This window comes from Polyodon spathula, chromosome 21 (genome assembly GCF_017654505.1).
Source record: "Polyodon spathula isolate WHYD16114869_AA chromosome 21, ASM1765450v1, whole genome shotgun sequence".
NCBI lineage: Eukaryota > Metazoa > Chordata > Actinopteri > Acipenseriformes > Polyodontidae > Polyodon > Polyodon spathula.
This window is the reverse complement of record NC_054554.1, coordinates 23,385,902-23,530,080: the sequence shown is the minus strand read 5'-3', so window position 1 is coordinate 23,530,080 and position 144,179 is coordinate 23,385,902. Positions and strand designations below refer to the sequence as shown.

Genomic DNA, 144,179 nt, shown 5'->3' with positions numbered 1-144,179 from the left:
GACTAAGTCGAGGATTTTAAACTATTGAAGGGGACTGTTGTCTACAAGTACACATGATACTTATAGCTATTATAGTCTAGTTATAGCTGTTATAGTACAAGTGCCTCAGTCTTTTCTTTTTCCTTGTGGCTTTTAATTTAAAAAATCTGATAAGTGTCGCTTCAACTCTGAATTTAACTTCAACCATTATCAATCACTCTGCTAGGCTACAGGCTGTTGAAGCTATGTTGTCAATAGACTCTTTAAGATTTGTATTTATCCAAACTGTACAGTTTATGTTAGCATAGGATAACAGGACTTGGAATCTCAATGGGGCCGTCCATGTCTGTATTATAATTTTATAATATGTAGTTTACACTGGCTGTTAGACCAGGAAAAGGAACATAAATAAACAAATAATTTCCCCTTACAAAGATAACACATGCTCTGAGATGATCATGCCATATTAGCTTGAACCGTAGCAGAAGAATGGTACATTGCCAGCATTGCTATGAGGGTGATCTATTTTTCTTGCAGGTCACTGCTTTATGATTTGCTCAGGCACCTGTTAACTATTCCATATTTTGTCCCTGGTGTTTTGATAATGAGGTCCCACGCATAAAGCGACAGCTGTGCTCCGACACTGCAAGAGATTGTAACAGGTTTGTCAACAGCAATACTGCTCAAATGAACTAGAGACTTGATTTGACATGTGGTGACATGATATGCTTTCTCCAACAAACCTATTTCCTTGCTATTTGTCCCTATTATGAACTAATAGAAGATGCCCACAGATGATGCTTTGAAGGATATGAGGTATTTGTATCACTTTTTCTGGGTTCTATTTTTATAGAGCAGATAAAATGTGATATGTTCATTGTGAATGTTATTTATTAGCCTATAACTTAGCAAAAAGCTAACAGTATTGTAATGTAACATAGTCGGGGATAAGACGCAGGAGAAGGAGAAGCTGGCTGAAATGATATTCACAGACCTGCATAAATCCTTCCCTATTGTCCAGTCCCTTAACCAATGTCACAGCCCAGCAACCAATGACACATGGTCTAAACCAACACCCACGTGTGCTCTGCTTGAGAGTGACACTCAAAACAACCCATTTTAGCAAGGGGCCCTCCACTGATTTGTACATGAGCAGCAGGAGATCAGGGCCCACATAGTTTAATTACCCATACATTTGTTTTTTTCAAATGATTACGTATTTTGGGTAGGGTTTTTAACAATGCACACTATACATAGGCAGTACGAAGGAAACATATACAGTAATGTGCACTGTGACGTAATATCAGTACTGTTACTTATGTTTTTTCATTTGTAAAACACTGACAAAGGAAACACACACTAAATACACATGTAAAACAATCCTGTATATAAGATTTAGCATATTTTGAATGTGAAATTTTTACCTCTAAAAAAGCTACATCCTCAAAATACATTTCTGACACTTGGATCATTGTGAAGTCCTACTGTATATTGTTACTAATTGAAAGGGTGGTGCTACAACAGCATATTCCCCAAAATATGAGTACAATAATAAATGGATACTCGTTTGATCTCTTTGCTCAGCACATCCCTAGTATATAGACTTGCTTTCTGTAAAGTTATATGTAAATCTTTGTAAAGCACCCTGGATTCCTGTACATAAACTTTACATGATTGTGCATCATGTGATCTGAGTTGAAAGATATTTATTTTATACATATCTAAATGGTCAAGCAGTAAAAATTTTGTATGCCGTAACCCTTAATTTCCTTTATGAGTAAAAGCTCAGTAAATATAATCCAAAACCATCAGAAGCAAAATTGTATGTCTCAGTTTAGTTTAGATTTCAGTTATGAAAGTAATTACTTCTAAAATAAGTCCATATATTCCTACAATGGTTCAATAATGTCTTAGGTGTAATACAATCTCATAGTCCCGAATGTGAAGAAAGTATGTTTTTATTGTGCGCCTGCTTCAACTTGGATTAAATGCAATTTACATAATGGGATGTTATTAACCATCAAACATCATTTTCTTGTGCCCGCATAGTCAAACTTCTCATTTAAGGTGCACTGGAAAATTGAAGGAAGGGGATATAGAACACACTGGGAATTTGTTAACAGTGTGTGTTATAGGCCAAAAATTCAGTAACAGTAATTTGAACAAAGATTGTGCTGACTGCACAGAGACTGTTTAAGCACAAATTCAGTTGAAGGATTATCTCCCAAAAAATTAGTTTAGGTAAGATTCAGCATACATGTAAAAATATTATCAGACTAATTTACAATATTATAACATTGCACTATTGTACAGCTGTCTCTTTTCAGTGTAAATACATGGTACTACTGCTGTATTTGGTATTGTTTTTATGTCCCTGAAAACAGTGAATGCTGTTTTGTCTTCTTAAGGAGTCCGTGTGGATCCAGGAATTCTATTATAAATAATTTGCTAAAGAAAAAACTGCTGATGGATGGTGAGGGAAAGTAACAACTGCAGACCTAGCTGGACAACAGAAATAGGGTTGCCCAGGACAACCAGCAATGTGTGCCAGGAGACGCAAAGAGGCTAAGCAGGTAAATAAATAAAACACACATTATAAATGCAAGGACTTCATGTTGGCACCTTAAGCATATGCTTCAAAACAGATCCTTTATATACCGTATTAGTTCAATTTGGCACTGCAACATTTATTTTAAATTGATCAAAATGACTGCGGCCCTTAAACAAGGGGGGCCTTTATTAATAATACTATGCTTTAGAAATGCTGCAATATTTTATTACATGATTTAAGACATTTTAGTAGCAGCGCCATGAGAGGCTCTGATCTGCAGCACTGTACTCTTGTGTGTTTTTGGGGCTTGAATACAGTACATTTATTGACAGTTAACAAGAGCATATTGGGTGGGAGTTGAGAGTGTCAGGGGATTGACAAGGTAGTTGAGTGTGATGCAGTTGTTTTTCTTAACGAAAAATATTACCTGAATATTACCTTATCTGAATACCAGTTTGATTTCTGTTAAAACCAAAACATAGCCTACTCGGTTATTATTATTTTTTTCTCACTGTAATTTACCTGGTTGTTTGTAATTTCTCTGTAAGAGAAACAGAAACTAAATCTTCTCATAGATAGTAAGCAAGTTTTTATTGTTTATATAATTGTACAGGACTGAGTAAAATTTCAATTGAATATAAAAAACAACTAACCCCCCTACTAGAAGATATCTTCGGCCAGCTTTCAGATAGCGCTCAGGTCCTTTGAGTTTTCACCATCCAAGCTGAGGACGAGTAAAAAATACCTTTACATTTCTTATTGAGAGCGGCGTTTATCCAAGGGCGGCGTCTATTAAAAAGTTAATATCTGAGTGAGGCTGTAGGGTCGCAAAATAAAGTGCAGAAATGTCAGATACAATCAATCGCCACCGATTGTTGCATCAAAGGTTTATTGCAGTGGTCATCAAACAACAGAGCGCTCCGGAGAATAACGGTCACTTTATCAGTAACCAGTGTATTCTGCCGGGGTAAAGCACGTACATGGGTTATATATGTTTCACACAAAATTCCTTGCTCCTATCAGGATTTGGCATGCAGCACACAATTCCTTTGTCCTTACCCCCTAAACCTGTCCCCTCTCTCAGTTTAACCAATGGATAGCAACTGTAGGGCTTGATTGCCCCCTCCATTGCATTTGTTATGTTCGTCTCAGACTAGCTTTTATGATCTAGCCAGCATTTCATGGTTGAGCACACATTCCAATTCTCCTTCTACCCTCTTTATGGCCCCGGACATCTGACCCAACCTAATGGTGTACTGGAACATTCTGCCCTTCCCCCCTCCTTTCACAAATTCCTCACTAAACATTGCAAAACCGCACCCAATGATTGTTGGTTGATCCTGTTATCCTGTTTGGTTCCTTCAAGGCGTTAATTGGAGGGTGGCGTTAAGTTGAAGTAATACGGTATTTAAAATCTACATTACCACCTTGCTTATGATTAACCCTTGTGTTGCCAAATGTTGCTTTCAGGAGACATTCTATTTTGTTGCATTTATTCTATTTTTCGGCAACATTCCCCAATAGTTTTTGTTTCTGACTCCCCAGTAAGGTGTAGCTGTGGAGGAGTCAGAAACTGATGTTTCGCACTTATTAGTGTGAAAGAATATTTTGTAAAAATAAAAATAAAAATTATGGTGTCAGATTAAAAGTACAATATGAACAACAACTGTCTGTTTATAAATACTCAAAAACACTGCTATTGATTTCCTGGATTCACTTTAATAGTATGGGTTTTACTGATGATCCAATTTATAGACACACCGAAGGAAACAATTTTGAGTGAAATTTAATGAAGCAGCTGATTTAGTACTTCTATAATAATGCCAGAACATTGTAAAACCCTGGGAAAAAAACACAAATATCCATAAAAGTATAACAAATTGTGCCGTGCAGCTTCTTCATAATATTTTTTCGACAGGAAAAACAATGCTGCCTCTTATTTTCATTGTTTCTAAAATCAATATCTATTCTGTTATCTGCAACCAAATGAGTCACTTTTATCAGTGTTTTGCTGTCATTGTACGTTCATACCAGGATCTGCTGAGAAAAAAATAAATAGCACATTTTTCTATATGCTTTTCTATTTAAAAGTTTACATTGATTGACACAGTGAGAATAATATTCACACCCCGGGACAATGAATTCTTCAAAAGCTGAATCCCCTTTTTTCTAGTCTTCTTGACTGAAGTTCCAAGCACTAGTTTCCTATCCTTTTTGATTACCCCAGATGACAACGTTTTTCATGTTCCAAATCCTGTTAGTCATTTTTATTTCACTTAACCTTATACTTAATATTCTCACAAATCCTTCATCTTGCTTCTCGTTGGTTCTTTCATAGAGCTGTAGTTCATGACAAATTATATCCTTAGGTTATATATTATTAAATGATTCATCCTCTGATCAATACTAGCAAGGCTCTTAAGAAAATTATTTTGACATGGGACTTGACAAAATAGGCTCCATTGCATTCCCTATTTAAAAGAACAAAACAAAACAAACAGCCCTTATGTATATCGAAGGAAAACCTGTCTCAGGAATGTACAATTCAAAATGGACTCCCTTCCTTCTTGAACTTAACCCTTTAGATGTAAGAACAGATATCCTACAAATGGGTGAACAAACTAGAGAAGGAGGATGGACCTTAAAGTAATTATAGCTAACAAAATAATACCATTAATCTTAGCCATTGTGCACTTCCATTAGCTACATTGGTCTCAAATGTGCAGTGTTGAAAGAAACACATGCTATTGCACCCATGTTTTTTCATTTTAAAGCATGATATCTGGTACTACTTTAAGTTAAAGGAAGCTCTCAGTTTCTATGCCCTATTCTTGGGTTATCTGTTTGCACGTGTACATCATCTTAACTCAGCAGTGCCTTTGCATCAAAGCATGATACTGGCTGAAAGAGTTTCAATCAATAAGGGAAGCAAGTGAATAGTGCTAGACGGAAAGGAAGCCATCAAGGGGTGAGGATAATTTCACTCTCCAGGTGAAATGACAAAGGAAATGAGTCTAAACAGAGGTTTCTTGAACCTAGTAGCATCAAATTGAATGTTTTAAAATGAAAATGTATGTTAGCTTTCTTTGATAACTACACCTTTGAGACATATAGTGACTGCATGTGCATGGCAGAGAAATTCTACTGAACTGTTTAATGAGTTACAATTACTTTGACACATTACCAGATAACACTGAGTATTCACAAACCTTCTAAAATCAAACTAAAACAGTTACTCACAACATACTTATCTACTGTACAATATGAGCAGCAGAAATAAGAATTACAAGTAATTCACCCCAAATTTGACAAATAGTATATATTGTTTCAATGCACATTTGTCTTGCATTATCTAAAAAGATTACTGAATAAAACTATAAGAATGAAACTTGTGGATTATAGACTAACAATAGTCCTTTCAGTATTTTCCATTTCTAAATGTTATCTAACCTTACCAGATTTTTCACATCCTCACCTTACTTTTAATAGTGTTTTGGAACTTTAAACAATATATATTAACAAAACATCCGAGGCAAGGAAAATGTATTGAAAGCAGCAGAGGGGTTATTAATAAAGCATGAGCACACTGATAAATCTACTGGACTGCATTGTAAACTGGTCAAATATTAGGAAATGGTAAAGCCACAGACATTTTAAAATATTCTATTAATATGTTTACCAGAAAAAGTAGACAAACATGCTAAAAAGATTTACTGAAGATTATATGAAGGATGAATTTGAAGTTATGAATGTATTACATCATACAACATCTGTGAATACAGTCTCCTTAAATACAAATCTGAAAGTTTCAGATGGAAACATGTTAATTGGAGTTTCTAAATTATGCAAAAAAAAAAATGAAAAAAAGACAGACCCTGTGAAAAAAATAGACACTGTGTCAGAATTCAGACCAGATGCCCAGCTACAGTATGAATACATGTTTAGTTCCCAGTCATAAATGCATGTGCGGGAGAGCGCAGAATATATCATTATTGTATTTAATCATCTTTGAGGATTTGTTAAACTAGATGTCTGTGTACTTCAATTTAATAGTTTAACCTTATGTGCACTTTATGTTTTTAAGTTACTTGGTACCAAGTCTCTTATGGTAAAAGGGTGTCTTTTCATGAGCACTCTGAATGGGCAAGAGGACCGCAAAGCGAAGCTGTGTCTACCAGGCCTGAGATAACGTTATTGTAAGATGTACAGTACTGGAATGTCCTTGAATTTGGTGTTTTGTCTGACAGATTGTATTTATGATTTACAATAATAGAAACAATACTTCACAGTTTGTTTACATCCCTCAAAAAGTATTTTTTGCTGGCAATGTATGGCAGTCAGAAACAAATTAGGAACTGTTTGTTTTTCTTTAGAAAAGCCACACAACCGTCCATAGATGCCCCTCCAATTAGAATTGCAGGTATGTATGTTTGATTGCAACAGTACATATCAACTCCCAAAGACATTGTATGAAGATGGAATTTCATAATCTTTGGTTCTCTGATTTTAAAGATCATATTAGAATTGCTTAGAACCTCCTGCTAATGCTTCTCCTCAAGTTCACATTAACAAAACAATATCATATTTACTATGTTCTTTGATCTCTGTATGCTTCTGATTAAGTTTGAACCACAACACATTTTATTGTCGTATTTGTACATTGTAATTGCCTCATTATTGTTTACAAGGACCCCCTTGTAAATGAGGCCTTGGTCTTAACGGGTACATCGCCTGGTTAAACAAACAAACAAACAAACAAATAAATAAATAAAACCTGTTTACCATGCTGTTCATATTTTATACATGAATAAGTGAGACCTAAAAAATGACAGTAATTCATATTAAGTAAGATTATGGGAGTTATTTTGCCACCATACACCTCAATGTATTTTAATAATGTTCTCATACTGCAAACGAAATTGCATGAGATCAAGATGTTCTCTGAGTTGCAATTAAAATACATTTGCTTGTAATTGAATCGGGGAAACCTAGAGAACATGACAGGAAGGAATTGAAAAAAAGGTAGTGAAGTGAGGCTAAGGCCAATAAACATTTATCATCCAAAACCCCTTCAAAGTATTTCAGCTCATACATATTGAGGGCTCTGCAGTATTTAGCATTTTTGCAAATGAGAAAAAAAAAGTTACGAAAGCTGCCACAAAGTTAACTTTTTTTTAATTAAGCCTTGTTGCCAGACAAATGGGAAGTGGTGAACCTGCTCAATTTTCATTGATTGTGAGAGGCATGATGAACAGAAGCTTATCAAAGGCAAAGACATGAGTTAACAGTCATGTGTAAGGTATCTCTTATTGTAGGAGGGTAGTCATCTTGTGCAGTTTGGGTGAGAGGACCGTAAAGCAAAGACGAGCAGTTCTGGTTTCTCAAAGTGTGTGAAATAGTGTCTCTAATAATAAGAGACACACAGCACAGGTCATATTAAGGGATGACATCAGTACTTTACTGGGATTTAGCTCAATCGATAGTGATTGGTTGATCTATATCTATATATACTGTATATATTAAGTTTATTAAGTATATATGAAGGTTGTTAGCTCATGCTAGCAATATTAGCTCTTTAGAGGGTTCCTATAAAGTTATTACAAAAAACAAATGGACAGATGGAATCTCAAATTAAAACCCCTATTAATTAGCAGGTTTTGTGACTTCCAGCCCAAGTCGGCACAAGCCTACCCCCCTAACGCAAGACCTCAAATCAAAGTCTAGAGACTCTGCCAACAGACTGTGTAACTAAACTGAGTGAGTTGCAGCAAGGGGTGGAGCTTCAAGTGACAGTGATGCAATGTCTCAAAATCTATATCAAAACAAGGAAAAAACTCATTAACCTCTTCCCCTGGCTGATCGACAGCAATGCTATAATGTCTTGATCCTCAATTGAACCTTTTTTTTCTGTGCTTTAGGTTCACATGGCTTGAAAACACTGCTTGCATGATGAGTTCCATGCCCGCTGTCATCTTTGCATCTTCAGCCAGTGTTGTTTAGAAGTGATGTAGTACTAATAGAATTGACTGTTAATGTACGCCTGAGGAAACAACCATTGAGATCAAAACTTCTGATTGGCTGAAGAAACTACAGAGTGTAGGTAGACGGAATTTCAAATTGTCACTGTTAACCAGAGTGCTTTGTGTTTGTGTTGGCATGAAGTGAACCAACTGCATATACATAGACACACACAATCCTGTAAATCTATGTGTATACTGCTTTACAAGTTCTAAAAGAAGTTCTAAAAAAAAAACAAAAAAAACAATCAAGCTGTGTTTGTTTTATATTCATGTCCAACCTTTATTCATTGTGGTTTTCATTGAGAAGATGGGAAATGGTTGGGAAAATAATACTGTAAAGTGGCTGAGATATGTGGCTTTTTGAATTGCAGATAAGTGAATTCAGAGAGGTGCTTTAAATTAACATCAACCACAGCAATAATGAGACAAAGCACTTCAGAAACTCAGTATTGTACCATTAATGTCATTCATGTTATTTTTGTTTTTTTTAAACTCAATAAGGTACCATTAATGTCATTCAAATTTTTTTGTTTTGGTCCCAGTCTATGACACATATTAACCATCAATAATTCCCTACCTTAATAATATCATTCCAGAATAACAACAAAAAACATTTGAATGCATGTTCCATTCTCTACAGGTTTCTACATGTCTAGAACTACACCCCACCATCAGATAAAAAAACAACATACAGTCAGCACTCAGATATCGGTTACCCAGATACATGTGAGTTGCGTTTTACCGCTCTTGTATTAAGAATAAAATCAATCCACATATATATATATATATATATATATATATATATATATATATATATATATATATATATATATATATATATATATATATATATAACAAATTAATGCACTTACCAGGCACACACGATTTCCGACTCTGTCACCAGTTTTCTGATACAAAGCCCATCTCTTCAGTATTACAATTTACCTGAATATCTGTCACAGCCCACGTTTAAAAAACAAATAAAAAATAAATCTTGCTAATGCCAAAGCAGTCTGTCTTGTATTGTGCAGTTACACAGCACTTCCTCCCGTTTCACTTGACGAAAATGTAGCCTAAACAAAACGAACGTGACAAGACGAGGTAATGTAACAGTATGGCAATGTGGTTTGTAGTGCACAGGTGCAGTGGTGATGCGGTGCTCAGGAATGATAGACACAAGACAGTTCACGGTGAAAAAGCAGCTCTTCATTTGCTGACAAATAATAATACCTCGAAGTTCAGTCCTGAAATAATAATACACTAAACAAGACACACACAAATACAACACGGTCACAAGTCCAGAGTGAGAGCTCTTAGTGAAAGATGTATGGGTTTATTCGTGTACAGTGGTGATGTATTTAATTGCTTCTATAATGACAAGCACAGACAGTTAGCAACAAACAAAACATTTAACACTCACTGTAATTAATTACTTCCCTTTCCCAAACAGGTTCTTTCAATAACCATAACTAAAAACAGATTACATCGTCACATCCCCTGTTATACCCTTAGTCACACCCCCTGCTATAGCTAGTTCAGTCATGTCCTCCAATTCATGACTGACACATCGCGTACCTCAATAGGGCGATGACTTCAGGCATTGTGACTCCGCCCCCTTCCTGGATGCCTGGCTTATTTTTTAATAACCCCATTTACTTGTTATTCTCTGAAACATTAAGTTGTTTTTTTGTTTTTGTTGTACTCTTGCTTTTTTATGATAGTTATTATAGCAATTACTTAAATAATGTGTTTTCTTAAGGTACACATAGAATTCAGCAGCTGTACAAACAGGTTCCTCTTAAAATACATTTGAGAGTGGCTCAAGTATCTCAAGGAAACTGACAATTTGGACTACCAGATCCAACCCGTCAGTACATTCTAAACCCCGTTCTGTGCACCTCATTGCAAAAATAAGAATGTTATCATAATTTTATTTGTGGGACACGCATCCCTTGTACCTTAAAGGGTTAAAGAAGTAAGATCTAGCACCATCTTGTGATCTGCCACTTTGGGCCAAGTTTTGTTTGGGCTTGCTGGAAATATACTTCTCTGCAAAAGATGGTGCTTTACTTACTAATACAAGAAACTTGTTCTGTTCTAATCTACGTGACATGTCTGGCAGACTAGAACAGAAGAGCAGCCCTTACTCATAATCAAAGCACAATAACACAGACTTATAAAAAAAAAAAAAAAAAAAGTATCTGAGTAAATACTGAGGCATGATCAAAAACTTTATAAAAACATAAGGGTACACTAAACTTGCAGTTCTGTTCCCCTATATGGGAGGTTTATTATACAGGCCAGACCATATGTGATATAAAAATGGACACAACTGGCAGGGATGCAAATTTTCTGCTATGGCCATTTATTCTTGAGTAACCATAGATGATGATAGTTTCTCACTGGGTCTGGACTACTCATATGACCCACCAACACTCATCCACAAAACACTAAAATCTGAATTGAAAAGTTGGGCAGGGGGGCTTAATTCGGGTGGGGTTTGATAATTTATCACCAATAGGCTCTCTGGTGCTAAACTTTCAAAACAGTTTAGTACCAATTTTCAAAACAATTTGCACCCCTGAACTGGGACCCCACCCCCAGCTCCACCCTTTTCAAAACCGACACTGAACATGAGAGCCATAATAGTCTTAATAGTACCTTGCATAACTTGGCCACTTTTGTATCACATCTTTATACCCCTGATAGTTATCAAGTTACACTATGTATATCTTTATACAGTGTGTTTTTTTTTACTGTGAAAGGTTTTTGGTCAGATGTAAAATGCTGAACTGGGATGGTAGGTGAGACAAGCAGGGCTACCTCGCAAACCACTATGGAGAACAGAATGAAGTTGAATACACCTGCCTCCTTCTGAATGGAGTTCCAGGAGCTTCCGTGGCAGGAATCAGACCACCGAACTAAAGCTGCCACTTTAGCTAGTATCATCTAGGGGTTGTCTTTGTACAGAAAAACAACCCTACTCTGGGCTAATTTATCTGGCTGTACTTGCCTCTCACACAGAAAGAGAAATCTGGACTTCTCAATCCTACAGAGACTCTCCCACTGAGGCGCACACACATAAGCAGGAACAAACATGTACCTACCGTCTTGACATGTGGGGTCTACTGCCATTAATGTATTACTAATTACTAATTTAGGACAGACCTACAGCATTTAATTGGAGTCTTATAGTAGAGGAGGTACTTAGTTGCAGGTGTGCCTCACATTTTATAATTAACAGTAGCTGTTAATTTACCTTTAAACCCCGTAACGTCCAACAACAGCCCTTCTTGGCAAATGCATAGGTGTGGGCTGGACCTTATTTACTCTATTAGTTTTCTTCTACAGCACACCTCCCCTTCGTATAAAATAAATATAAGGTCACTGTGTTCTTTATGAAATCATTAAAATACTGTTTGTCCTTCCCACTTGCCTCTAGAGATTACGCCCTAAATTATCAAGAAATAGGTGGGTAAACAGCTAGTCCAGTGAAGCAATTATTTTTAATTCCCATATCCCCTTTGGTGTCTAACGATATAAACTACAGTAATACTGTACGTAGAATATTTACACTGTAATTGTGTAACTTAGAGTTATCTAGAGGCAAGACACATACAGTACAGTGGCTTTGGCAGGCACCATATATTGGACAGATGCACCCATACCGTCATACAAACTGACCAGGGTTTGGAGAACAAATGGCACAAGAATGGGTTGTAAGGCCACCACGGGTAACCTGGAGAGCACTGACTTGACGAGGCATGTCTGCAAGGTGTTTGAACCTTTCTAGATGGATACATGAAAATTATGCTTTAAATACTGCTTAAAAATATCTTGGACTGTGTAAGGCCACCAGGGCCAGAAGTCCGTGGATATGACATGACAGCAATAAAAACATAAATAATCTTGGAATAATCACTTCACAAAAAGAACACCTGAAAAAGATGACAATTTTCAATAAAAACATAATAGTACAATTGACAGATAAACCAACTTAACAGAATGCTACTTGTTTATAAAAAAATAAAATGTCCACTGAAATAAACTTATTGTTAGAAAGAGTAGTGAATTCCACAATCTGAGCATAAAAACTGAGAGGGCGTGCATGGGGTGATCAGCTCATTTGCATATGCAGAGGATAAGCTATGCCAGAGGTGGCCAAACTGTGGCTCTTTTGCAGTTCAAGTGCGGCTCCTGGTGAAATGCTGGGTGACACATGCTTTGTGCCTCTAATGAACTGAAGAAAGAATAATAAACAAACGAAGAGAGAAAGTAAAAATAAGCACAATGTTCATTTGTGTTCTCTGTATTCATTTGTGTTAATTATTCTTTCTTCTCTCATTCTCTCGCCTGTTTCTTTGAGCCTGCGTGTTCACTTAAGGATACTTCGTAACTTGTTGACTTTCGACTCCACTCCCTGGCGCATGCATATTTCGGAACCGGGTGTGCAGTGTGCAGTTTAAAGTTTAGTTTTGAATTAAGTGCTTGTTTATGTTGTGGAGACAGTGGCATTGAGCAAACCCTCCACGAGTAATAAATACAAGTATGAGGCTTTAAACCAGACTCTTGAGTTCGCTTTCACTGAAAACAGTGGTAAACCTGTGTCTCATCTGCAACAAATGGTACAAATTGTAGCCTGTAGAAGGCGAGCAACCTCAAACGTCACAAGCACATTTTCATTTGAATATCCTCCTGGATCAGGCTTAAGACAGATGCTGCTTTCGGAGTTCAGTAAAGCTGATTTAACGCAAGTTTTGTATGGCAAAATATTGCTCGTGGCAAACGTCTTTACTCAGATGAATGCATCTTTTTATAAAATTGGAGTATTGGTGCTAGACTAGAGAATGCATGTTTTAAATGTTATATTGCAGGTCTAAAATTTATTTTATATTTACATATCTTACGTCTCATTGTGAGCAGGTATTGTAATCCCTTTCAAAATAAATACAGTGCATTCGTCATCCACAAAGCGCAACAATATTTAATATAATTTATAATATAGGCAGCAGTATATCCGTATATAGGATTATATATATATATATATATATATATATATAATATATATAATATATTAAACCCAGTATATGATCTTCAAGGGAAGAGATTGTCTTTATATGGCTTTTTTGGTGAAATCAGATCAGTTATTGTATTTTGCTTCATAATAACTGAATATATTTTATTTAAAGTGTGTAATACATACAGTATAAAATAGTTTTTCGCGCACCAGTAATTAACATTTTCGCATATGGTGTACATCTAGACTGTCATGTCTATGTAGAATACATAAGTGACACAAACCACAGTAGGTAACACTACAAACTGTAGGATTTTTTGAACACATAACGAACGAGGCTATGAGTTCTCGTATTGTAATGACATGACGTGTTGTAACGATCATAACTTACCCGATCCTGGAACGAGATGCTGAGAAGCAAGGAACTTGAATATTGTTACTAAACTCTTTCATTCCAGTGTTTAAGAAACTTCTTTTTGATTGAAGTCGTAAGATCAAATCAATCAATCTAGGTTTATATACAAGCCTTAGTAGTGGAGTGTACTACATCACAAAGTGCTTTACAAGATGTAGTAAAAACAAGAAAATCCATAATACTTTTAATACAGAGAGGATCATATGCATGAATGCGTAATTACGTTTTAGAAATTTTAAAAGGAAGATTTTGACCACTAGTACTGGTGCCTCCTCTAAAGAACCCGCAGTTTCTCTCCAACACTAAGAAGTACACCAAGGTTCTGAGACTAAGAGATTGGAGATATCAAGGCTCCTGGTGATGAGCAGATCCAGGGTTTGTCCTCAGATGTGAGTGGGGATGCTGACAGATTGAGAGAGTCCAAGAAGTTGGTCACTAGTGGGGAAGAAGGCAAGTCAACATAAATGTTGATGTCACCTAGGAGTAGGATTGTGTCAGTGCAGAAGGAGAGGAATTCTGAAAACTCAGCAATTAAAGCAGAGTTGCTCTTAGGTGGATACATAACAACAAGGGTGAGGGACATGGGAGAGGTGAGCTTGATGGCATGATGCTCAAATGAAGAAAAGGGAGACAAAGAAAGAACTAAGGAAGTGAGCACAGAATTTGCAATAACAGCAGTGCCCCCGCCTCAGCCAGTGAGGTGAGGTTTGTTAAAGAGGGAATAGCCCTTTCGGGTGGCTAGGAGAAGGAGTTAGTAACGATATGTTCAGCAGGTAGTTACCAGTGTTCATTCTGGGAGTGGAGAACGAGGGAGCCCACTTTGTCCTGGGGATCCAGACGTTAGGTGTCAAAGTAGCAACAAGGCCTCTAGTAGCCACTGGATGGGATTTGGAAAAGGTCCTTGCTCTGCCTGTCCTCGCTCGGACTGCCACAGCTCAGACTGTCCTTGGTCGTGTGACCCTTAGACAGCTGGCGTTCTAAGACACTATTTGCCAATTTATACTATCCTGTAGGCCTAGAGGAGTATACTTAACGCATTATTCTAATCAACCTCATCATTCAACACAGCCCAGCACAGTTTACAAAACTTTAATTGCAATTGTTAAAGGCAGGGATAGTTACCCCAGCAACAACGACTTTAACTATCAAATTAAATACAATCCACTTACCCAGTTATATGTTGAGTTGCCCGCAGCATGGAGTTCAGAAAACAAGCAGAGAATGCAGCACATGTTGTCTCAGTTGCAAGGTAAATTATTACCACTTCTTGTTCCTTCAGGGACTTTAAGAAGTTGAAACTATTTAAGTAACTAACTCACTAACTAACATCAGGGAAGTTGCAAGAGGTAATCCACAATGGCCATTTGAACATAGAACATGAAAGTATGCAATCTCACCTGCAGACTGTGCATTTCCAATCAACTAAGTTCATTAGATCTTCTTTATGACTAAAACTGAGTTGCAACTGACTTTATCTATTGTGGAATCTGTTTCAGCAATTACAAACTAAAATCATGTGGTCTATACTTACATATTGGTTCAAAATATCACAGAAACTAACTAGAATAGACCAGAAACTCTAAGTCATGTTATTTATGTATTAATGTGACACACTTGGTGTCTATTAGTCATATATCTTCAATGTGCAACTATTTCAACGGTATTGCAAAACAGTTTAAATGTTATCAAGATGGAGACCATACAAAATATATTGTTGGTGAGGAAAACCAGGGTGTCTGTGGAAGAAGCTGTAAATGCAGCTTGACCTATAAACAGTGATCAAGAATATTGAAAAAAGATAGGAAGATCCAATCAGGGCAAAATAAAGAAAACTGATAGATATTCGGATGGCAATGCATAGCGAATGGTCACAAAGCAACTCCTGGAAGGGGTTCTTTGAAATCATCTATAGCTGTGGGGTGTCATACTTTTTACATGTTTCATAACAGTGATCTACTACACAAGTACACTAATAACCTATGTAGACAAAGTATCTAATGAATCAAGACAGTACAAAGTGGATCTCACCTAGATACAAAACTAAACAATATTATTTCATCCTTAAGTAACTTCAATAGGTCAGCTATCCACTCAATACTGTTATTTTAGAAACACTAAAAAGAATCAGACAAAATACTAGACAAACTTCTACAAGAAGTGTATTTTTTACTTTAACATCTATCTGTAGACCTAGCTTCAGTTTTACTGTACAAGTTTGCAGTATAGAAGGTCAACATTTCAATAATATTGCCAGAATCACATAATGGGTCACAAAGCTTGATTAAATTGCATAGTAACTCCCATAGAATGGGAAACAGTATGTTGCAGTTGCAAGATAGAAAAACAACCTAATACAAAACTGTGAAATAGTGCATTTTCCTGTGAATTGAATTTGTCGGAAATTACACAGTTGGAAAATGTAATACTTAGCTTATTAATACATGATTGAAAACACTCCATAGACTTGAAAAGGGTTTAAAAATTATATATAAATTATATATATATATATATATATATATATATATATATATATATATATATATATATATATATAATTTTTAAACCCTTTTCAAGTCTATGGAGTAGACTACATTTCTACATTGAAATAAACACATGTATCACAAGGGCGTTGCTAGAAATCTAATTTTACTCAGGCAAAAATCTAATTTTTCTCAAAATAAAAACCCCCAAAAAAACCAGCACATCCTGTATATGTTATGAAGGTGAAAGTTGTCACTTTTCATAAAGCCTGGAGAGTATTAATGCAAAACGCAAAGCAGTATAAGTCTCTAACTCTTTTTACCCAGTGACCCCCCTTGGATGACGTGTGAAATTTCATGACGCATGTTTTTTAAAACAAATTGCGTCCCAGCAAAATCACACCAACCTAAAATGACCCTATTCACATTGTCAGAAATATGTAATATTAAAAGGATAAGAATAGAACTTATAAATGTGAATAAGTAGATGGGGTTATACCTGCACTGAGACATGCGTTTGGTTCACTGCTACTAAAGTTAATGCTGAGTCTGGTGCTGCTAATACTGGGATGGTAAGACAGGTGCTGCCAGTGCTGGCACTGATAAGAATGAACTAAACCATTAATTTAACTAATTATTTGCTTAATTAGACCGTTTTCTTGTTTTCAGCTCTGAAACAGTTGCAGAGTTCAAGTTACTTATAAAATGTTTAGCTAGCTTAAAATCTGCAACTGTTTAAGAGTTGAAAACAAGATAAAAATGTCTAATTAAGCAAATGATCAGTTCAGTGAAGAGTATAGTTAAGTAATTGAGAGCTCACTTGGAATGAAAACCAGCAGACACAGCAGGGGGTCCCCAAGACTGGGTTTGAGAAGCCTTGCTCTAAAATAACAGTTAAACTGAGTTCTTACTCCTGTCTCTTTCTACTGCCCAAGCCTGGCAGTTTTTTTCAATAATCTGAGAGTAGTCTAATGTCCCTAGCTGCTACTGTTGAACGATTAAAAAAAAAAAAAATGCTGTACTGCTATTTGTTTAGCGTAGCAGTAGTATGCAACTGAAATGTTTACTTAACTGGGATAACGAAACATGGCACCAAAACAATTTGGTTAGCTTTAAAGCCTTCACAAAAGTTTCAGTGAAAATGACAGTAACGTTATACCTTTATTACTATAAAGCAGATTTAGTGGAAAGACATTTTCGAGTTTGTTATAAACCAGTGTTGTGCTTTAGTATTAATTGCATTGTACATTTTGTATAATTTATTTTAAGAATAAGAACGCTATCTCGTTGTCTCTCTCTCTCTCTCATATATATGATATATTTATATATATATTAATAATTATATTAGATATAATATATATATAATATATATAATATATATAATATATATAAAACATTAAAGTTTCACACATTATTAAAAATAAATCTAGATACTTTAAAAAAAAAAAAAAAATGTACCTAGTCGATCGGCTGCCTCAATGTACGCTACACCCCTGTATCATGATAATACTCAGCAATAACCCTGCAACACCAATGGGCACAATCATGATGGAATCAGATATGTCAAAAGGAAGTTTAAGAGTTTTAAGGCAGCGTTATTAAGAACCTGCAAAACAGTCAAAAGCAACACTTGTACAATTCTATACCGCTGGTGCTTGCTCAAAAATACAGAATTACGGGAATAGCAAAATTGTTCAAACTATATTGAGGCAATGTATTGTTGTTTGGCTAGGGTAAATGTAAATAGTAACCTATTCTGTTGAGAGGGTTAAGGTGTGAATCTGCGTAGTGTAGTGGTTAAAATAATATATCAATAATACCCAATTACATAATAGATACTAAAGAATATAAGATAATAATAATAATAATACTAATTTATTATTGTTAAAATAACAATATATCGTAGAAAGTATCACCTAGTGACATCTAGTCACTTTCATGACTGATCCCAAATCCTGTCTTTCTATATATATATATCTATATATATATATATATATATATATATATATATATATATATATATATATATATATTTGGAAAACTCTGAAAATGCTAATTCGAAAGTATTCATACCCTCACAAGGAAAATTAAATTAATAGCTAGTTAAGGCACCTTTAGCCTCTTTTAAACAATTAGGATATTTGTCAATGAGCTTTTGGATGATTCTTTAATGATTTTTGACCATTCTTCAATGTAAAATTGTTTCAGTTCATTCAAATTCAGAGGACTTCTCTTGTGCACAGCCTTCTTCAAATCATACCAAAGATTCTCAATTGGATTTAGATTGGGACTTTGACTAGGCCATTCCTGAACCTTGATTTTATTCTTCTTTAACTATTCTGATGTCGATTTTGATGTGTGCTTTGGATTGCTGTTGTGTTTGAACGTCCAGTTGTGCTTTAAACTATGTTTTGTAGCGGAGTGCTTCATAAATTTACTCTAAAGTTCGCTTCCTCAATTGTTGTGGGACTATCAGCTTCGCTCACCTGAAGGGTTACTGATCAGTGTAAGCGATCTTCTCTAAATGTCCAGTAGTATCTAGTTTCCTTGGGTACCTTGTTTTTCTCTACAGGCCATCCTTTTAGCACAATTTCTTTCAGCATCTGCAATTATATGTCTTTTTCTGCAGCAAACTTGAATTCTTGCAATTTCTCTTCTGAGATGGGAAGTTGAGTTGTTAACAAGTTAACATCTAGCTCTTCATCAAGCAATTCTTCATTCTCTTCTCTAAGATATGCTCTGCTTAATATATCTGCAATGTGCATTTCTTTTCCAGGTTTGTAGTTGACTTGCAGACTGTATCTGAAGCCTCATTAGCATCCTTTGCTGTCTGGGAGGTGCCTGAATCAGAAGTTTCTAGAAAATTGCTTCTAGTGGTGTATGGTCTGACTCTACCTGTACTAGCTTCCCATACAAATATTGATGAAACTTCTCACATCCATAAATGATTGCTAGTAGCTCTTTTCAATTTGTGCGTACCTCTTCTGACAACCAGTTAGAGATCTGGAACCATAAGGTACAGGGTTACCTTCTTGCTCCTAAGCCTTCTGAGCTTGCATCCACTGACAATGTTACTGGTTTCGATATGCTATAGAAATTCAGAACAGGCACATTGGTTACTAGAATTTTAAGCTCTTCAAAGCTTTTCTTTTGCTGCTCTTCCCAATGCCACAGGGTGTCTTTTTCTAGTAATTTTCTTAAAGATGCACAGACAGGTTTGGAATAAATTTAGCTAGGTAGTGCACCATAAACCTCATTAACGCTGACTTGTCTTCCTGTCCTCGCATCTGCTGAATTGCTCTCACTTTCTCTGAGTCTGTAGCTAATTTCCGTCATTCTGATTTTGCATTTCTTTTTGTTCAACTTCAGATTGATACTTCTTGCTCTTTCCAGCAGTTGAATTAATCTCTGATCATACTTCACATCTTCACCCCACACTAGAATATCACAAATGATGTTTTCAACTTTTTCTATAGCTTCTAGCATTGGTGCAATGCTTTTCTGGAATACTTCTGGTGCGGATGAAATTCCAAAAGGAAGTCTTTTTGAATGTGCCGCATTTGACACAGTCAACCATGATATTCTTATTAGGCTCCTAGAGATCTCTGTTGGTATATCTGGTACTGCACTGTGCTTGCTTATCTGTCAGACAGGAAGCAATTTGTCTTGATGGTGGCATACTCGTCCTATTCCAGTCTGTTTTCCACAGGTGTCCCACAGGGCTCTATTCTAGAGCCTCTGTTATTTAATATCTATATGCTGCCACTTGGCCAGATAATCCGGCGCCATGGAGTTAGTTTTCATTCTTATGCAGATGACACTGAGATTTATCGTCTTACTAAACCTAATACCTCAATAGTTTTTTCTGTACTCTCACACTGTTTGGTGGAAATAAAATTATGGATGCAAATTTTTTTCTGCAGTTAAATTACAATAAGACAGAGGTTATGCTGCTGGGTTCTGTGTAATGTGGGGAACTTCAGCTTGGCTATTGATGAGAGTGAAATTAGAGCGAGTTCCGAAATGAGAAATATCAGTGTTATTTTTGATCCTCGCCTAACTTTTGAAGCTCATGCTCGAAATGTTACAAAAAGGTGTCTTTTTTCCATCTGCGTAACATAGCCCGCTATATCTCTGATATGTTAACTGTATGTTCTCCTGTGCGAAACCTAAAATCTGCAGATGCTGGGCTCTTAACAGTGCCAAAATCTAAGCTTCAGTCTATGGGAGATAGGGCCTTTGGTTGCACTTTGGAATGCTCTCCCACAGAAAATAAAAGATTAAAAAACTGTTGATATTTTTAAAAAGCAACTAAAGACACATTTTTTAAAAATAGCATTTGAGTCTGTGTAGGGCTGACTGTTTGTGTGTTGTACAGTACTGGTGCTGTGTGACCTTTGTTTCTGGGCTAAACTTGTTGTGTGTCCTTGTTTTAATGTGTAACCTGCTTTGTGTCCATTTTTAATATCACTGTGTATTGTCTAAAACACTTTGAGATGTGCTGTATGAATTGCGCAATAAAAAATAAAGATGACTATTATTATTATTATTAATATTATTATTACTAATTTATATCTGCCAAACGGCATATTGAACACAGTCTGGAACGCTCTTCATCCAGCTGTATTTGCCCAAATCCTTGATTTGCATTTAGCACTGAGAATACCTTGGCATTCAGCCTTCCAGCTACTACTTCTTCCACAGTGTGCAGAGGTAGTGTTCTCTTTTAATTGCACCATTTAAATCCTTAGGGTCAATGCAGATTCTGAGTTTGCTATTGCTATTTAAATCAGTAGGCTAGGTTTGTTTTGCAATAACACCTAATTTTTCCACTCTGTGGAGTTCTTCTCTGATTCTGTCTTTCAGTGCCACAGATACTTTTCTTGGTGCATGCACAACAGGTTTGACTGAAGGATCTACTTGAATATGATGTAGCCCTGGCACACATCCTAGACCTTTGAACAATTCTTCATATTATTGCGGAATATCATTTCCATTACTGTCTACTTCAAAGATTCTCTTCAACATGCCTAACTGCAAGCATGTAGAGCGACCCAGTATTGCTGGTGCATCCTGCTCAATTTGGAATTTGATGTCATATTTCTGACCTTTGAATTTACATGTGAGCACTTTCTGTCCTTTTGGTGACATCTGGTGTCTGGAATACGTCACCAACTTGCAAGTGTATTTGTTCCGTTTCTCATCTTTCAATTCCAGCATCTTGTAGATTCTTGTAGACATGACATTGCATTGTGCTCCAGTGCCAAGCTTGAATATAACTTCTTTATTATTTATTTTCAGGGCTTCTGCCCAATCATTCTTATTATCTTTGAGTTCAGCAACATTAACAACTTCAATCTGCATTTTACTCTCATCTTTCTAGTTTTCAACCTCAGTAGTTCCAACAAACATTTCTTCTTTGGTATCGTCTTCATCTAATGCATGTACTTTCTTGTGCTGAGTCTCGGGCTGCGTTCTGCACATTTTAGAAAAATGATTTTTCATGCGGCAGGCTTTGCACATTTGATCAAAAACTGGACATTTTCTCTTTTCATGCTTGTAATTGCATCTGCATTCTCGCCTCAGTCACTTTTTAATTTATTTGAGCTTGGGACAACTTTCCAAGTTTGTAAACTTGAATTTCTGCTTCGTCATGGAATGCTTTCATTCACTACAACTCACTTCACTAGCACGACATACTGTACATTGTACATCTACTGCTTTATGTAGAGTGAGCTCCGCTTCTATAAGTTATCTGCCTCTGGCCTGGTCATTTCTAATGCGTCACACATTTCTGTCCAATATCAGAGACTCTGAGATGCCCGAACTCACAATTCTTGGCCTTGTTTTTTTAGATAGAAACCTAAAATGCGGAACACTGTACGATTCTTACAATAGGCTACTGTCTTAAAACAATGCATGTCCCTTTTAATAATAATAATAATAATAATAATAATAATAATAATAATAATAATAATAATAAAACTTAACTGACTATCCATTTTGTATAGTGTATGGTGTATATTGGTCCTATATTTTAATACATGGCTTCACGAAGCTATATTTTAAATATTGTATATGAAACATGTCATGTGACAAGAGTGACTGAGATGATACATTTAATTTTTATCAAGCACCATGGATTGCCAGAGAAGCACTTGATACCTTCCTATAATAATAATAATAATAATAATAATAATAATAATAATAATAATAATAAAGTCACTTTTCACTGTGAGAACTTAATTCAGACAATGTATTTTTCTTGATATAGGCTATTTGTTGTGTATGACTTTGTGTTTGAACGAAGTTCAAAATAACTCCAATCATATTTAAATAACCACGCAACAACATCTCTGGCTATATATCTGTATATATATATACCATTTTTAAGCACTTAATGTAAACAATGAAACAATGGATTGTTCAAACGTTCTTCTTAAAGCACATTTGAGAGTCAAGCGGGTATCATGAGGAAACACACAATTTGGACCACCAGATCCAACCAGTCAATACATTTTAAGCCCTGTTTCGTTCGACTAATTGCAAAAGTAACAAAGTTAGCAGCCTATAAATGTGTGGGACACGTGATATGTTCCTAGTACCTCAAATGTTAAACAAAGGATTACAATCCGTATATTTCTGAAATACAGAACAAAAAAAAAAAAAAAAAAAAAAAAAAAACAGTAACCGAGATGAAACAAATGCACGTGTTAAGGTAGGCTTACTGTACCCACCATTCTCCCTTTGTAGTTTGAATCGTTCTCAATCGAAATATGAGGACAAGACCGCATTGGATTTGTTTGTTATACTGCTGAATATCAGTACTATCTGTTTTATGTTCGTTCATTTATCATTGAAGGTTATTAACACGATTCCTGTTTTTGTAATAGTATGCGTTCATAACAGAATTGTGTTTAAAGAGCAGACATTAGTAAATACAGTGGTGTACTGTATTTTTAAGTTACTTAAAAGTATCCTACTTGTAGCCAATTCAGATTAAAGTCTAACTCATATATGTCAGAGGGGCCAGATAATGTAACAAAATGTTATGCCAAAACTTTAGTATTGCATGACTGCACATGCCATCTTAAAACTATATCGCTGCGCACATCCATCAATCCTTCAATGTCCATGCAAGCAGATCTGCATTTTTTTTTTAAAGCAGCACTCTGGCACAAAGCTTGTTAAGGTAAGCCAAACACCTTTGCCTTAATAAAAGAAACGCGTCGATGAAAGGGACTCCTATACAGTTACTGAGCCTGCAGACATAACCCGTCGCACTTGCCGGAGAGTGATTTGTAATTAACGGGTACCTGGTGTATTGGTGACGTTGGTGTTGGAGTGATGTAAGAGTGAGACGGGGGCGGATCAGAGCAAGAGCTGTGGTGAAGACTTATCCTCACTTGATTCAGTGATAGTGCAGAAACACTCCGGTTCTTAAGCCCAGCTTGGTAAATCCTCTCCCGTTGCAGAGGACCCGATGACACACATATAAGGTACTATCCGCAGTTTTTGTTTCTGGAGGGTCGGAATTGTAAATAGCTAGCAGTTTGCTGCATAAAGGGTTTAACCAATGCAGATACCGCTATTCACTCTGAATTCCCTGAGTTCAAATGCATGCTTTTGCAGAACTGGGGATAAATGATGCTTGTAGCACATTGAATTTTTTTTAATATGCATGCTGCAATATTTGAAACGACTATAGGCAAACTGTTTTAATATTATTTAGCATGACTTTAATCTGTTTTAATTAATAAACCAGCGACACTGAGAAAAATCTGAAAACAATATTAAAGTTAACACATCTGATATTTTTTATTGAGAAATCAGTGTTTCTTTCTTTTTTTTTTTGTGAATTTTTAGCAAGGAGGTTGATTTAAAGAAAGCAACGATAGCTTAAGTTTCCCAGAGTGTGCATTAGCATCTGAGACACAGGTATAAGGGAGTAACCAGCTTTATGATTTGTTTCCCATTCAGCACAGCTACTGAGAATTCCGTTCATCAAACTGAATGTTCTTGTGTGGCACAACCCTGAACTCGAAAGGGGAGTATAACGCCCAATTTCTAAACTGAAAAGAGTAACATATGGTATGTGATCCATCCAGTAATACGTTGCTGAGCAGAGCTGAAGAACTTTGTTGAAAAAAAAAAGAAAGACAAATGACACCTGCAGTACACTGCACAATACAATGGATTTTGTAAGATCATTTTCACTCTTCAAACGATGGCTTCTTTGAGTTTGTGGATAGGTGACATTTGGAGTTGGGCATCTGGAGGGAAGCCGTGGATAAAAGACTTATTTAGCAGGGCTGCAGCAGCAAGAGGGGATTAATCGGTTCTTGCTTCTTGGAACAAAAACAATCTTTAAGATTTAAGAGGAGGAAAGGAAAAATAACTAAGCCATGGGGATACAGCATGTGCTGCTGCTTTTAATATACTTGGACCCCCTGAATGTACTGCTCTGTGCGGGAACAACGACAAGAAACAAGAACGGGTCTCCGAGGCGGAAAGGGAAGGAGGTCAACAGCACTGTTATTGCTCCAGTGGAACCCCCTAGGAAGGTTAAGCCGCTAAAACCAGAACACGATACGTGCCTCGGTTATTACGACGTGAGCGGGCAATTTGATAAAGAATTTGAATGCAATAACACCAACCACCGTTACTGCTGTGGGAGTTGTTACCTACGCTTCTGCTGTGATGAGAAAGTGAAAAGAATCGATCAAAAGAGCTGTAGGAATATTGCAAGTCCGGACTGGATCCAACCCACTGTGCCTGGACCGCCAGAGCCTACAGACAATAGTTATGACCCCAATTTGGATCAAACCAACACAACAGTCTACATCACCTGCGGTGTAATCATTTTTGTCATCATCGCTGGAGTCGCCGCAAAAGTTGCTTATGATAAAGCAACACGACCACCTCAGGAAATGAATGTTCACAGGTAAAACATTTTTTTAGCTTATTTGGCAATATTTAACGACTTATCAAATATCAACTGTGGTCTGTATTCTGTAACTTGTAGTCAAATAAAATCAGTGTTACCCAGAACGGTGCACGTTTTGCTGCAGTAAATGTAAATAATACTGTTTTCAGTAAACCCTTTGCGTTATCAATATTATAAATTATATAGGGAAATATTCTAACATATTATATATTTCGTACTATTTTATAACATAATTCATGGTTAGCGATTCAGTTCCAGTAACCCATAGTACTGTACGTACAGTGCAGGATTTGACAAAATCTGGAGCAAATAAATATATAAATAAACACATAAAATTCAGTTTTAACATTATAGGAATGTACACATTAATGTACCTGGAAAAAGCATGTAAACCATTCACTGTAAAAACAAATGTTGAAGAATTTAACATAATCTCAGTATACATTAACTTTTGGTCACACTTGTGTTTTGTGCTTCAAAAGTATTCAAACAATTAATTATAAGATGCGTTTAAAGTTGTGTTTTGATTCTTGAAACAGAAAAAGCAGAAAAAAAACCCCAAAAAACAAAAAAAAAAAAAAAAAAAAAAAAAAAAAAAAAAACAGGCAGGATTGGATAAATAATTTACAAGCGAATAGAGTTTGGAAGTTTGTTGAAGCCAGTATCCGCTGTCCAGGTAGGACAGTTTTGAATACAGCGGCAAGCTGAACTATGTATTTACTCATTTTACCATCAATGTAGGCTAAGAAGATTCTATCCATATACTGTACTGTATATTATTTGTAAATATTGATTAGGTACTGTAGTTATATACCTCAAGTTTAATATTAAAGAAAGTAGTATTGTTTTCTGACAAAACGATAGCCAGTATCTATATATTTTTAGATATAGTTAATTCAGTGAATGTTATCTCCCTACTATATAATTTACTGCCCTCATGTCCAGTATAGCTCTGATCATGAGAATGAGTATTGACACCTATTAGTGTTTGAATTGATTGCTATGTTTCATGTAAAATACAAACAGTAGTGACCACAGACATGTATCTCAAATAACTAGAGGGCCTGCATCTATCAAAAGCACCCCCACCCCAAATTAAATACCATGATTCTTTAATAGAACGTCTTCATGATCTTAAATGAAACATACCATAAAACACTGGACTCAGTTCCGACTCCAAAACATTTCCTGTTCTTTTTACGAACCTGATAACCTAACTGAATCTTTGAAGTACTGTGTCAGTTTGTAGTTCCATTCAGGTTGGATCAGGTATTTGGGTAATCTTAAACCATGCAGCATCAGTCGAGTCATAGAATATTTAAGTAGCACACAGTTACTTTACTCTAATAATAACTTCAGATTATCCTTAAGTATATTTCCATTCACAATATTTACCGATATTGTACCCTCATGTTAATGAAGGTATTCTGTAGTGTGTTAGGGTGTGTCTTATTAAGAGTTGTCATCGCTTCCAGTTTAGATGAGAGGACCTTAAATTTAAGCTGGGTTGTTGGTGTACTCTACCTGTGCGAAATGATAAGAATTCGCGACACCCTGCACACAAACAAAGTATTTGCCAAAAAATTCCTGGACATATTCCTAACGAGTGTATCTATATAGTGTAGTGAGCATGGGAATTAATAGAGACACATCAAAGCTTTCAGGTACAATGCGGTTTTATTAGGCAGCCAACAGCAAGTCAGCACCATACATACACTACGACACACGCACTGACAGCCCTTTACCCACACTACATTCACACACTACATAAAACAATACAGGAAAAATTCAAGTTACAGGGTATGGCAAAATAAATATTAGGGGCACTTACAATAATCACAAGAAATTATAACAACAATAATGATAGTCTTTCCCCTACCCTATTTCCCACTCTCAGCAGCCTCTACTGCTCATTAGCATATTTGTGGAAGGTCGGCTCCAGACACGACACACAATCTGCCAACAGGTAGCGATGGTGAGAGAGTCCAGCCATGCCCATTACACAGTCCCCACCTCAGTGCCGAACATCCCGTAGGCCCAACACTAAATGTTTGGATAAAGTCAGAGAGTCCCGGTGGCGGCCGACGGAACTGCTGGCCGCACCTACGAGCAGGTGCAGTGGGCTGGGGGTTAGACAGAACCAGAGAGCTCCTACCTGGATTACCAGCTGGCAACCCCGTTGATTGTGGTGAGCCGGTGGGCTGGTGGGCAGGCAGGCGAGGAGGGAACGCTTTCCCTATTCCGGGAGCTGGCTGTGCGGGCAACAGGTTTGTTCCTGGGCGGTATGGTGCCAAACAGTCTTGGTGGAGTACGACCACTCGGTTCCGGGTCCACAGTCGCACTCGGTAAGTCTCCTTGGAGAGCCTCTCAAGAACAGCACAGGGGCCCTCCCATTGATTGGCCAGCTTGGGTCGCTGGGAGCAGTAGACCCAGATCTGCACCTGAGCCTGAACCCCCGGCCCCGCAGCGGGTATCGTACGCCCGGTTCTGGCGCTGACCAGCCGACGTGAGGTGCTTCCAAAAGTAAGCATAGGCGGTATCCAGTCGGTCTTGTATCTGCTGGAGGTATTCCGAGCCTGCCGGTTTTGGGGTGTGGAGCTGGGACGGCCTGCCGAACACAAGATCAACTGCTGTGTGGTGCTCTCTTCCAAGCATAAGCGCTGCTTGTGTGCACGCCGTGAGGTCCTGGACTGCTGTCCGGTAGGCCATTAGGACCAAAGGCAAGAAATGGTCCCAGTCATGTTGGTACTGGGAAATCCACATGGCAAGCTGGGTGGCAACCTCTATTCTGTCGCTCTGTGGGTGGTGCAGTGTTGTCCAGGTTTTCTTTATAACCAGCCACCTACACACCTCACCAAGCACTTGCACTTCAAAGTTCCGCCCCTGGTTGGTATCGCTCCTCTGGAACCCCAAACTGGCAGAACATCCTGTCTAGCAGAGACTCCATCCAGGAACATCATACGACTCTGGCCATTTGGTAAAGTAATCCATAGCCAGTGCACCAGTCTCAACGACACATAGGTTTCCACGTCACCGCGGCACCGCCCCCAGTGGAACCACTACCGGAGCCTGCTCCAGGGTCTTGGCGATGCTGAAGTGTCCAGTGGCCGGTCCACCATGCACAATTCACAGGACGGTCTCCCGGACAGCTTGGTCAACCATCACTTGCAACCGCTTCTGTCCTGTTGCAGGGTCTGTCAAGGCAAGGTACAGTACACTTCCCTGGAGGTTCAAACATTCCCATTGTGCCACCAGCACTTTTACGTCCAGGGAGAGGGCTGACACCTCATCTAACCAGTGGATCAGTGGCACCAGCTCAGCGTTCAGACCCTGCTGAAGTTGGAGTTCCCCCTCTGGCAACTTGAGCGGGACCTCCACAACTACAGTGACAGCACTTAACCACTCGTCCAAGGATCGCTGTATCTCCTGCTCCTCCATCCAATGGCAGTGCTAACAGTTCTCAGAGGAGCAGGTGCATCGGTGTTGTTGTGCAGGGGTCCAGCTCGGTGCTGGATGGAGTAGTCTTACCCCTGCAGTGCTTCTGTCCAGCGAGCCACTTGTCCTTAAGGCTTGCAGAAGTTGAGCAGCCACTGCGGGGATGCATGATCCATACTACAGCCAACAGTTCCCGGCGAGTCAAACAATGGTTCCGTTCTGTTTTACTAACAGCTTGGCTGTAGTACATGACTACTTGTTCCCTGTCCAGGCCCTCCTGGACCAGCACCGCCCCTGATCCCCGCGTTGCTTGCGTCCATGTCCAGGAAGAATAGTTTCTGGGTGTCGGGAAATGCCAAGACCGGGGCCTTCACAAGGGCTTCTCACAATTCTCCAAAGACGGCTGTGCAGTCGGTGTCCCAGATGAACCAGCCCCCTTTTTTGTTTTCGCAGTGGCGAAAAGTCCTTCACAAAGCGACGATAGTAAGATGCCAGGCCCAGAAAGCTACACACCACCACAGTCCTGGCGACCGGCCAGTTCTTTACTGCAGTTACTTTAGCAGGGTCTGTGGCAATGCCATCTGCCCTGACGCCGTGCCTCAGGAGCTACCTGCCAGTATCTGGTACACAGGTCAAGGGAGCTGAACCAGCGAGAGCCTGTGATGCAGTCCAGGGCCTCGATGATTCTGAAGAGGGGGTACGAGTTGTTGTGGGTTACTGCATTCAGTTTACGATAATCCAGCAGGTTCCACAGCCCTCTGTATTCGCAGCGAAATACCCCCTCAGTACCTACCATAATTGGTCCTGAGATCCTTAAGGCAGATCCTCTTTACTCCTCTGCCACAGCATTTCCACCGCATCAGTTGTCCTGGTTGTTACAGTTGCCGATGTCCTACAGTCCTGTGCTCCATTGTTAGTGGTTGCATGAGGTGGTGAAAGTGTTACAGGGGATGGGGCAGAGGTGGTTGCAGCCCTCGTTGATTCCTTCGCTGATATGCCATCATCTGCTTCTGGGAGGTTCTGGGGCTGCCTCGCCGAGTCCGATGAGCCACCCTCTTCTGGCGATGCATCACGATGGCTGCCGTACAGCGATTCCCCTCTTTCTCCCCCCAACCCGGGATCAGACAGGCATGTCGATGGTGGTTCCCACTTTGGTCAGGAGGTCCAGACCCAGGATGCAGCGATCCTGTATTTCTGCCAGCCAGAACTCGTGCTGGATCATGCAGTCTCTGAGCCGGTCGTCGAGGAGCCGTCAACCTAGCATGGAAGCGACCTGGCCGGTGACAGTGCGAAGGTGGACTTTGGTTGGCGTCCAGCCTCCCAGCCATCCATCACGCTCTCTGGGAGGACACTGGGCTGCAGGATGTAAGTGGTAGTGCCAGTATCAACCAAGGCTTTGCACTGGACCCCATTTAGGAGGCAGGGTGTGTGCAGTCTGTTACTCTGGCCAATATGGCACACAATCGCCACTGCGTCTTTCTTGTCTATTGTCTGTGAAGGAGGGGGAAGGAAGGTGGTGGAATGGCAGTTCACTGACTATACCGTGCCGCTTTCGTTTACTGGCGGTTGTATATTGGGTGGTTCAGACGGTACTGGGTAGCAGTGGCAGCATTGGGCTTGTAGGTGACCAGGGCTCCTGCAGTTCCAGCAGAATCTTGCAGGCATGATTTCCCTGACAGCAGCGGTGTCTTCCTCTCTGTCGCTGCTCTCCTCTTTCCTGATCAAGCATACTCTGGAGGTCTGGTCTCACTCTAACTCCTCAAGAATGGCCCAAAGCCTATTCTAGGGAGGTTGGGACAGCAAGCTGGACCTGCTGTCAGAGAGCAGTGGGGCTGACGCCACGATTGAATGCCTCCATCGCCAGGTCTTCTTGTGTGGCTGGTGATAAATCTGGATACCCCCCACCGTGTACCCCAAGCTTCTTGCCACTGGTCCTCTTTTGTGTGGCAAGGCAATGGTGCAGGCCGATGGCATGCTCCACTTTTCCAAAGCGGCGCTGGAGAGCTGCGAAGAGGGTGTGGAGGTCACACGGGTCCTCTGAGTCTAGCAATGCTTGCAGCGCCTTCCCTTCTAGCACTGCCGCCAGCTGCTCTACCTGTTCTTCTGGCTTCCAGTTTTTTCCCAGGGCGAAGTCCCGTCGCAGTGACCTGCCTTGATGGTACATTTGCTGGCCGGCCGACGAAGGCCTGGGGTCGCACTGGCTAGTCACTGTTCCCTCCGCCTTGGGTCTGCTTGCCACCGTCCTCATCCTCACCAGTGCCGTTATCGCCCTCTCTCCTGGGGTAGCCCGCTCGGCTGCTGTTTTTTTCTACATTGGCACCTTCTAAGTGGCTTCTCCTGAGGCAACCTGCCTTGTTGACGTCTTCACTGCCTCTCCTGAGGTGGCCCGCTTGGCTGCTGGCTTCTACCTGCGGCAGCAAGAGTTCACTGCCACGGGTTTTCAGAGGGTGTGAGACTCGCCCCTCTGCTGTTTCTCCACCAGCCTCTGGGCCTCAGCTTCCTTGTCCCAGCAGAGGATTGGCAGGCGTGTATCAGAGTGTCCATCCCGCTCTGACACCAGTGTAGCAAGCACGGGAATTACTGGAGACACACACCAAAGCTTTAAATTTAGCTTTTACACACAACCATATTGACAGTTCTGTGTCGGCAGTTTGGCGGCTTACCCCCATTTACACAGAACTTGCGTTAACATAATTTGCTAGTGTTCATTACTGTGATCAAAACAATGATGCCTTTGGTACCTGTTGTGGTATGTGTGATATTTTTCACTATACTTTCTGAATATCTCAATAGACTAATGAAATGATTGGAAGACATACAAATAGAATTTACCCATCACTTGCTTTTTATTATGCAGACCACCGCATGTCATTAACTTTTCTGCTGTTGTGGAATACACATTAGCATCTCGAACAGTTCCAGCACGTTGTGCAGTTATCTACCTTCTTTTGATAACCAGCGTGCATTTTAAAGTTTGTAGTCAAATCTCCTGCACAATTGTCTGATTCAGTCCTCCTTGTGGTGCACTGAAGGAATGTTAATACTTCTATTCCATACTACAGTACTACTTTAAGAAGGATAACACTTTTTTGTAAAAATGCTGACGGCAATAAAGACAGTCTTTTGCTTACCCTATTTTCTACTCTCAGTGTCCTCTGCTGCTCATTAGCATATTTGTGGTAGGCTGGCTCCGGGCACGGCACACAGTCCACCAACAGGTGGGAATGGCGAGCCCATTACAATATCTATCTATGGATCTATCTATCTATATATATACACACACACAGGCATGGTACAATTTGTAAAATGGATCACCCTACAAACTTCATGCAAACATAATGAATTGCAAACTGCTTTACCTGTGCCAAACGACAGTAGGTTAAACAGTTCTGTTAATAATAATTTAAACAAACAAAAAAACATAAAAAAAAACAGAGAAATTGTTTCTTTGGATAGGCTTACAATATAGAACGAGACACCCACATGATATTAATATTGAACGGCTACAATATTGAATCTTCAGGATCCCTTAATGCTACTGGCTAAGTTTCTCCGGATGCACTTTTGTTTTTAATAGGGCACACAATATTCTGTAAGGTGAGGTGTGCAGGGTGATATGATATTGACTAATTCATTAACATTACTAGTTACAGTAAAAATACAGTAAATTAGGTTAGCGCAAAATCCAATTAATATGTTTAGAGTGGTGGTTTTAAGATCTGCCACTATTTAGATAATTAAAATAGTCTTAAAAAATTATTTTAATGAACCTGCCAGGAAAATATCTGTATAAAGAGTAATACAGTAAATTCTAATGCCAAGCAGTAATATAGGTGTTTGAAATGTTTCCACTACATGTTTTCAGCCATGGGATTAGACTGATAGCTAAACTTCCAATCCAAATGTGCTTGCATCCTACATTATGTAGAGATTATTTAAACACATCTCACTTTTCACTGTAGGTTTCAGGTTAGATTACATTGTCTTACTTTACTTCTAGTGCATTTTTCAATTCAAAAATGTACACATTTTTTTATCTCAATATTTTTGTTTGATTTTCAAATAAGGTCAAATGTAGAGACAGTTACACCAGTTGACAGTGCAGTTGATAAACTCACCACTAGGTATTTTAAATTAACGTTTATTTATTTGAACAAAACAGACGTCTTTCCTATACACAGGTTACCATTAACATGTAAGTGTCTGCATAATCAGTCAAGGACAATGTGGGGTGATATGTTTATAGGATATCACTAATGCTAAAGACCTCACAGTCTTGCACAATTTTCTGCCAGGCTTCCCGACAGTGAATGTAAAGGCATGAAATAACTAAATGATCCAACTGGAACAACCGGAAATCAGGTCAGATCTGTCTGTGAACAAGATCAGTTAAAATATATGACATTGACATACTTTAGTCACTCAAGTAGTTCTATTGGTAAAACAGCAAATTACTGATAATTAACCAACTGAAAATTAGTTAGACATGAATAAGTGTCAAAAATTGAAATACACTTTTTTTCTCGCACACTGCCTATTGAATCTGAAGGAAATATCAATTCAAGAAACATTTCAAACTTGTTACTGTTGCTGACTTGTTCAGTCCTGGTAAATTAATCTTAGAGTTTTAGGTTAAATTTATAAATTGACAATTAGGAAGGCATCTTGAGATGCAATGTACACGTTGCATTTTTTTCAAGAAAAGTATTTGAGTATGCAGAAAAACACAGGGAAGCACAGATATTTTTGGCGCAAACCTGCGCTAGATTCCCATCATGGTAGAGAAACATCTTACACCATCAATCAACCTCTTCAACCGAGGGGCTATGGCAACATGATGTTCTTTTTTCTATTTCTAGAAATCAAGCACAACAATACAGATCTATTATCGAACATGGTCTATTTTCAAAGAACCAAACTGGTTCAGTGTTCCTCTGTCTCCCTCTTATGAATTTCATTTACAGTGTCCAGGAAAAAGTGTTGGACCACCCCTGCTCTTCATATATATATATATATATATATATGTACACATGCAAGTGCTTGTAATTATCAAGCCTCTCAGAGTAGCAGTGGTACCCCCAAAATATTGTCCATGTTCTAGGAATATCAAACAACTGGGGTTGGGTCATTTATTGCCAATTAACAAAATGTGTAATAGAGGTGATACTAATTCTCAGCAGGCTCATTTCAGGATGCTAATTCTGACTTTGTATTGCTTTGCCAGAGCCCTTGCAGACATTTTAAGGCAACAAGGAGCCAGCCCTATACCATACTATGAGCGAGAAAAAATAACGGCAATAGATGGATCATCCAAAGAAAACACACCTGTTCGTACTTCCAAAAACCATTACACACCAGTCCGTACAATGAAAAGCAACCACGGTATGTATTTATTTTTCTTCTAATTACAGTACTATATTTTCTGTGAGCACTGAACACTACATGAGATTATGGATATCTATATCTTGGTTCTGTGCTTAAGGTCAAACTTAATATAGTCAAGTCTGCTGGTAAAGTTACTTTTAGATCGGTGGTCTTTATAGATGGGAACAAGTCTCTACATGCATGTTGATTAATGCTTGTTTTTGAATGCATTGTTATTTGTTTCTATTTTACTAAATGTTTTTTATATGAAGTAACTGAAGAGTAAAACACTTGAAATATGGTCATTTAAATAGCAAACGCAAGAACAGTGAATGTGAGATGTGATAATAGTGTTGAATCCTCCCATAACTGCAGTGAAAAACATTTACAAATCTTATTACAAAAGGGAACCGAATTAGATTAAACAAATTGGTTTGGTCCAAGTTGACGCATCCAAACAGAAACAGAATATATATCTTTCCCCTGATTGTTCTGTAAAGCCTTGCCGTTTCTTTAGCACTGCAACATCATTGCACAAAGACATTGAGAGGTCAACGACACAACATGCCAGGTATCTGCACCAGAGGATTCAGAAACCGCTGCCTGTAACAAATAAAGGCAAGCATGCGATGAAGATATTTTTTTTTGCCGTATGTTGTAGATTTATGATTAATCTACAAAGCCCCATTAAGAACTCTACTTTATACATTCTTATACAATTCAATATAACACTTTGATAAAGTTGAGGTGTTTGTTAACACACTAGTGATTTACTTGGACAGTTTTATGTCAACATTTCAGAAATATGTGGTAGACGGCTGACAGCGAGGGCTGTGGTCTAAAATATTAAAATACTGGTGGATTGTAGGGCTGTGTTCAAATGTTTGTTCGCTAGCCAGGAATTCAAAGGTAGTTTTAAACCTTCGAAGGTTCGTCAGGTGGCATTCACAAACTTTTTTTTTTTTTTTTTTTGTTAACAGAAACCGTTTGACAATGTGTGAATACTATAAATCACACATTAAATGTCACTCGCATGCAAAAATTGGATGTTTGGATTTGTATAATGCATATTACATAAACAAAAGTTGTTTTATTAAAATCCACTACCAAATCGTTATACGCAGTAACTCTGTATGGCGCCGCTGCCGTGTATGGAGCAGGGTATAGTATCCAAAGCACTGGGGGGTACCTATAGCGGTTGTAGTGCTTCAGTAAAATATGTACTGAATACCTAGTGTAGAAGACAGTGTAAGAGAAGTGCTAGAACATATTTGAAACATACAAAATATACACTAAAACTAATAATTTAAATTTTGAAAACTGCGCACCATCCGCCCCTCCCCCCTCCAGCTTGTGCCATCAAGAGGCAAACCTTTAATTTCTTTATTCACCATCTCGACAGCAAACAGTTCTATAGCGTAAGCTGTATTGAAAGAAATGTTTCGAATCCCCTCTACTGTTTGAGATTTTTTTGTTAAATGCCCAGAAGAACAAAAAAAGTAGAATGCAAAGAAGTGATTGTCGATGTATCATGAAGGCACATCCATCTAAAAAGTAATGCAGCATATTTAATAAAAGACTTGTATTTAAGAGTTTGTAATATTCTTTTTAGATTCTGAAGCTGCAGACCTGATATGCAGAATCGCTCATTTTAAATTTCACCGTTTAGTTTAGGAATGCAACGACGCGTTCCAAAATACTCGGAAGTTTTGTGACAATAGTGGCGTTTTTGTTGAGTCAACAGTACCGTTGAATTTAGGTACGCACACAATGTGTATTTTTTATTTGTATTGAAAATATAAAAACATGATTACTGTTCTATAGAACGTGTTTTTAAAACGCATGTGAATGTTTCATTCAATTTATATAGATTACCTGTAAATTAGGATTTTCAATCAAATAGCTATGGTGACGTCACCAGTAAATTATGCAAATTACTACCTTTGGTAATGTGTTCTGAACCTTCAAAGGTCAAAGTGTACCATGCGTTGCAGCCCTATTGGATTTTAGAAAGGGTGTACATATGTATGTTGAATTACACTGTAAATAAGTGTCATTTGAGATACACTGATTCCAATGCAACTGAATATTTTGATATGGCAAATCAAGTTTTAAAATATTAAGTGGAAACAACTGTCTGTGTTTGAAAGCTGACTAATAAAACATTTGGCAGCATCTGAATGGAATTGTGCTGCGGTCTTATTTGTTACATTAATATACTATTGTAAGGAGTACAATACCAGGGTAAGAAATGTTATTTAAGTATTAGCTTGTTATCTACAGCACTGATATAAAAAAGAGTGGGGGTTACCATAGCAACAGTTACTATTTAAAAACAAACAAAAAAAAGCTTCTGAAGTTACCATCATATGGGAATTACATATCAAGGAGAGCAGGGGTTTCCTTTCCCTTCTACTGTATTTCACAGGATTATCTCAAAGCAGGTTAATATTCACACAACTTCTATTCAGAAGATGAACAGAGGATGAACAAACAAATTAATTGTTTGGCATCAAGTGAAACATAAGTTCGATATAGAGGCAACATGTAAGGGCATTCAGAGGTTTTCAATATGCACAGTAATATTCACGTAAACAAGTGAGGTCCATTAATACAGAGGAGTTGAAATGATTAGTATAAAATCTGATCTGAGACTTTTTGCAGTTGCATTGTACACTCAAGCCAAGCCTCTGTATATTTTGAGCCTCCACGACTGAATTTTTAAAATGAGATTAAGGATCAGAGGCAATATCCTTTTATGTATTGGGGAAACAACTATCTATCTTGCGCTGGAACAGTTTATTTTCTGTCTGGTTCATTTGTAGTCATTTTTTTTTTTTAAAGCTAGGCACTGTTTTTTTAAATTTTTTTTATAAATTTAGTCGTCTCCAATTTTTTACCCTGGTTTTTCCCCAATTTAGCGTGCCCAATTATTATCTATCCTCGGCTCACCGCTTGCAACCCCCCCCGCCAACTCGGGGAACAGAGGCTGGAGCAATTTCCACTTAGCGGAAGTGACCAGCTACCCTGCACGTTCTGGGAAAATTAAATTACTGCAGCAGTCCTGGCGAAGAGAAGCTTGATGTGAAACTATTTTGAATTTCAGCCAGATGACAACAGCAATCTGGTTGAAGGTGGACAATGTCAAAAGTGTTTTAAAGATAAAGAAGTGAAAAACAAGGGAGGAAGTGCCACCAATTATTGAAACATCTTTCAGATCGCCACCCCGATCTCTTTGGTGTTTCTTCCGTTCTTTTAGTTTAAGTGAATTCCAGTGCATATTACTTAACAACAAGTCCCAGCACAGATAACACATAAAACAGGAATGCGCTAGACGCTGATCAAAAGGGATTTCATTGATGCTTGTTTATTTTGTCATTACAGTGCATTTGCTAGAAAGTGCAAAAAATTTGCGGAATTGTCATTAAAACTCTACTGCATGTCAAAAATGTTAGCAACGTTTTTATATTCTTTGGATTTTGTGTTAATGCAATGTGGTAGCTGTGAAAATCCTATGTTTTGATTTGCATGCATGAGTGGTGGAAAGACCAGAATGAGTACAGACTTCATTGCCACCATATCTGTTTCCCTAACACAGTGGTTTTCAACCCCGGTCCTCAGGGACACCTGTGTCTTCTGGTTTTCATTCCAACTGAGCTCTCAATTACTTAACTAAGCCCTTAATTGGACTAATAATTAGCTTAATTAGACTTTTTAAATTGTTCTCGACTCCTAAAAAGTTGCAGATTTCAAGTTATTTATAACATTTTATATTTATGTTGAAATCTCCAACTGTTTAAGAGCTGAAAACAATTAAAGAGGCCTAATTAAGCAAATTATGAGTTCAATTGAGGGCTTAGTTAAGTAATGAAAGCTCAGTTGGAATGAAAGCAGCAGACCAGGGTTGAAAACCATTGCCCTAACAGGATCAATGTGTTTCACTACTGAATTGGGTATTTTTAGTAAAGCAGTTGTTTTGCCAATATATATATATATATATATATATATATATATATATATATATATATATATATATATATATATATATATATATATTATCTGCTGAACTAATTAATTTTATAAAATTATTAAGTGGTGATTTTCAAAATATCTAACACTATAAAATCGTAAAATGAATGCATAATGTTTAAAATTAAGGAATACAGCATTTGTGTGTATTTCCTAATGTAACACATAACTGTGTTTGTTTAAAAATAAATGTTTTACAGTGTACATGAATCAATCAGGCTAGTCTAGTTTGGCATTATACTGTGTTTTCTTGTTTTACTTTCTAAAAGATTTGAACAGTATAGATTCATGGAGCTGTTATGTTGCATGTGACTTTTTAAGAACAGAAGACATGTTATAAACAAGAGGAGGTTCATTTGTTATGTCTTGCTCATTTTGTTGTTTACTGATTGAAGCGAGAACCTCATCAAGCCATTTCTTGAAGTAACAGTGTCAATCAGCTTCCGCAACAGTGCTTCATTTGTTCATTCCTTGCTCACATTTTTAGGGTACTTGTAAGGTACTCCTGTATGTAAAACATCTGGCCTAGCTGTAGAAAGTCAGTCTCTCTCTCTCTCTCTCTCTCTCTCTCTCTCTCTCTCTCTCTCTCTCTCTCTCTCTCTCTCTCTATATATATATATATATATATATATATATATAATGAATTGTAAGAAATAAAGAAAATGGTGGCTTTTACCAGTTTCTTTATAGTCGGTGGCAATGACTTGAATAAACTGGAACTTCTTTTCAGCAGAATATATATATACATTTCAGACTTTTAACTGACTTGGGCTTCAGACTGAAATCCCCTTGCTTTGGGTGACCATTTCATTGAAATTGACAAGATTTACATTTTCATTTAAAAATGAAATTTTTGAATGCAATTCACTTATGATTTTCGGCTTATATAAGTACACATATCATATAATGAAATATTAAGTGTTTATAGACAAGTTTATACAGTTACATAGATAATCATGAAAAACCTGGTTTCAAGCAGGTGTACTCATAAATCTATAAGCAGATAATTAAACATAGACGGTTCTCTTGATTACCCGACAGCCCGACAGCTCTGGGATTTGCCATTGACCATTGACTACTTGTTGATTACAGTGATCTGCCAGAATCTGCTGTCTCTGTCAACAAACAGAAAATCTTCTTGCATACCAGCCTTTTTCTGTTATTTGCTCATTAGCACACAAAGCTATGAGACTCATTTAATTACATGTGTATAAGTAATTCAACTCAAGAGTATAGGTTATTGCTGTCTCTCACTTTTTCTTTTAAGCTAGACATTCTGTTTGAATGTTTTGTGGTCATCTCCTATGTGGTAGTACCTTCTTGCTTTTTGAATAGGGGATGGAAATTCTGATGTTTCCAATTGTGATTGTACATCCACAATATTTGTATTTCTCAGAAAGCAACACCTCTTTCTCAAATTTTCTATTGGTACTCACATGGTTTAACACCACTTTTGGCAGTGCCTTCAGACAAATATTAAAATAAATGTACAATACATGTTCTGGAACATAAATCTATACAATACTCTTTCATTTAACATTACCTTTGAGACAGGAAATACATGTCCTTTTTATTTAACTATCCCCTTGCTTTGATTTAAGGATGTTCTACAATCTAAACACAAAAAATATGGATCGTATCCATAGTGGCTTAATCTGTACACTTGATTGTTCAAATTAAAAACAATCCCTAGTAGGAAAACAAATTGTTTCCAACAGTATCTAAATTATAATTGCATAATTGTATAATTTGTTTCTCTCCTAAACTGTTTCATGCTTAACTCTTTTGCATGTGTTCAAAATATGACGAAACAAAACGGCTGTAGGAATCATTAATGTTCTCCCACTAATGTTTATGGGACTAATTACAGTGCTGCATCATATATTGGGATCTGCTGTCTCATCTTGACACTTTCTCATTATTAATAAACACATGTGTGACACCTGCTACAACTGAACATAATCTTTAACATCACAGCAATCGCAGGCTGATCCTGTGATGGCTTGTTAGCAATGGCTGTAGATATGAGTTTTGCATGAACTAAAATAAAAAAAAAGGTTACCAAGGACACAGGATACTATTGGGATGCTCTGAACTAAATCGTAAGAGGTAGTGACAAATTGGATGCAAGGCTCTACATTTTCATTTGTATAAAGACTTGATCATTGATTGTTCATACAGCCATTTGGTAGTCAATAGCAAACAACATATCTGCTGCCTGTTTGACAATCAATGAAAACTAACAACAGTGACGTCACTTTCTAAATATGCATTGCAGATTATTTTATCTAGACCAGCCAGAGTGTTCTGATTAGAACAGTTAAATATCCATGAGCCACAACCCCAGTCTCATATTCTATTTAAGGGGCGTCGAGCCATCCAGAGATTGAGTTTCCTGTGTACTGCAACGCACTACAATCAATCTCTATTCGTGACCTGAACCTTGAATCATTGAGTCTCTTATTCAATATGGTTGTCACCCGCTTCATAAATCGTATTCATAATGATCACAGTACCTCAGGCAATGCTTGGAATTTGAAACATGGACTGTAAAACAGAGAGGTAGGGTTATTCTATTTTAAAATTATATTAGACAAAACCAGAACTTGTTAGTAGTCAACTGATGTGTCTGGCTTTTAGACCTTGTAGGCAAAGATATTCAGCTATTAACACTAGAATGACCGCGTTTACAGGCATATCTAGAACAACCATATCTAGAACAACCATGACCGGTCAATTTGACCGGCATATCAAAAATAACATACATATTATATTGAAAGGACAAATAATTGAACATAAGTCATTGTTTTATTCAGGAACATCATGTAAACCATCTACACAACCGAAACATTGTAAATAAATGGACATTTGAACAGAAATGTGTTTATATACAGACATAGTACATACTGCGCATCCTTAAAAATGAAATAAACAAATATTTGAAAGTAAATTTGTGTTTATACAGGCATATAATATACATACAAAACTGTACAGCTAAAACGATGCAAATAAGTATCATTCTTTTTTTAATAAATGGGTTTATATTGCCTAGATAACAAAGCACAACTGAAGCTATGCTTTTATATACAGACATACTGTAATTGAAATGACATGTATACATAAACATTTGAACATGATGGGTTTCATTTCCAATTGTTTAAAAAGTGTAAGTGCTGGCACAAATCACACAGATCCTGCGCTTTTCAAAATATGCACAGCACTTACCGCATTGTCTGTCTTTGCTGCATCAAAATCTTGTTTGGTAAAAATTTGCAGTATCCAAACACTCTTTTCTGTCCTGCTTCTTCAGTGATCCATTTGCAATGTGTATTGGGGTAACATTGAACATTGATGGGCTATCAGAGGCTCATTAGGCACATTTACAGAAATGGCAATGTAAACGCGCAGTCAGGATGCATTGGTAGCATTTGATCCTGTCAGTGTAAACGCTCGACTGGCTCATGTTCCAGCATGCACTGCGGCTCAGTGACATCCTTTGTTTTGAAGGCGGGCGCCAGACTGAAACATTCCCTCCAGCGTATATGCATACATATGAATCTAGCAATATATTTATTTCACTTAAATAGTATTTCAAAGTAAGTAAATGATCCATTACCATAACAATTATATAAAGCTGGTACCGGCACTCTTTCCGTTCTGGGGTCGTGTTATAAAAATAATAAGTGTTGTTATAATTGCTTGCATTATAAAATAATATTTCTTACTGAAAACATTATTACTAACAAAAGCTATTATCACAAGAGTGATCTGTGGGGAAAAAAATGTGCTTGATTGCATGTTGTCTTAATTGTGTGTAATTTGCGATCAACATTTCAATTTAATCTGACCATAGCTTCTCACAGTCAGAAGTCTATAGAGACTTTCTTTCACAGCACAAAGGTTCATATGGGAGTAATTTTTTTGTTTGTTAAAACTATACTTGAGAGACATCATTATTTTGAAGGAAAATGAAATCAAATCTGATTCCGGTATCAATGAAAAGTCAGTTTGCAGCCTTGTATGCCAGTAAAAATTGTCAATGCCCCGGATGAGTGGAAAATAGTCTTCCAATCAGCTTTTAAAACAGTCAATATGGAAGTTAATTTCCATTGAGTGGTACTCAGTTGTAGATGTGAAAGGAGGACAGCTTTTCTTATTTTGAAATCAACACATTAATGAATAGATTTACTGAATATGTGCCAATAAATATGTCTTATAGTAAATTCCAAGCACGGGTACAAGTTTCTGCACACCTGTAGTATATTATACAAATTCAGGTCACTCTCCTGTATTACTATTGGATGGGCACACAAAGCTGATATCTTAAAAGCATCTTAAAATGTAAAGTTTATATATAGCACTTCTAAATAAAATATATAAAGAAAAGATCAATGAATGTAATTTATTCATGACAAAGACTGATCTCATCTTAAATCAGCTTGTTATTTATAACTCAGTTTATATGTCTCTGCTGTTCACTTTCCTTTCACTGATTCAAATCCTGTTACCTGGTGATAAAACAATGCTACATAGTAAGGCTGGAATGATGCATCGATTCGTCATATCCATCGTATCGTATAGTGTTTTTCTGTTTGTGCGTGTTACTTTTGACACCACTTCCTCTGTCTGCTTGAGTTTTGACTAGGTTTGCATTCACACCTGTTTCATGTAATGTAAGGTTATTGTATTTGAGTTCATTTTATACCACTACACTTAAATGAATGGTGGAAAAGCAACACAGATCGCTTACAAAAAGTAGCCCACTAATAAACATCCCAGCAACGTTTGTCCCCAGCAAGCGTTCCTCTTTAAAAATAATACGAATGCTATCCTGTTCTTTTACAAAAAACAAAATATGAACAATGGACACCAAGATACAGGACAGTTTTTTGTAAATAAGTTATGTTGTTGTCAGAGATGAACCATCTCTTTCTGGGATTTGCTTGTTTATTCAATGACTTATTTTCATGCTTTTACCACCATATGACAATATATGTTTTAGAGGAGTTGTGCATTAATCCCATCATATTTAATTGATGTAATAGTTTTCAAAAATGTAGTAGCTATTCTGTATACTATCAGAAGCTCGAAATCTATCATGTGACACATATGCATTAAAACTCTTGTGATTGGCATGCCAGTAAATGGGGATAACATGTTATTTAATGGGCATAAATCACAAAACTGGCAACTGCTTTGTAATTCCAGAGTAGAACAAAAAAGCTTTGTAATTAATATGCAAACTGTAGCAATTACTAATGTGAGCTACTTAAAGTCTACATCTGTGTCAAAGCTCAGTGTTCAGAAGGCCTCATTTAAATGTCCCAGATGTTAGTTCTCATTATAATCATTTTCAGCCTGGCTCTTTGGTAAGGGGGTTAGAGCTTCTGAGCAGACTAGCTCTTTAGAGAAGGTAATATACCGTTGGCCAATTACGGCAGACAGCCTTGGAAAATGAGGAGCGGGCTGCTCAGCTGACACAGAAATGGTTCTGTTTAGCAGCCTACCTGCCTTTTGCGTGTTTACTTTTCATTTCGCTCACAACTGCTAGTTCCGCTCTCTTCCCTCATGAAGTTTATTATCTGTGATTGACTGAACAAATAGAAGTTATCAGGCAGTTCTGAGTAAATGTGAAGCGTTTCATGTGAACTTCATAGGTTTAATGAGAACACCTCTGCATTCCTAACAGAGTTACTGTAGCAGTTAGGGTGGAATCACATTTGGGCCAAATGCAGTAGTGTGGCATGGCTCTTATTCTGAATAACATAGATCCCTGCTCTTTGCTATTGCTGATCTGCTATTTGAGTAATGTTAAGGTACAAAAATTAAGTTAACAGGCAGTAAAAATGTACTGTACTGAAAGTAATACAGGAAAATAATTTTTCCTTTATACCCACTTATATACATATTGTATATCTTAGTTAGCTTGTCAAGATTGTCCTTGAATAAGGAGCTAATCAGATATCGACATGAATCCTAATAATTTGTTATTATTAGTATGATTTATTATTTATATCAATAATGCTTGGGTTTTCTTGATAAATGGAAGATACTATAATTGTCTACTCCAGCAGAAAAAAAGGTTCTGGGAACTCCTCACGTAGGGAAGTGAGGTGCTAATTCAATACTGTAGCAACAGAACCCAGATATTTAAATGCCATTTTAAGCTATTTTCTCTTTGACATTTATATTTGAAAATCATTACCGTACAGTATGTTTGGCTGACAAACCCCTCATCCAATGAAAAAAATATTGCAATGTCATGCTTGTTAAAATGAAAGCATTTGAAGACGTGTGTTTGATTAAAAGGTGACTCAAAAGTTGACTGAAACGTTCTCCAGTTCGGACAGTTAAACTTCGGTTTAAGTTTTTCTTTTCACAGCAAGACTGGAGATTTGCTTGATGATGGAGCAAGATTGCTTATTGATTGATTGTAGTAGTAAGAGTGATATCGCATTCCAGCTTTAAATGTGTTTGAAGCCTGGAAAGGGTCACAATGATGTTCCATGTGTGGGAGTGATAGAACTGTAGGATAACAAGGCAAGCTTGTGGAGTCATCTCCTCATTTTCGTTTCTGCTGGCCTATTTTTGGTGCAGTTGCTTTCAAATGGTTGTTCAGATACTGTATAGTAGCATGTGCTGGTTTAGAATGGGGTCTGTAGGAAGGCCACAGGCCTCCAAATATATAGTGTGATTGGAAAGAAGTGCTCTGTAGACTGTTTGGTGGATGAATGGACGCACATAGACACTTGAGTAGTGTGGAGAAAGTCAAAAGATAGATTAAAGAAGAAAGGCATTGAATTTAAGTTTTATTTGGTACAGTTGTCCCGCGCTATACCGCCTCCCTTTATAACGCCACCCTTGCATACTGCCAGCTATTCTCTCTGAACAAATGCCACCAATATAAAACAGTGCCATTTTTCCCCGTTATATCGCCACCGCGCTGTCCACTGTTTGCCAACTTCCCAAGCCAAGCAAACAAATATAAGCATTGTCGTTTACCTCATTGTAACGCCAGCGAAATAATCTTGGCCAATTAAAACAACAAAGTTATGCAGTTAACCTTTGACTCGCGGTCCTAATCTGTTGTTAACTGAACGTTCATACCAATGTCATTAACACTCCCAAAGCAAAACAGAAAGTACAAAATGGCGAGTCAACCCTACATTTAACACCAGAGCACAAGAACATTTTTTTGTATGTATCTGAACATAACAAAGCAAGTCAGCAAATGTTTTCTTGCCTAAATGAGGCATACACTGTTAATCAAAGGACAATTGGAGACATTCTGATGGATAAAAACAAATGGCTTACCTTGATGGAATGGGTCGGTTTGTTTAACCTGACAACAGCTTGACTCAGACTAAAATAAGTGACTTTTATAAACCACAGTAAATGGTGAGAGATTTGTTTGTTTACGTGCAAGTTTTGCACAAGTGAACGCTCACTTAAAAAAAAGCTGCAGTTTTGTAAATAGCAGGATAGGTTTTTTTTTGTTTTAGTTTTTTTTTACTTTCCGTTTAAAAAAAAGTGTTTGCAGTTGTGCCACAAACAGTGAAATTCATTTTTATTTATTTTTTAAGTATCTGTTCCTCAAAAAAAAAAACATGTTTTAATTTATTGCGAACATAGTAGGTTGTGTGTGTGTGTTTTTTTTTTTGTTTTTGTTTTTTTGACCCTCACTGTGATGCTTCCCTCGCTTATTGCCAGCTTTTGCCCATGGCCCTTACCTGGCGGTATAAAGAGCGTTGACTGTATTTCTAAATTCAAAGGTCTACCACAGCCATTATGGGCAAAGATACATTTTTTGAGCTCTGATAATTCTTGTGTACTTTGGCAATCTCACTATAGTGCTGTTTTTATTCACATTGCTGTGTGTACAAGAATACTTTAAACTTCACCAACTGCATTCCTCCCATAACAGGATCTTGCAGGATTTAGAGATCCCTTTAGTGCAGCCGTTCTCAAGGGAGGTGCGGGAATGTGTCAAGGGAGGCGTGAGCTGTGTGTACCTTTTTTTTTTTTTCTTTTTAAGAGAGGGTGGATGATTTGAAAAAAATAACATTATATATTTTAAATGTATTATATTTAAAAATAACTCAAACAAAATAATGCAAAAAGCTTTTGTTTAACGTGCTAATGTTCCTTAGCAACTGTGGCACTTCACACGTACATTGCGTGGTTCACGTCACACGTACATTGCGTGGTTCCCACCTCTTCACCACCCCAAGAAAACTTAAAAACAGTATCAATAGTGCGCTTACAGGGAAAAACAGCTTCTAAGTGAAATTGATCGTTTTGTGACAAAGGGAGAAAAGCATACAACACAAGCCGAAGTGAGGGCAGCAGTGGAGGTTCCAGCAAAAAGCAGAAGCCAAAAATATGACTAAGAATATTTAAAGCAGGCCTTTTTACATGGAACAGGTCCAGTGGTGCACCGAGGCCTCTCTGTGTTTTATGTGGCAAAATACTGGCAAACCACAGTATGCAGCCCTGGCAGCATCTCGAAACAAGACACCCTACCTTAATATCTAAACCCATAGAGTTTTTTCAGAAGAAGCTCAATGAGTTTGTTTATTTATTGCATTTATATAGCGCTTTTTATACAAAAGTATCGCAAAGCACTGTACAGTGCATAGCAGAAACAAAGAACAAATCACAGTACATTTGTATAGCATGTCACACATACAACTGCCACAATAAGACCATTTAAATAACAGATTTAAACAACAGTACAGACTTAATACAAAAGCAGCAATTTTGAAGTTACATTAAAACCCACTAAGATAAAAAAGTTAACAGGACAAAAAAAAAAAAATTTTAGCTGCTTCCAATTTTTTGTTTTTTAAACTTAAAATTAATACTTTTGTAACTCATACTGATCTGTATTGATTAACTTTCTAATACTTTTTAGTTCATTTTTTTTTTTTTTGCAATATGTAGGATTTTCAGTTTGCTACATTGTTTTAGTAAGCTATGGGGAGGCGCAGTCATTTTTTCATAGCTCTAGGAGGCTCACTATGACAGAGTTTGAGAACCCTTGCTTTAGTGCGTAGAGACTGCTTAGTGAAGAAAGAATGACAAATTAGGATCTGCCAAAAAATGGACAGGAAAACCAAAGAAAACAAATTGCCTTCGTGGGCAGTGGATTAGCAGCTGCCAATATAGGTGATAACATGGGCTTCTGATTGGGTTACATATGGAAACTTGGAAGACAACCAGATACAGTGACATTAAACTAGTGCAGAGGGTAGCAGGGTGTTATTAGGACACTGGCAACAAATATTAATTAAGTGGGAAAAGCTTTATACAATGTAGAACACCACTTTGCTGGATTATGTAAAGAAGCAATATCAATGTCCTCAGAGTTGGGTGCTTGTACTAAGGGATATATCATTATTATTTGGTACCTGGCAGAGAGGGGAGTGCATGGTGGCTTTCTGCCCAGAAATACCAGCCTAGCAACAGTTCTGAGACATTTAACTTTTTCTTATTCTATGCCAGTTTGACCTTTGAAGTACAATGGCTTTTCCAATCCATGACAGATGATAAATTCTTAATGTGTTGCCTAAGCCAGTGGTGCGCAAAGTGCGAGTGTCAGTGAAACTGCAGTGAACAGAGCCGGAATGGTGGCTTCCATGTATCTACACATGTGCCAAGTGTAAAAAAAAACATATTTTAACAGGTGCTTTTTCCCACATTCAATGTAAATCGCTTCTTTTTTCCTAGATTTAACCAAAAAAAAAGATCCAGATTTAGCAAAATACATAAATGCTATGACACACATTCTTAAAAGGTTTGAAATTTGTATATTTATTTTTGGCATTGTATGCAGAGGAGGCAGGAGAGATTGGCTCTTGGAAGTGTAAGGGCAGCTCTGCAGCACACAATGCCAAATCAAACGCTTTAATGGATAGGGGCTTATTTGCATGTTAGCTTCAGATTTATCCGGCAAAATAAATATGTATTTTTTGAAAACACAGATTTGTTGGTTGCTTTTCTGAAAGGAGAATCCGCCCTTTACCAACACGCTTCTTTGTTTTGGCCCGAAACGGGAGACGACCATCCTAGAGCCTGTTGGAAGGGCTACCCTCAGCCATGGATTCCCTGAAGTTTCATAAAAATTTTAAAATAGGGTTTTTTTTTTCCTTACCTGAGTGCTGAGCGGTTCACATTTAGTTCTGCAGGGTGCGTGGTCAGGCTGGAGTGGCTGGGCTCTTTCTCTTAGTGCAGACATGTTCTGTGGGGCGGGCAGTGTCTGAGCTGCTTCACTTTCATTGATATTTTTCCATATTTTTTGGGGGTAGTTGGCAGTGGCAATTCATTATTATTTTGTCCATTGATGGTTTGGCGGTCTCGTCTTTTGAGAGGAGGTGGCCCCAAGTTCCACTTCCAATCTGGGGCACTAGGATGCATGATATTGTTCGAGTTTTTCCTAGCCGGCCTCGCGCAGGAAGCTGACAAGGTCTCTGGACAAATTTACCATTCATCATTAAATCGTCTGCTCAGTTGCAAATCAATAAATCATCACATTGCGGATTCTGCTTTATGAATAATTTTTTCAGATTTCTTTTTTCAGATTTAATTGTGAACGATAATGTTTTTCAGATCTGTCTGTTAGGTAAATGTTGAATCGCCAAGTGTAAAAAAAAATAAAAAATATAGACACATTTTAAATGTGGAATTTGTGATACGTGTTTTCAGCATTTATAAATTCTATCTGAAAGTACAAATTCCAAAACTTTTAAGAACGTGTTTGTTAACATTTATGTGTATAGATAAATCTGGAATGTTGTGGTTAAGTCTAGAAAAAAAAAACACGCTTTACATTAAATCCACAAATAAAAAACAAGTTCTGATGTTTTAATGTGTGTGTGTGTCAGCTGAAGGTGGGACGCAGTAGAATGTATGCTAAGAAAAGGTGCAGCATATAACAAGTTTGCGCACCACTGTCTAAGTGACAGGCTGATAGCATCACTAGACTTTATTTGTGTGGATTAAATAATACAGCACATTTTCTTTTCCTAGCAAAAAATACCATGAAGTAACTATAAATCACAGCTCCAAGCAAATAAGGGGTGTTTCAGAGATGTTTATATTTATTTTATTTATTGATGTATTTATTTGACAGGGGCAACGTACAATTTTTAACATTTATGACATGTCATGAGATGTATTGCACCCAGATTTAGCTGTGAACTCATTTTCATGGGCAGTCCCTGGGAAAACACAAAAACAGAAAATAGCACAAATAAAGTAACATATACAGAAGGAATATGATTCAGTATCAGATAATTGTATAAGAAGGAAAAAGAAATAAGGATACAGAGAGAGAAATGGCAGATGAAAAGACACAGCAGACATATAAAAGCAAATGAAGAATTATAAACATATAAAATACACAACTAACTAACTAATAAATTAACACAATACATAACAACACAGAAACATCCCAGAACAGCCCCAAAACAGCCAGTGTCCTTTCCTGATTGCCGCACGTTCTGCTGCTCACACGGTATAAAAGCGTATATACATCCCCAAATCCTCTATTGAAATAATGCCCTCTTACAGTGCAATTGGAATGCCAAACAAGTATCAGATGAGATGACAAGGTAAAGTAATATGGAAAAATACAACATCACAGTTAATACTGGTACAGGTCCACCTGACATGCCTGCCCGATTGTCCACCCTTCATATTAGTATGGTCTTCCCCACAGACACTAATAAAAGCCTGCCATTGATTATGTATATTTATTTTAACGAGAGTAAGCCAATATGAGATACAGTTTACTTAAAGTGATTTAGTAAAAATCTAAATTCATGTTAGAATGTGTGTCAAATATGTGGAACACAAAAAAGCACCCTTGAAATACTGTTACTAAAATTCCATTGCACTCAAAGGTAAACAATGTCACCTCAAAGAGGCACGTATAATCGCAGTGGCTGAATTTTCTACACATCTCTGCTTGCTTCAAAAGGAGGGCACTACGGAAAGGATAACTTCAGAAGCGGAGGGCCTGATCTGCACAACTTCATCTCATCAGGATTCGTGACATTAGGAAGGGGCCAACAAAAAGGTACTGTAGATCCTTTTATACCATAAAGAAACAAAATCTTACTCACATACACTGCATTTGTTTTTTTTTGCTTTTTTTTTAAGAAGGATTGACTTCAGGGGGAAAAACAAACAAATCTGACTTGCTGTTCTAACTTTATTGTATATCCTGGTAACATGCTGATGGAGATTCCTTATGTTGCCAATATAGGCATCACTGCTCACTATAAGGCACAGATCGCTATGCAAAGCCTGAAGAAGCATTGGCCCTTTTTCAATTAGTAAGTCTGGTGTGAATGATACAGCATGCATCGAGTTTAGCACACAGGCTCCAAAGTCCCAGATTTCTCTTCAGATTTTAGCCCATTTTGTCTGGATGGATCTGACAGTTTGAGTCGTAATGTAAAGTCTATCATACAGTGCTGGCAGAAAGTTGCTCAGAGTACACATGCAGTGGCTTATCTAGCTTACATAGAGTCCTAAATGTTGGCACTGGAAACACGGTACCTTCATTAAAAAACATAGGGGGCACTGTTACCAAGTAGCACCTAGTTTATGAATTACTGTATGTATCAACATCACAGAATGCTGAAACCTCACAGCTTTATAGCTGCTCTTAGTTAATTAACCATATTTGTAACGTGAGCATGTGGGCTTCCACAGCACCCCTTGTGGGAATTTTTTATTTCGTCATTGTGTTCCCCATGTCTTCTGTGCCAACACCACAATGTAGCACTCTGCGTCAGCTAGATAAACCACAGCAGTGTGGATATACTCCAAGTCAATTGACTTGATGCTGTTGCCCTGTATGTACCGTATCATGCATTTTATTGTTGATAAGAGTATTTTAATCTCAAGCCTTGCTGCTTACACATAACACAGTTTTCTGAAAATAGTTCAGTGACAATTATACTCAAATAATCTACAGGTTTTAATTGGTTTTAAACCTGAATGGATATTACAGTGCTAGAATGATTTATTATTATTATTATTATTATTATTATTATTATTATTATTATTATTATTATTATTATTTATTATTACTTGTTTAGAAGTATTGGTTTAATAATAACTGCCAAGATAATGTTTTATATCCGTGCTGTGTGTTGCATGAAATAGATATGAAAAAGCCAAAGTCATTTTTTTATGTATATGTTACAGAAATAAAACATATCAGAACGTCTCTGTTGTAAACACAGTGGTATCTGTGGTGGAAAACACCCCTGTTACTGTTTCTGATAGTATTTTCTGCAGGATGACCCATACTAGGCTAAAACCATACTGTACATTTATTTTCAATAAAAAACAAAATAATGGATCAGTCATACTGGGATTATTATCCCGACCTGCTGAAATTGAAGTTTGATAAATGGGATAATAAATGAGAATATTTAATACAAACAAGGTAGGATCGGCAAAGAAGCTGTGATAGGATTACAAGGAGAATTAGTTTTAAATCAGGTTGATTTCTAGACTTAGATATTTCTTAACTGTGTAATTAAGATGGTGTTAAGCTTAAAATTACACAAGAGGGCAAATGCACATATTTTTTTCACCCAGAATTATAACTGTGCACTGTTCAAAGTGTAATAATATATATATTTTACTTGAAACGTATTACTATTTTAACTACATTTTCCAGTTTAAAATATTTAAAAAAAAAATAAAAATGCAAATGTGCATTTACTGAAGAAAAATTTTCTGCTACCCTTGTAATGATGAATTTATCCATGTATAACAGTGTTACTGTAAATTAAGTTTAATAATACAATTCAGATTAAAAGTCCTAAACGTTTAGACTCAATTGAAAACCTTGGAGATGCAATGTTCTCAAGCTTTTGAGCTTTTGAAGTTTGCAGCCATAGATGAATTATAAAATCCAGCATTAAAAAATTGTGACACATGATTTACATTTTGATGGAGTCATCTTTTCTGTAAGGATTTATGCAGTGTTTGCAGACAGTTAATCAATTTTAACATTTTAACTTCTATTGTTACTTTGATTAAAAATATAGATTAAGATGTATTTGACAGACAGATGGTAGGCCTGTTGTTCCAAGTACTGTATAAATATTCTCCTCTTCCGCTTAATGTTAATACAAACAGAAGTCCCTAATTAAAATGGCTAGGTGATGTGATGACAGGCTGTTAGGTATGACTATAATTCAAATACCAAACAGAGCATTCTGTCTCCTTTCATAGTTATCTTCAACTGAAAAATAAAAAGGGAGCTTGTGCATTTGAGTTATATGACCTGTCTAAACTATAAATTCATTAAGTATTTAGTTTATTCTGCTTTTTTAACAGGAATCCAGCCACTATTTTGTATTTTCAAAAGTTACACAAATCAGTACTAGACAAGCAATAGCAATATCCACACATAATGTATCCCACTGCCTATTACATTCATATCAGCTGTAGCTGAGTCATAGATCTTATGAATTCATGAGTGTTTTTCAGCTGGGCGTCTGGTGGTTGTATATATTTCAAAAGAGATCATTAATCTTGTACCAAACCAACAGGCATGTCCCATGTGATCATCTCTGCTATTTAATTTCTGATTCACACTCTCTTAATGTTGGGCATTTATGAAAATCCAGTAAAGCTGCAATGTAGCATCATTCTTAACCATGCTTTCCAAACAGAGACCCAAGGGGGTTAGCATTGTTCCAGCACTACCACTATAACTCGATTTTGCATGATACACTGATCAAAATACAGAAGTTACACTTATTTTGTGAAGTTTGCTTTTAAGTACTTGGCGACAAAATACGGAAATTAACAACGAGATATTGAAATAAAACTGCAAGGTAAAACATAGTCCATTTGACCTAGTTCCTTGTAAGTCCTACCTTAAATAGGTTTAGTGTTTTGAAGTAATGGATGATTTATTAAAACTACAACTCCCAGCCCATGTGTGTCATTGCATAGCAATGCCTCCTGTGTAGCCTATAACTGGATCACTCAGAACTCGCTCAAGGCTAGGGTGGGCAGGGTTTGATAACTCAGCATCAGTAGATTGGTACTGCAATAGCAATACAAATTTCTAAGTATAAATTAATCCACCCAGGGGCAAACTGTCCCTTCACATTAATAAACAATGGCCGCAAATCTTGAAATTAACAAAATACAGAAGCAAATCTGAATAATCAACATAACATTCATAGATAAATGTATATACTGATAACAGTTTGTGGCTTTGAGGACACAGTTAACCCACCTGTTTTTGCACTGCATTGTGCATTATAAGCTACTTTCCTCGTAGCAGTTTATTACAGCCTAAGGGCAAGGTTAGAACTGTAGGTTTGCTTTAAAAATTTATTTTCATTTCACTGCTGTGAGATTTATGCATTGTACTGTTGCAGATTAATTCGATGGAAGGGGGCAATAAATGCCTTTAGCGATTCCTTTTCATTACTCTAAATGACACTGAATGGCATTAGGAAGTTATTTTATTGGCTAGAAATTAAACTTGAGTACTTGGTCCAAGAATGAAATTAATAATATACATAATAAGGACCATATTTTTATATGAGAGAGAGAGAGAGAGAGAGAGAGAGAGAGAGAGAGAGAGAGAGAGAAACAAGAAAAAGCACTGTATGTATTGAACACAGAACTACCGTTACTTTTGACTTTTAAAAGACCTTTATTCTATGTAATAATTAAAACATTACAAGTAATTAGATATACATAATTTTATCTTCGTGCTGTGGGGTCAATAAAACTAACTCAGTATCTATTGTAAAAATAATAAAAACATATTACACTGTACTTTTGTTAAAACAGTTAAAATGTTTTAAGTTTAGTTATTCTACAGCAACACAGTGAGCTCTCCCTCCTCATCTACAGATTACAGTATGTCTCCCACACACCACCTCTCCTGAAAGTCCCAGAGATCATTAAACAGACTAAAATAGGGGAACCTTTAATCTGCTGACCACCAGCTCCCTGAACAGTCCGACCACATCAGCCATCCCTGCTCCAGACAGCCTGCTCTTTCTACTCTTTAAAATGGACCATTTAACCTGGCCTGTAATAAAATGAATTAAAACACACTTTTTTTCCTTGCTTTAAAACTGTAAGGGGTTCCAGAAATAAAAAGCTGTTTGCTGAAAGCGACCCCCAGCCCCTGCAGCAGCTCCGTGAGTAGCTGAAACAGCAACCACAGTCTCTCACATTCACTTGACGTGTGAACCACCGTCTCTTCCTGCCCACAGAAACTGCACACAGGGCTGATATTAGGGTCCACTCTGTGCAAAAGGTCTCCAGTTTTTTAGTTGGCACAGGTCTCCTTCTCTTGGCAACATAGTCACTACAGCTCTGCTTAGCAGCAGCTAGCGGCAACCCCATCTCTCATATTCTGTAGCACCAGCTCCTGGAGAGTGATGTTGCTTTCCAGACTCCCCTTCTCTTCCTCGCTCAGGGTGGGTAGGCCCTGCAGCAGTCAATCTCTGTCATTTTGACTGCACGGCTCGCTGGAAAACAGTCCAGTATAAAACTGCACTGCCAGACAACACTGACAACAAAAACTATAACATTGTAATAAAACTGGGCCGTTTTTAACTTTTATTAGTTTTTGTATTAACCATTTTCTTGACACATTTTTTTTTAAGTCTGTACCGCCTTGGTTGGTCAATTTCTCTTAAAGCGGCTTTTCTAAAGCCACATTAGCAGAGTACAGGAACAGTTTAAGATTGGGAAAGAACTGCTTTATATCACCAGTACATTTTCCCTTGGTCATGTTTAAAAAACTGTTTATCTCTTCTACAGTGTACAGTTTTTCTTTTGGGGTCTGGCTGTCAGGGATCTCAGAAAGCAGAGACCTCTCCTCCATCTTCCTCCTCCATCTCCTCCTCCTCCTACTCGCTTTTTAGTTTTTTCTCCACCGCTGCACCCAGTTCCTCTGGAGCATTTCTTTGCGAGTCTGGGGGAGACGGTATCACAGCAGCACAGGGCTGAGATTCAGAGCCACAGTCTCTCCCCCCTGAGTCCGAGTTGGGAGCTCCTGCAGCAGGGGACTTCACCCCTGCAGCTCTGTAGCCCCCACTGTCAGACCCCGGTTCTCCAGCAGGCTTAATCATCTCAGCACTGCTCCTTCAGGGCAGGCGGGCGGGTAGAGAGAGTCTGTGATCTGGAGATTCCATTCCAGCTCCATGTCTTTCGTTTTTTTAGCCTCTTTTTTCTTTTTCCTTTATTTACCACTGTGAATTTGTTCTCTTCACGGTTTTCTTTGTTTACGTTTTGCTCATTTACGTGAGCTTCAGGCTCATTGCTCTCCCTATCCTGCTGCGGCTCTTCCTCCTGAGCTCCCTGACCCCCCAGCTGTATTTCTTTTTTTAAGTCTTTACACTATTTCCAACTGTTTTTACTGTTTTCATTTATGTATTTTTAACTATTGGATAGTTTGTACTGCATGCATGTAACATATCAAATGACAGGTCACACATCTTCCTTTCATATTATGTAATTTGCAACAGGATCATACTATATGTGGTAGAGATGAGAATATGTAAAAAAAATAAAAAAATAAAAAAAATAACACTTTTCCAAAAAAATAATGTTTGGTCACTGCTATGTATATGTATTGTAATCACATTGATAGCTAAAAATCATTGCACCATTGAACCTCAATATGAAATGAACATGGGGGGTGGGGGGATGTGAGATGCTGAGCTTCTGGTCTTTCCAACAATACCGCCCTTTTCAGTCTAGCTGCTACAATGATGGAGCTATAGACTAATAATGAAACCTAAGCTGTGAACTCTGTCACATGATGAGAGGCTTAACTTCATGCAGTCGTAGTTCCGACTAGATGTACTGGATACACACACCGAATACGTCTTTGGAAAGCCCAGAGTCTGTAAACAATATAAAGCCAGGTGGCTTTTACAGTGCCTGTGTAATATGTGCGTGACCGTTGGTGCGCCCCGAAATAAGTGGAGTTTTAAGAGTTAAAGCTAAAGTCACAGCTTGCAAAAAAAACCACCTAGGTAGACTTAATATCATGTTTTTATTTTCAAAACTGTTTACCTACTGCAGTGTACTGAGTTTCTATAATGCTTAAAGGTAGCAGCCAAGAATCACGTACGAGAGAATAAAGTCTCGCCACACTTAAAATATCCAGCAATACTTTTATTTATTTTAACCGGAACTACTGTACTGAGAATGTGGCTTTCGTCACTGACACCCACTTCCTCAGAGATTGTTGTAGCTTTTCTGGCATTCTAAATTGGGTGAAAAATACAGTAGCTTGGTGTCTTAAAACCTCTCTGCGATCCCGCGCTGAAATTCAAGCCTTGTAACATCCATATTGTACAATGTACACAAGTATGGTATTCTACTGTACTCATTACAACAAGGACAGAAAACTGTACATTATAGACATAGTACATACATGGGTTTCAGCAAAGGCAGCGTGTGTTATAAACATGTTATATATAAACTCTCTTACAACACACATTTTGAATTTGTGGTAATCAGGTTGTAAAAACACTGGTATGGGTCAAAAGAACACCACACCCATTGTTCCAACATGTACCTGGTTAATGTATAATTCTAACCATGTAGATTCACGTACAGTTCTGATAACTTTCCATCACAGTTGAATTAGACGTTGTAAATGTGCCACTGTTCAGTTGAAACACAGCCCATCTCGTATGTGCTCCTGGTAACTTAATACCAAAAATACCAGATGTCTTCTAACCAAGTACCTTCACTGGACAAATCTCTTCTCAATTCGAAGATCAAAACAACTGTTCTTTCTGAATGTGTGAAAAAGGAAGGGGTCCTCAACTTGGAGAATGACAGTAAACTGTTTTTTTTTTTATTTCAAAGTGTTGCATAGATTAAATAATCAAGTAGAAGCTCCTGCTGATCTCAGAAATAATAGCACATGGCCCGCACAACCACGGTGTAACCAGTTTTGATGAACAAGGGTCTGCAGTGGGTGTCTTATCCCCAGTTGATCACAGGGCTCCAAATATAATAGAGTAGTTGCAGTCAGTATAGCCATAAGTGCCTCAAGATCATTTGTAAGCATGATTGGTAATGTTGCATAATTAATACTCAGGAGCACAATCATACTCCAAGCATTTTCTCAGAGACATAAACACACACAGTGTGCGCATACACCAGAGAAACTTCTGGGACCAACCCAGCTGTGATCCATGAAATAAAAGCATCTCTTTTCGACCCCCCTCTCTTGCTGATGTTAGGAGATGTAGCCCTTGCACAGCACTGTACGGAAGATTATTTCTGAGGGGATTAACCCTGCTGAATCTCGCTGATAAAACATTAATTACAAAATGCATAATAGCAATTGAATGCTACTTAGGACATTTTTTCTATTAAAACAGCTACCAATTACCAATGATTGGTGACCTTACATGCACCTTGCTTCTTACAATCTTGAGCAATCCACAGTCAGTGTATGTGTTATTCCAATGAAAAGTCCAAGAAACACACTGAAGATTAGAAACAGGGTTCGCTTACATTTTTAATTTTTTTTTTTTATTCAAAGATATGTTTGAAGTATAAATAATTAAGAAGTGTTTGATAATTACTCAGTTAAATAATAATGCATTGGTGTGGTGACATGTTTGATGTCATCACCATTTCCTGTGAATCCATTACTTTTTCATGCATTATTCATCATTAAGGCAGTGATGTCCAAAAGTGAATTTTTCAGTGCCAATATGGGAGAGCTATAGGGCATTTTAACATCAACTCCAATTTTGAAGAGAGAGATAACATACAGACGTGTGTGTGTGTGTGTGTGTGTGTGTGTGTGTGTGTGTGTGTGTGTGTGTGTGTGTGTGTGTGTGTGTGTCTTGATGCACCCTACTTCCAGTCATTCAGAGACAAGATTGTCTGTAGACCAAATACCCAATTCCTACCTAAGGTAGTAACAACTTTTCATATCAACCAGGTCATAACTTTTCATGATTTTTACCAAAAAAAAACATAATCAGAACAGGAGACTACATACCCCCTAATTGATGTAAGGGGAGCGCTGAATTTCTACATTCACAGAACTACCAATAAAAGAGCATCAGAACAGCTTTTTGTGTTTTTTTAACTCACAAACTCGGGGCAAACCTGTGACAAAACAGACCATTCCATGGTGGATAACATCCTTTATTCAGTTTTGTTATAAACTTGATTAAAAAAACCTGTTACAGGACCTATCAAAGCCCACTCGGTAAGAGGAGTGGCTACTGCTTGGACAAAATTAAAATCTGTCCCAATTCAGGACTACCTGGGCCTCTTTTGAGACCTTTATAAAACATTAGAATTTAAATGTGTCATGCTCTTAGCCCACTCTGTGTTGTCTGTGGCTTCTTCCACTAATATCTGACCTACCACCCTTTATCTGTTTCCTTTGGTAAAGTTCACTCTGTGTATGGAGTTCATCATACGAAGTAAGAAGACGAAGCTTACCTGTAATATGGTTTCTTCGTAGAATGATGAACTCCCACCCTCCTTCCCCCGTCTGTTGTCTTTATTTTTTTTTTTTTTTTTTAATTTTGACAACAACACTAAAGGATGTGGGAGGTTTTATAGTGGAGGGGTACTGCTTTGGCGCCAGAAAAGTTTAGATCAATGATCTCTGGGAAAGAGATTGTTTGTTTTTTCTCCAGACCCGAGCAACATGGGGCCTGGGAGTTCTCCCTGTGTGTGGAGTTCATCATGAAGAAACCACATTACATTTAATCTTTGTCTTCCCTTGAAAATCAAACACAACACTATACTATTGTACTCAATAGTTGCAGAAAGGTTTCTTGAAATGGAATATTCAGTGTACTACTGTAATTAGTATAATTCACACTTTTGTTGTTACTCGGATGTTGTGGTAATTTGAACAAGAACTAGCACTATATTTTATCAAACTAAAGAAAATCACTTTTCATATGAACTTTAACTTATATGCAATAAAAAATCCTATTATTATATAAATTATATAAAAAAGAAAAAAAGAAAACAGGTTGTTGTTGTTGACCTAAATTACTTCATTCCATACATAACTTTAAACACTAAATTATGAAGAAACAGACCACCGTTTCCACAAGAGGTATTTTGTCAATGTCTTCTCATTGAATGGTTTGTATTTCTGTATATTTATTTACATCTGGACAAATAATATTGTAAGGCAGTTAATGACCAATAACAACCATTTAGACCCAAACTGTTTAATAAAAGGCATACTGAATTTCAGCAGACACAAGGGCGACAAGGGTTGTTTTGTTGTCATATTTCCTGTCATACAACTACCATATCAGAGGGATGCATTCCTTTTAAAGTAAAGCAAAAAGCTACAGATGTCATAAAGGAAATATAAAGCATTGCAAAAAATACAAAATAAAGATTCAACCAGTAAAACCAAAGTAATGACTTAATTCTTGTTTAATGTTGCAATATTACAAATCCAACTTATGAAACATTAAAAGTTGACTTTGTTTTACATCAGTGCCTACAAACATCTCTGGAGACAACTTAATCAGATCCATTTTGACTCAGCTATGCTCAGACTTCCATTTAATTTGTCTTAACTATGACTCTGAAAATTCACTAAAATCACTGAATTCAGAAGGCTTTCACTGTAGCAAAATAAATACCAGGCTATGCTTGGATGGCAGTTTTATTTTTCCTATCATTCGTGACACCCCCAACATGTCCACTGTCTTCAGAATCAAGGTTCCAAGGTTTTGGTACACAGAATAACAAGAGATACTTTTATATCATCTGCGTTTCATGTCTTACCCATTCAAAATCCTATTGTGTTGGTGCTCTTTTGTTGTCTCTGCTTAACTCTTATTTACTCCAGGATGAATTCAATACTTTATCAATCGTAGAGAATGCTTCTGGAAGAAAGCTGAATTTCTGAAGTAAGGTGGTTTGAAAAAATGCAAAATCTAACAATTTTGTGGGATCCGGTACTTTTAAACTGAACTGTTACTGTCCATGAGACATTTTTTTAAGACAGACGCCCAATTCCAATTCACGTGTGCATGTGATGCTGCCCAATGAGTTCTGTTTACATTATGATGCAATGTCCCAGCACCACTTTTCATAACTTGTAAGACTGTGGGTGGCCATTGGATAGCATTAAAGTTCAAATTAGTCATTTACATTTATTGTAACTGCTGTCTCACATTTGTTTCTCATTGCCCACAATCTGTCACATTTTAGATGTTAACTACACACACAAAAAATGCAGTCTGTAATTGTAACCAATGCAAAAACCCATTTGCCTTCTTAAGGTAAAGCCCAAAATAAACTTCCTTTTTTTTATTTAAACAGCTTTGCCTCAGCCCAAACCAGAGTCTCCCAAACCATAATGGGGAATCATACTGTCTGAACTACCAGACTTGTGTTCATTTCGAAAATGCGTGATTGACACTTTAAAAAGCTTTATTTCTTTTTTAAACGATCAATCTCATTAAATTAGCTTTAAATTAATGCAATTTAGGGCCAGATTTGCTTTAATGTGTCTGATAGTACAGCTAATCAAGTCCCTTTCTCCTTCGGGGGACATCTGGAACAGGATGCTCTGTAAATCTGTTTAACAGCTTGTAACCTGGAGCTACGAACATTTGGATGTCAAACACGGGAGTAAATCCTTGCTGAGCGTTTCAGTCCTCGCTGTAATAAAATGGCAATTGTAGTTCCTTCAATATGTTTTCTAATTTTTGCATTGAATATTCGTGAGGGTTTAACATAAGGCATGAGGAAATAGTTTGGCTTACAGGTTTGAATAAAAGTGGTTCAGAGAGGATGACTTTAAAGTGTGAACAATAGTGTGTTGGTTCGTTGTAATTAGTTCAGTGCTACAAACTACAAGAGAGGTGAACAAAAGCTTTGAGCCGTGACTATACCATACAGGTGACTTGTGGCAATAGTAAGGGTTGCGGGTGTTGAGTACGGTATAACTTGAACAGAGGACATATCATTTTTAACTCTCCTGACACCAATGCGAGCAGTTACTAATCCCTTTCATTTTAATAGTGGGAACTGTCAACTCAGCAGAAATACTAGATCAATATTTTGAAAGAAAGCTTATATGTAATACATACATGCAGTATGGAAAACACTTTTTTTTTTACTTTGTAATTTATGATTGAGTGTTTGTACTCTCTTGCATATTATCACATTCTGTAATTGTAAGATGTAACTTACTATTAGACTAAACTGATTTGTCACCGACCAGAATGCATTTCATAACCACAAGCATGTCTTAAACTAAATTATTCCTTACCGCATCGCTCTAACCGCTAGTCAAGACTCCTTCCTGAAGAATAATTAGCTTTGTATGTTTTGAAGTTGTTTGGCAGAGATCTTCAATTGGCAAAACTGCTTGTACTAGTAGACAAAACCTGTGAGCTTTCTCATTTGAGGAACAAAGTGAATGAGGCACTGGAAGGCATTGAAAAGATGGAAATTTGGTTGCTTTAGATGAGCAAACCTCTTTGGAGTTCTGCTCTACACAGTACAATGTTTTTAGGGCTGTGGTAACAGGTGACAAAGGGGGTGTTGTTTTGTTTTGTTTTGTTTTATTTCAAATTCTCATTCAAACAATAAGAACATCATTGAAGGTGTTCTCTGCGTGTCATAACGCATCTCTGGACTTTTAGCGTCTGCTAAATAATTAAATAATAATAATAATACCAATGATATCCTTCAGGTACTTTCTCAGAAAACAGGATTCACAACATAACTGTTAAAAGTAAACCAATGCCCTTAAACATTGTGTTTTAAGTCAGCATGTTTAATGCTAAAGCACTTATATATACAGTATATAGCATTATTAAAAAAAAAATTAAAAAAATAAAAAAAAAATTAAAATTTACTGCACTGTGTTTACTTTTCTTCCTACACAGCTGAAGAATGGCTTTTGTCCTGAAATAAATAATTATTTAAACATTTAAAATCTGATTAGTTCATTTTGGCCCGTTCCAACACAATAAAGATACAATCTCAAAAATACATAGCTAAAATGACTGTGTTTTAAAACAAGTAGACTTCCACTTAGATAACACAGTATCTAACGCACAATAAAAACAGAATGATTTGCCCGAATACGTTAATGTGACGGATAATTAAATAGATTGTAACACTGAAGAGATGGGCTTTGTATCAAAAAACTGGTGACAGACTCGAAAATCGCGTGCGACGGGTAAGTGCCATTGGCGCTCACTTACTCTCCTTGCTGACTTCACTGCCACTAGAAACACTGTTTTCCATGTCAATAATTTTTCACTGCATGTTACCATGGGCTCAAATGGTGGTCCTGTAAGTTTTTTTTACCAGACTGATGATCTGTTTCCTTGGGGGCCTTAGGTGGTTAACCCCCTTAAGAAATCTAGATACTGCAGGGTGGGAACCTACTGGGTGATTTTCCCACTCAGGTAAAATGCTAGATATTGCTGCAATGTGTGCCTTGATGGAGGATATTGAAAGACCCCTGTGGAACAGGTGGCTAAGGTAGGATACAAATGTAAATAGAGCTATATCTGTGCAGTGGGGATGTTTTGAGCTGCACCAGAGAGCAAATGTTCTCAATTTTCCTGTGTAGGCTTGAAAAGTGGAGGTTTTCTTTGAAGCAAGTAAGATATTGACTACTTGTTCAGATAGCCCTTGATTTGTTAGTTTTTGCCGTTCAATCTCCAGGCCGTAACCATGAAGGATTGTTGTGCAACATCTTCCACTCGTTTTGAGACAGCAAATTACAGCTCACCGGTAAGTACACAGGTCCCTCATCTGCTATTTCCAGGCTCTCCGAGAACCAGAACCTCTTGGCCCAGTAAGGGTCTACCAGAATGAGAGTGGCTTTGTCTCACCTTGTTTTCCTGAGCACCGCTGGGATTAGTGGAATGGGAGGGTACGCATACATTAAGCTGTTTGACCATGAAATGGAAAGACCGTCTGTTGCCATGGCTGCATTTTCCTGGAAACGAGCAAAACAGTGGCAGCTGGGTGCTTTGTGTTGTGAAAAATAGGTTTATTTTTGAATGCCCTAATTTTCTGAATACTTCTTGTAATACTTCTAGTTGAATCTTCCACTTGCGAGGCACTGTTTCTCTGCTGAGTAGGTCTGCAAGTCTGCCGAGTCTCCATGCTGTTGAGCAGGATCTTGCCTCCTTCATTTGTGCCAAGGAGTCTTTGAAGAGAGTGCTGAACAGTAGGTCCCCCTGAAAGGGTAGTTCCAGTACCTTTGATTGTGTGTCAGGGGTTAAGGCCGCTGTTTTCATATGCAGGCACCGTCTTGCAGATAAAGCATTAGCCACAGCCCTAGCATTGATGTGGGAGGCTTTATAGAGGAGGGAGACTACTTTGTCCCCAAAAATGTTTATATAAAGGATCTCTAGGAAATAGATTGTTTGGTTCTTCTCCTGACCCGAGCAACATGGAGACATGGTTCACTCTGTGTGTGGAGTTTATCATATGACGTAATTTACAATTCCATACAGGATAATGAAATACCACGAGAACAACACACAAGCAAGTAGCAAGCAGCTGGCTCTTTGAGCTAATATATATATATATATATATATATATATATATATATATATATATATATATATATATATATATATATATATATCCCAAGAAGTGTTCAGTTTAGAAATTGTTCAAAGATTGCAACAGCGTCATCTGTAGACTGTTTGATTGGCAACAAGTGTCTGTGGGATTTCAGTGTCAGTGCACCAGACAGCATCTAGTTGTTTATTGTCTTAAATACGTTCTGCAAAAGCAGACTGGGTTCCGAGTTGCCTGGGGCTACCCTGCAGACATTGCATGTTATTATGTTGGCAATATAGACTAGATTCAGTTCATTAGCAATGCTTCTCTTGTCTCTTAGGAGACAGGCACTCATAATCTTGTAACACACACACACACACACAAGATGAATTTGACTAAGAAAGAGAGGACGTTAATTGCTAGCTTATCTGTATAGTATGTAACCACCACAACCAACAACTCAAACATCAACAGACTATGGTGAAATATACATTTTTTTACTGGGTACAGTCACCACTACTTAGAACGGGCCTGTTATCCATGGACCGTTATTCAACGGCACAGTATGAACTCCCACACAATAACCTGACCTTCGAAATGTCCCAAGTCACAGTAAACAAAACAAACACGCGTGTATGCGGTTAACAATCTTTATTGAGACCCGCATTGCACTAATAATCAGCACTCTCCTCAACTACAGAAAACACAGTTTTTTTAAAAGCAGCATTATATTGTTTGCTGCCTAACATTAGTATCAGTATCTAACAGACATTTTATTTACACTGAAGTTTCGTTCTGATGCTCATCGCTTTTCTCTTTCCAGCTGTGCTTGCTGATGCAGTCAGTGCTGTTTTTCCCAATACAAACCCAACACTGCATACAGACATTAATTAGCTAAAGTACAGTGCACGGGTGTTTGCTCAGTAATGAGATGCTAACAACTGAATGATCGATTTGTCAAGCTTTTACTACATTAAAAGCGCTGCCTTTTTATAGACATATATGTGAGTGGCAAGGTAACAAGGTGAAAACAGCTCATTTGTGGATTAGTAAGAGCGATTACTACAGTATAAATGTTGTGTGCGTTTGTTATTGAAATCTGTGTGAATGGCACATAACGAGATCCAAACAGCTGAGTTTGCCTGAAATATATGGCGTGCTTAACATGGTATAAACAATGCCTTTGTTGTTGAAATCAATGGAAAACACTATTGGTCCGATATAAACGGCTGCCGTAATATCCCTGGATGGTGTAAGTGGTGAATTACTGTACAATGTTTGACATGATGCTTTATGCATGGAAATCAACTTTGTAGTTATGCTTGGTGGATTTCTTATGTGTCATTGGTGTCAACTACAGTAATACAGGTAATAACAATGCTGTATATAACTATTCCACATTTATTCTGAATAGTAGCTTAAGGAAACATGAACTCATTTTAATGCTCAAATGGGTAAATTAAGACAAAGATGATTTAACTTTTTTTTTTTAAACACAAGTCAATGTCCTGCAACATTGGGGTAACATACATTTACTGACAAAAGCAGAATACACGTGTTTATTCTAATAGATTTTCAATGAAAGCATACAGGTGGAGCCTAGAGGGTATTTGTCTAAATAGGGAAGATCAAGAATCTCATTAAGCAGAGCTGTGGGAGGTGACCTACCTAATATAATTATAGTCAAGAAGGTCTCTGTTGTCAACTGGAATACAAGGGGATATATATTTTAGGCACAGCGTACATAAAACATTTGTCTTGTAATTAGGACTAACGAGTGTCATCTTGTATCCAAAAGTAAGGATCACAAAATGGACAAAACATTGACTAAAGTGTTATTTACTCAGAACACAATGTTACATTTTCTTTGTTGATTGGTTGCAAATTATGAAACTGCACTGTATTGGCAATACATTAAATTCCAAAGGTTTTTATTGTGTTTGAAATCATCCCTAGTCCTTTAGGTGTTGACACGTTAAGATTAGTTTTATGAGACATTCTCCTTTTTTATTACTATTTCAGTCTTGGTGTACACAATAGGTTGTGTCATGGGGTACGTCTAATCTGAACATCTAATGATCATTTGTTTTCTCCTGAGGTTGATTTACTTCATCTGCAGAATTGCTGACAACCACAGAATCTGGTACTTTATTACAATTGGAGTTTAGTTTTGATGACCTGAAGCATAGACTTGTGTAAACAGAAATCCACCTGAAATTACAAAACCAATCAAATTCAATGCCTTCAGCTGACTTCAGCAAACATTTTGTTCCCACATGGGGACTGAACTCCAATTGCTGCAGTATTTGCAGCTGCACAATCAAGTCTAATGGTGAGTTACTCGAATATGAAGCATGGGGGCAAATGGTATTATATAATAGTATCGGATAAAAAGAGATTATATGCTAAACAGGTATGCAGGTAAACCTGTAATATATAGTAACAGCAAACTGTTGTAGACTTTTGTGCTTTGTTACTTTGTCTGTCAAATGTGTTCTAGAGATCATACTGAGAGGAAAGAAAATCGGTGCACAGAAATATTTTTTGTAACTTTACAACTGTCAGATGTGCAAGACGTTGTTGAACAATATTCTTTAGTAAATTAAATGATGTTATTGTAATGTGCCAGTACAAGCTGGTTTATTTGGGAACTGCTGTGTTTTATTCAAATATTTTTTTTAAACTATTTCTTAGCCTGTTTGATGTTGCACACATGGTGCATTTAAATCAACGTGGGTTTTATTCAGGTCACTCATCACGGTAATGTTTTCCTCATAGCTCTCAGATAGGGTTGTCAACAGGCTCCAGAATCTCGGGACACTTGAAGGCAGGTCAGGTTTTTTAACTGCAATGTATTTGACTTTAAAGGGAGTGTGAATTGCTTCAGCAGGTTATTAAATGCATTTAATTGTTCAATTGTGGTAGCGATTCTATCCGGAGAGCCTCGTAACAACAATTAATCGTATTGTTTGTATTTTTTTTTTTATACAGTAGACAATATCTATCAAAACAGTGTAACAAATTATTATAGATACATTTGCACTCAACTGCACTCTTTCATTTAACCTTGTGACAGCAGGTAAAGTTCCTATTTGTTTAATATTTCTTGCTTCACACAGTCCCACCCAGTCAGAGACTCAAAAGCCAATCAGCTGCTGCATAGGTCCGATTGATGGAAATGATCCTGGCAGGCAGGTGTGTACTTTTAGTAACAACTAAGTAAAATAATTCAATTAATTTAGCGACAGTTCGCACAATTCACACTCACTTTACTGAATGCATTGCAGTTTAGAGAGGTGAGTTAAAAAACCTGACATTAATCAAAGTGTCCCGAGATTCGGGAGTCTGTTGGCAACCCTACTGTCAGATCAGGTGACATGGGTTGAAATGGCATTAAAGAAAATAGAAGGGTACGGCAAAGATGCAGCTCTCCTTTCTTGTAAAGGTAAACGGTTCTGTATTTTGACGTTTCTGTTGTGGGGTGTAAGGGCTAGTGGGATATTGTGTACGTTTCAAACTGAAATCTTGTTCAGGGTTATATTTCTATTCAGTAATAAAAATACTATTAACTGAAAGGCTCAAAACTATAGATTGTCCAAATGTTAGTCTGTTTTTCATTCAACAGTTTCCTTCAGTTTTCTTGACAGTTTTTGTAGATTCGGTATTCGGTTCGGTATTCGGACAAATCTTTTGAGATGGATTCGGTATTCGGCCAAATCCCAAAAACTTGAATTCGGCGCATCCCTAATTTCAATAGGAGAGCTTAGCTGGGATGGCTGCTTGCTGATAGAGCTCTTGTCGCTACTTTGCTTTTTCATTTATAATTGAACAACTTACGCTCTTTATATTATTTTTTGATTATTTTTTTAATACCATTTTTGGATGGCTACTTCACACCAGGGACCAATTGCTTCCCCTTAGTCCACACCTGAGGGAAAGCATTAGAAGAGGTCACTGGACCCGGTGACTGGGACACCCGCTTGGCAGAGGTTGCACGCACTTTCTGCAGATCAGTTCAGGAAGCAATAAACCAAGCATCTTGATATTTTAGTGCCTTCCGCTCCGGTCACCATACAGGGGAAGTTTTTATGTGGATTACTCTGCTGTCACCACCACGAAGCAAGTGGAAATGAGCAAAACCTGATAGGTCATTGTCAATCATAAAAGGAGCAAAATATTTCATTTCTGAAAATATCGATTCTTGGAGGGAGCTGTGCTTGAGTTCTCCCTTAAGAGATATATACACACACGCACGCACGCACGCACGCACGCATGCACGCACACACAAACCATTTTTATTAATGTTCTTGCTGATGAGGGACGGTATTTTATGTTTCCAATAAAATCAGCAAATAAATAAATAGGGTTAGTAATAACTTGATGATATGATTAACTCTGAAGAGTTTTCTGAAATATATGCTTCCAAACACCTGATAGCTTCAATTATAGTCAATTGATGTTGGCTTGGATTGATTCTAGTAGCTCTGCACATTTATTTAGCAATATAGGTCACCTGAATTACTGCACCCACCCCCTAACCGCCCCCCCAGCACCAAAGTTCTATTTCACAGTTATTTTTAAATCTACTGTTTGCTAGTTTTGTTTAAAACGCTCATGCATTATTTTAAGTGGCAGGCTAGATTTATTAACTGTACTGTATTTTTAACATGTATTACCAGCCAAGTCAAATGCAATCTAAAAGCACTATAAGCAGTTCTGAACCATGTTAAAATTCAATACTGATTCAAGGTAATTATCACCTATAAAGAATATCCTTTTAGTACTTTTTAAATATCAGCACATCTAATTCTGTATTAAAATCTTAAACACTGAAGTTAGAAATGCCATGCCAGTAGGAAGAATGCGCCAACATTCAAGATGCCTAGTCTATCAACACCATAGTGCTGAAAATATACCCTTATAAAAGTAAAAGAATAGTGAAGTGTAATAAAGCATAGTGAAAACATGGTAAAGCATAGGTGAGTATTTTAAAGCTCAAAGAGCTATGGTAAGGATGTTAAAAAATCATGGCAAACCATGGTGAACTATGGTAAAAGTAATATACCCATGCAAAAAGCATGGGGAAGCTACAAAATGACTAAGCAAAATGACCATGCAAAATGACTATGCAAAATATCCATGCAAAATGACTATGCAAAATGACTATGCAAAATGACCATGCAAAATAACCATGCAAAATATCCATGCAAAATGACTATGCAAAATGACCATGAAAAATAACCATGCATAATATCCATGCAAAATGACTATGCAAAATATCCATGCAAAATGACTGCAAAATGACCATGCAAAATATCCATGCAAAATGACTATGCTCAACCATTATAATGGTAGCTATGCCTGCGTGTGGCTGAAACAATAGAACAAGAGCTTACAGTAACTTATTAACCTATTTATAGTCATGTTTGTTCAGATTATTTAACTACTGTTAAATACGGTATATTCACCCTGTATCATATTTCAAATGTTTGACCAATTGAAAACATGTATACAAATACATTATATTTTATTAAACAAGGTTTAATTTTGACAGACCAATTATTACACAGAGGGTTCAGTTCTAATAGGCTTATTGCATTGCTGTACAGAGCCCTTTAATAAGTTACTTCAAAACCAGATCTAATATTAGTAGTGAGAGCTATTACCGCATTAACCTATGGGGTCACGTCCTAATTCTGAGGCATGATGACTTTAACAGTAGCATGTAAAGGATAGCTACAAGAACCAATGTTTTTTTTTTTTTTTTGCTGGAAAAAAGTCATGAAATAGGAGATCAAAAGCAGGTGTCTTTAAAACTTACAATTATTTTTTTTTTTAATATTTATTTTTTATATATCATTTCTACTTACATGGTTTTATTTGAAGAATATTAATATTTATTAATGTACTGTGTATAAAGATTATGTCGAACCTTTTCATATGCATTAAATGAAAATAAAAACATAGAATATGACTGATTTGTATTGTTAAGATGTGGGCAGTTAATTATGACAAAATCAAGACTAGTCGCATATTAAAAAAAGGGTTTGGCTGCGCAATTTGTAAAATACAATAATACGAATGCGTAATGAAGTAATGCAGTATAACATTAGCCACACTGAATATTTAGAGACAAGCATCTATTCTTTGCCTTTTAAATCTACAGTTACTATTTAATGTATTTTTTCGGATGCTGGGAATGGTTCTCAATATAAATACATAAAACTAAAAAGAAAAACTCCCAGAAAACAAATAAATAGAATAACACAAGGCCAGCTCCACTATTGATTAGAGAAAGTTAGGCCTGGAATTCAATTCACTGAATGTCAATATGTGTTAGGTGGTGAGGGCAAGGACAAGGCGGAATTGCTCATAAAAGTGCTTCCGTCAGCATGAAGAGAGCAGTGCAGTACAAGGAATCAGGACCAGAGTTCATAGAATTCTGAGCAGAGAGAGCTCTCCTGGAATACTGAATAGCTCTGAAATGTAGGCAACTAAGCTGCACTGTAAGAGCCTGTTCAATGTAGCAGTGAAAACACAAAAGCATTGCTTATGCTTTCTCAGTGCTTAGCCATTAGGTACACCAGCAGCGTCACATTCATGCACATGAAAACCAATTTCAAATAACAACCCTGTTTAATACAAGGAGGAACCTCAAGTTGAGATACAGATGTATCTCCCAGTAGTACTTATATACATGTTTATATACATGTTCCACAAAAGAAACAAACACACTGTCCACATACAGCAATTAACGACTGCTTAAATAATACACAAAGCACACATGGAAATATTCAAGAAAAAATGGCTTTTATTATTATTATTATATTTTACTTCAGTATTTTGAATTCTAGCTAGAGATATTCTAATCAACCGTATTAAGTTTGTGGATAATTTGGTTTCCACTGAGACACAATTGGTACATTTCAACACCAGTACATTTATTTGTATACCTAGTCCACTGTCACTCTTCTTGCATGCTGGGCCTTCATACATATTTATATCTCCTCTTCCTTCAATTCACCAATTCACAGTTCCACTCATTAGAATCTTCAATATATCTTAGTGTTTATAAAACAGATGAAAAAGCAGACGTTTATTTCAAAACATTTTATAGTTAAAAGATTCAGTATGTCTCCATTGTCAAAAACACAAGAGACAGTTTTTTTTCCTAGAAACTAAAGTGAACCACTTGTATATTACCAAAAGTGAACAATGAGACATGAAACTGGAGACCAAAATAAATTAAAGGTTGCAAAAAATATTGACTGTCCTCTGATGTTTTTTTTTTTTTTTTTCACTTGGGCCAAAAGAAGAGTATCTTTTGAGAAATGATCACAATGCAGCCCTAGTAGAAAACAATCATCTGAAATGTCCACAAAGCATTTGGTGATGACACAGGCAATGCCATCAATACCCTTATTAAAGTCAGTTCAAAACAAAAAAAAAGTTGATCGAACAGGGTACCTTAACACCTTTTCTGTATAATATTTGGGTAGTTTGAACAGGATCTAAATTCACAACTAAACCAACTATTTCTGACCGCATACAATACTACTACAATACAAACACCAGCATCTCACTACAAGTAACAGGGTCTCTTTAGATATCAGAGCTGCATATACAGTAATTATAGAAATAGTAATGCAGTAAATTCATAGGTTGATAAGTTGTCGGAAGGCCTTGCCCAGCGACTTCGTTAATGTTGCACTAAAAAGGGATAAGGGTGAGGATCACTAGAAGAGAACTACAAGATGCATAAAACACCTCCCTCCCTTTTCCTGACAAGTCTCCAACTTTTAAATGTCAGCAGCTGAACCCCCCATCCCCCAGTTCAGCTGTCTGATTCAGCCCTTGTTGCACTGACATGTCATACTGTGAGCATTCCTCTGCAGCTAGGATCTGGGCGTGCATTTACTGTTTCTGTAATTTTATTTAAATTACTCTGATTGTAGTTCCAGCTATGAGCTCCTGCAGGATAAATAGGAAGTTATCATCCACATCCAATGCCCCTAACCCTCATAACTTATATTTTTCTGAAGTTGGAATTCAAAATGGGCCGTGTCATTGCAAGTGCAGTCGTTATCCATCAATTTGAAATGGAAAATTGTTTTCTTTAAAAAACAAACAGGGTTTAGTACTTTAGTACAATAATGTGTCTAAGTTCTGTGGAAATTTGCATATAGATGCATATGACTATTTGATACTGTTTATTAGGTTTACTCGTGGTTACCTTGATTAACAGAGTAAAAATTCTCTCTCTCTCTCTCTCTCTCTCTCTCTCTCTCTCTCTCTCTCTCTCTCTCTCTCTATATATATATATATATATATATATATATATATATATATATATATATATATATATATATATGTGTGTGTGTGTGTGTGTGTGAATGCATGTTTTTCTTTAATTAGTTTATTGTTAATTATCCCCTGCACTTGGGGGGTCATTGTAAATTAGGACCAGGTGCAGGGTATTTAAGAGGTGTAGTCAGGCTGCACAGGACTGCTGAGTAGAAAGGCGCAGAAGGTGTGCTGTGTTCCCGAGCAGTCATAAATCGTAAGTGCTGTATTTAACCTGTGTGGTTATTTTGTTTTATGCTAGGTAAACGGCTTAGTCGTCCTGCGAGCTAGTCAGGAACCTGCAGAATTGTGTAGTTAGAGCTCCGGAGGAGCTAGGTTTTTGTTTTGTTTATTTTTGTAATTAAAAGTGCGCGTCGGCACTATTCTTTCAAATTCTGTGTGTCTGGTCGTGGTTTGAAAGGGAAAAGAACCCGAGCAAGCCTGTGTGGCTAGTCGACTTTCACTATATATATTTAATTTAATGAGGCTGTGAGTTCAAGGCCTGCCAATCTATTTTCTCATTTCTTTTCTGAATGTTAACACAAGGTAGCATTTTTGCTAGCACAGTAACAAGGGCCTAGGCCTTTCAGTGCTTTACAGAGTGATTGAATAGCACCACAGAACAGGGTAATACAGAAGGTCATAAAGGAGCGCTGTACCTTATTTCTTCAGCAGCTACACAATTGCCTTTTTGTAAATGATAAACATTAATCAATGTGCTTTCCTTTACCCACTGCGGCTATTCAATGTGCTGTCCATTAGGGATTTACATTAGTCCATAAGTTTAATTCTTTGTTTTGAACTGTGTAGCGTGTATACAGCTGAACAAACTGAGGGCTTCAGAATTGTTTGAGAAATCTGGCCATGTATACCAACACTTCAGTTTATGGACAGATTTTATTCAGGGATCTCCAGATACTCTCTGTGGGAGTCGTGTGTGTGATTTAGAAGCAGTTTGATGCAAATCAACAGGGTGGCAGTGCATGAAGTTAAGGTCATGAAGGGCAACGCGATGTTGCCTTCGATGGGCAGGAAGATTCAAGGGCAAAAATGCTAATTATATTTTGTACAAATAATCCTCTAAAGTAAAAAAAGAATGTAAAAAAAAAAAAATCAGATAACCAAACTTCTAAAGGGATTGGAAAACCTGGGTTAAACCTGCCCTCCTTTTGCCAATTGGCTTTTTAATTAGCTTATTTATATAAGTGTGAATATTGCTAGTCCACATCCCCTGTACACCGGCCCCAGTAACAGCTTTCATTTTAATGGCTGAAAGTAATGGCACAACAGACAGCAATAAAGGGAAGATTATAAAGCAGACAGTCTGCTTTATTGGTTTGCCACCTGACATCTATAACTTACCGATTTGAATAATGAAATAGGAAACAAAAAGCAATAAAGAGGAGTCATTCAAATATTTAAGTTGTCTGGGATGCAGCAAAGGTGTAGTGAAAATATGCAAGGTTTATTTTCAAAAATAAATCTCAGAACTCTTTCACTGCACAGGTACACCTCATTGTGTAAGCACTAATACAATGAGAGACCTAAGTAAACCAAACTCAGTAAAATAACAATAAAATAATACATACATATACATGCATATACAAACATACATAAATATGTTAAAAGGAAGATTTAGAATAAAGAGAGATTTTTTTTTTTTTTTTTATTCCATTTGGGACAATGACAAGCATCATAAAGGAACAGCTCTGTTTTATTCTGCTTGTTCCGCTATCAATGTGCTAGTTAACCAACTTCAACTTCTGTTTTGTTTTTAAAGTATTATGGATTGTCAAGAACATTAGTATAAACAAGAGAGATAGAAAGTGCAAAAAATAGTTTTGCCTAACTGAATTAGTTTTGGCAGCTGCAGCACAGAAGCTTATCCTTGCAGTTAATTGTTCTAGTCGGGAAAACATTAACCTGACTGGCAAGTGGCTGTCAGTATTTTTAGGGTGGTAGTCACATCTAGTTTTCTGTCTCATGTAGAATAAATGAAGGATCCAAAAGCAACTGAATTTTCTTGTAAACTAAAAATATTTTTATATGGATACATCTTTGGAGATGTTTGCATCTTTTTATGATAAATGTACATTGCCTTGTCAATTAATCAGATCCTGTCTGATTGGATTTGACATTGGCCTGAATTAGAGTTGCAAATTAGGTTGATCGTGTGATGTGACATCAGATTCCAGCAGCACCTTAAAGCTAGATTGCAAATAGCCAGACAGCATTCAAAAGAGACATGATAGTGGGTGCACACTGAGCAGCTGCCACAAGGACAGCCATGTCGGTACAAGTCATCACAGTGGGTCAGAAATGGCAAAATGAAGAGAATGTGGTCGCCAGGACAGCTGTGGCCACAAACAGTGACCGAAAGGACAGAAGGAAAATATGGTCAGCCTGAAGTATTAACGACTGAATGGATTAAAATGCCTCGAGACATGTGCCAGCACTTCGGGAAGTCTATGAGGTGTGATGTCAAGGCAATGATGAGGGCAAATGGTGGCCCAACATGATATTCGGTACAAGTCCTCATAATGTGACAGTGTAAGACCATGAGCACATTACTTGAGTAGTACATTATTTGTAATACAGGCAGTCCATTTAAAGAATCACTGATATAAGAATCAACCGAATATAGTGATCAAAACCACTGGGACCAAATCATTCCTCTACCAACCAATGTAAAATAATCTGCTTATAAGAATAATTTTGAGGCAAACTGACTACATGTAATATGGTACTTGATCAAGTGCAATGATGTGCACGGACAGTAAAAGCTGTTTTTGAATTTGAAATTGATCACATCTTGCGTGATTAGGCATGTAAGCAGCGTGATAGTGCAATGATGCAGGAAACGCTGCATTGTTTGTAATCAAACAGTGACTGAGCCACTACATTGTGCAGGTATGTTTTTTTGAGTTCTCTGTTAGTGAAAATATAATAAAGTGAATAGACTGATTCATTGAATACATACTGAGTACAGCTGTTTTATTATGTGATATGCATGGAGGAGGAGGGGGCGGGGGATTGCAGACCTTTGCATCCCTGCTTAATGAAAAACTGAGATTTGCTTTGCAGCAGAAAATAAGTAAGCCATCGATGCTTAAATGCAGTGGTAGTCCTGACAGAAATACTCTACTGTAATGTCATTTTAATGAAAACGCCATTACACGTAACGCCGCACGGGACTTAAACTAGGCACCCTCATGAGACGATTACTTCAAGTATACTGTAGTAAAATCGGATTCTGCAGACTTGAGTAAATGTAACCATGATCACATAAGCTACTTACTCACAAGGACTCATTGAGCCCCATTGACATCTGTATACTGTACTTAAACTACTGATGGCACGCTAATTGCAATGTGACAGAGTGGCCGAAGACAGTGTCAGTTGTCATGCTGGAGTCTTGATTTACAGTTTTAAACCGGTGTTGGTTTTATTTTTCTTACACTGCATTGGCAAAACAACCTCTAATAAAGCAAACACAATAAACCTAGCTCTTAGCTGGAGCACTAGCTAACAGTACTTCGTGTGGAACAAACACTAGATCTTTTACTCGAGTTTTGGTTTCTTTTTGTTACTTTGCATCCTTACACCTCTATGCACCTATCAGAAAGTCATCGCCTAAGCCATTTCTATCAAGGTGTCATTAACTTTAACATGCAGTTAACTAATTGACTATTATCCAAATTAATTTGTTAAGGAAACCAGCTGCAGATTTTTCGTGGGCGTGCATACATGCAGGAACTCATGACATCTAGTGGTCAACCCATTTCACTGCAGCCATGGAACACGCTCGTATCATTCTCTTGCTAAGTTTGATTCTGCACTACAGTAATCATATTGGTCTGCTTTTAAGAATCCTCCGCTTATGAGAATGAAAACTCCTGGGAAACGGATGTGACTCTTCTAAGCAGACTGCACTGTACTGGGATCTATCTGAACATAAAAACCACAGAACTTAATTGTCCTCATGTGTGGAGGTTTGACTAAATAACGACATTTAACATTGAAGTCTGTGAATCTTGTTGGTGTTTGCAGTGGGGCTCAGTTAAATAAATGCTGATGGTGGGTTTAAGATAAACCAAATGCATCAGAGAGCACATGTGACCTGACATAAAGGTTATAATCTAGTTCTTTAAAGTGACTTGCTAGTTACATTAAAAACGATATAAATGCTATATACACGTAGTCTTATATAAGTTAGCATGTACATTTGACCCTGTCTCAAGTTATGCTGTGAGTGTCTTCTTGGTAAGTAGGCAAAGCTTAGCTGAGCTTTACAAGAAGACACTCCTCTGCCGTAAGAGAGACAGGGTCAACTGTACTTAGTCGGATTTTAATTCAAATAAAACAACACAATACAGTTGGTAATCTGACACGCCCTAGAGGACTTGTGATAAAATAAGATGTACTTAAATGTTCTGAAATCTGGCAAGTGGATTTTATGGTTGGTTGCAATCATTTTAAATATGTTAAAGGACAATAAACAGTAACCAACCGCTCCAGCATTTTTGTAAAAAGCAAAGTATTATGATCAATACTGGTACTGTATACTAACCTTTACAGTATACTACAATTGATGTTTGGCCCCTTGTATAAAGTATGAGAAGATGTGTTTTTGTATTTAGATTGTTGCATAGCTATGGTGTAACTTTGCAAGGGGCCCCCTGTGCCTCAGTGTATTCATCTCCTGGTTAAGTAAACACATTAGAAAGGGAGCTGTTAGCTGCATTAAAAACAAATAAACAGAATACAGAAGTCATTCTTTCAGATAAGCTTAAGCAGTTTGCAAAATAAATAAATAAAAATACTGCATAGAGTATTCATTACAAGCTATATTTTCTCCTGGATGGTTTAGGCTATTAACTGCTGGCAGTTTTATAGCAGATGGTGCACTACCAGGTGGTTTATTATAAGGCAGTACAATTTGTTCACCTGTTGCTTCATTGCCACTTCATTGCTTTTGATAGGTTTATTGTCAATATAATTTGTTTTGCCGTTCTTGGTTTTTAAGTTTTATAACATTTAAGCTATAAAATGTAGTCTGATTTGTATTTTATTTTTATCTTTAGCTTCACAGGAAAACAAATCTGCCATGGATTACGGCAAGATAAATCTCACGTTGACTTAATTTGGTACCGCTTTATTGTAACGGATGGTAATTCAAATGTAATGGTTATTTCTGTCAGCTGTCAGCTGTACAATATATGGCTTAATATATGGCTTAACTATGAATTAAAGTGTTTGTAGCAAGCAAACAATTCTATACATGTCGTGCACTTTCCTTCACTATATAGGTCAAACATATTCAAAAGCCCTTAAATGTTTTTTTTTTCATTTTCTTATCAATCGGTTTTGTAGCCAATGCGATGCTTTACATTATAGTGGTGAAATAAAACCCTAACAAACTACCTCAAAGTAGTACCAGATATCAGGTTTTAAAATGACTATAGAAGTTTGGCATAACATGTTTCTATTTTGTTAGAATTTGTGAATGCAGGACTGTACTGCACTGTGGCAAAATGGTTAACAGTGTGCAGGTGCAGGAATGCAGCAGTGATCAGTGAACAGATAATCCAGGTGCAATGGTATTTTATTTGTAATTCCAATGGTCTGATGACACAAATACAGCAAATAACAATGAGAACAGACAATGTAGTGGCATGTATTGCTCTGTTTTAATCCACAGGTTTAATAAGTCCTGTTCCTAAACACCCACACGCAACACAAATCACAAACACAAGTCCGCAGTGAGTGTGATAGTGCTTGTGGTGTAAATACAGTTATTCGTGAAGCAATAGTGAAGTGTTATTCGGTTAAGTGCTGGCCTTTGGCGACAGCTCCTGATCGTGTTCAGCCATCTAATAACAAAGTGATTCCTTAGACACGACAAAACAAACAAACAAAACACTCACGTTTACAATACACGGTCCCCTTCCGGTTCAATTTTAACTATACAAAGGAACAGATCACCTCATGTGCCCCTTTTTGTACCGTCAATCATGACCCCTTGTTTAAATTGTGCAACCGCTCCTCCATTCCGTGGCTGCCACGTTGTTTCCCTTCTGGGTCGATTTAGTGTATCGTAGCCCTGTCCCCCTTTTTAGATGACCGACTTCCGTCTAACCCTCTGTCTGGCCGGGGCACTGTGTTCCCTTTACACAGCGCCCTCACAAGTCGGGAAGAATCATTCTGTCTCTGTCATATGCATATAAAACCAGGTTTTATGAACAACAATAAAAAATCTATTCCCTTTTTTCACTCAATACTGTATTTGAAAAGCTTGCATTTTCTTTAACCTTTTTCCGCATGAAGTACAACCCCTTTCGTTTGTTTCTTATTAATTAAGTAAGGGTAATGGCTGGTCCTTGGCAGAATTTCATGCAGTGTGAACAGATGCATTCTGCATACGTTTAAAAAAGGCCCAAAATGACAGTTGCTTTATTAAATATCCATCCTGAGCAATGACAGTGGCTCTGCAGGATAGCAGACAAATGGCAGAAGACCAAAAAAAAAAGTTCTCTTTATATCCGTGAGCCTACTCTACTTTTTGAATAAAAGACTACTGTCATACCAGCTTGTTGAATCCAACAGCTGTGAATGACTACAGTTGTGTCATTGCACAGATTTCAGTTTACAGGACTCAAAGAATTTCAAACAAGTGAAAACCTTTGTAAATGCCTTTAGGCTGTTGGCAGAAATATCATCAGGATTAAAGAGCAGCTTCATATGAAATTTAAATGGCTTATTTTTTCTTTTTTACATGTCCCTTACTTTTCATGGCATTAGGAATCATTCTGACTAGTTCTGTGTTTCTCTAAACCAGCCTTTACATGGCTTTGAGCTTGCAGTAAAGGTTCACATTGTGTCTCAGATCTGTGGAGAGTGTTCACAAGCCATGCACAGCACAGGTAGTGGCAGGGAAAGCTTTCGTGTCCCAGTATTTCAGTCCTTCCATGGAGGGACCACACTCTTCAGGGGGAAAGGCTAGATAGTTCAGTCTCCCTGTCCACCTTAGCCGCTCTTAAACAAAACACCATACACCCATTAAAATGAGTTTTCAATCACTGTCTACCTCGGCTGGTGTTGGATCAGTGACACATATAAACTATGGCACAGCATCATGTGTTATCCTCTATTCTTTGTCTTGTTTGTTATATATATTAAAAACCTTATCTTTAGCTTTAGTGCCCCTTTTAGGCCAAAATGTGTGTCTATGGCATACTAACATTAAGGGCTGCTCTATAGTGTTGTATTGTATCCATAATTGTACAGAAAATGTTATACTAATTCAGTGGCACTGAAACAATTTCTAAAGTGGGGGTGCTGTATAACCACTGTATATGATGGAAGCCATGCAAAGCCAGGGGGTGCTGCCGTACCCTCAGCACCCCTAGTTCCAGCACCCTTGCACTAATTCACAATAAGGTGAGCCATCAGTATGATACAGGGCTATTAAAAAAGGTAGATTTTATACCTATTTTATATAGGTCAGGCTGGGCAATCGCCTTCACTGTTCCTATATATTTTTTCTTTTCAATTCTAACACTCCGCTCGCACGTCGCTCTCGTTCCTCCTGTCGAACCCCCCCCCCCCCCCCCGACTGCAGAGCGCTGTAAGCTTTTATGCAGATGACCGACTCCCGATTAGGAACAAATTAATCATTTAATTCTAGGCAGCAAGGAGAAACAGCTTCTTCCCAAGACAGCCATCTGTATGACTAATGTCACCGAGCGCTTATGTTTGGATTGTCAACAGACTCAGACACATGCAGATGAAAGAGGCCATGTGTCAGATTTTTACAAATATCACCAGGTTTTTTGTCACCTAATCCTTATTGTGGTTAGATATGAGGCTAGTCTGGGATGCTCATACGGTTTCTACAGAATGGTTATGCCATTTACTTAAATTTCAATGTTGGTTGGATCTTCAAATAAAAGTAAGCTTTGTCATATTTACCAAAAGTTGAATGAACCCAAAAGGAAGACAATCTTTGGAAAACCAATTTTCAAAAGCAGATTCCATAAAGGAGGAAACACAGAATAGTGGAGGCACAGTTTGAGAACTGTTTAGTGTGTTGGTTTATTAATAGTAACTGCATTAAAGTGTTATGTCTATGCATATACTGCAGTGGCACCAAATTGAGAATAATTAATCAAAATAAGTCGGCATTACCTATTGGAATGGTACCCAAAGGTAAAATAAAATACATTTCAGTGTGTTTAAGTGGATCTTGAATTCCATTTTGAATGTAAGTACTGCATTAAGCAAACTTACTACATTCTCTAGTTCATCTCAATCCCTAGAAGAATGCAGTTTCATGAAGATCTGGCTTCATTTCCTGTAAGTTTTCCTTCTTCAACTAGTAAAACATTCTTTAAGCTATCACCCGATTGTTTTGCATGTGGTGTTTGAATGTCTAGATTTGTACTGACATTTTAAAGCCTTCAAATACTGTCTGTTGTATGTATTGTATGACCGTGACATTCCTGCATTCTATGACCAGTCACTTACAGCGTTTTCCACTTGGAATGCAAATATTGAAAGCACAGACAAAAAGAAAATGTAATCAAACAGAAAATGTTTACAAAACTGCAGACGTGAGTCAGTTTTCAGTAACTCCTGGTTTGTATATGTGGTTAAGTGCAAGTGTGAGGGAGAGTGTATGGGTTGCATTTACATTAGAGTGTTAGATATTTCAATTGCAGGTCACTCAGTAGCTTTCTGAAGTAAGGACTCTTCGCTCCAATGGTCAAGACTAGTCCATAAATCACTGGGACACAGTGATTTGTTCTCTACCAATACTGTGCCTTAGGCCAGCCATTATTTCAGCAGATATTGATAATGCTCTATCAATACAATTCTCAGCTGCTTTTTCCACCCTGTCAAATTTCTAAGACGCATCACATTTTATTGTTTTTTTCCTTTAAAGTAAAATAAATATTTGATCTCAAACTAGACTCATCTGTCAATTTAAGTTATTTTTCTCATTCACTATTAGTAACATGACAACTAAGGTTTATCGCTATATATATATAATTTTGTGCATGACCTCAATATTGCTCCTGTACAGGTATTCATAATGAATCTAGAGCTGCTGCTACATTTTTTTTTTACGTGTGTAGGGGTGCTGTGCTAATTTACTTTGACAGTTACTTTGACACTTGCCTATTGCTTTTCTCGTACTTATTCTGTTCATTTCATATGTTGATGTACATGTGTCATGACAAGTAATAAATATGGTGGTTAACTCTTAAAGAACACTTTGGCTAAGAGAACTCTTTGCTTGCTTCCTAAGGGGTGTTTTCTTAGCCGGAGACTACTGTACCTTGTAATGGTCCTTTTTGATTACTTTAAGTACCTTTAAGTAATGCATTGTTCTTTAACATCACCTATGGGGTTGTACTCTGTTGAATCTCTCTCAGTTGCAGAGAGGGAGTTGTGTCTCAGATGCCCCAGCAGTAATGTGAGTTAGCTAGCAGGCTAAACAATAGACACGCCTGTTACATGTATGTTACAGAATGGAACTGTGGAATAATTCAATTTACAACGTGGTCTGACTACTTAAAGAAATGTGCTCTGTGTTTGTACCTGCAATCAGTGTTTGGACTGCCTTCTGGCCTGGATTGGGCAGGCAGGTTCTGTGATAGTTACAACCTCCCTTGCTATGCTGAGTCATCTCTGTATTACAGCACTTATGCATAGGAAGAACCCTACATTTGTGAAACCCAATGCAAATACAATTGCGCCCTCCTTCAGTAGCCTCTATAATGGATCGCTTGCAGCCAGGAAGGATTTTTACAGAATATAGAAAGCAGACTTATTGTGGTGTTTCGCATACAGTGTGCAGTAACACGTTATACATTTACATAAACATGCCAACTACTCTTGTAAACAGAAGGTAAAAGCATAATATCAAAAATATTGAACCAACAAATTACCAGGCTAGCTAGTAAGATTTGATCAATGAAATATGGACCCATGTGTTAATGTAAGGCATTTTCTAAGAAGAGGGCACAGTGTGACTGGGGAAGGTCAGGGACCTCCAAAACTCTCTACAGAGGGAGATGCAATTTGAAATCAATACACATTATTCACAATTGGAAAAACATAGAAATCCTACAGGATGTCTTTCATTTGAATATATTTATAGATGCACATAAAAAAAAAAAAAAAAAAAATCCAGAACACCAGGATTAACACCCCTGGAAGTTATGAACCCCAGGATTACGAACTGACCATTCAGAGGTTGACCAATTTTCAGAGTGGAAAATTGCTTGTGTTTAAACATATTGAGCAGCATTGCTGGAGATTACCAGGTTTCTAAAACAATGCTCAGAATTTACATTATTGATTTAAGAGAAATGCACAGACAAAAGACACAATAATAATAATAATAATAATAATAATAATAATATAATAATAATAATAATAATAATAATAATAATAAAAGATAGTTCCTTGAACTGCTGAACCTTTTTACTTATGATATTTAATATTCACACACATGGTTACTATACTAGAGAAACAAATACTTATTTAATTATATTCAAGCTGTGGTTTTCAAAAGCTTTCCTCTTCAGTTTTAATATAAGCAATTAAGTAATTAAACACATTTATAAACTGGAGAGAGTTTTAATATATTCAGTTAAATCATGTATGACATAATTGGAACAGAGATGTGGACTGGAATTGTTTTTGCTAGCCACTCTGGCCTGTGCTGTCATTTAGAAGTGACATTTTGGTGTAAAATAAAATAAGGAGTTCTAGTGTCTGTAACACCTGCCATGAGAATTAACCTGTTTGAGCATTGGTGATCATGTTCCATCAGTCTGTATCCATGGATACAGAAACCATGTTTAAATAATGGAAGCTTCAAACTGCATTTTCATTTTTTCAAAACTGTTCTCTTACCGATTTATGGTGTTTTGCAGTCCTTCCGAATGACTTATTGCAAGTAATATGCATACATTTTTGCGAAGTCTGTTAAGGTATTTTGACTGAGTTCAGCAGCTCCTCTTCAGTTCTAGTTGCCTGCCAAAGACACATTTGAGTAATTGCCATAAGAACGACTCAGAATAACTGCAGACGCCTGTTAAAGGTAAAGGGACAGTATATTAAAAAAAAGCAATTTGCTCTTTAAATTATTAAAAGAAGGATACAGTGGGAAACTACTACAGGCTAAGTTATTAGTATTTCAATCACCACCAAGAGTTCAAAGAATAGTGTTCTAAAAACATTAAAAATAAAGATGTATTTAAGATTTATTAAGGCTAGAAAGACAAAAAGACTATTAAAATAACTCATTTGTATTTTTTATTTAGTGAATTCCATTCAGTTACCTGAGATGGAATTGCGGTGTTAAACAGCCTTTGGTTTTTTTCTGCAGTTTTTTTTTTTTTACTTTTTATCCAGTGCATTTCAAAAACGCCTTACTAGACTGTAAAGAGCTCAGTATTAGTTTTATACGTTATACATAGCATCAATGTGAAGAATGTGGAAGAGCTACTGTACATATAAGGTTACTGTACATTGTTGTAAAGTTTAGGCAGTGTTAAGGCTTCAGTATATTGTATACTTTCACTGAGAAAAAACACAGAAGTATTAAACTTTATGTGTTTTCCGTCTTACTGGGCAATGCCATTCAAGCAATATCAAACAGATTGTATGAAAAAAAAGTTTGGTTCTGTATCAAAACCCACACACTTACAGTTTAGTCTCCTTGCTGAAACTAGCATCAACCCAGACTACACAACTGTTAGAGGAATGAGAATTCACACTATGGTAACTTCAGTGCAAGTCATTTATAAATAAAAAAGACTGCCTTTTCTCAGTCTGATTTCATGTTTCAGTGATACAGTTGGTTGTAAGGCTTGCATACAAACCTTTCATTTTTCCATTAATCACATTGATACATTTTCAGGTTTAAGTAAACGAACACAGTATGTTATTCTGAGTTGCAATCAAACACTGTGACCTCCAAGATCTGTGAATCTTATATAACAGAGGCTGTTGCAGCTCTATTTACTAATCAATTCAAGCTGTAGGCTTTGAAGAAGGGTTTGTTTAATTGCTTTCATATGTATAACACGCCAGCACTGTATTAGGCATGCCAGTGACTTTATTGCCGGGTGCAAAATACCATCAAATTAACTGTGTTTTTATCATACAGAAGACGTTGTCATTGTTTATAGCAGTGGGCATACCATGTGTGCTACACATGTGGACGGGTGGAATTTATTAATATTGAAAAAACACTCAACCATAACACTTCTGCAGTCAAGGCTAAACTATTCTGTTTGAAGGTTTGCCTATTCATGACACAAATACATTGATAAAGAATTCTCTCAGAAAATGTTGTCAGCCTCTTACTTCTAGTACTTCTATACTAAGTGCAGTGTCTGTATCTGGCGTTGAATGGTTACAATTATGGATGAATATGACAGATTATGTGTGCTAAAAAAGAAAATAGGTCAAGTCTGTCCTTTCACAGCCACCGGAAGCGGACTGTAGCTCCTCAAATTGGGAAAATATATATAAATGGGTGGAAGTGTACATTTGCCAGTGCTACAGTAGGTCAGTATCATTTGGACCTGGGTTTAAATCCAGCTCAGGCCTCAACCCAGCCCTCAGTGGACATGCTGTAAATTCCCATACAAAACCATCACACAAGCACAATGGCAGCCATTGTGGCTCATCTAGCTTTCATTGGCATTGCATTTAGATTTTTTGTTTTGTGGGCACTGCATTCAATTTCCCCTTCTCTTTTAGAAAGTGCTCACATTGGTAATTTAAAAGGAGATGTTATACCTAGGCTTGATACTTTTTGATATTAACCAGTAAAGCTTGTTAAACGTTGAATTCCCCAAAAATATAAATTCGACTGAAATAAATGTATGTACGATAAATGTCGGTAAAACCACTTTTGAAATGTTTTATTTTCTTACCAAAAATAATCATTTAGAAATCATGGCTAGTTTGTGTAGTTTTAATAGTTGCTGTCTGTCCCGTCTCTGTTCCACTCTGATTGGCTGGAGGTCGCTGTAAGTCATCTCGGTGGTCTTTTAGTACTGTCGTTTCACCCGCTTCTGACAGATCTCGTTGACTGAAGCAGTGCTAGAATGCCCTCATTTGCCAGCTACAGCTCATATCATTCAAGCGCCTACTTTGAAATTAGCAGGTTAAGGTGTATGTAAACTTTTGCTTTAGGTATATGGTTAAAGTTACTAGTTTGATTGAAAATGGGGCGCAGGAGAAAAACACTTAATGAGTATTGTGCATAGCACCCTGACTGACAGCTGAAGTCCCCGCGGGTGAATGAATCGGGCCCGTCTGCCTTGACTTCTAGTGACTCCGAGTCTGGCTGTGCTAAAGCAGGAGAGGGGGAGCTCAGACTCTGAATAAGTGTGAGTTAGTTCTGTTCAACTATCTAATGTTTTGTTCTGTGCATATTATTTTTACTTATGAATTTATGATATAAAGAAAGGTCTGTGTGATACACTTGTATATGCTGTTTTTACTACGGTTTATTTTAGACTATTCTTAGCTGTGACCAAACATTATTTCAATTAGAATGTTGGTAACCACGGTTTTGTTGCATGTTGAATGATAAAGCAGTTTCACTAAATGAGACTTTTTCAATGGCAAAGTCTTTTTTGGGTTTTTTTTTTTTTTAAAGCATAAAGGTCAATTTCACCCATTCTCTGCTTCAATTGAAAAATAAAGTTCGAAAAAAACCTGGTAAATTCTTTCTAAAATAAACTTCGATATTAATCATCGATTCGGCAAAGAAATAAATCAAATAATAGCAAGCCTAGTTATACCAATATCGAACTGTGTAAATGAGCTTAGCACAAGGTTAAGCAATGACTCACGTATTTTCAATCTTTTTAACCAATCGGAGGTTACTGTTTTTCAAAGACGTGTTATAATAATTTATATAAAACAGTAATACAAACACTAGGTATTATATCATATCCTTTATATCATTATGTAACTTTTCAACTTTTAAAATACAATATGGTCTCACTATCAAAGTGCTACAACCTTTTTAAAAGTTGCTGCAGTGCTCCCTCGCTATAAGGCTCTTGGTTATAACGCGCCTCGGATATAATGTTCCTACAGCATGTCCCCCAATTCCCTAGTGATTCACGCAATATTTCTACAGTAAATACAGTACCGTGTTCAAAGTGTAAACAGCTTCTCACTCTAAGTATTTCATTTGAATTTGAGAATTATAAGTTGTCAATGTTAACATGGGTGATTTCAGAGTACTTACAGTGTAGGCATGTACAGTAGTTTGAGTCCCCTAATGAGTGAAGAGTTAAATACTGACATCAGCATAAGACAGGTCCTTGCCTTGAATGGAAGATGTCCTTCTTTAAACCGTATGGTTAGCTGTTTGCATCCAGCCCTTGCCTTTTTATTCAATTCAATGGGTTGAGATGCCAACATATTGCAATATGTTATTGCAAAACAATGTGGCTTCAAGTTTGACAGTTATTTTCAAGAGTTTCTTCCAACGTTATCTATACATTAACATTTTACAGTTTTGCAGGACATGTTTCTCTGTCCCATGTTTAATTGAAATTTCCTTAGTTAATTCACTTGCAATGTGTAGTAGAGAAACTGAATACATCATTTTAGTAATGCTTGTACTGTAGTCGTGTACAGAGACAGTATCTACATGAGACAGATGTAAAAGCCCAACAGTTAACAGAATAATATATTAGCTTTCATTGTTTTGCCTGCTTTTGGATATTATGTGTTTTTGTCATTTTCAGCATAGACATTGACACCTAAATTGTAAAAGACTGATTCACTTCACCAACTGAAAGTCATTTATTAAAAGCTTACAAGTGTAAGCTTTTAATACAGCCTTCAGGTCCATAACCCCCTTTAAAATCGTAATGAATACAGGGCATCATTCAAAATTATGCTCAACACTTTAAATTCAAAAGTATTAGCATTTTGTTTAGTTAAAAGTAAACTAACCTTGACAACAGCATGGTATTGTACAGTGATGATCATAAAACACACATCTGTCCTGAAATGGTACTGTAGTATTGTAATGGATTAGCAGTGGTTCATGCCATTGTTGTACCATTAGTAAAAATTACCATAGTGTGCAAAATGGTTACTGCATTTCATTCTTTAAGTAATACATCTCAATAAAAGAAGCAAGCAGCATTTTGAATAGGGTTCACACAAATGTTATGACTACTAAGGGCTTGAGAATATGGAAACTAAATGTGTTCTGTAAAGCTTGTTTTGTGGAGGTAAAGTTAAATATGATTTCTGCCAAGAAAATACTGCCGATTTCTTTTTGTAATTGCTTTAAAGTATCCACATTGCTGCTGGCTTCCAAGCAATATGAGCCCTCATTTCTGCAACATCCCATGGGGCGCCATTTAATATTTGTGTTTTGAAAGTCTTCCAAAAACTCGGTGCCTGAAGACATCTTATTGATTATTTCCCTGAAAGCACTTGTGTCTATCTGCACATCATACAGGTTTTGCAATGACCCATTTTAGACAAGTAAACTTTGCAACAGATCCTAAATGAGCACAGTTCAGAAGTTAGTGGAAAGTAAAAGCACTACCTACACTAAGGACAATGTGGGGTACTGCTCAAGGCCAGGTTTATTCCAAGATGCAGATCATGCGCACTCTGTTTTGGGTGCTGCTGCACCCATACTGTACATCTGAGTTTGTTTGACGTTTTGGGTAAACCCTCACAATCCCATATGTTGGTGCTACAGATTTAACAATTAATCAATTACTGATAGCCATTGCTTTTATTTTGCAAGCTTCAATTAAACATTGATCAATTATATTACCCTGGTGCCCTATTTGTAGCCTTTTGTATATATTGTATTCGTTGCATCATTTACATTTTTTTAATGTTTTTGCAAAGCATATGTTTTATTACTATGTATAAAATACATGCATGTTTTCAGTTGAATTTGAAGGCTTTTTTGAAGGGTCTACACATTTTGTAATTGCTGACTTTTAATTAATAAACTGTTCTCAATGCACCAGTAGATAATTACCTCTCTGGTATTTGTTTCAGATACTGGTTGCTGACTGCACCTCTAATTTGTGCAGGCTTTCTCCTTTTAAGACAGGCTGTTTGTGAACAACTCTTCAGCCCAGAGATATACAAATGTATGAGTTGCATTGTATAGCGTATACATTAACTCTTGAATTAAACATTGCTTTGCACAAACTAGACTACAAAATCGACAACTGGGTCAAAGTAGACAGACCACAATACTGATTTAAAAAACTGCAATCTTTTCATGTCTTTGGAATGTTTTTTCACTGAAATGGGCACTATGTATTTTTGTAACTGGGTCCTTTTATAAAACTTGCGTACATCAGAGAAAAAAATAATTACTGTTGGAAAACAAGCCAGATCCACTTGACACACAAGATCGCTACATAACAACTTAATTGATGATCACTTTAGTGACATTTCATCAGGCAGACTGCTGCTGCATGAAGATGCAGTTTTCTTAACACACTCAAAATGAGCTTACAATTTAATGAAAACAAACAGTCTCATCAGAAAAACAGCTTGAGTTAGGATTTTAATTCTTTGTAGGGCTGTGTCTTTTATATATATGCCTGTGAAATAATAATTGGGTGACTTTTGTTAATTTCTCTGTGACTTATGGTTTATCATTAAAAAGCATTTTTATTTCAAGATCTGAAACCACTAAACAACTCCCATTACCTTAAATGCTGTCTGAGAGCAAAACACCAGAAGTAACAATTTCATTTTTGCTTTACAATGTTAATATTAAAACACAGATGTTTCTTAGTTTGTTTTTTGAACTGTTGTAATTTAGTTTTATGAGTTCATTGAGTGATTTATCCTTTAAAAAGGCATCCAACTGGTTTTATAAGGAACAGTTTGTGTAAATGCAATGTTTTATACTAATGATTTTATAAGTAATTGAAATAGCGACTTTAGCTTGTTGAGAAACCCCAAATTAATTTAGAAAATCCTTAATTTATGAGGTTGGTAGAAGGGACTCTTCATCTCTTCTGTTTTTTTTTTTCTAAAGATTCTTTAACTGTAAGGACTCTAAACCCCAGCCCCCTTGGGGTTTTGTGATATACCGACTTTACTGTAATACAGTAAAGCAGATTCAAATTTCACATTTTTGTGTCTTTTGAATAAGTCAGGAGATTGTTTTTGCCAGGACTCCAATTGTAATGTTATATGGTTAATTGGAACTGCACACTTCACAAAGTGAAGGGAAAAAAAAATAACGATTATGGAGCAACCTTTTCCAGAAGCGGGATTTTAATGGTGTAGTGACACCTGACTGGTTTAAACTGAGCCAGTTACTGTTGCGCTTACAAAGACGGCCATTTTATTTGTGAACAAAACACCCAATCATTTCCAGTCGTCTTTCTGAATAGACGAATGGAGTGCAGGGATTGCAGCCTGACCTAAAAGCCAATCTTCTATGTCGATTAGGCACTTCAAGGGTGGTTAGATAATTAAAAGTATACTCTAGTTAGTGATTTAATTATAGTAAGACAAATCCTGTTATGTTGTAATAAGGATCAGTATCAGTTTTTGACTGCATTTCAGTTAATGTAATTTAAAAATCAAAAGGGAATGGTTTAAAGCTATTGTGGTTTATCCACATGCTGTCTCTTATCTAGCTGACTCGATGGCTGAATGTTCATACATGTACAGAACAAGTCATGTGAAACACACATAGGGCCACTGTTGAAGCTGTTATAAAATTGTTTAACTAGGAGTGTGAACATAACTGAGATACGATACTGAAACACACAACATTATTACTGTTTATAGTTAACCATGTGATACTGTACTCACTTGTGGACTTAAACAGTGCCCCATATGGGACATTTTTCATCAGACCGCTGAATTTAAAACAGGAACCAAGAACAAACTCAAAGTTACCTATCTGGAGTCTGAACAACTAAAAGAGAGAGGAGCAGCACATTGATGTAAACAAAACGACCTGCATATAAATGAAGCTGTCAATTGTTTTGTTTCATGTAGCAGCTGCTGCAAATTTATATTTTGTTTTGTTCAGTTAAGAACTCTGTGGATATTATTGATATTATTTGACGTAAATGAAAATTAAGAAACAAGGTGCTATGATATCCTATGTTTAACTATCAACAAAGGGAGTTATCATACAGAGGTTCTCGTCACCACCTGTTTTCTAAACTGGAATAGATACATTTAGCTGTTTTTGTGTTTTTTTTGTGTATGTGTGCGTGGGGCTGGCGTGGTCATTGTTCAGTGTTGGGATTAGGATACTGTTCTGTAGGAACCGCCGACCATGCCACCACTCACTGGCATCCCAGTAACCCAGCAACCACAACAGCATTGAAGTACTGTGGTGTTGCTTGGCATGTCAAAAAATACAGGGTCTGTTCAGCATTTCCGATCAAAGATGCAGGGTATGTTTGAGAAGCAAAAAAATGTTAAAGCATGGCTTAAATTTGAAGGAATACGGTACATTGTGGCAGGGCAAAGCCCTGTCTTTAAATACAATTTGGTGTTTACGTATTTTGGTGGTGGTTGGCAGGGGTGAGGCTAATTCCTATATCTGCCAAATACATGTGAGAATGTGGCTGTTCCCAAATGAGGTAATTGATGTTAATTAGGAACAGCCACAAAGTATGAAAAGAGAGCTTGAAGCTCCATTGGAGAGACTACCAGGCAAGAAAGGAAAGTATTGGTCTAGTTAAGAACTGTTACAAGTTTAGTTAGGGCTTCACATGGGAGCTAGGCTTTTGTTTTGTGTAAGTTTGTGTTTAATAAAAGTGCACTGAAGTGCTGAAACTACATGTTCTATGTCTTTGTCTGGTGCTTAAGGGTGCAAATGAGCTGAGCAGAGTGAGGCTCTGTTACAATATATAGATTGAAACAGTCACCTCATTCTTGATTTTTCTATTTCGTCAGTAAGGGCTGGAGATACTGTTATCTATGCAAGTTATTACAATGACTTAACAACACGTATCAAAGTATAGAAACATTTTAATGATTTTTTTAAAATGTTAATTAATGTGTCAGTTGTACTGAATTGTATTCTTTGATTTGATAAGTGGTTTTCATTACAGTATTTCATTACCTTAACTGTAGGTGTTAAAGTTTTAATGAAATTAATTTAATGATTTGTAAAGCTTTGTAATTTTGTAAGCTTAATGTGATAGAATAGGTTACTAGCTATATTTTCTATGCTGGACGCAGTGGTGTTGCAAACCCAGTCACTTGTGGTGTCCTCCAAGGATCTGTTCTTGGGCCCCTTCTTTTCTATATGTACATGCTTCCCTTGGGTCACCTCATCCACCAACACAGCCTCATGTTTTACTCCTATGCTGATGACACCCAGCTCTACTTAAAACTTGACCCTGGTAGCCCCTCTGCCATGGTCTGGCTCTCGGCCTGCATTCAAGACATGGAGGTCTGGATGTCTGCCAGTTTTCTTCAGCTGAACACTAGCAAATCTGAACTCCTCCTAGTAGGATCTAAAACTCAACTTAACCTTGGAAACTGTCTGCTGCTGCCTTCCCCCCAAAGTACGAAGCCTTGGTGTACTTCTTGACAGCAACCTCTCCTTTTTGATGCCCACATCTCCTCCATGGTCAAATCTTCCATCTACCATCTTTGAAACATCTCCAAAGTCTGTTCCTACCTTAACCCTTTAAATCAACTCTCAAGACTTACTTGTTTTCTCTTGCTTTCAATTCTACTATTTTATGTATCATGTTACTATCATATTATGCACTTTCCACTGTATTAAATGTATGTTTTTGTTTTGTTTTTTCTGTATATCACGTATTTTGCATTTCTCTATTTATTGTATTATGGATTTTCTTGTTACTGCATCTTGGAAAAGAGCTTTGTGATGGTGGTCCGCTATGAAAGGCGCTATATAAAATAGATTGATATGATCAGTAGGTACTTGTGTACAAAGTACTTGTGTATGTTAACTTTATTTAAAGGTACATTAATTGTTAATACCTGTTCGATTTTCCATACACATTGATTGTGAACTAGTGTCTGTCCCAATTAATTTGGATAAGACTCTGCTGTGTGTGTATAACTTACTTGTGACTAAGATGCCATGATAAACTTGTAATAGTGCCATGAAAAGAAAGCACTGATGAACAAATGTTGCAGTTGCAGGCTTTTTCTTCATTCTGAGATATTGTGATATATTGCCTTCAGGAAATACCCTCAATGAATCCTTTTTTTAAACCACACTCGGGTAGACAAGATTAAACAGTCAGTTGTATTTTAATTGAGACAATATTACATCTTAAGCTTTTTAGCTTTGTCATCTACAGACCAAAAAGCCCTTCTCAGCATAGAATGAAGGGCTACACTGATTTTGAATCTCATCTTAGTAAGTGATTTACCAGTATATAGATATGCCATTTATAGTGCTTGTACATCATTTTAGAATGTAAGAATGGTTGTTTAGAATGGTGACCAGACAGGCATAAAATAAAATGTGAATATACTTAAACCAAAAATCAAATTACCATCTGTGATATTTAAATATTCTAATTAAATCTGAAATGGAGATACATTTTAAATAGACAGTGTAGTACAGTATACATTTGGAGGTCCCGTATTTCATAATAAAGATTATAAATCGCAAATGAGAAATCGGCCAATCAGAGTAGCATTTCCAAACATTCCTATACTCTTATCTTGTATATAAATGTCATCCAGTGTATAGAATGATCAGCATTTTTAAAATAAAACGCTCTAAAACGCCCTGTTATTAACTTTGACCTTTGTTTTAATTTGGATATGTAATTGGGACATATTACTTACCGTTGGCACTGGCTGTGAATATGTCACTCAAACGTCAGCACTACAGACCAAAAATCACCAAGGTGATCTTAGACAGTCCCAAGATCACCGATATACAAATGTACTCTCAGCCAGATTTTGAAAATTGTCCTATTTCATTTCCAAGCTTTAAGCTTTCTTACTATATAAGAGACATAATTTCGCGCAGCTTCGCGGTCCTCCAAACTGCACGAAATGACATCTCTTATACAATAAGAGACACCATTCACATGACATTAACTTATAACTTAACCCCTGGCAAGACTTGTGTACTTATAATAATAAACTAAGGAGTTTAACAGGTATTTTATTTTACATTCCTAGGATGTCTCTTTGGTGTGTAGGCATATCATAAAAGAAGCATATCAATGAGCAGTTGAATCAGATTTTATCCATCACATATACCAAGCTAGGGATGCATAAAAGCATTAAATTAAACTTGGAAAGGCATCCATGCATCTGCTTGACAAAGCCCCTGGGAATAGATGCCCAGTAGCTGGAAAGTAATACTCTTGATGTTAGTTATTTAGCACAGAGAGGACTTAACTGTTTGTGATGCATTTGGTTTTGATTTACAGTAACACTAAGCTCTATACAGAGTTGACTGTACATGTTTGTTCAAGATGTTATACATAGGGGTCTACTTAAATACGCAAATTTACCGCGATTTTTCACGGGTAGGTTGCGGAATAAAATTAGGATTTCGCACATTTCGCGGACTTGTTTAAATATTAAATAAACCTAAGTAGACAGTATTTCAGAACACAAGCCTAAATAGTGGCACTTGATTCCTTACTAAAACAGAGTGCTGTCATTTGTTAAAGGCAAGTATGCAGCACCCCCTGCAGTTCACTTGCCCATACATTGAGACTGTACGTTCTGCATCCACTGAATTGGTTGGAAGTTAAGGCAGTTTTGCCAAATTATTCAGATGTGGAAATCGATTAGAAACAGCCACAAAACTCGGTTACCCAAGGGCATCTGGCATACTTTAATAAAGGCAATACAGATGGAAGATACGTAGTTTGCATCGCTTGCGTTATGTAGTAGTTCATTTAAACAAGGTTTTTGTTGTTTTCCTCTCCGTACTTGTTTGTATGCATTGACCCCTAAAAGAGGTGAATTTCATGATTTCCGCGAAATCGCGATTTAGGTAGACCTCTAGTTAAACAGTCTGCTAATTCTATCATTCAAAAACCATCCTTTATTGTATTTATCCTTAGCTAATAAAATCCCTCCATAGGGAATCCCTCCCCTTCTAATATGGAGACAACGGAGAAGATATCTGCCCAAGCTGGAATAGGAGCATTCATATACGCATCCAGGCAAACCACACTCAACTGGAGCTCCTTCCACTGGGACCAGCTTTCATTTTAGATGATTTACTCAATCCCTTTGGCTGTTGTCTGCTTCCTCTGTGTATAATACAACTTTAACATAATAAATAGTCTTGATATGTCACTGCTGTAACAGTCTTGCCCACAGGTGCCTTGAATAGGCAAAGGCAACTTTCTTTCTGCTTGGCTATGTCATCCCATGAAATAGAAATTCCTGTGTCTTTATCAAGTGTCTTGAGGGATGAGATGGTTGAAACCCTGAAGGGTACCTTGGTTTTGATAATCTGTAGTCTATTTAGGGGGAACAAAGCCATTCCTAACCAACGTAAACTACATTGTCTCATTTTGGTTCTTGTTGCCTAGACCCGATATTCAGTTGACCTGATTGTGTCTTCAGTGACATCACTGAAAACGAGCAGTAGTGCTCAACGTTTTCCTCCATAAATAGAGAAATTAATACAAATTACTACTTCATTGTCTCTTTCAACAGACGCTGGAATGCAAACATAATCCTAACAGTGTCGTGCATCTTAATGTTACAGTGTGGTCCCCAAGGAAGGCCACAACTGAAATGTGTTCTTAAGGTTAATATTGAACACGGAGATAAATAGCTTGAGTCAATGTGTGATGTGGTCTTATCCTGACCTCATCATGGACATTAATATTCTTAAGTCTCGATGTGTGTTGTGTTACATTTCTGCAGTAAAACAGATACCACCCTTTTGCCTAATTACTCTGAATCACAAATAGTGTGGTGCAGTGAAAGAGCCACAGATGGGTTATATGGTCATTCTGGATAGTGACTTAGAAATTTAACTTAGTGGACCAAATTCTGGGCAGGTAGCTCCTCCATTAAGGTGGTTGATACATAAACTTGGGAAGAGTTCCAGGGTAGGTGTTCTGTTCATGCAAAAGAATGGCTGTGTGGGCATCATTTGGGTGACCTTTGACCTATTGTTTTCCACTATTGAATGACTAAGATGTAAGAAGTTATTAACTATACAATTTATATAACACAAAATCTGTACATACTGAATAAAAGTTAAACAAGCATAATGGTAGTGCAGTTATTGTAAAATTCTCATGCAGACTTAAGCAAATTGTTTTAGGGTCTTGCTTATCCTCTTAAGTCATGTGCAACAGATATGTATGTTGTAATTAGCTATATGTCTCTAAAGTAAATATATAGTAAAATGTAGCTTATCCTTGATAACACTAATTGCTTTCAAGGATTGCCTTTAACCGCGGTTCTGCCCAGTTAAATTAGCAATTCTCCTGTGTGAAATTCGTGAGCTTATTCAAATTGAAAAAATGAAGGGCCAAGTAACAGTGATTAGTTAATATGCATAATTTAGAATGAAATCATGCATGGTTAGGATTAAGAATATTGGTTTGCTTTTGGGTTTCGGGTTTTATTACATTTTGCAGACACTAGTTACAAAATAATCCTGTCCATGGCAACCGTTTTTTGGCAAGACATGTATAACTCGAATAACTCCTATATAATAGAATATATATGCTATATTCGATAGATATATATTATATAGACTATATATATTATATATATATATATAATATATATATATATATAATATAATGTATATCTTTTTCAGCCACTGTTGCATGGTGAATTTCAGAGTAAGCCTAGTCATTACATTTTGGCTGTGTTAATGTTCTTTTTTTTTTTAATAGGATTTTATTTCCTCTTTGGTTACAAAAGCAAAACAAACAGAAAAAAACCAGGATTTTTGACACGGTGATAAGGTGGTGATGCAAGTCTTTTGTATTTCTGGCTAATAAAATGATGGGAACACGGAATTTGCAATTGTTGTAATTTCAATTAATTGTTCTGATCTAGCCATGATACATAAGGGCTAAAGTTTTCATTTTTCAAGCACATAAGAATACATTACCATAAATCAATCACGAGAAAACACATTCTTTGTATTTTTCATTCTGTCAGCTTCAATCCCAACACAAGCACATTGAAATAAAGAATTATGATCTTGGGGATATTTGCATCTTGGACTTGTATTTAGTAGTGATTTTGAGATTCATTTTTTTTTAAATTTCGGTTAGGCAAACTTCCCCAGAAGGGAAGCTAATAGCTACTAATCAGTCACCACAGACTATGACACACTCAGCAAATTTATCCACCTGTATGTCTGTTCCTTGTAACTTACAAGTCACTATCAGAAAACCACTCCTTCTACCGAGAGACATTTTTCACTTTCATAGCCTTAACCTCCATATTGTCATTTATCAAAAATGCCCTTCAGGATTATAAATCTTCTTGACAGGGGTGAAAATCAGCAGACATTAGTAATGTGTAGCGAACTTTTGAGAGATTAATTAAAGGTGTAGACTTAATCAGAAATAATGCCTTAGTTGGCATTACTCAAATCTGTAACACAGTTTTGGACTGAAGTACAGTTCATCACATTTTGTACATTCTACTTGATCAGAATGCTTGGCAGTTCGGTTTGTTTACATTCCTCAAATGTAATTTTATTCCTGTTACTAATTTGAACTCTGTTATACTTTTCAACTAGAGGTAGTGGAAATCCCCTAAAATAGCAAATCACACCAATGTTTGCTCGAAAGTGATTATGCTTGCGGGTCTGTTTAGTGAATTGGTATTTTTTGGTACAAAAATGTTGAACTGTGCCTGTATCTTCCCCCACCATTATGATGCCCATTTCAATATTACTACCTTTCCCATATCATGTTACCTTTAATATTTTGGATTTCTATAACTTCTTGGCAGGTTACTGTATATAGACTTTTTTTTTTTCCCCCCCCGAACGTGTTATTATAATTTTGATCATGCTGTATCACAAAGTAATAACTTTGTGGAAAAGGCATTACTATTATCATTGGTCTCCCTTTTATTGCTATAAAAACATTTTTGGTGTTTGATATGCTAATATTTAAATTAGTGCTATAGATTTGGTACCAGGAAGCAGCAGCAACCTTTCATCTATAGCAGCGATTCTCAGTCTCTGGGCCGTGGCCCCCTGGCTCCCTTCAGGTGGTCCCTGGAAAGGTTACATAATTATGGAAAGGAAGTGGCAGCATAGTTTGTAGATCCCATTGCAAACAGAAATGGAGACCATAAAACTTCCTACAGAAGTTGGAAGAAAATGCATACATGGAGAATATCTCCAAGTTTAAAAAAAAAAGGGTCTAAACGCTCATATATAGTCATATATAGTTTTGGAGTGTCTTTACTAGGGAGTTTTTGTATTGCGGCTCACGTGCATTCAACACAGCAGCTTGTAAAGTAAGAGAACACACGACAGGAAGTGCGTTGTGTTGCATTAACATACTGCTGTAGTTGGGTTGGAGGCACAAAGTGAAGCAACACGGTGAACAAGCCCTGAGTGATATCCCACTTAAATAGATACAAAAGGAGAGTTTTTATTAAAAGAAAAAAAAAACAGCTTTATTATATATCCTTCTGCTTTGTAGACAAAATAGTCTGTCAAACAATGTCATAGTTGTTGTAAACATTAAACTGGAGATTTTCAACGTTTCCATTTATTGTAATTCTAAAACAAATGAAGCCTTTGTGCTGGTCTCAATCGCTCTGTAAACAGAGCTGACACAATCCGCAATGTTAGCCTTGTTAGTGACCTAGCATTTAAAAATGCCAATCCTTTATTTTTGTTGATAATGAAAAGATACAGAAAATGAAGTAAAGACAAAGTTCACTATCCATGCATTACTACCCCTGACCTGGTGAAGCCAATACAAATATACATTATTTGCATTTTTAAATGCTTGTTGACCAACAGGCTATCATTACGGTTTATGCCAGCACTCTTTCTGGAGCGATTGAGACCAACACGAGGCTAACATAACACAACTGAGTACTCCTGACGAGCCGAATTACGCATGGAAGCACACATTATCGTAGACTGTTTAGATTTTGAAGACAAACTGTTTTTAAGTCTACATTTGTTTAGTTTCATAAAATCAATAAACACAAGCTGCAAAGCATTTTAGTTTTCGATTTCATGAAGTTGTTGACTCGTTAAATCTTTGTATCTCTTGCATTTTATTTTTCCTTGTTAAATCTTTGTATCTCTTGCATTTTCTTTTTTCTTGTAATTCTAGCCACTTGTCCACTGTGCATGCCTCCAGAAAGATCATGTGGCGAAAGGAATGTCGCTTATCTGTGTATATTTGTTATGAGTTTAACATGTTGTGTATTGATCATTTATTAATTGAACTGTGCTTCGGCAAAAGTAAAGTTTCGCCGTGCATTGTACAGTACTATATAACAGCATGGTAAAAAAGTCCTCAACAGCCAACTAGCATGCAGCATCCAAACTTCTGTTTTATAAATAAAGATTATAGCTGGAGAGTTGTAGATCTGATTGTGCTGGTACCTCATGGGGGTATTGTAACTTCACAGATTAATTCGCTCAAACAGCTTCTGCTGTAATTATTAATTTAAAAATAACTTTTTTTTTCTTATGAAAAGTAGAAGCATTCTTTAAAACTCCAATTTTAAAATTTCTTTGCTCACAGAAACAGGCCCATCCATTGCATTAAAATAAATAAAGATAACTCTACGGTAATTTTTTGTATTAAAGATTTTTTATGGTGGTCTGCAGAGATAAAAAAAAAAATAAAAAAAAAAAAATAAATAATAATGTGGTCCGCAAAAAGTTTGAGAACCACTGATCTGTAGCATTGCACTGTATTTGAAATATTAAGTCTGTGGAACAGGAGCAAAGGCTGTGAGGAACATAGGAATTGTGCTTGTGACTTTAGGAAGATGACATGATTTCCCCTTGGCTCACGGAGAGCCACCCTCACGGGGGTGAGACCGAACCGATCAGTCTCCAAGGCTGGAAACAATTGTTACTTCCCGCAAGGGGAAAATGATGAGAAAGACAGATACATTTGAGAAGAGTAGAAGTCGCCCTGACTAACAAGGAATGCCTAAGCTTCAGGAGATCGGCACAACCAGACCTCTGAGACAGAGCCAATGGGGGGGAAAGAAATTCTGTTGGAGATGTGACCGAATTGATCAGCTTCCAAGGCTGGGGAGCATGTGTGCTGCCCCTAGAGGGAACCTGGAATGAGAGAGCGATTGATAGGATAGATTTTGGCTTTAAAAAGTATTTCCAGCACAGTTTATTGCTAAAAAGTTAATAATTGATAGCAAAAAGGAGATTCTCATTTTTATTAATCCGCTAAGTCAGGAAAATCATTATACACAGAACTCATTCTTTTGTACATTAGTCCCTTGATTGGAGATAAGCTCTGAATTAGGCAGGGTGCAGTGGCTGCTATTTAATTAAAGTGGACAATCATTCTTCAGTTTCACAACTTCCACAAATTAAATGTAATTTATCATAAGAAGGGCCTCTTGTGTTCTAGTACTTGCTTGGAAGGTGTTAAGCACATTCTCAGTGTTTTTTTTTTTTTTTTTTTTTTTTTTTTTTTGCTGATCTCTGGTCTGCTTTCCAGTAATTTCAGCAAAGGAATTCAGTATAGGTTAAAGCTTTTACATAAATAAAACTCAGCTTTGCCCTTGGTTTAAATATACATACCTGTATGTGTTTATTTTATTCAATTTGTATTGTGTTTTAAAAATACTGCAGTCAAAATATTTAGAATGTTTGACTAGAAGTCAATGTCTTCTGTTACTGCAGTCAAAAAATATTAGCATAGCTGTAGAACAAATATTAGCCTTGCATGTATACAAAAGAAGGGTTAGTTTTTTTTCCCAGATGTTAAACTGTAAACCTGAAGACGAGGTATATTTTGAGTTCCTGTCTAATTCTCTACAGTAGGTACCATGTTATACATTGTACGCTATGAAAGAAATACACTGTAATGGAAAATGTTTGTTTGAAATATTTTTCTGTAACATCCAAGATAATTTTCATAATACTGCTTTAGATGCAATAAGATTGTAAAAGCTGGTAACTACCAAACTATACACATACACTATATAAGGTTTTCTAGGTTAGTTTGTATTTAAGTGTGACTTCTCTCCTTTTCCAATGTATTTATTTATTCATTTATTTATTTGTGTCTTTCCACTTTTCCAGCTTTAAACAAAACCCCAGCTTGGTGAACCGTGGCACGTTTCCATATGCCTTTTTGGTCAGGTTAAAATTAATTTCACACTTCCATCAGCAGCAGACTAAAATTGAAATTGGTATCTAAGACTCATGACTGAGGGCAGGGACAAAAGACTCTCGAACTTGGGATATAATGTTGGAATTACAGAACACGAGAACAAATCGATTAACACATATACTGCAGTAGACTGAATGGAGGGCTACAATTGAATTACACTTAAACCAAGATTAATGCAAATTTATTTCTGTAAAAGATAAATTTAAAACCTAAAACTGGTATTTTTGCTCTTATGTGGGGATTGTTTTAAAATCCAGATTTTTTAAAAATTTTACATAGAGTAATACGTTGTAGTGAGAGGGATGGCTGAGTGGTGACATCAGGCCAGATGCAGGAACAAAAACAGACAAGGAAGTATTGTGGTGCAAAGGTGCGGCAGCGCCGAGATTATTTAAACGCAAAAATAAATTAAAAGGTTCTGACAGAAACCATGCTCATAAAGCAAAATAAAAAAAATTAACAAGTCATGAACACAAAATAATCTTAACTAAACAAATACGGAGCTGGAGCTTCCAGCACTCATAGCAGTTGTTTTTACTCTTGCTTTGCTGTGCTTTCCTTCTCCCGTCTCTCTCTCAGACACACGTTCCTCCTCCCAACAACCCACCCGAAACACAGAAAGCTGCAGACTTTTAGGTGACCCTCTCCCAATTAGCAACAATTAAATTAATGAATTAACTCGGGAGATGGTCACCTTCTGCACAAGGTTTTTATGAGGATGGGGCTTCCCATCCACGCTGACAAACAATAACAAACATACAGCTTCGTGGTCCTATAAAATACAGAAGTACAAATACATATACAAAATATACACAGGGCTGGGGGTACCCCATTCTGAAATAAACCTTTTCTTTAAATAATAAACAATAAAATGCAACGTATTTAAATTGCAGGCTTTGCCCTGCCCTCTACATGTGCAGGGATCCTAGCCCTGTCACAGTCGTACATTTGAAATTTTTACAACAAACAAGACATTTCAATGACTAGGTACTCATTTAGAGTACCTAGTAAGAGTGGCATATCATACAGCAAAACCAATGTAATCAATCAAGAAACACAAAAATAGTGTTTGCAAGGGCTCAGCTAGTAAACTAACTACCATTTGAAGCGCAGGGTAAGCCATACAAACGTGGGTTGAGTCTCAAGTTGTCCTACCTAAATAAAAACTTGAATCTTTTAAAACTAAAAAAATCTTTTAAAACTAAAGCGATAACCACTGACTGGTAAGATTTGACAGGCTTCCAAGGCTGCACATTACTGTAGTTCTTGGCTGTTATTTTATTTTGTTGAAAATCGAATATATTAATTTCATATTTATATGAATTCCAAGCTATAAAAGTAGTCCAGCTTGATTGACTGTGTCAATGAAAATATGAATGACTCATTATTAGGAGGTTGTGTGTTCTAGTGGTTAAAGAAACAGGCTTGTAACTATGAGGTCTTTGGTTCAAATCCCAGCTCGGCCATTTACTCATTGTGTGACCCTGAGCAAGCCACCTAACCTCCTCGTGCTCAGTCTTTTCAGGTGAGACGTTGTTGTAAGTGACTCTGCAACTGATGCATAGTTCACACGCCCTAGTCTTGTATCTTGTGAAGTGCTTTGTGATGGTGGTCCACTATGAAAGGTGATATATATACAGTATATTTTTTTATTGAATCAGAATGTAGTTATAATGATGCAAGTTACAACATTCTCAGTGTTTACAATGTTATCACAATATATTCTGCAAGCATAATGCTCCATAATATTTAGTATTTGTATAGCTATCATTAAAAAATACTGTGAACATTCAGAATACTGTATGTGTGATATAGATCAAAATGTTTTCTTTTTCTAGAAATTACTGCTGTCTATAAACAGTGTTCATCTTAAGTTTGAGTGTTGGTATTGAGATTTTGAAATGTTAGATGGAGAAAATAAAGAACAAAAATGTAATTGAGTGCCACTATTAGCTATCAAGTGTCCCGACCACACAGTGGTTTGAAAAAACTTTTTGGAATAGTTATTTGAATATTCCTGCACATGAATGGTTTGGTTCCACCTCTATCAAAGCAAAACGTTTCTCAGAATACTCTTAAAAGATAAGGTGACAGGTCTTGCTCTGTTCATTAGTGCAATAGATTCATTATTGTGTAATGTGGACCTTAGTGTGTCTAATCCATAGCTAAATTAGGTAATTACAGCTGTTTGCCGAAAATCTGTTCCAGTGAGGGAATTCAATTATTTTTATATTGTTTTTGCATGGAAATAGCCTATTGAAAATAATTATAAAATATGATAAATGGTGAAACTGTCAATATTGGTTAATCATCAGCTCATGTGTAATAATGTGATTGAAATGCTAAATGACAGGTGTGAAAAGAAAATAATATATAAATAGACATAAATCTGGCCTGTGCAAGATCAGTTTGTTGTAGGCATGTTGATTGCAAGTGTAACTCAAATTATTAGTGGCTACAGCTCTTATAAAAATTTACGGAGTTAAATATCCACACTCATTTTGCTATGCATGCTTTTCTCCGATATGTGATTTTATTTAACCCAGGTAATGGAGCTTTTTGATTGAAATTAATCAATTTTGCTATTGTCATCAGATATTAATGGGTTAATAGGTAAGTAATTCCATGAATCTTACTGCACTTTACTATGTACTGTAGGCATCGCAAGCACAGCTGTGAAAGACACACTTGTAATAGCAGATATGTATTTTCATTTTAAAAACGTTTACCACACTATGTTAAACAGTAGTTTTACATGCCTTAGTTAAGCGTAGTTAATTTACACCATTTATTGTGAATCCAGGTCATGGTGCTGGCTCCTTGCCTGATCTTGGGAATCTTGTCCTCGGCTTGGTTTTCTTTGTTTCAGTTTCTATTGGGAGACCTCACTCCATATTGGCATCACCTCCCACCACCATCAGGCTAAACACAATTTTTCTTTTAGTTTTCAGATCACTGGCTGATTAACTTAGTTTCGAGCTGTGATTTTTTTTATACTGAATTTCCTCCTTCCGTTTTGTTAATTTATACCTCTGGTTATTCATTTTCAATGTGTATTTTTGAGGAGCACGCAACATACTGTGAAAAAACATTCTCCTTTTGGGTTAAAGTATGTGTTGAGCGGACTCATGTTCATAGAAAAACGATACAATACGATAACACCAGAATATCCAAGTAAACAGTAGAAAAACATATGAGTGTCCGTTTTCATTGGCAAAGTGTTCCAATAAGGGAACCCAGGGGGTTCTTATATCGCTTTCTGATTCGCTACGAGTCAGACAAGGCAGGAGTTAGACATGATCAACGGCGTGATGCGGTGCACCTAAATATTGTTGTAATTTTTACTGGTACACCAAGTACACTATAACAATTTTTGTTCCTGGGTAGCAAGTGTTATTTCCTAATTGCTTATGCCTCAAAAGTATAGAACATGGCTATTATTCCCCACAAACATTGCTTTTGTGACCAGGACAGTGATATTTCAAAATATCACTATTTCCAATGGGAAAACGGGCAAATGTGTGTCTCTTCGTTCACATAGTCAGAAAAAAACAACATGAATCCAAATTAACATGTATTTATACTAAAGTAATACAAAAATGACTACAAAAGATTTAGAAGTGAGTAGTTTTTTGAGATTTACGATTATACTGTAAATACATGTTAATTTGGATTCATGTTTTTTTCTGACTATGTGAACAAAAAGACACACATTTGCCCGTTTTCCCATTGGAAATAGTGACATTTTGAAATATCACTGTCCTGGTCACAAAAGCAAAGTTTGTGGGGAATAATAGCCATTTTCTATCCTTTTGAGGAATAAGCAATTAGGAAATAACACTTGCTACCCAGGAACAAAAAAAAAAAAAAAAATTGTTACACGGTGGTATTATTGACCCTGCGGGGCTCTTGTAAAGTAAACACTTACTGTAAATGGCTTGCTGTTTCTCTGTTGTCCTTTTGTAAACAGTATAATGTTTTGCATGTCACGTGCCACTGTCCTTTTAAGTTAATTTGTACACTGTATGCCACAGGAAGGTGGCAATTAGATAACATGAGTAAATAAGGCACAGTTTGCTTTCCACGTGTTTTGTTGCGTTTTAAAACAAATGTTTGAAAAATACCACTGGAATACAATTATGCTATTTCCCTGAAGATATAGGAACCATTAGCAGACTACAGCACTATCCAGCAGTGGATGCACAGTGGTTCTATACAAGTAGTGATTGTGATACATTTGGTACCAGTTAGTCAATTGCAACAAACAAAGTTGCATACTAATTGTGGCTGATTCTCTGGTTAGTAAGGGTTAGTCATAAAGTTAAACCTTCCTATGTAATTAAGAACCTGTATATTAAATGAAGTACTCTGACATTAAATTCTGCCCATTGTAACTGCTGATACTTTACATATATACATACATAATGAATTATTATGAATACTCCTTCAGCTACTACTATTACTAACAACTCTAATAATTAGTAGTTTCAACACTATTCACGTTACAGAATATAATGTGTACATTTGTGTTAAAGCAGTTAGATTATATAAATGAACTAAACAAGTCTGACAGAAAGTAGGCTATCCATGTGTGTAAAGTTAACCTGCACATAGTTTAAAATCTTGGCCTACTTAAGCGTATATTTTAAGTCTTCCCAGGTGACACTGCATCCTCTAACTGTCGATTAGACTGCATAACTTGGTCTTCTCTGCATCTTTACTCCCAAAACACACCTAAATGGACAGCCTGTATTATGAGATGTTGATATTATTATTATTATTATTTGGCAGACACCATTATTTAATGTATATTATATATGCTATACACTATAGTTAAATTTCATTTCGCCCAAAAACTCAATAATAGTGAACTTCATATCACAGTTTTTCTCCAACCGGCATGAAAGCTTTTCTAGGACGCCAGTGTGGGATGCAGGAGGATGCAGTGAATAATCCCATTAAATGCGATTGCCCATTTCAGCCGCAGACGGAACAAGGCACACATCTTCCAATCTTTTGTAAATCTGCTAAGAGCTTCAAGAATGATATGTCAAAGGAAAAGTTTCATATTCTAGTTGTCAGGCAACAAGAAAGTAAAGCCATTTTCTATCCAATATGCTATATTTTTGTTTAAATACCCTATTAAATAAACCTAATACTGCAGCATGTTTTCACAAATCATATACATGTAATTTTAATTGAATACTACTATGAGGTCCCCGGTTCAAGTCCTGACTCACTCACTGACTCACTGTGTGACCTTGAGCAAGTCACTTAACCTCCTTTTGCTCCATCTTTTGGGTGAAACGTTGTAAGTGACTCTGAAGCCAATGCATAGTTCACACACCCTAGTCTGTGTAAGTTGCCTTGGATAAAGGCATCTGCTAAATAAATAATAATAAATAATAATAATAATAATTAAACATCCCTTGGAAATAGTATACGATTTTGAGGAACCACTGCACTTGTAGGTTGGACTTCTCATTCAAAGCTTATATTTAAACAAAAGTCAATTATCTATTCAGTGAAAATACTTAGTAAGTAGAGGAAGAGGGGTTGAGGGAAAAGCCTAATCCCAAGGCAAAGTGTAGTGTGCTACTGTTGGCATATGTACACGTGCACAAGATATAATGTGGTATATAATATAATAGTTGTATTTAGGCACATGGATTGCACAATCACTTCATGTGCAGGTAAAATGTGTATTAGAATGTGAGCACAGGGATTGCACAAATTAGTTCACGTGCTGGGATTCAAGTGAATAATTAATTAGTAAATAAATCCTGATGCAACTGTGTATATAGGTGCACGCTTCATTCACTCAGGGTTGTGTGTTTGAGTGGAGAACGGGAGAGAGAAAGTAGAGAGTAAACTTTAAAAAGCTAAAAGTAAGCAATTGGTACGCTTGCTAGTTTAAACTAGCACGATACTTGTTTGTATTAGTGTTTTGTTTGTCTATTTAATGTGGTCAACTCACAGTTTAAGTTTTTTTTTTTTTTTTTTTTTTTTTTTTTGTCAAACCTTTTTATTTTGTTGCAATAGACCAGTGCAACAGTACAATTCACTCACCTCTTTGTGTGTTTTTGTTCTGGGTCTGATGTCACCACTACAGCCAGCCTGGTGACAGCCTCTCTAAAAATTATTTGATGTACATTTGTTTGTGACAGTAACACCCACAGGGATGTTGGCTGCTTACTGATAAAAAAAAAAAACATTATTTGGTCATTTGTTACGTTGCAGTCCACTTTCTTCACAGCTAAGACGTTCGCTACAAACCAGCACATTGGTTTTACTTGGCCAACATGGCTGTCAATATTTAAGAGCAGCTAGGGTTTGAAGCCTGTGTACAAGGCTCACTAAGTAAATGCTTGGAGAGGTTTTAAAGTTTTATACAATATATTTCTCACTAAGCTTGGAGTCCTGTGGGGGTAAAACCTCATTCACTTTGTCAGACCTTTTAGCTGTGAACTGCACAGCAGCTCTGAGTGCTTTTGTCATAACACAACGTCTCTGCAGCAAATGAGAAATAATGTTGACTAGAAGACCGGTCAGAAATATTTCTGAAACCAGTTATCCAAGAAAAAAACAGGCCAAGATTTAATACAGTATGCTGTATGATACTGTAAATATCTTGGGGGGGGGGGGAATCTATTAAGATATATTAAGTTAAGGAATCCAATATGGGTCTTTTTTTTAAAGCCGAACAGCATTGGAAAAGCTTTCTGTTCATATCACGATTTATTTAGCCACAGGGTTCTTTTATGCAGTAGGTTGTGGTGGTATGATTCACAGGGGTGTTTTTTAACAGGATTGTATCTGGATGGTGAGAGCCAAGTTTCAAGACAGCAGATCCTCGTATTAGCTTAGAGAGCATATTCTGTAGAATAATAAGAGTTCTGAATTTGCTGAGATGACATGTGAGGTTTATTACAATTCAAATTCTATAGAGATGTGCTTGACACAGCATGTTTCAATGTTCAGTCAAGAACTTGACTTGGATACAAGGAATGCTGAGCTTTGACTGAAGTCTTTCCGCTAGGCTGCAATTACATGAGACCATGCAATGTGTTGACATAACTGGGTGACTTCATGCTACTTTGCCTTACTGTGAAACAGTGACCCAGGCATCTAACTTATCTTGAACTTGAGTTTCCAGTCATCGGGGGTCTATTCTGAAGTTATGCATGATTTGTAGTAAGTTATTTCTTGCTAGTTTTAGCATCATCTGTAAATATTGGCCTTTGAACATAAACATGTAATGGGATATCAAAACAAATCTCTATAAAACATGCCACATGACTTCAGCAAAAAAATAGTTTATTGGAGATTAATTGGTTTTGCAACTTATTTGGAGTATCATCTGTTTGATTTAAGTAGGACCTGTGTGTTACCTAATGTATATTTTTTAATTCATGGATTGTTGTTAATCGCTTGTACATATGTACTGTATATAACACGTTTATTGTAAGAAAGGTGTTTTCTGATGTGTGCTTTGTATATTTCTAAGGGTTGTACCACAGATTAACATTGGGGTGACCCAAAACTTAAAACATTTGTTTAACAATATATGTATGTCAAGACCTCTGGTCATTGGCACATTAGGACAAAAATGACTTGATCTGTTGTCATGGAAACAGTTACACCTCATAACATAACATTCCCGCTTTTCTAGTAAATGGTTTTAACACTAGGTTCTTTTCAATGTATTAAAAGCACAATAAAGTAGGGCAAAACCCAAGGGACTGAAGCAACTTCTCAGGTTAATGTAGCAGCTGCGTTTGAAGCTATTTATATTGCTGTTTTTGGATCCCATGTTACAACTTAATTACATTTAATTTGAAAATGATATTACAGTTGATTATGCCATTTATAATCCTTCTAAAAATAAATACAAGTTAGAAAGACCTTTAATCTTCATAAATAGGTTTTTACACAGCTTTTCCCCTGACTGTATGTATTTACCTTAACCGAAACATTTGTCTACTTGACGTTCTTAGAATTTTATCTCGGTTATTTTGTATCTAGCTCTGCAGTAGGGATTCAGGGATGTACCACTGGTGACCTCTTTAAATCTTTCTATACAATATTATAATTACAATAAGAGAAGTAGGATACCACGGACACAGGTGGATGTCTCTGTTGTGCCAGAATAACAGAAGCAGCATCATTTAAGTTGCTGTTTAAGAAAGGTTACTACAGTTAGAACACAAAAGCTTACCGGTACACAATCAACTCATTACAGGGCTCATTCATGGGTTTCAATCCCAGTGTTGTGTTTACAGGTGATGGCACCAGCAAACAGAACATGTTTTGTCACCCAGTGGAAAAGTGTCCCAGTGTTACTGTGTCCAAGTCAAATTGGCAGAAATTAATTTGATCAAAGTTGTATGGTACATGGTAGATGTCTACCTGGATCTATTTAAGGATTTAACTAGGGGCATTGGAAGTTTATTGACACAAAGACATCAGTCAAACTATTTTATTTATTTATTTTTTAACCAAATTCCACCTGAACTGCTATTGAAACTGCTGTTGATCAGACAATGGTCCCTACCCACCAAGGAAACACATGATGATAGCAATATAAACATGACAACAGCAGTCTGGAAAAGTCTCAAATATAACTCCTTTTAACTCCTTTGATTTAAAAACAAGACTTGATATGCAAGTAAAAAGTTTGGGCTCAGGCTTATACCATTCACTTTCACTATTTCCAACTTTTTTTAATCAAGTGTGTTAGTTGCAGGCTGCTGTGAAGTTCATTCTTCTACAATATAAGTCTGAAACTGAAAGCAAAATATTAACCTGTATAAAGGCTGAGGATATACTATGGTAAAAGACATAAATGAGGTACGTAACGCACATAGAATTGTTTTTAAGTAATAGTACCTGCAAGCTCATACCTAAAAAAACTGCTTCAATGTAATAAATATTCAGGAATATACAGTACATCAGTTATCTTTTATAGCTATTAAGTCAGTTTGTTCCCTTTTTATACCCAATGTCGAATATCTAAAGTAATGGTAATTAGACACCAGTCTAATTACCAAAGTAATGATTACCCTCTTTGAGACTGCTGTAAGATTATGATAAGTCTCTGTGGTTTCTTGCTAGTTTCAGAGAATTAGTAGTCAAAGTGTTTTTATCTAGTACATTGGTCTTTGAACCTTGAGGTTCAATCCTCAGTCATACTATGGTAAGGTCACTAATGTACCTTTCCAGCAATTCCTTACACAAGTGTCTACACAATCCTAACCTTAACCCACAATTTTACCCCAAACCCTTAACTTCAGATGACAGAATTTAGTCCCACAGCAGACTATTCATCCTGTTCCCTACACAGTTTCCATACATTACCATGGTAACCAGTGTAAATGGGGTGGTTTACAAAATGTTTGCTTGACCTTGTGAGGTTGGGCAAAAATGCAATGACACCAAAAGGTATAGAAAAACAAACTCCAGTTGAGAATGGAACCCAGAAGGTTGAGCACTGGCAGCTGATCATTAAGTTATGGGGTCCTTATTTATTAGTTTCAAATATGCCCATTATTTCTGTCAAAAGAATATAAAATTATATAGAAACAAACTATCACTGCCGTCAATATTTCTATAAAAAGACATTAGAGTGATCTTGATATCAACGAGTCAATCTCTTTTAGTCCACACCGAGTGGCACCTTTATCAATTTAAATCCAAAATAAACTTGATTTACCAATTTGTAAAATATAAAGGTGGTTGGATAGAGATGAACTAAATAGCAACCACAACAGATTTATATTGCTTTTATTTTGCTTTTTTGTTGGATAATAATAATAATAATAATAATAATAATAATAATAATAATAATAATAATAATAATAATAATAATAATAATAATAATATTTTATGTCAGGATGGTATTACGGATTACAGGAACGGTATCAGGGAGCACATGTTAAACTTTCTTTCTCAGAAAGAGACACGTCATGTAAATAACCAACGTATGACTTCTCCTTTCTGCAGAGTAAAACATGTTGGTAGGAAACAGAGGACACAATATCACTGGTTTATACCCTTGTCTTGAAACCACTTGCTTTCATAAATGTATTAACGAAAAGCCTCTCCTAAAAGGAATACTTTGGGGGGATTTTATTCAACATTTAATCTTTTTCCATTAAAACCTAAAAATTAAATTAAACAAACAATGCTTAATATACACGTAGCACTGTAGGCTTTGTTTCTAACCTACCAAAATAAAGGTCAACCCACTGTAAGCACGCTCGACCGAGGTAATGTTGAGTATGATGTTCTGCAGCAACTTAACTTCTTTAGTGCATCTGTCCTTGTCACACAGATTTCTTCAGTGTCAGAAAAGCTTGCTCTTACCCTATACAATACAGTTTCTGTTTCACAGGCAGGTCGCCATCAAGAAAGTCTTACATTGCAAACACATACTGTATATTATATAGAGAACAGACGAAAAGAGGCTGTAATGATATGCAAGATTTAGTGTCCCAAAGATTTTTTTTTCTCATTATCCTTAAAAACCCATCAATTACTCATAAAATATGTCACAGTGGGCATCTACTGTCTGGTAGAAGCTAGAAGCTCATTGGCTGAATTGTTTTCTAATTACCTGATAATTGGAAGTGTCCTGACAGTAAGGTGTCTAGAGACAAAGGCATTTTTTTTGTTTTAATTTGCTTTCATGATTTGTTTTTGTGCAGTATCTGATTAGCTTATTTCAAACTAAGCTACTGTTAATGTGAGAGTTTCAGGGTTCTCTCTGCTGTACTTGGAAAATCTCCTACAATACACGGAACCTGATTATAAACATTTCACAATAGACATATGTTTTTTGAAAGTCAACAGCAATTGGGTTTTTATAAATGAGTTCAGACCTGCCATCCTGCCTTGTTTGTGCACAGTTCAGCTGATTCCAGCTCTGGGCCTTCGGTTGAGGCCGGCAGGACGCTCCCAGGGTTCTGACTCCGCTTCACATATCTGAACGGAATGAAAGTGAGTGTCAGATTGTTCAACCAATTTTGACCACCAGCTTGCGAGCTAGCACTGTGCTTGGGAAAACTAAAAGGAATGGGTTGAATAATGGTGGACTCCATGGCTATGGAACAAAGCACTCCAAGCAAATGTAATATGTTGCAGCACTTTGGATTACAGGGCAGGAATACCCACATAATTAACAGGCGACCCCTGCTCCTGCTGTACATGGTACATGCCATGTCCATGTAATTACAGACTTAGTTACAACCAGCAGCTACCTAAAGCATGAACCATTGGTATTAATGCAGTTATTTCAGTGTACAAGGTTACAGTACCTATGACCCGTTAGATGAAGTGTTAACACATATGGATTAAATGTTGCCGCATAGATTTAAAGATCTGACACAGAACATTTTATTTCTCAGCCTGCTGCTTCAAGAGGCACATCTACAAAAATCTTGTTCTATGAGTAATGCATGTTTTATTGTTTAATATTGTTTTAACTGCTTTTTTTGGCACATTAAGGATTGTTTGCTAGAAAACAATACAATTCTGCTTGTTTGATTGTGGATTTGAAAATACATTACTTGTATTTAGAAAAGCAGTCAGTGGAACAGAAGTGACCTTTGGATTTGCATTAAGTACATTTGCCTCGGGCCACAGAACTATTTCTGAGGTCAGTTATTAAACAGTGTGTCTGATATGCCTAATTCATTGAGCAGAAATTGATAAATACACTAACATGGTAATGACATGGGAATAAGATGCAAGACATATCCATCTCAAATGGTTAGAGTAAGCAGCTTTAAATTACATTGTCTTAATATTTCTATGACCCCCTTAACTATTTTATGATATTAGCAAAGTGGTTCTTATTGTGATTTGTCTGATAAATTTAGTTGCCAGCCATAGAGGTTTATAACATAAGCTAGATCAGCTAAAGTGATTTTATATTAAACACCGGTAGAAAAACAAAAGCAAACTTGATCTAAAGTGGCAGATCACTAGGAGGCATTGGCTCTAGCCTACATTACATATGTCTATGGCAGGCAAATAGAACTGAAGAGCAGCTCATGAACTCTGGTGAAAGCGTCTTAACAAGGGCTTGGCAACTAATGATACAAACAACACAGAATGTACATGTAATACATACCATTCAGAATGGCTGCAAGAATCATAAAAAGGTTAGTGGAACAAAGGCAATCAATTGTGAAGCTTTTTTACTCTAAGTATGGTGATAATACCATTTAAAAAAATACTGGTAGTAGAAACACCACAGTGGATGCTATTTGGTAGTATTTTCTAAAATCAGTATGGGGTCACGCCACACCAAATCAACACATTTCTTTCTAGGAATGTGAATAGCATTTCCAGTGTGAATCAAAGAACTCCCATCATTAAGTGTATGACTGCTACACACAAGACAATGTTCTTTTTCATCACCAAGACAATGTTCTTTTTCCCCGCCAGCATTTTTTTATTAATAAGCTACTCTCCAGCACAAGCTGTGGTTCCTGAAATTAATACTGAGCTTTTCACTTTGATCACACAAAGGCAAGCGTAGCACTTTTTGAAATACTGCCGGTTTTAACATGGGAAAGAACACTTCACTAAGTGGATAGTTATTTTTGTATTCTTGTGTAACGGGCAGTGTTGTGTGATGCACTGCTGTTACGGACTCTGAACCCAGTCTGCAAGGTTAGATTGCAAAAAGCTCTAATCATTAACTTTTTTATTTCTAAATTCTGCCTTTATTTTGTTTAATATATACACACCGGTAAAAAAAAAAAAAAAACTTATTTGAACACCTTATTATCATTTTCTGTACTTTACATCTGTTTTGGTCTGTTGCTTGTTTTGATGCATTATTTAATACAATATTTCCCCCTTTTGTTTCTTTCCTCAATAAGCATACCACATTTACTAACGCTTCTCGTAGTTGTACTGCGCACAAGATATATTGCAGGTCATTTATTGTAATTACTGTGCTAATGTCTTAGCCACTTGGTTAAACTAATATATTTGCCAAAAAGTCAATTAAATGTGCTATTTAAGAAGTCAGCCTTCCATTGTACACATTTCATTTGCAAAGCAGTGAGTTGCACTTGCTTCATAAAACTTGCCCTGTAAACACAAAAAAAGCAGAAAGGATTCTTTCTATTCAATTTTAAAACTTTTGCAAAATGTGTTGTATTGCTGCCCATGCACTGTAGTTCAAGACAACACATACATTTTAAAACCAAAATGGACCTGCTCCAAGCTACAGTAATATGTAGTTAGGGCCTGTAGTCATTTGGAAAGCTTTCTTTTTTATTTATTATTTGGAGCAACATCACCTCAAATACTGCATTTCTTTATCCATTTGCATTATAATGGTTATCAGAAGTGGGGATAAATGACCCTGACTATCTCAGGGTTATAGTAGTAAATACAAATTCTCATAACAATATATATAGAATACATCTTTCATGACTAAATTAAAAAACACATTACAACAAACATCTCATATTATTCCATTGATCTATTTCACTGAAATAGGTATTTAACCATATTACAGTAATTTATTAAAATCAGTTTATAAGCCAATCAGATATGGTTGCATTAATGTAACAGTAATGACATCACTGTTCATTTTGTCAAAATAAATCAGTTTTAATTGATTTTTGATGATTTGATCTTTGAGCAGTTGCTTCACACTTATCTAATGTGCATACAGTTACGTAAAAGGCCCTTACTGCTACTTTTATAAAGATGACCAAAAGAGCTAAATAATATGCTTTTCTCTGGCTGCATCTATGGTTAATTGCATTTGGGAATATGCATATGTGTTGTGTGACCTCAGCCATATAGAACAGATACACATGAATCATTTATGAAAAACTCAATTTTTAAATTCCAGATCGTTCAAGGTAATATGTAACAAAGCCTTTATTATAGAAGTCAGACTTTGTTTCTTCTAGCATAATGAGAAATACATACAAAGAATAGCTACCTGAAAAGAATGATAAAGGAAAGCCGTATAACTGCTTCAAAAGGCAGGAAATGAAACAGATTTGCCAATTTCAGATTTAGCAGAGCTTGAACAGAACATGCATTTATTTTGCAGCAGCATACTTTATAATAGCTTTATATGTGTTGCAGGTGTGTGGCACCCCTCAACACAAACACACTTAAAGCCATGTTACAATGTTTTGCTGAGGACTGTTTTTAAAAGCCCATTTAAAATAAGTAAATCAAGTTTGCAGCTCAATACCCATTTCTACTGTTTTACTGTTGAACCTAAATACTGTATCCACTTGTAAATATCAACAGAATGCTTGAATATGTACCTTTTCATCAAGGTATGGCTGGGGTAGGCAACATGGGTATGCCAGTCTATTGCAGGACTTTGTGCTACCGACTCTGGAATTAGTCAACTGACTCTTCTGCTGAAGATGAAAAAGGGTAACATTTTACATTAAGTGCCTCAAATTGCTGTGTATTTACATATTAGGTAAAAAAAGTTTTAAAATTGCCGTCCAACTTGCCCCAATCGATTTTTTCATTTTTTTTGGAACTGTTTTGTTACCAGTGTAACTTAAATGAATACACATTTTGTTTTAAAAATGATTAACTTCAATAGTGCAAGCACTAATACAAAGAGACCTATGTGGTCCATACTCAATGAAATGAAATAAAAATACAACAGTAATAATACCCAACAATTACTATCCACCCATATCTGTACATATACATTTCATTAAATGAAAAATGAACACATAGTTAATTACAACTAAACCCATTTAATCTCATGTAATTGTCACTGTGGTATGTTTTCTAGCTGGTTACGCTGCGTTGGACATTCATTCTTTAAAATATATGTTCATGTTTACTTCCAGAAAAAAATGTTTCTTAGTTTTGATCTGCACAATAGAAATTGTTTTCTTGGTAACTTTTGGCATTTTGGTCATTACCGTCTAAACAACATAAGGGAGCAAAACCAGAAATGAATTTAAGATTTAAGTAAGCTTATAAAAAGTTAGTACATGTACATAAAATTAACTTACAATGTTTTTTAACAATAACCTCCATTGTCATTACATTGTGGCATATGTATATAAAGCAAGCAAAGGTGATTGATTTTATTTTATCTTTTTAAAGCCTGTATATAACAGATCAGAAACATGTTGCTCAAAATGTGATACCTTTTTTAAAATAAGGTTTTGGGACGATGGCAATAACACACTTCCCCCAAGCACCATAGAAATAATCTGTTTTTATGCTTGAATGAATAGACACATGACAAGAAATTACAATATGAGGTGGAATGTAATTTTTGCAAGGAGGCTGTGCGGTCCATTGGTTAAAGAAATGGGCTTGTAACTAGGTAGTCCCTGGTTCAAATCCCAGCTCACCCACTGACTCATTGTGTGACCTTGAGCAAGTCACTTAACCTCCTTGTCTGTCTTTTGGGTGAGATGTTGTTGTAAGTGACTTTGCAACATGCATAGTTCACACACCATAGTCTCATATCTTGCAAAGTGCTTTGTGATGGTGGTCCAGTATAAAAGGTGCTATATAAAAATAAAGATTATTATAATGGAATAGAATGCTTTGGATATACTTTTAATAACCTGAAGCCGATCAAGCTGTGGGTCTCTGAATTAATAAGTTCTCCACAGCACATTTGTAAAACAATTAATAATTGTGAAACTTCATTATACAATATGAATTGGTATACAGGCCATATCATTATACTTGTACACAAGCAAATAGTTCTTTAAAGAAATGCATAACTTCATTAACATAGATTTATCAATGTATGGTATCGTTTGACAACTATCGATAGTCAAGCCTGTGCATCATTTTTGTGTAAAGGGTTTAAGTAAACGAAAGCTTTTATTTATTACATTTGGAATCAGCAATTATTTTTTTGCATTAAGGGCAGAGCTTCTCTGCTCCCCTCAGATCTATCTGCATGAGACTGAGCTCACCTTCTGCCCCCTGCCCCGCCCCTTGTGAGTGTTTACAGATGGGATTGCATTTGTGCAGGAGTCTTCAAAGTAACAGAGCAAGTTAAGACCGTTGTGCTAGAATTACAAATACTATATCGACCGAGCTACAATGCCTTCCAATGTTTGGCAATTATTTTCTAAGGTAAGACGGCAAGAAAACAAAAAAAAAGTAATGTTTGGGATACTCTGGTAACACAACTAACTTGCGTGACCATTTAATGAGATGGCACCCTACAAAATTTCAAACAAAATTTGCATCTGAACTACCCCTCGAGTAAAAAATTAAGAAGAGCATCCAAGATTGTTCCAAAAGTTGTATCTTTGGTCAGAAGTATTTAGCATTCTGTCAGCCTCAGTCCCTAGTGAGCTGGTATTCAGTAATGCTGGGCAGATTTTAAGCAAGTGCCAGTCATCGCTTAAATTAAAACAATGTGGACACTATCATGTTCCTTAACATAATTAAAATATAAGCCATGAACAACACTTTTGTTACTAAACTGCTGTGGACAGTGGTAACTTAAGTTATTTTTCTCTTGATTGGTTGTTACTCTGACTTTTTTTTTTGTTGCTTTGATCCCCAACTGGTACAAATAAACATGAATAAGGTATTTTTTTTTGATGTAATCAATTTGATATGCATAATAGTTGTGCTACTAGCAATATTACACAGTAATCCACAGCTCCACATGTGCTACTGCATTTTTTGTTTTTGTTTTTTGTACCCTTTCATAATGTCAATCGATGCATTAGCTATTTTGGAGAATGATAGTGAAAAATTAGTAAAACGTTCATGATTGATATACAGTGTATTTCACCATATCTATAGTAGTTAACCATGTTGAGCTCTTAGGATGCCTGTGGTGTGCATCTTGAATACTGTTAGAACGCTTATCCCCAATGGTGTGCCCTTTCCTCCTACAAGACATTAATTGACATACAGAATTTGAATACTGGAGTGAATCTAAACATCACCCCTATTGGACTACATATCATATGAAGTCAGACCAGTCTTGTGACTTCAGTGAATCTTTATACCTCCTGGTATGAGCTATGTTTTTAAAGTGCAGGCAGTACTAAATACCACCAATCCTTAATGCCCAAGTTTCTCCAATGCTGCATGAGTTTTAGTTATTGCCGAATTGGCATGTGTATATTTTTAAGCTGAAAAGTGTGTCTTACAATTTGATTGGGTCATATAACATTAGCAAGGAAATTGCAGGCCTAACCATTAAATTACTTAGTGAGTTTTATTTAGTTTTTCTGGAACTCTGCAATCACTAGGTTTACTATAAAGAGTGGCAGAATAGAAAGGGATTCAGGCAACATACTGTATTGAAGAAAGCTGAAAGACTGGGCTACTGTTTGGGTCGGGGCTAAGTGGCCAAACTGTGTTGATTTTATAGGGCATATTGTCTTCAAGAAAAGTCTTTTTTTGTTCTGTTTAATATGCATGCTTGTTTTTGACATACTTTATTTGAGAAATGAAGATACAGTATTTCTAATACAAAATGCTACATATTACATGTTCATATGCTGCTGGTCCCATTGGTCTATACGTTATTTTACCTACAGCATAGGAAGTAATCAGGTTCCAGGAAGCAGCACTATTATTTATTATTATTATTATTATTATTATTATTATTAGTAGTAGTAGTATCTGAGTACACAATTAAAAGATTTTCATCACTGCCAGTGAAAAGATTATGCTTATGTAAGAAAACTTCACTACATAATATGCCTTGTTCGTGTTCTATTCTGTTAAATGAAAAAGCATGTTAGAAGCTTAAAATGATTGTGGCCAGACGACCACTTCTGACCCCAAGGCTTAGGTTTGGCCACTCAGGCTTCAGTAAACAGCAGATATTTGGAATGGCCAGTATTGTAATTATGGTTTTATTAGACTTGTAAAATATGCTTGCTCCTTAAAGGAGATGTATTAAATAATTCATATTGATGACATTTTGTAGCCAATTATAATAATATGCCTTTATGTACTTTAAAATATAAAACTGTTTTTAAAAACACAGTACTGGAAAATGTTCCAAAAAGCATACCCTATTAAAAATAAATTAGTCTTAAGTTTTTAAGTTTCTGAAAAATATGAATAATAATAAACCAGAGTAGGCTGGAAATTGACTTGTATGTTTTATTTTAGTGTTGTCTTTATGCACTACATTTTTTGTTTTATAAAACTAGGACCAAACAACTACCATTAAGTAATGTATTCAAAAAAATAGAAGTGACGTAAATGCTTTGCATGTTCCTTTGTGACTATATAAACAAGACAGACATAATTGTATATGTCAGTGGGTGGTTTTATGCTATTCAAACAAAAAAAAACAAATGCCAACTGACACACTGACAGAAACATTATTCTTGATAATAAGCCATCTCCAAATGTCAACAGCAGAACTACTTTACAAATGAATAAAACCAAAATGTCATACTTCAAAAAAAAAAAAACTGTATACACTGTAGTCTTCCAGCCATCAACAATACAGATGGCATTTGTGCAAAGGTGTAGTCACCAATGTTTGCAAGTCTTTCCATGTTTTCTATACATTTGTTAAAATAGTGTCAGAAATGTATATTAGTTCAAACAAATTAGTCACTCTACAGTATGTCTCACACAGTACCAAGGCTGTCATGGACATAATGCCAGACTGTTAAGGTGAGTCATAATACAGAGGTTTGATCACCAAAAACCAGTGATGTTGATGGCTTATCCAGTACAACTGTTCATGGAATTGTCCTATTACAGTGTAGGAAAGCTAACTATGATTATTCAGTATATTCAGTGCAGTACTTCATTATTGTGCATTGTCTGTATTAAAATCAGCGTTTATTTGATTTATCTGATCATTTATTTTCAAATAATGCATGCCTTTTCTCAAGGGGTAGATGGCAAATTTTCTCTCAACTAACATATCTGTGCAGAGAAAGTTTTCAAGTAAAAGTCTTTGATTAATTTAACCATGGATATTTCCAGGAAAACATCCAATAAACTGTAGGAACTAGCTTGTCCCATTCAAGTAATTCCCTGATGCCCTAGCAAAATGACTGTCAACCCCTGTCCAAGAGAGATCTGTGCTTTCCACTTCTGGTTTAGTACACAGCTGTGTGCCTCTACATTTCTGACACCCTGCAGGGTGTTACACTGTAGATGTATCATCATATTTCCTCTCTTACCTGCCATCCAAAAAGATTCTGATTCCAGACCATTTGTTCACACTGCACACTCCTGATTACACTTCCCTGCCTAGGTTGCTGCACATTCATTTGTCATTTGTGCACGTGTGATGCTAGTTGCTTTGCACATTACTCTTTAATCGGAAAACAGCTGCTGAAAAGGAAACAAGACTCACAAATGAGCCTTGGAAGGAAATAGCTGAAATTGCCTATCAACTTTAGCAGTTGTCAATTTCAGATCTAGAACTAATAAATACCACCACCTAGACGATTTGGTAACGGTTAAAGCAGTTTTCCAACAAGGTCAGTTGTGAGAAGTATCTGTACAGATCCTGGTTGGCCAGTCTCCACAACACCAAAACCATTTGCACAACTGCCATTAACTAATAGTCACTCAAAGATAAGATAGGTATGGGGTGTGAACGTTCAATACCTTAAAAATGAATTTCCTTGGGTCACTGAGGTCCATTGGTGAAACAGTGAGAGGGGGAATTACGCATAGCATTGACTTGTGCTGTATATGTTCAGTGAATAGATAGAGGGCTTTGGTTCCTGTGCTGTCAGTGCAATATAGCTAGTACATAAATCGCCATTAGAACAGCAGTATTTTATATATATATATATATATATATATATATATATATACACACACACACACACACACACACACACACACAAGTAATCCACCAGAGAACCTCTGCTCATGAAAACGAACCACATGAACTTCAATATCTTGTTTAATGACACCAGCAGACCCCGCAAAGTAACTCTGTTCTACTTTATTGTGTTTATATTCATGTTCATGTCAGAAGCATATTTCATATGATTATAAAATACCCCTGGTTAGGTTTGAATGCACAATACAGTATGTGTCATTCTTTTTATAAAATTTTCCAATATGAAAACATGCTAGGTATTTATGTGAATGTATTTTAACATTGAACGCTTTGGACTGAACTCCCATCTACCCACTTTGCCTGATTCTGTCTTCTAGGAGACCAGCAGTGGCCAGTGCAGTTGCTGTCCCAATGCGGTAGGAATGCATATTAAACCCCAGTTGTATGTGCAGTGTATGTATACTCAGGCCAGAGAGCCTTCCTATGTGTTATAAGGACTTAGTCCCTGGTGATGGATGACAGAAGAAAGGCCCTGGCTCACCTAGGGCCTGAAGCAGGAAGACTACGCATTCTTAAGCCTTCTTGAGTGCAACATCAGCTTGTGCTTGTGCAGTTAGTGTTATTAGACAGAGCTGTGATCTCTCCAATCACGAAGAAACCTGCTTCGGCTGGGATAAAGGCAGCTTTGAATGATGTTACTTCTTAATAATTGAAGACATCAGATAAATCTGTGCTTATCCTTGCTAGCCACTCAGGGGTGCAACCATTTTCTAAGCTGAGCCGTCAAGTTCCAGGAACTGTAAGACATGTTAGTTTGCTTTAAAAATAAAACATAAAATAATTAAATTGATGCCAATCTGATGCTGAAAAATAATATAATGTTGCCAACTGAAGTTGATATACTGTGCAAGAGGTTTCCCAAACGCTATCTTAGATGTTTCCAAGAGACTGCTGCCAGTTCAACACAATTTTTATTAAACATCACCTCAGTTATCACAGAACCTTGGTACATGCCTTCAAGCAAATTCTACACAGTAGGAACTCCAATGAAAAGGTTTGTGGAGTATACCAAAGATAGAAAGCAGAGTTGCTCATATGCTCACACAGATGATAAAGTAAAACTGCAAATAACCAAGTGAAGGAGGCAAATGTTTAGGCTAATACTTTTGACAATGTTACTGATTTATTTTTTTTATTTATTTTTTTTCGGGGGGGGGGGGGGGGGGATAGATAGGGTAATGGATCCAGGAATACTGGGTGTAAAGACCTTCAAGTAAGATGCTAAGTATAGTGTACCTCTCCTCCTACAGGAATGATTAATCCCAGTTTTTAATTACTTATCTTGCTGCTGGATGAAGAAATTCCAAAAGTTTTAATAAATGCAAACTGTCGTACAATTTGCCCTTATGGACACTGATGTCCATATACAGTGCCTATAGTAAGTATTCAGCCCCCTTGGACGTTTTCACAGTTTGTTGTGTTAAAACCTGAAATCTTGATACATTTAAATTTGATTTTTTTCCCTTTGATTTACACAACCTATTCAACACTTTGAAGAGGCAAGATAATTTTTATTGTGAAACAGTTAATGAAAAATAATTAAAAAAATGTAATGCCTTGATTAGATAAGTATTTATCCCCCTGAGTAAATACTTGGTAGAACCACCTTTGGCAGCAATTACAGCTGTGAGTCTTTTGGGATAAGTCTCTACCAGGTTTGCACATCTGGATTGCGCAATATTCGCCCATTCTTCTTGGCAAAATTGTTCATGCTGGATGGGGATCGTTGGTGGACTGCAATCTTCAAGTCTTGCCATAGATTCTCTATCGGATTCAAGTCCGGGCTTTAACTGGGCCACTCTAGGACATTCACTTTCTTGTTTTTTAAGCCACTCTAGTGTCAGCTTTGGCTGTGTACTTGGGGTCATTGTCCTGCTGAAAGGTGACTCTCCGTCCCAGTCTTAGGTCTTTTGCAGACAGAAGCAGGTTTTTTTTCAAGGATTTGCCAGTATTTAGCCCTCACCCTGACAGTCCATGCCAATGAAAAACATCCCCATAGCATGATGCTGCCACCACCATGCATCACAGTAGGGATGGTGTTACCTGGGTGGCTGTGTTGGGTTTGCGCCAGACATAACACTTTGCATTTAGGCCAAATAGTTTAATTTTTGTTTCACAGAATCTTTTGCCACATCTTTTCAGAGTCTCCCACATGCCTTTTTGCAAATTCCAAGCAGGATTTTACGTGGGCTTTTTTCAGAAATGGCTTCCTTCGCGTCACTCTGCCATACAGGCCAGATTTGTGGAGTACCTCAGCAATTGTTGACACATGGACAGTTTCTCCTATCTCAGCCATGGAATGTTGAAGGTCTTTCAGAACTGTCATTGACCTCTTGGTGGCTTCTCTGACCAGTGTCCTCCTTACCCGGCTGCTCAGTTTGGGAGGAAGGCTTGCTCTAAGCAGATTCTGGGTGGTGCTGTATACCTTCCACTTCTTAATGATCGACTTGACTGCTCCAAGGGATGTTCAATGCCTTTGAAATCTTTTTATACCTCTCCCTTGATCTGTGCTTTTCCACAACTTTATCCCAGAGTTGTTTTGAAAGCTCCTCTGTATTCATGGTAGTATCTTTGCTTTGAATGCACAGTCCAACTGTGGGACCTTACAGAGACAGGTGTATTTAATCTGAAATCATGTGAACCACTTTTATTGCACACAGATGGACTCCATTTAACTTATGTGAATTCTGAAGGCAATTGGTTGCACCAGAGCTTATTCAGGAGTGTCATAGCAAAGGGGGTGAATACTTATCTAATGAAGACTTTTCAGGTTTTTATTTTTAATTTGTTTTTTCACCCTCCCATTTTTTAACACATTGAAAGTGTTGTAGGTTGTGTAAATCAAAGGAAAAAAAAACATTTAAATGCATCAAGACAAACTGTGAAAACGTCCAAGGGAGGGTGAATACTTCCTATAGGCACTGTATTTAAAAGCTCTTGAGAGTTCACGGTTTAGTGAACCATTCACAGAATGGGTCAAACTTCTTGAAGGTCATACATGCATTAGAAGTGAATTGAAACACATGTGTCAATGTAATAGAGACCCTTCTATATGAAACCTAATACATTGACATCTTGTGGTCAATGTCAGTGCACTTTGACCAATGACTTGATCTAGTCCAACACATGACAAGTCAGTATATATTTTTAAATCGAGGACTACTGGTGTAAACAGTGGATGATCTGAAATTAAACTGGGACAGGTCCTACTTCTAGCCAAAATACCACATAACCGAGGGGAAATATACTTTCCCATCCTAGGGTAGCATGTTACCAGCATGTTAGCCATACATCTCACTCTGCTGTGCTAAGAAAAGCTCAAAATTAGAATGCACCAGTTGCTATTTACTTTGTGCAGAGTACACTGACATAAGCATTGTGAAATCAAAGGTCCAGCTCAATAGTTCTATATAGCCTGCTCTATTATATGCTTGTAGGCGTTTCATTAATTTGTACAGGAGCGTTGCAATCAGATTTGTATGCAAAGCCATCTTGATAGTTATTTACAAACCCACTTCAGTGAATACAAATTTCAGCTTTTCAATAGTGTCGTGAGTTGCAGGCTCTTCCATCTCAAAACCAGCCGCTCAAGTACAACAGCAGACATATTTGTTCAGAAGCAGTTAAAGAAGCTTTAATGATGTAAGAAACCATTGTTACCAATGTTATGCTATACTTTTTGGGGTTAATGATCTGACAATCACAGATTCAGAATGGCTTGGTTAACCATACTAAGTACATTGTTTCATCATGGAATAACTTATTTAAAGAAATGCCAGTGTCCTAGCTGAGCCATTTATCTACTTGACACCTGTTTTTTAAGTTATGGGTGAAATAATTGTTTTAAACATGATATCTAGAAAAATATTAAGGTGCCAATCTAAAGAACATTGTGAATTGATATGCAAGTTAAAGAAAATATCTATACTTGAAATGTTCTGCAGGTCAAAACAACATAAATGAATCTTGGTGTCCTGATAAGAGCTTACCTTGGTGTTCGTATCCAGCACCACAAAACATCTAATCAGCATAGCACTACATTTCCATCACTGGCTTGTACATGCTGTTATGACCAGATTGGATTAATGCAATGTCTTTCTGGCAGTTTTTCTGCCTTTTTCAGAACTCGCAAGCAACATGTTTTACCTACCCTTTCATCCTAGTTTCCTAGATGATTGACTACAAGATCCTCTATAAAACTGTGATACCCCTCTCTCTCTACTCCTTCATATGATTGTGCATCTTTACAGAACCAACCTAAATAAATTAAGAGCACTTAATTTTTGTTTCTAATAACTAACCTTATCTTGTCTTTTATGGTCCAATCTTCCTTTAAAATGTGTCCTCTAAACTGTAAAGCACAATAAAACAATGACCAGTTTAAGTAAATCAGTTGAATATACAGTAAACACTTTACAAATACTAACATTGCTGTGTTACTGTTCTTGATGTTGAACTTTTGTGACAACAGAAAAACATATACATTATCAGATGGAAAACACTGTCTTTTGTGAAACATTAGTTTTAAAAAAAAGTGCAGTGTGATGTTAGCTTTTTTCTTCTAATTACGAGGGCCTGAGTTCAATCAAAATTACGCACATTGATAGCCAGTTTGATAAATGTTATTTAAAGCTTAGCAACCACCAATTTACTTTAAGCCCTACCCTCAGTATGACCTAAATGTTCATTAAATAATGGAACGCTGACAGTGAGTGTTGTTTTCTCTCATGTCTGTTAAAACCTGTATCAAGAGAAAAGACTTGGCAGTCCTCAGGCCATGCATTTGTAGTCTAACAGTTAATTAGAGAATCACATTTAACAGAAAACAGCCCAACAGTTATCAAATACCACAGATTACACCTGTACCAGATGCTTCTGCTCCTCACAGAACTTTTAATGAAGGCTCAGCTACCCTAGCCTTTGGAAATGCCACTAATTGGTCCCAAGAGTAGAAGTACTGAACCGAGCAATGTTTCAAATTAACAGAACAGCAATGGAAAAATGGGGTTCTACATTAGATTGCTCTGAAGCTCCCACAGTAAAGACAGAAATACAGAAGGAACACCACTAGAATATGTTTAGCAGTTCCTGTATGGTCTGTGTACAGGAAGACACATTCTAAACAATTTGATTTTAATATTTCCTGAGTACAATCTTTGTTTTTGTGATTTATAATAAGTGTAGGATGTTTCTTGTTAAGATGTACACAACCTTTCTTCAAACACTATGTAGGAAGCTTGTCCCTGCTATTGAACAAGGAAAGTATAAAACTAACAAGCCATGTGTTACCCTGGGTTATTTAAATCCTGTCTCTTCCTATTTTTGCAACTGTTTCCTTCAGTTCTTTAAGCAAAGAACAAGAAGTCTTGTCATTTTGAGTTCTGTTTCCTAAGGGGGTTTATTTGAGTATATCAAAAACAGGAGAGGACTCATAGCTGGGATTTGTAAGTAGAATACATTATAAACGCTAAATACAATTGATTGTCTAAATACAATTGATATGTGCACAGCATCTAGGTAATAGATAAACATATATCAGCAATTTGTGTTACATTTACACCTAATTTTGTTATTCTTGTTCAGGTTGTCCATGAAACTTTGGAAGCAGATTACATATTTTTATGTACCTTAGTTTATTAAGAAAACATAATTGTTAAAGCTGCAAAATGTGAGCTTGATACACATTTATTCTCAGTACTAAACATTATTCATAGAGCTGATACATATTTCCTTAACAAGCTAACTTTTTTTTTTTTTTTACTGTTTGCCTGAAATCTGAAGATTTCTGGTTTGGTTAGTACATCTTTTGCTGTACCAGAAGTCTTGTGCAAATACAGGGTTTAAATGAAGCAAGTTCAGTTTGGGAACACAATGCAGGATTGTGGACATGCCACAGTCTTGCTGCTACTAAGGATGACTGTTTTTATAATCCATAGAAATGTGCCTGTTTGTTTAGTGTCAGGTCCTACTATTAAACATATTTGTTATATTTTTGCTCCTAATCTAGCAGTATTTTAATAATTAATGTTTTCTAGACTTTGCTTTGTACAGCGAAATAAGTTACAAAATTTCCATCACATTTTTGTACAAAATACCACAAACTGCCTTAATGTACTAATTTTAACATACAGTACAATGGTAAGTGGAAACTGATACAATGTGAAGCTATAATAATGTATTAAAATCTCATTCCTTGACATGCAAATAGTGGTACTGTAGGTAAACTCTTTAATTGATTTAAAAGGATTTAAAATGTGCGGCAATGCGTGGGTTAAGAGTATTTCGGTTCTTGTTTAGTTGGTTAGTAACTCGCAGATATTCAAGTCTGATATACAGTGTCTAGCACCTTTGTTTTTCAAGTCATATTTCAGTGATCTTTAAACTTTTGTTTATTGTTTAGAAAATGTGCTATTTGTTTGCCAAGAATTTGTAAAATGTAGCTAGTATTTTGATATCCCATTCAGTTTGAGATTCAGATACACTAAATTAAAAACAGGTATGATGATAACAGTTTTTAAAGCTGCTTGTCACACAAACAGTCAAGCAGTAAACCATATTTAAGTATACATCTCAAATGTGTATCTTCATATCAGTTTTTTGTTTTGTTTTTCGTTTCATTAAATGTAAATCTGAAATTACCGGAAGACTAGGCATATGCTAAGACAAGCTATTGTATTTGCCTTCTAGCAAAATCAAAAGGTATCCCCGGAATACCATGCCTTAGGTACAGGGTCTTATTAACTGTTAACTGTTCTTGTTTTTTCTCAAAGGTAACCATCAACACAGTTATAACCACTTGGTACTTACAAGTCCAACGCACACACCTCCAAATGGTAAGGAATCGAACTAAAGAATGTGTTTTTCTTTTTCTTCATATCACTTTTCTTTCTGGGCCACTGGGGATATCAGTATCCATAACAGTGCATCATAACAACTGTTAAGAATGAAGGCACATGTTTGCCAAAGGAAATATTTATTTATTAACATTACTGTTAAATAACATTATGCTGTTTGTGCAGCATATTTTACAACTTCACAATTATTTCACAATCGTGTGAAATGGAATTAGTCGAATACCAGTTCCTGAGATCGACTGTCATTTTTCTATTCGATGAGACACCCCTGCTTTGTTCATCTATTTATTGTTAAGGCTAAATCTCACTTTTTTATTGTGTTTTGTTGTACCTAAGAATAACATGTACAATTACTCTAAAGTAGTTATTGTAGTTTGTCTTCTATGTGTTCAAACACATTGCTTATACATTAAGACATTAGTTAATGTTGTAACAGCCTACATAATGAGCACCATTAGTGAGCTGTATCTGTAGCGTTGCTTCCAATAAGCTTTTAAAAAGTCAATGCCAAACACTGAACAGGATTTACATACTGACCTTATGTCTACTGAACCCTCCATTCAATTTCCATGTGCAGTACTGTACCACTTTCATGTGTTACAATAATTGTATATAACAAGTATTTTGACCTTTGCCACCTGTTTTTTCACATGGACTGAATGGTACAAGTTTAAAATTACAGCACACGATCCCAGAACCTTACTGTTAAATTTACATGTATTGTTTGACATGCTTCATGTTGGTATTAATCTAAAATACAGCGCTTTACTACACCTCACTATGGTTTTAACACAGTATACAGCCGTTATGATTGTGCCACACAGTTGTTTTTGTAGTGCCACTCAATATTGATATATGTTGCTTTTAAAATTAATGTTGTGGAACATTGGAAATTGCTCTGTGACCACAGTTGCACACATGCACATCAAGCGCTATTAATGAAAGATATGCCAGGTTACACCTGACCACAGTTTAATTAATTTTGGCAGCTTCCTAATATTTTATTTAATGAAGAGCTCAAGAAATAAAAATGCTTGCGGATCGTATTGTCCAGACTGTGGACAGCATTTGTCTCTGTTTTAAATATTAATAGTTCCATTCAATGAAATTTAATATATAATAATAATAATAATAATAATAATAATAATAATAATAATAATAATAGGGTCTTAGCAAATTGCAAATTCTCGTGGAAAAGTTTAGGTTTAACTAATCAAAACTACAAAGGCAATGTTTCTTTATTTATGATGCATTATTATACTGTATAACACCTGTATGTGTTTATGTATATATTTATTAATAGGGAACAACTATTATAGAACAGGTTACCTTTTATTTTACATAAGTGCATAAGAAACATTGGGAATGAGAGGAAGCCATTTGTCCTGTCAATGCTCCTACAGTTTAGTAGCTTATTCTGTAGTATGTTTTACCTTCCAAAACTCTGTTCTGTAATTTCACTCTTTTCCTGTGTAAAAAATTATTTTTATTAGTATTCATATTTTAATAAACTGAAGTCATTTATATCTGTGAACGAAGATCTAACCTCATTTGTAATTTGTTGAATAAAACATGCAGTATAAATAATGACTGAACAAATTGTTTTATCATTGTCATTAAAATACTTTTAGTTTGTCTAGATCCGATCACAAAATGATAAACATAATTAATGTTGTTATGTAGGTGTGGAAGGGGTGTGGGTAATTCACTGACCAGGAGGAAAATAAAACAGTAATAAAACTACAAATAAAAGGTGCTGCACTCGGCAGCATTATCCCGGTCGCCGCTACCCGCACGACCCGGATCACCGTCCTATTCTATCGGCTATCTAGCCTGCTCTTTTACAATACGCCGGGGTCTGCCCAAGGATTCCCCGCTCTCTCTCTCTCTGTCTCGCTGTGAATCTTTATTTTTCTCCGGGCTGATTCCCGGTCCTGAATCAAAGCTTCCGCACTCTTGGCGCGTCTAAGTGGGCAGACCTGAGGAAACAACAGAGCGTTATTTTATAGGACCAACAATCACCCAAGACCCGCCTCCCAGCCATTCAGAGAGGGGGAAAGTCCACACACCCACTTTCCCACCTTCCGGTGTCATTGCCATGACTCACAGGCGGTTGTTGGGCGACTGCAGCCCGTGAACACGCCAGCAGAGTCAGCACAGATCTCTCCCTGTTACAGTAGGTAATACATGGCTATGCATTTTGTTAAGAACTGTTTCTGTTTGCACACTGCACAGAACTCCACAACACTGCAGATCAAAATAATAATAATCTATAGCACTAGTTAAGTATTATACCAAACAAACAATTTATTTACAATGTATTAGCACTATCTGTTAACAATTGGTTATTAAATAAAAAGATAAAGAAAGTATTACTATTGTATTGATATTCTGAGGTATCGATACCAGGGCTGGTGGCATCTGCCACCACCAGTTGCATTTAATCTGCCTCCTCATTATCTGAAAGTGGTCAAATGTCCTGCTTTCTAGTCTTTTACCCATACAGAATAAAAATAGATTTTTAATATATAATAAATGTATGAATCTTATATTTTTCCAACATTATTCTTGTATTAAATAGAATATATAAAATATAAATTATCAAGACATTTTATAGATTTTTCATAACCAAAAATTAATCCCTTTTCTAGATATGAAAAATGAGACATAGGGTAAATATATATTTAGTTAATGTGTTAATTATTGTTTAATGCTGTGTCTTTCCTTAAGAGGGAGCAGTACTATTAGCTGGTTAGTAGTGAGCTTGTCTTGTGAATGTCAGTCCTTGTATGTACAAACTGTTAGCCATTTGCAATCTGAGTGAAGTATCCATTTCTAAATCTGTGTTCTTGAGAGAATAGTGCAATTGTGGGTGTAAGTCAAAATAGTCAATAAAATGTTTTTTTTTTTTTAAATCTATACCATAAAATTGGTACTTGCTGCATTAGTAAGAAACATCTGCTGCAAATCAAGGATTCCTGTATATCCCGGTAGATCTTCGTTTCTGACTGCAGGCTATTCTACTAAAAAAAAAAAAATAAAAAAGGCAATTTGCCACATTGTAGGCCTGCTTTTCAGTTACATATGTGAATGCGCAAAGGCGCACAGGCCCCTGAGGCGACCCTGGGCCAGCACAGTACTGTGAACAGGGTTTTGTTAACTGCAGTCAGACAATCAGTGCATTAAAAGATCTTCAAAAGGAAGCTTTACCTTTTTTAGGGAAATGGTTAGCTGTGCCGACAGACATGCAAAAAGGCCATTGGCTCTAAAAGTTAAACTTACCAATTGAAAATAAAAAAAATAAACATTTTTCTTTTAAAGTTTACAATAATGCCTGCAAATTCCTATGAAATTCAATGCATTAGCTGTAATTCCTTTGGTTTTCCACTCAAACTATTTACTATAAATGTTTTAAATATTCCAAAATAACAGTAAAACATTTGTTATTCATGTTACTCCTATGCAATCCCATGAAACGCTATTGAAATTCATATTTCAAAATAAATACACACTGCAATGGTTTATCAGATTAATACAAGAGGGTCTACTGTTTTCATATTTAATCTCCTGTCATCAAGAAATAATTTAATTACAGTCCATGAGATTGACAGAGTAGCTTGAAGGTAGTCCTTTCATGTTTCCTTCCCAGCACAAACCGGCACAAAGGCTGCAAAGCAGTGCCTAAACAAGAGAGCAATATGAAATTGGTTTGAAGGTGACCTGCTAGCATTAAACATGCCAGAATCACTTCCTACGCTATACTGATGGATTAAAAAGACACCGAAGGGAAAGGAGTTCACATATAATCCAAAGCATGTCATAAATGCACAGTGTTGCATTTCACACTGTATTAGGGATACATTGACTTATTTTATTTGAAAGTGAATTAGAAAGCATTTGATGAGGTGCCGTCTTCCTCTCCAGAGGCAATGTTTTGTCTTTGAAATGCAAATTACATGCAGATATAAGTATTTCAGTTTACAATTAGAGTAATCTCTGTTTGTGTAATGTCAGACAAATTATTTTGCAATGGTTTTAGCAATTCAAATTTTATTTTTTCAAATAACCACTGACAAATAAATAAATATATATATATATATATATATATATATATATATATATATATATATATATATATATATATATAAAAAATAATAAAACATAAGATGTAGGTTCATTGGTAATTGGTTTATCACTAACGCACCCACAAGAATACGTAGTATATACAGTATTAAAATATGATTAGAATATGATTAATAAACATTTTGACAAGTCTTTAGACTAGAAGACATTGTGAGACTTTCTTTATATAAAATGGTATTTTATTATACACTTATTTTCAACGTTTCTTACTGTGAAATGTCTGTTCCTTTATGTAGTGCTATATAAGGTAAAACCTCTGTATGGGGCTGATTTTTTTAACCAATACCCTGTCAGGATAATCCTCAGGAAAGCATTCTGCAGTATGGGATTGCATCAATTCCCAGGATAACCATGATCAATAGTTGGTTGTTGAAATCCAAGGTGATCTCCCAGTGCTGTCCAATGCGCTAAAAGAATCCTTAAACATTAGCAGGGTTTGCAAAAATATTGCGTTACAAGTCCCCACGTGTTTCTACAACTTTTTAAATAATGTACCGATAATTTCTTTTCATTGTTTACATCCTTACAGCTTTTTACACTTTTAAAGTCTGTTTTCAAAGATCTTTTTCTCTAGTGCACTGATAGTGTAAGGATTATTGCTCACATTGCCAAACAGGTAACACAGCAATAACGATCCATGTGTTTTGTGTGTGTTTTTTTGCTTTGAAACTTTAAAGTTATAAGTGTATAAAGTTGCCAGGATGTTATTAATGAAAAGAAAAATTACAGGTACCATATGTTATTTAAACAGTTGTAGCAACACATGGGGACATATTATGCTATATTGTTCAGAACCCCACTCTAAGTCAAGTAGACAAATGTTTCTAGTGTCTCAGTATGCACTGATGAGTTTTTGATTGTAAATGTTTACAGGTGAACTACGTTCTACTACTGTGTACCAGACTGCCATTCACTGTTTTAATAACTTATATTGTTTTTTTGTTTTTTACAGAAAACCCTCGGATGATGAACAGCATTCTTACTTCAGCAACCGAACCCTACGATCTATCTTTCTCCAGCTCATTCCAGAGTCTATCTCACCTCCCACCGTCCTATGAATCCGCGGTTAAAGCTGATATAAGTAAATATTCCTCTCTGAAGAGATTAAGTAGGTGTTACTTCATTACATATACCATGCATGTGTTTCCTACTGTGAGGACGAACAGCACAAAGAGCAAAGGTTTCCTAAGAAGGCATTGTGCATTACCACTGAGGCGATGCATGACAATGCAATAATATCCCTGCAGAACTGAAGGGATATTAATGTTACTTCAGGAATACAAGACGGGGTGGTAGGGTGTTGATGCATCAAATTAGTGTTCATTTCTCAACTGTGGCACTCATATTTGAATCTGCTCCATGTTAGAGAAGATGCAGTGTCCCACTAACAGGATTGCACTTTTTGTGGCTGGTGTTGTTTAGTGGCAAGCCTTCATAGTTTTGTATGGCAGAGCATTTACAGAAGGCTGTCCAAAGGCAATACATTATAATCACAGCTTTACGGATAGAAACCCAGAATTATTAGTTGCTTGAAGTGGTTTAACAATATTTCATGTGACAAATTCCATACCAAACTCGGCACCTTTGTTAGAATACAGCTTGACATGTGCTTGAAACACCAGGAAACTTTCAGACTTTTTCAGTTTTTTAAAGCAATTTTTACCTTGTGAATGGTTCAAGCTACAACATCTTATTTAGCTGTTCCCTAAAACAAGTTGCTTGAAAAGTTACTAGTAAGCTGCCTGTTAGTTACCTGGTGTTTGATGTGCATGGGTTGTGATTATTTTTAGGGACTGTACCGTTAAAATGCTGATGGTTCCACTATGCTTCTCATCATACATGTAGAAATGTACCCAGGTGCTATTGTAAGTTTAAGCATCTATATTTTGGACTCCTGACTGTGTAGATGTGACGGGAATACAGTACTTTGTCTTGCCTCTAAAGAAAAGCAGCCATAATGTAAAAAAAATTGAAACAATTATTATATTAGGGAATATAGTACAGCATATGTACTCATGTCCAAACCACAAGTGAGTGAAATTGATGCATTATCAAAGCCTGAAATAATGCAGGTGCACTGTACATTAAATATATTACTCTATTTGGTATCTGCCAGTTTTGCCTGGGTCCTGTTATTGAGTATCCTTAGTAAAATAAGATTCATCAAAGGTTCAAGTGGACCAGCATCTATGTCACCACCCCCTCACTGACACTACATAGATAAGAATTGGCATTCAATTCGGAAACTTCCATGGCTCATCACTTTTGTCCATGTGTGTAAATTTAAGAGCTCTTAAATGTTTATGGAAATAAAGTGCTGTGTTGTCTGAGTCTAATTGCAAGATTTTACAGGCTTACAATGAACTGTTTTGATGTGTCTGTATATGGGGTTACTGTAGGTAGTCTACAGTAAGCCTGCAAGCTATTTACGTCTTGTCAAGAGGCTGCGAAGCCTTCATCCTTAAATGTTCTAAAATAATTAGGCTATTTAGTTTAAATGCAATATATTTACACAGTTAATATTTCAGCCACTGTGATATTGAGGATTAACTTAATGTAGTTTTTGATGATTTAGTGCATGGTTCTGAATTGATAGGCAGGGTGGAAAAGCGTCAAAACAAATAAAGGTAGATGCATATCATAATTAAATGTAAACTGGACGGGTAAGCTCAGTGCATTAAATACTTCATGAAATACTGTACAACTATGATAGCTGGTTGTGTTTAATCATTTTATTCTCTTACTGTCTGTGCCGACCTTCTGTCATTGATGTATAAACCGTCTGGCAGTTAGTTACCCTGTATAGACTTTTGAAATCAAGATGCATTTCCATCTTCATTTTAAATTTTCCATTTGTGAGCACAAGCCTGGAATTTCACATTACCTTCAACAAAAAAGCAGTGAAATGAGAACCTTTACAAAGGTTGAAGGCATCCAGTGTGACTTGTATTATTAATTTAGAAGTGGACCAGATTGGTAGTCTAGAATTAGAAATGATTGTATCTCCAATTGCTTCTCAAGTACATGCTTGAGCCTCCTGGATGTGTAAAATCGAATAGCGGAACTGGAGGAAACATTGGACAAGTGCTCTGGTTTTTGCAGACATCTTATGAAGAAGTGGAAAGAGCCAAATGAGTAGCTCTGAAACTACAACAAATAAGGCAAAGTTATCCATTTCCTCTGAGTGGACTGCAAAACTGAGCACCAAACATGTCTCAATAGCGTTTCGTTTTCCTCCTCCTCCCCTCCTCCACCTTCTCATACATGCCTTCGGATCGGTCGTCTCTGGGGGGCAAGTGATCTCACTTCCGCGACCTCAGGGCATGGCTTCAGCTAACCCTTGACCTTCAGGGGGGTTCTCACCGTGTGAGTTAGAGCGGACCCCCGGCCACAGTTCTTTCGCAGCTCCTGCACTTATCTTGCCTCACTCAAGGCGTTCTATCTGTGTCTCAGTTTGGGACGTGGCTACTCATGCTCGAGTCCCATACTAACCTCTATGCCTTGTGCTTATCTCAGGTCCAAGGCAGCATGAAGTCTTGGCCAATTGGGGGTCTAATGAGCGCCCCTTTACAGAAGTCTCAGATGCTGGGTACCTCTCCCTCTCTATCTCCTTTTGTGTCCCAGTCTTCTGGGACCATCTTCCTCTGAGGGGCGGCTCCACGAGTCATAAGCTCATATGTTTTCGGTTGCTAGGTCCGTCGGCCCTGAGCATGTTGGCATCGCCGCCCTCAGTCAGTGACCACTTTTGTATCCCGTTTCCGGTTGCTAGGCCTTTAGCCCTGAGCTCGTGTCGGCATCGCCGCCCTCAGTCAGTGATCACTTCTGTTTCCTGTCTTCGGTTGCTAGGTCCGTCGGCCCTGACCTCGTGTCAGCATCGCCGCCCTCAGTCAGTGACCACTTTCTCTCCTAGCTTCCATGTCCAGCTTCGCTGGTCTGCTACTAGAGTAGGCCTCGCCTGCTCTTCTATCCTAGGTCCGGTCCTTTCTAGCCGGCACTCTGTCCTACTAACTGCTCCCTTCTGCTTCTTCTGCCCTATCTCTATCTCTACCCCCAGCTCGCGCCTCGAACTTTCCTGTTAAGAGGAATGTACTATGCTTATTCAAATTTTAGTGACCCCAGAATTCAAGTCGCATCCCCAAATTCGAAGACCAAAAAAAAAAAACCTTGAATGCAAGCCGCATTAAACTCTTAATGAACAAAACACTAATTGAATCCAAGTTCCTCCCCACAAATCTGAACTTTTATTTTAGTGAAATGTGACTTGAATTCGAAAAAATACGGTATATTTTTATTAAAAATGTCAAATGAAAACAGAGAACCAGGTGTTGCCTGCTGCTAAGTGCAAATCACATTACAATGTCTTTGACAAAGCAGTCCTTTCCCAGTAGGCTTTGGCAGTGCATGGTGTGTAATGAAGTCCAGGGCCATACACTGTGACAGAAAACGCATTACCTACTGGGGAAAAAAAAACCTGTTTTGAGGTCCATTATTTCCCTTAATAACCGGAACACAAGCTGACTTCCCAGGTTGGAATATGGATACGGAACATGTTTAGAATTTTTCAGCAAAAAAGTTTGCAGGTGCTTGCTTTATTGTTCTTGTTCGGTTCTAGATAATTATGTCAAAGTTATTTCATGGGGGCTGCCAGGTGGTGCATCCGGTAAAGGCACTCCGTGTGGAGTGCAGGATGTGCCCTACAGCCTGGACAACAGTGGCTCAAGTCCAGGTTATTCCACTGCCAGTTCAGTTAATCCCAGCAGTTATTGACATATTCTGAGCCTATAAAAGACAGCCTATCAACATTTTATACAGCTATCTACATTTTATATAACTTTCATGTTTGTTTCAGCCAATCTAAATACTGAAAGGCATTTACCTACTTAGCACAGATCAATCCCAAACCATATAAATATACCCCCAGCCATAATGTTATACTGCTTAATATTGTGATTATAGCCATGCGGTTATAGTATAGTATAATGGGAAATTGACGGAATTTATTTTGGCTTTATTGGTGGTTTTGATTGGATCGCCAATAATTCTTTCACCATTCAGAATGTGGTATACAGTGAGTGAAGAATGTGTCAGACGTCAAAGTGAATATGAGAATGGCAGTGAGTGATGCAACCAATTTGCTTGTAAAAATTAAAAGCAGACTCTACATTTTCATCAATGGATTTAGAAAATATGGAATTTATGATGCGATCAGGAACTCCGAGGCAGTGCAAACTGCACCTGCTCCTGTGGTATGACTGTTCCAGTTTTATGTTATTTTTTTACAAGGGGTTCATTGAGTACTGTAACAGCCAAATAGTTTATTCCATACTTGTTAGAAAGTCTGTAACAAAAGCAAATTTACTTTGGATTGTTATTGTCGATTCGTTGTAGATACTACTGTTAAGACCCCCACCGTGCAGGTATCACAACGTCCCTAAACAATGTTCAAATAAATTAGTTCTGCACTATATAAAAATTTGATTTTGCCAGTGCTTGCTCGTCTAACTACTTTTAAATTTACAGAATTTTTGTTTTGGCTTTATTGATAAAGTTTTCATACTTGTCAGTACTGTCCTACAATTACTAAATGATACTGTGATCATTCCACTGTGTTATGTTAGTGAACCATAGCTAAGTTTTAAAGCTGAGAGTTAGGAAGTGCCTATTGTTAAAGTGTACTGCAGCTACTTCTCCTTTCCAGTTACTGATATCTTAAAATGAAGACCTCCTTTTGTTCTTTTCCGGTGACATTGTAGATGCTGTGAGTTACTGTAAATGACATACTGTTTTAGAAGACAGATTTCATTAAGTAAACATGTATTTGAATGTTTTTTAAATCAAAAGTATAAATGCAAAACTGACTTTTTTGTGTGCTAAGTGAAAAATGCCAATTCAAAAACTGTCAAACTCCCCCAAGGTGGCAAATCATCCAACTTTAATACCAGCCAAAATTTCCCGTTTTACGGTGATGTAGAGACACAATGTTGATGTAATTATTGTTAATGATAAGTTTTGTGTTTGAATAAATAAAAAAACGAAAAAACCCATCAATTTTTAAATATTCATAATGTGTTGATAAAATCTAAAAGAATAATACAAAAAACAAAAAAAACATGTTTATGTTAATTAAACAGAATATAGAAGCCAGTGATAGAAAAGAGAATAGTGGATCCCTTGGTATCAGTACATAGATTACTCAGGGTAGCAGGAAGGAACAGTGGGGTTGTTTTGAGTTTAACAGCAATGTTAAAACACCCAATGTGGTATTGTAATGACAGTGCAAAATTGTGTATGTTGGAAGTTGTCTGTCTATATTAGATGATGTGTAGTTTGTCTGGATATTGTAATTGGTTGACTTTTCTGTAAAACACCAATAACAATGCTTTAACATGAGACATACTGTATATAGCAACTTGGCATATGCACATCACATGTATCTTAACTAATATGTGTACTTTGTATATCATTTTTAGTTTCAGTCTTCAAATCATGTCTACGTTTAAAGCAAAGAGTGTATAAGATAACGCTGATATCATAGCCATACCTAGTTGCCCTTTAAGCTCATATTTATATTAGTTACTCTTTTAATTTAGAGTACAATATTTTAAATAAACCACATCTTAGTTATGCCAGTATAAGATACGACTGTAGCAGAATGAGTCTTTATAGATGTAGTTTGAAGACACTTCTGGTTTTGAACAGAAGTAAAAAAATAAACAATTCAAGACATGTTGAGGAGACTACAAATGAGTCAAAAATGAATGACAACATTTAGAAAACAAATCTGTGCATTTTGTACCCTACAGCTGACAAGGAAGCCGACGCATACTATACAAGAAGACGACACCTTCCTGACTTAGCTGCCAGAGGAACTCTCCCACTGCACGTCATACAAATGAATCAAGACCAACAGAGCAATTACAGAGAAAGGCCGAGAAAGTTTCAGCGGGCTATGTCACAGGACAGAGTTCTATCACCGGAGAGGGTTCCTCCTCCACGAGAATACGGAGGCCGCATCCTTTCTGACGAGCAACTCCTGTCTGCTGAGCGGCTTCATTCCCAGGACCCCCTCCTTTCCCCTGATAAGGTGATGTCCCTCAAACGCTCTGGCTTTCGTGAAAAGGCCATGTCTCGAGCCTTGTCTCACACAGATGTATTTGTGTCGACGCCGGTCATGGACCGATACAAGATGACAAAAATGCACTCTCATCCTAGTGCCTCAAACAATGTGTATAACACTTTGACCACGAACCAGACTTCCAACAAGCGGCAGGCCTTTGCTTCACGACGGACCCACACAGTAGAGCAGCTCCACTACATCCCAGGACACCACCACCACTACCGCACAGCGAGCAAAACTGAAGTAACTGTTTAACGAGAGAGCATAAAACAACAAAAAAGATCCCAGCAAAACAAAATACAGTGACCTAGAGGTTCCAAGGTAATCTCCCAGAGATCCATTTTTGATGAGATGTTTTAACAAATGTGTTTGCTTTCAGCACCAGCTTTTCCCAATCATCCAATTTGTCCAGTCATTTTGGTGGATAAATGGTGCAAAGGAATAAAGAGACCTCTGCGTGCATTCAACAGTTTCTGTCAAAGAAAGCCGTACATTTTTAGAGCAACAAATAAGGGCTTTGCACATTGGCACAGTAAGCTTAATAGCTCCGGGGGTAATCATACAAGACATCCCATTGAGTACATTGTAAGCCTTGAGGGATGTACCGCTAAGGGAACTGTCATATTACATTAAATATTTGTGATTTCAATCCCAGTACTAGCTTTAGAGATACCTCTTGTACCAAACTAGTGTAAGCAGTTTTGTCAGTGCCTCTCAAAAATGCCGCATGTCAATTATGAAGTGGCTTTGTGGTTTATAAGCACAAGAAATCCAAAAGATATATTCTTTTTATTTAATGGCTAGCCTATTAATAAAAAAAAGGATCAGTTTTATTGTAAATAGACTGTTGCAGCTTCTGCTAAACTGCGGCTTATACTCTTTTGAACCAGTATATCAATATCGGATTGCAACTGCAGTAGCATTAAAAGGACAAAAAGAAAATAAGACAAATGGAGGACTTTGAAACTAGACATAAATGAAACTAAAATTGACTGACTGGATAGGCTATATGTTTTTCAGTAGGATTTAGGATACAAAAAATTGGTTCGTAGTGGAAGTCAGACTGGCAGAATAGATAAAATGCTATTTTGCAACAATTATATATTTTTTTTCTCTCTTGTCCCACTTAATTGTGCTAGGCCTGGAAAAGACTAATTTACATATCAGTAATTATGTGTTGTTGTAAATAATAATTGAATATGTCAAAGTGGAATCATTATTGTTGTCTTTTAATTGTTGAAATGTTACAGCTGTCACAGTGTAGCTAAAAACATGCAAGAAATGATTATTTTAAAACTTGATAGGAAAGGATTTAAACTGTGAACTATGTACCCTGGTAGGTTTTGTTAAATATGTCTTATGCAGTACAATGGTATCCCAAACAATTAGCAGCATTAATTTGCATTCTTTAGATATGTTTAATTACAGTCTCCATTTAAATTGAAATTGCTCTTTTTTGTACTTCCTGCAAGGCAGATGTAAAGTCTACCAGCAATTTAATATAGACAGGTAGAATATACCTCAAATTGAAAGAGTTGCTTATATAACTGCAGTTTTCTTAAGGGGCTGGTGAAACACTGAGAGAAATGACTTTTTAAAAAATTGCTATGTTTATAATTAAAAGAAAGAAGAGTAAGGAGGATATGTACAGTTTTCATCTTGAAGTCAGCTAATCTTTTTTTATTTTTATTTGACTAATCACACTTTTACTGAAGAGAAGGCATGCAGAATGAAGTACCAAGTACGTGCCTCAATGATAATTCTAATTTAATAAGACTTGCACAAATCCAGAGCCTTTTCCGATATGGACCTGCATGGCATTAAAAAAATAACAAGCATGCATGGCTTTGTTTGATGGAAACTGTTCTAAATGAGAGGCAGGGGCAAAGACATACTGTAATGCCTGAGCACATCAAAAGCTGGCTGATTGAGATGTACCTCTACAGGTGCCTAAATTGAGGGGCTTTTAATAAAAAGGGTGCTCTGCAGAGACGTGTAAAACAGTATAATACTTTGTGTTGATCAGATGCTTTTACATAGCATCCTGTGAACTGTAATGCAGAACTGATTATTGCAGTAATCTAGTAATGTAGTGTAATACATGGGAGGTGTACTGCAAAGCACTGTTATCATCTATGAACAAAACATTCAGATTTGCAACTGTTTCAGCAAGGACATTGTATTGATATCGGCTATCTTTACTAGAAAAAAAAACAAAAAACCCTACATTATTTGTGTCTCCTATTCATGGGATCATGTCTTCTCTTATAACCATGCTTTGTGTCCAACTTGGGTAATCTTTTATATCCATAATGGTTTGAACTAAGTGGCTTTGTAATAGCTAACTACCTTGAATTATTACATAATTAGACATTTTTGTAGTAAGTACTCACTGGCTAAAAAGAGAAATGTTACTGTAACATTTTATTTGGGGGACAATAATTCCATAAATGGGTAAGGTGGTAATGTTGTGATTAGGTCCATTTCTGGGTTAAATGTTTCTGGTAGTATTGATGACAAAGTACATTTGTATCTGTAACTTTGCACAAACTATTGTTTACTCATTGAATAAGCTTCACAACAAGCAGTATGACTTTTCTGTATTTCTTGTTGTTCTAATTTACCTATAAAGCACATTCTGTATGTACCGTATAAAAATATATATATATATATATATATATAATCAGTTTAGTAGACTTTCTTTTTTTCCCTACTTTTCTCAGTTGTAATTATTTATGGATTCAAAAACAAAAAGAAATTTCAACAATACATTGTTAAATAACTGCACAACAAGATGCTCTGGGGTTGCTAGTCAAATGTTTCCTTTCATTAGACGTTTTTATGTTCAGTACGTTGTTATAAAAGGCATAGACCCCAGCTTGCTTCCACTTGTCTGCTTCCTCACTGCAGCTGTACACCTGTGCTCTCTCTAAGCTGTACCATGGAGTTCTTATATCATTGAAGGAAACCAGTTGCTCACCTTGTTGAGACAGGCATGAGGCACAGTTTTCCTACATGCTAATGTTCCTACTGATCTGTATTTTGTATATAAAACACTTGTGGAATAATATATGGTACATCACACATTTTACTGGAATGCTGGAGTTATTCCTCCAATGTAGGTAGCTGAATAAGACGAGCCCCCGAAGGAGGCAAGTGGTTCATGAAATAAACACAGCACTCTCTTCTGTTTATTTAATAAGTGCAATGTATGGAAAACTTAAATTAATTTATAACAGTGATTCAGCCAGTCATTCTGACATTGGATTTGAATGCAAGAATTATTCCAAAAAGGGATCTGGTAATGAATACATATTCACACTGCAGCACTGAATAGGAAAAAATAAGTTATTTAACACTAAAGTATTATGCTTTCATAAACTTGCCTGGGAATTGAGTGTTCATTTTTATTAATGTGAAAATGCATCATTATTTTGAACATAAACAATGATGACGGGCCTACTCGTCACAAGAATGTGACCTTATTTTGAACAAACAACCTTGTACTTGAAAAAAACATCAACAGATTGGTAAGAGGAAATGTGAGTATTACTAGTGTTTTCATAAGATGAAAGAAAAGAGGGCCTCTTGTTGTGTGTTACATCATCTACTTCCGTCTGGCTTGGATGTTGTTATCTCGTACATAACATGAAACATTCATAAATTCAGCAGTCAACCTGTTCAATTAAGTGTTCTGACCAGTGCCTTTGTCAGTGTTGAGTTCAACTATTTTGTAGTGTTTTCATGTAATGAATGGGGGTATTTAGTCCTCCCATGAAAATGTGTGAGCAATGTCTGGAATGCCAAGTATGCACACATTTCCTAAAGACAGGAGCCACTTCACATGGATTCAATCAAATAATACAGCACTGCTATGCATTATTTCCCATTTCTACAACATCATTCAATCAAACATCCAGGCATCAAAGTACCTTTTCATAAACAGAAAGTCATGTTAACGGGTCATTGGCGGGTCTAGGCTTAGTGGCCACCTGAGACTGAAAGCACTGCTATTTATCTGCACTCTGGAGGTGCCAGGTCATGAATGTCAGTTTCCCATCTGTAGCTTTCATCTCTAAATAGTGCGTATTGGGAAAGAATCCCTATGACTTTCCAAAATTATCAGCATCATAATTGTTTCAGGAATTCTTTTCAGAGCCTGAAAAGAAATGTCTGTCCCTTAAGTGTTTGTAGCTAGGGCAATTCCAATAAATAATTTATCAAGGTACTGAAATAATGATTTAATTTAAAATAATAAAACTCACTCCTATTTGTCCTTAGTTGTTGCTAACGGTTAAAAGTTTGTGTCTTTCTGCCATGATCAGAGAACCACCAAAGCATCCGGTGTTTAAGCTGTGGCAAACTATATTTTGTTTGAATTCATTGTGGTCGTGCTCATTATTTTTATACTTTTTCTTAACAGTAATGTATGCTTTTTACTACTCTCTTAGATAATATATATATATATATTATATATATAATAGATATATATATAATATATATTAACTTGTTAAATCAGGTTGCAGAAAAACAACAGCATTTTAGGTATGAAAATGAGCTGCCAACACCTAAAGTGTAAAAATACAGTCATAGCTTAACGCTAGACTCAAGCCAGAATCTCACCCCTCAAATGGTTTCATGATCAAAGTATCAAACTCCTTCTCAAGTACACTGGCCAAATACAATTTAAACCCTACAAAACTATTGCACACAGTACTAGATAAAAGTTAATTGCTGAATGCTAGGACACACTGTTCTGAGCAGAACATAATTAGACCTTATTGTAGTTGCAGAACACGCATTCTCACTCCCTGAATGTGTCATAGTTCAACATGCACATACAAAACAAAGCCACGACAATCATTAATGTGGTTCTGCTATACTTAAGAAAGGTGCACAGAGCAACTGAATTAACATGAGTGGAAAATCCCTGTATGCCACAGATGAAAGAAACAACATCTATTAATACTGACCCTGGCAATACGAATAGTAGCACACTTATCATAATGAAACTACCGATAGCATCATTTCAAATGTCAAATGTCACTTTGTATTTCCCTGGTGTTTGCAGTCATTGGCTCTGGGTTTTGTTGCTCCAGTGTGTTGACCATTTTCTCTAAATCTGCCTTTATCTGGCTTTGAGCTGAGACTAATAGCCATTCTCATTCCATTCAAATAAAAAAAAATGTGAGATTTCAACTTTTTAACTCGGTCAGCACCACCTAGGCCAAGCAGAGTTGACTTTGGGTTGGGCTCATGACTTGAAAGGAATGAACAAGTGCTGTTCAGTCCTGGCACTTTGGAAACTCCACACAAGCTAGACCACTTAGCATATACAGGCAAAACTAAAGGTGGATACCCACCACCCAGTTTTACTAATATATTTGCAACTGTGGAGCCATACAATGCTAAATATTGTATAAGTAACAAAAGATACTTTCCAGCATAGGTCAATCCATCAGAGTCCAAACCAAAGAGTTTGTGCAAGGTTTCACTTTTTGTTTTATTCAATCAGCCAGTTTTATTTAAAATAGGTATACATTCCAATACAGGATATAAACAATATATAAACATATTACCAATGGAGAAATAAACATAATCCAGAAAGTTATCTGGATAGATATGTACAGACCAAGGTCCAACGATGGAAACCCCAGTACTGTACCTAAGCACATTCATAACCATGCCCCCTCAACT

At 36.7% G+C, this 144,179-nt stretch overlaps 1 protein-coding gene across 4 annotated transcripts; it reads left to right on the top strand.

Annotated features, from left to right (window-relative positions):
• Positions 1-23,859: 23,859 nt before the first annotated feature.
• Positions 23,860-141,649, top strand: LOC121296048 (protein shisa-6-like). Of its 4 annotated transcripts, none has more exons than XM_041221203.1 (8): positions 23,860-23,961; positions 24,443-25,406; positions 34,069-34,226; positions 50,218-50,316; positions 120,686-120,724; positions 127,139-127,201; positions 132,318-132,446; positions 138,169-141,649. In XM_041221203.1, the coding sequence occupies exons 2-8, from the start codon at positions 24,868-24,870 to the stop codon at positions 138,735-138,737; spliced, it is 1,596 nt and encodes a 531-aa protein (XP_041077137.1). In that variant the 5' UTR covers positions 23,860-23,961; positions 24,443-24,867; the 3' UTR covers positions 138,738-141,649. The 4 variants fall into 4 exon arrangements, with proteins under 4 accessions (XP_041077137.1, XP_041077139.1, XP_041077135.1 ...); XM_041221201.1 differs by having other exon boundaries at positions 23,861-23,961; positions 132,318-132,473; XM_041221204.1 differs by lacking the exon at positions 120,686-120,724 and having other exon boundaries at positions 23,861-23,961; positions 132,318-132,473.
• Positions 141,650-144,179: the final 2,530 nt, after the last annotated feature.

Excerpts from the sequence above, each read along its gene's own strand:
- LOC121296048 (XM_041221201.1), top strand. The coding sequence starts at position 24,868 with ATGGGGATACAGCATGTGCTGCTGCTTTTAATATACTTGGACCCCCTG. Across the intron at positions 127,202-132,317 it reads AACGCACACACCTCCAAATG|AAAACCCTCGGATGATGAAC; the intron begins GTAAGGAATCGA and ends TGTTTTTTACAG. Across the intron at positions 132,474-138,168 it reads TTCCTCTCTGAAGAGATTAA|CTGACAAGGAAGCCGACGCA; the intron begins GTAGGTGTTACT and ends TGTACCCTACAG.